This window comes from Apodemus sylvaticus, chromosome 4, assembly GCF_947179515.1.
Source record: "Apodemus sylvaticus chromosome 4, mApoSyl1.1, whole genome shotgun sequence".
In the NCBI taxonomy this organism is placed as follows: Eukaryota; Metazoa; Chordata; class Mammalia; order Rodentia; family Muridae; genus Apodemus; species Apodemus sylvaticus.
This window is the reverse complement of record NC_067475.1, coordinates 51,335,529-51,479,707: the sequence shown is the minus strand read 5'-3', so window position 1 is coordinate 51,479,707 and position 144,179 is coordinate 51,335,529.

Sequence of the window (144,179 nt, the reverse complement as noted above, 5' to 3'; positions counted from 1 at the left end):
CAAAAATGCAATGAGAACTCTGCCAGTCTCCCAAGTGTCACCAGTTAATTGCTCTTAGATGGCAACCAGACTTTCTCCTACTCAGAGCACATTCAAAGAGGTTGTAAAACAATTGATCAAAGGTCATAAAAAGGGAACTAAGGATATCTTATAGGTTCTAGGACAGAAGATAAAATATTGACTAGGTTTATCTACACAAAATTTCACTTATAACTTTGTTATGGTTTTAAACTTTAATGAACCTGTAGAGCTGAGACAAGTGATAGATGATTAGCTAGATAATTACTCCTCATGGATATGCATGTAAACATTCTCTGCTGTGACTTCTATTGAAATTTATGACTTGAATTTTTGGTGGGAACTTGTGATAAACTTTGTAACATGTGATCTGAAAGATGTTTAAGAACTGAGAACAAAGAGAAGAGAGAACTGAGGAACTGAGGAATAGAGGTGAGAAGAACTGAGCTGAAAGAACTGAACTTTGGATAAGTTTTTAGTCAGAAGAGAACAAAATTAGAAGGAGAATGCAGAGTGGAATAACTTAGAAACTATAGGTAACAAAAAACTAAGAAAGCAATGTGCAGAATACAGAAGGAAGGAGCGAAAAAGAAGGCGCTTAGATCTGTACCCTATTTTTATTAGGGTTTTTGGTTCCCTGGGGTCTAACTTCTTGAGTTCTTTGTATATATTATGTATTAGCCCTCTATCAGGTGTAGGGTTGGTAAAGATCTTTTCCCAATTTGTTGGTTACCATTTTGTCCTGTTGATCCTTTGCCTTACAGAAACTTTGTAATTTTATGAGGTCCTATTTGTCAATTCTTGATCTTAGTGCATAAGCTATTTGGTGTTCTGTTCAGGAACTTTTCCCTGTGCCCATGTGCTCAGGAGTTTTCCGCAGTTTCTTCTCTATTAGTTTCAGTGTGTCTAGTTTTACATGGAGGTCCTTGATTCACTTGGAGTTGAGCTTAGTACAAGGAGATAAGAATGGATCAATTCTCAGCCTGCTTATCCTTTGAGTATAGAAAGGCTAGTGATTTGCTTGAGTTGATTTTATAACCTGCCACTTTGCTGAAGTTGTTTATCAGCTGTAGGAGCTCTCTAGTGGAGTTTTTTGGGTCACTTAGGTAGACTATCATATCATCTGCAAGTAATGATAGTTTGACTTCTTCCTTTCTAATTTGTATCCATTTGACCTCCTTATGCTGTCTAATTACCCGAGCTAGTACCTCAAGTACAATATTGAAAAGATAAGGAGAAAGGGGGCAGCCCTGTCTAGTCCCTGATTTTAGTGGGATTGCTTCAAGTTTCTCTCCATTTAGTTTGATGCTGGCTACCGGTTTGCTGTATTGCTTTTACTATGTGTAGGTATGGGCCTTGAATTCCTGTGCTTTCCAAGACTTTAAGCATGAAAGGATGCTGAATTTTGCCAAATGCTTTTTCAGCATCCAATGAAATGACCATGTGGTTTTTTTCTTTGAGTTTCTTTATGTAGTGGATTGCATTGATGGATTTCTGTATATTGAACCAACCCTGCATCCCTGGAATAAAGCCTACTTGATTATGGTGGATGACCATTTTTATGTGTTCTTGAATTTGGTTGGCAAGAATTTTATTGAGTATTTTTGCATCGATGTTCATAAAGGGAAGTTGGTCTGAAGATCTCTTTCTTTGTTGGATCTTTGTGTGGTTTTGGTATCAGCATAATTGTGGCTTCATAGAAGGAATTGGGTAGTGTTCCTTCTGTTTCTATTTTGTGGAATAGTTTGAAGAGTATTGTTGTTAGGGAAATGACACCCTCCACAATAGCCACGAACAGTATAAAGTACCTTGGGGTGACTCTTACCAAACATGTAAAAGATCTGTATGACAAGAACTTCGAGACTCAGAAGAAGGAAATAGAAGATGACCTCAAAAAATGGAAAAATCTCCCATGCTCATGGATCGGCAGGATTAATATAGTTAAAATGGCCATTTTGCCAAAAGCAATATACAAATTCAATGCAATACCCATCAAAATCACAACTCAATTCTTCATAGAGCAATTCTCAAATTCATCTGGAATAATAAAAAAACCCAGGATATTCTCAGCAACAAAAGAAATTCTGGGGGAATCAGTATCCCTGACCTCAAGCAATAGTGTTAAAAACTGCATTGGTAGGTACAGTGATAGGCAGGTGGATCAATGGAACAGGATTGAAGATCCAGAAATGAACCCACACACCTATGGCCATTTGATCCTGGACAAAGGGGCTGAAAACATCCAATGGAAAAAAGAGAGCCTCTTCGATAAATGGTGCTGGTTCAACTGGAGGTCAGCATGCAGAAGAATGTGAATTGATCCATCCTTGTCTCCTTGTACTAAGCTCAACTCCAAATGGATCAAGGACCTCCACATAAAGCCAGACACTCTGAAGCTAATAGAACAGAAACTGGGGAAGACCCTTGAGGACATCGGTACAGGGGGAAAGTTCCTGAACAGAACACCAATAGCGTATGCTCTAAGATCAAGAATTGACAAATGGAAGCTCATAAAATTACAAAGTTTCTGTAAAGCAAAGGACACCATTAAAAGGACAAATTGGCAACCAACAAATTGGGAAATGATCTTCACCAACCCTACATCAGATAGAGGGCTAATATCCAATATATGCAAAGAACTCAAGAAGTTAGACCCCAGAAAACCAAATAACCCTATTAAAAAAGGAGGTACAGAGTTAAACAAAGAATTCTCACCTGAAGAACTTCGGATGGTGGAGAAACATCTTAAAAAATGTTCAACTTCATTAGTCATCAGGGAAATGCAAATCAAAACAAACCTGAGATTTCACCTTACACCAGTCAGAATGGCTAAGATTAAAAACTCAGGAGACAGCAGGTGTTGGTGAGGATGTGGATCAAGAGGAACACTCCTCCACTGCTGGTGGGGTTGCAAATTGGCACAACCACTTTGGAAATCAGTCTGGTGGTTCCTCAGAAAACTGGGCACCTCACTTCCGATCCTGCTATACCACTTCTGGGCATATACCGAGAGCATTCCCCAGCATGTAATAAGGATATATGCTCCACTATGTTCATAGCAGCCCTATTTATAATAGCCAGAAGCTGGAAAGACCCCAGGTATCCTCCAACAGAAGAATGGATGCAAAAAATGTGTTATATATACGCAATGGGGTTCTATTCAGCCATTAGAAACAATGAATTCATGAAATTCTTACGCAAATGGATGGAGCTGGAGAACATCATACTAAGTGAGGTAACCCTGTCTCAAAATATCAATCAAGCTATGCACTCACTAATAAGTGGATATTAGCCTGGAAAATTGGAATACCCAAAACATAATCCACACATCAAATGAGGTACAAGAACAACGGAAGAGTGGCCCCTGGTTCTGGAACGACTCAGTGTAGCAGTGTAGGGCAAAACCAGAACAGGGAAGTGGAAAGGGGTGGGTTGGAGGACAGGGGGAGAGAAGGGGGCTTATGTGACTTTCTGGGAGTGGGGGACCAGAAAAGGGGAAATCATTTGAAATGTAAATAAAAAAATATATCGAATGAAATAAAAAAAGAAAAAATAATAGAATTAATGAAGTGGGCAGAAGACTTAATGAGATAAAATATATTAGTATATGGGACTCAGTCCATGGAAAGAAGTCAGACAACAGAGTATTCATTATCAATTGTCAGTAATCCATCATTTTTATCTGCTTTATGGACCAGGTGATTCTGATGCTGCTGCCTGAGAAGTTATTATTCCATGTTTAACAGCCGCAGGTTCCTCACTGACCTGTCATGTGACCTTGGACAGATGGCTTCCTATCTCTGAAGCTGTGTTTCTTCTTCTTTTAAATAAATACATTTATTTTTCTTGTTCCATGAAAAAAAAAGAATGGATCAATCTACATTATTCTGCATGCTGACCTCCAGTTGAACCAGCACCATTTGTTGAAAAGGCTGTCTTTTTTCCACAGGATGCTTTCCGCTCCTTTGTTTGAAGATCAAGTGACAATAGGTGTGTGGATTCATTTCTGGATCTTCAATTCTATTCCATTGGTCCACTTGCCTGTCACTGGGCCAATAACATGCAGTTTTCAAGACTATTGCTCTGTAGTATTGCTTGAGGTCTGGGATACTGATTCCCCCAGAAGTTCTTTTATTGTTGAGAATAGTTTTAGCTATCCTGGGTTCTTTGTTATTCCAGATGAATTTGATAATTCCATTTTTCTAACCCTATGAAGAACTGAGTTGGGAAATTCAGATGGCTGTGAAGCACCTTAAGAAATGCTCAACACCATTAGTCATTAGGGAAATGCAAATCAAAACAACTCTGAGATTTCACCTCACACTAGTCAGAATGGCTAAGTTTATAAACTCAGGAGACAGCAGGTGTTGGCGAGGGTGTGGAGAAAGGAACACTCCTCCACTGCTGGTGGGATTGCAAGATCGCACAACCACTCTCAGAATCAGTCTGGCATTTCCTCAGAAAACTGGTCATGACACTTCTCAAGGACCCTGCTATACCTCTCCTGGGCATATACCCAGAGGATTCCCCTGCATTTAATAAGGACACATGCTCCACTATGTTCATAGCAGCCTTATTTGTAATAGCCAGAAGCTGGAAAGAACCCAGATGTCTCTCAATGGAGGAACGGATACAGAAAAATGTGGTATATTTACACAATAGAATACTACTCTGCAATTAAAAACAATTCATAAAATTTTTAGGCAAATGGTTGGAACTGGAAAATATCATCCTAAGTGTGGTAACCCAATCACAAAAGAATAAACATGGAATGCAATCTCTGATAAGTGGATATTAATTAGCCTAGAAGCTCTGAATTCCCAAGACACAATTAGCATATCAAATGACTCCCGTGAAGAAGTAAGGAGAGGGTCCTGATCCTGGAAAGGCTTGATCCAGCATTTTAGAAGAGTACCAGGACAGAGAAACAGGAGGGAGGTGATGGGAGAATAGGTGGAGAGAAGAGGACTTATGGGACATAGGGGGAGGAGGGAACCAGGAAAGGGGATAGCATTTGGAATGTAAACAAAGAATTTAGAAAATAAAAAAGAAAAGAAAAGAAAAGAAAAAGAAAAGAAAAGAAAAGAAAAGAAAAGAAAAGAAAAGAAAAGAAAAATAAGACGCTGCAGAGAGCAGAAGGAGCAGGCAGGCTTCTCTTTACCATGGGACAGAACAGGTCCCATGGTAAGGAGAAGGCAGGCTTAGTCTTATTAAAAGAAACAAAGCATTTTTCTTATAAACATGAATTTAATTCATTTAGCATTAAAAGGATGGACGCTTTTTCTTTTTCTTTTTTCTCTATTTTTTTCTTTTTTTTTTTTTTTTTTTTTTTTTTTTTTTTTTTTTTTTTTTTTTTTTTGCTCCTACCCACCCCTTCCCACTTCCCCGTTCTGGTTATGCTGAATACTGCTTCACTGAGTCTTTCCAGAACAAAGGGCCACTCTTCCTTTCTTCTAGTACCTCATTTGATGTGTAGATTATGTTTTGGGTATTCCAGGTTTCTAGGTTAATATCCACTTATTAGTGAGTGCACACCATGATTCACCTTTTGAGTCTGGGTTACCTCACTAAGTATGATGTTCTCTAGCTCCATCCATTTGCCTAAGAATTTCATGAATTCATTGTTTCTAATGGCTGAATAGTACTCCATTGTGTACACCACATTTTTGCATCCACTTTTCTGTTGAGGGATACCTGGGTTCTTTCCAGCATCTGGCAATTATAAATAGGGCTGCTGTGAACATAGTAGAGCATGTATCCTTATTACATAGTGGGGAATTCTCTGGGTATATGCCCAGGAGTGATATAGCAGGATCTTCTGGAAGTGAGGTGCCCAGTTTTTGGAGGAACCGCCAGACTGATTTCCAGAGTAGTTGTACCAATTTGCAACCCCACCAGCAGTGGAGGAGTGTTCCTCTTTCTCCACACCCTCTCCAACACCTGCTGTTTCCTGAATTTTTAAGACTCAGTGAAGCAGTATTCAGCAAAACCAGAATGGGGAAGTGGGAAGGGGTGGGTGGGAGGACAGGGGGAGAGAAGGGGGCTTACTGGACTTTCTGGGAGTGGGGGTGGCTAGGAAAGGGGAAATCATTTGAAATGTAAATAAAAAATACATCGAATAAAAAAAATATATCGGAAAAAAAAAAAGAAAGTCTGGGGGAATCAGTATCCCTGACCTCAAGCAATACTACAGAGCAATAGTGTTAAAAACTGCATGGTATTGGTACAGTGACAGGCAGGAGGATCAATGGAACAGGATCCAGAAATGAACCCACACACCTATGGCCACTTGATCCTCGACAAAGAGGCTGAAAACATCCAATGGAAAAAAGATAGCCTTTTCAACAAATGGTGCTGTTTCAACTGGAGGTCAGCATGCAGAAGAATGCAAATTGATCCATCCTTGTCTCCTTGTACTAAGCTCAACTCCAAATGGATCAAGGACCTCCACATAAAGCCAGACACTCTGAAGCTAATGGAAAAGAAACTGGGGAAGACCCTTGAGGACATTGGTACAGGGAGAAAGTTTCTGAACAGAACACCAATAGCGTATGCTCTAAGAGCAAGAATTGACAAATGGGACCTCATAAAATTACAGAGTTTCTGTAAGGCAAAGGACACCATCAAGAGGACAAATTGGCAACCAACAAATTGGGAAAAGATCTTCACCAATCCTACATCAGATAGAGGGCTAATATCCAATATATATAAAGAACTCAAGAAGTTAGACTCCAGAAAACCAAACAACCCTATTAAAAAATGGGGTACAGAGTTAAACAAAGAATTCTCACCTGAAGAATTTCGGATGGCAGAGAAGCATCTTAAAAAATGCTCAACTTCATTAGTCATTAGGGAAATGCAAATCAAAACAACCCTGAGATTTCACCTTACACCAGTCAGAATGGCTAAGATTAAAAATTCAGGAGACAGCTTTTTCTTTTTCTATGCAATAAAGTTGCAGCTCAGTTTTCATCCACTATGAGTGAATTCTTGGTGCTTGGTATTTTGCTCCATATGCATATGTAGGTATGGATATGTGTGTGAGTATGTAGTTGTAAGAATGTATGTGTGTGTGTGTGTGTAAGTATGAAATTGTGAGAATGCATGTAAGCTGGGCCCAACTGAATTTGTATGGAATTGCATAAATGAGATCTCTGGGTATGAACTTATGTGAGATTATGCATATTTACTTATGTAAAAATTTCTTTCTGCAAGTGTTATTCTCTTCTCCTGGTTCAATAGAAATTTCTTGCTCCTAACTTCCCCCTAATCTGACAAGCAAGAGGCATCTGGACAATAGGGAAAGGGTTCTAGCAACTAATCCTTTACTTAATCTCCTGTTGTTTTAGGATGAGGTGTTAGTGCCTAAGACTGGAGTCTTTGATTTCAGAGGAACACAGAAGGCAGGTCAGCTACCATAGTACCTTAGACTTAGATCAGTAAACTTTTATTATATAGCAACCCTAAGTATCTCATAAGACAAAGTCTTACCCCAGAATTTCTTAGGAGCAAGTCTTACCCCTGCCAATGCTATTTCCCCCTCTGCAGCTTCAAGAAAAACCAACAAGAAAGAACACCTCCTGCTTGTGCTGGCTCCTGATAGCACATGAAGTTTTCCAGAACAATTACGACAATTTGATGTCTTTACATTATATGTTTTATCATCAGTAGCATACAATGAAACATTATATGAAACATTAATTTGTAAATATGTCACTTTTGTTTAAATTACATTTGATATATTACGTATTTTGTGGAATACTTGGTGTACATTTAAACTAAATATTTATGGTTCCTTGTTCCACTGACTTTATATATAATTTTGTAGAGTTTTATTTTTCCAGTAGCTTCAATATTTTTTATTGTATACATTTTTCTTTTTATATATTTTCCTATTATATGCATTTTTCTTATCATATATATTTAAGCTTATTTGAGAATTTCATAAATGAGTACTATATATAACAAATGTCAATATTTAATCATTGTATATGTATACTAATATAGAATACTACAAAAGTAATTTTATCCACCAGATGTAGTTGGAATTTTACTGCTGAATAAACTCACTCTTTCTAACTTTTGCTAACCTCTGGCTGGTTGATTCAATTAACCTGTTCGGCTCAAACTCCTCTCCAAGCTGCCTGATTCAAATGGGCTTCTCTCAGCTTCTTTTTGAGTTGCTCTGCTTGGCCCCACATTATTTCTGGCAATCACTCATAATCTTTTGGCTCCTTCTCATTCTCTGTCTTGTCTTGTCTTTACCTACAACCACTTTCTGTAAAACTCTCCTGGAAATTGCCCGACCCTGCCCCAAGCCCCCTTTCTGTGCTGTTTTCCTGAGACTTGGTCATATCCTAGCTCTGACTTATTCTGTCAAATCTCTAAATAATCACTTTTTCTGTCTCTCAATTAGATGTTACTTTCCTTCCACAAAATAACTTTAACTTCATTTTTGTGGATTAAACTAAGTGTACTAAGGATGTGTCTGTATTCCAACCAGAATATACTGTAATTCAGAGTATGTCTGCATTCCAGCAGAATCACACAGAACTAGAAGATTTTTGGATGTTATCCTTTACCAGAGTAGCAATATTACTGGATTAAAATTCCTCTACACATATTTATACATGTTTCTTTTCCTTTTTCTAATGATTTCTGTGTAGTCCTCAAATTCCTGCCCTTTTTAAAAATTGTTCACATATTTATATAGTCTTCTATATTTCATCTATCAACATATATGTATATATGTACATATGTATGCATATATATATAAACATATGCACACACGACTCACATGCACACATACATATATATATGTATAGTATTTAACACATTGAGCAGATTGTATCTATGTGTTTGTGTGTGTAGGATATACTGATTTTTATTATATAATATATCAAAGGACTTATCCATGCAAGAAAGCTCATAACCTCTATCCAAGGAGCTATTATTTGGCATCAGGCCTTATGAGAATTCACTCATGTTGGCATGCCAAATGATACTGATTTCCAAAGTCCAGTCCCAGCAGAGTTCAGAACCTGAAAGAGAACATGGGGAATAGGTGAAAGAAGACTTTGGCCAAAAGGAGCAGCTTACACACTCTGGCACTGAGACAACTCAGACCACTTCCATTTATGCATCTATTTTTTCACAGCTGAACAGATTTTATATTCATTTTCTCATTTTATCTTTTACAGTATCTTTTAAGAACTTCCTAAACTTAACAATAATGCACACACTACATGGTTTCCCTTCCTTCTCCTCCTTAGTCTCCACGGTTTCCTTCCTACTAATGTACTGCATCAAGAAAGAGGAAACAGCTTCGATGAGCATTTAGTATCTAACCCAGCACATTGGTACATAACCAAGAGACTGGCAGGAATTATGGTTACAATATAAAGAGGTGATAGACTACATACTTAGGAAATTCTAATCTATTTATTGACTGCTAGCATCTCCCCATACTATAATCAAACGATCTAATTCATCTAATACCGCTGGGCATTTTAGTAACCTGAGTAAGTTCACTGTCCTTACCTAATTCACCTCTAAATGTTTTTATTAAGTCTTGGAATAAAAGATCCAACAAGACCTTTTTAACTTTTTTATAACCAGCTAACTGTTGTTTAGAGCAGTTTTTGTCAGAACTAAATTCCCATTGGAAGAGAACATCTGGATGTTACTTGTTATGCTCAGTACAGGCGCCTATTTTGACTCAGCTCATCACCATTATAAACCATGGAGATGTAGTGTTCTATTCTACTCCCATGATCTTCAGAGACAAGCAAGAATAAACCATAGTCTAAGCTTTCTTGTTCTGGTTCTGGGGAAATGTCTTGTCACATACAGAGTGAAAATAAAGGCTTCCATTATCAAAGCCCAGAATGCAAACACAAGGATATAGAGAACCAAGCAATTTTGCAGGAAAGCCAGAAGAGCCTGCATGAATACTTCCACAGGTCTTTCCCATGTGGGGACCTATTTTCTCAGGTCTTGTCATTGAGAGAACAGTCTGCATTACATGCATAAAGTTTTCCCAGAAGAGATTTATCTCTCAGAAAGACTCCACCTTATTTTTTTGGTTTTTGATTTTAATTTGTTTTTTTTTTTGAATCTCTCTGCATTGGGGGCTGTCAATCCAATATTTATCTATCTGAAGATTACCGGGAAAAGAATAAGGATCACCATCATTTCTAGTACTGTATTCAAATTTATAATAAAAGACCTAAAGATCTTAGTCAAGAAAAGTTTAGCCACCTCCTGTGTTGAGGAAGTTTGTAAGCCAGCATGTCAGATGGTGCTGATCTGAGTATGAAGCTTTTGTGTATACATGGCCAAATCATAATGATTCCAAATTCCTCCTGGCTGGGTCTGGATTTGATTCCAGGCAACATTTGTTCTGATATATTTAAAAGCAGTACTATAAATCCATTTATATCTATAATGACAAAGTAGCCAAATTTATCTTAATATTTTGAATTTGGGTTTCAAATACATAAATGCTTCTTCTAACACATTAATTATATCTATTAATCCCAAAGCTATATGTTCTTGAGTAAAACAGCAAGGGATACATTCTAAGAGAAATCAGTAACACGATTAGCAGTACATAATTGATGAGTTAAGGTTGTAGATGTAGCAACAGCCTCAATAATACTAATTAATGTAGTAATAACCAAAATTAAGGCCGCTACAAATCTTTCAGGTTTACTAAGAGTTGTAGTCATTTTATAGCATATATTAAATATGAAACTTAGTTATATATTGCAGGTTTGGAAATTAATATCCCAGCATTTTTGTTGATAATAAATTAATGATAAGGAGTAACTAGTTACTGTTGACACTGGGGTACTGTATTTAGGAACCCTAAAAGCTGGACTGCTGGAATGCTGAAATGCTGGCCAAGTCCAGAAAGAGCAGGTTACCTTATTCATTGTCTATGTTCTATCAAATCATCTGGGGTTAGGAAAATGTAGTCAGCAGTTGAAGCAGTCTAACTTCTGCTGAAAATACTGAGATTGTTGCGAGGAGCTCTGGGGCAGTTTGACTGTGTTCAGTTCAAGTTCCCATCTCTGCAAGGGATATATTCTACAAGAAGTTATACAAAATGGCATAACATAAAGTCAACAGTTAATAGAGAGCAACAGAAAAGGACAGTACACCAACATAATAAAAAGATTCAAATGTACGAAATATGTGATGTCCACTTTCACTCATATATCAAAACAAAAATTATACTTTTATCATTGTGTTATCATGTGAAGGAACTGAAGGTCAAGGCAAAATACATTTCCCGCACTTGCACAGTATCTACTGTCTAGGATCTAAGAAACAGTATCAAAAGGAATAGTTTCAGGTACATATTCTTGATGCCAGGCTTGGATAGCTCTCTCAAGTCTATCCAAAATATCCAAATCCATAGTCAATTGGTCAAAAAAAACAAGGGCTAGATTGTGGTAAAAACTACAAAATGTCTGTCAACTGAGAAGTGTTCATTTTCAACCCGTTCTTCTTGAGGCTGTTTTTAGTTTTTCAGTAAAGAACCTTGTATCTTTAGATTCACATCCTAACTTCTCAAATAAAAGGTTCTGTTTACTTTCTTCATTCACCTGGTCAAAAGGGAGCTAGTAGTTTTGCTGGACCATTATGTGAAATTTTAACCACACTGAACATTTACCCAAATGTTCACCTTCCTTCTGCTCAGCAATTCAGGAATCAATTGATACTATTCTTTAAGCGAGATTATTGGTGAGCGTTCCCAAATTCATTTTCCCTTTCAGGCAGAGAAAAGACCATCAGATAGGATATATTCTGGATTCTAGTAATGACAAGTTTTTCCACCTGCTTCACAATGTTTAAGGATTGTGCTATAGTTACATCTATTAGTGTTACACACCACAATATCTGTTGTTCTTTACAATTTTAAAATTTGTTTTTTCTCTAACAGTTTCCATATGATGGATAAGGGAAGAAAGCAAAATACAAACATACATACATACACACATATACATATATATATATATATATATACACACATATGTATGTATGCATATACATCTGTACTATATATAATTTTATTATATAATATATTTTATGTATTATATTGATATATTATATAATTAATGGGCAGAAAATTTTGCAAGTTTATCTCTATTTATTTTTTGATACATTTGGACTTGCAACAAAAATATCAATACTATTTAACAAATGCTTAGATAAAGAGTGCAACTTTTTTGACTACTAGCAGCTCACTGAGGGGACACTCCCTAGAAATGGTTCCAAGAGGATCACATAATGACATAGTCAGAGGAGTTCTATAAACCTACAAAAATTTGCCAAATGATGTTTTTAATTTTAAAATCTTCTTTTTATAAATATTAATATCTCTATCAAGTCAGTCCTACTACATGTCTAGTGCCACTTTCATTGCCCTAAAAGATTTCTATGACATGTACCAATCACGTCTATGTTTTTGAAATTTTCTTTTCTATGTGGCAGTTTCACAATCTTGTTTTATATTCTGCACTTTTTAGGGGTCTATACATGGCCATAAAGATATCTTTATTTGTAAATTATTAAACTAATAAAAATTATATTGAAATCACTGTATAAGAACCAGAGATCTCGTATAGTAAAATGAAATTGAGCTAGAAGTGTAATGTGTGCTGAATTTTGAATATTCTTGACAGATGAAGAGTGAGTGAATGTTTTGTGTGCAATAGTGATGAAAAAATATTTTATGAGGAAGAGATAGTCATCAACTGAGGCTTTTATAGATTTCTGATAACATATATGTGCTCATATTGTAAAACATCATTGGTAATCAGCTTTCGTTTTTTTCTAACAAAATATTTAAATATTGCATGGATTTTTGATGCTATAGGACCAATTCAAATATTGATGAACACTAATATCATAAGAATATTATGCATTTCACATATGTTCATTGGTCTCTGTGTATGCATTTCCTTTGTATGACTTCAAAAAAAAAAGAGGCTTAATGTCATTTCCAGATTTATATAGGATATACTAGATACAAAACAGAGTAACATAATTATTACTACAAAATTAAAAGTACCCTAATTATTGACATTAGAATATAATCTGTATTGTGAGGAAATAAAGATGTGAAAAGATCCAGAAGAGTTCTGTTCTCAAACTAGAATTGGAAGATATAAATCCACTCTCTTAAAACTGCCAAATATTCTTTAAAGTATTTTAAAACACATTTTAAAAACAATGGTTATGTATTGCATATTTAACTTCATCCTGTGTGTTGTGAATTTATAGGGATTAGATCTATATATTACATACAAGTCCAAAAAGATTTATTATACATGTAAATATAGCATTTATATATACAGCAAAGATTTTATTTTGGTAGTTACAAAAGCCAAAGTATTGCATGAGAAAAAGCTAACAAACATTCATTGGAAAAGTTCTTAAAAGACAGATCCATTACTTAAGAAATTCAATAATCTAGTTCTTCATTGAACTTTGTTAAAAATCAGTTTGAATTTTATAGAGAAGGCTTCCCTTTGAGTCACAGTGGTCTCCCATGTAGCACAGGTAGGGAAGTACCTGAGAGATTAGAAAAGCACTTTGATTAGAGATTTCTTTTAACCTGGTGGGAAAATGCAATTATAAAAAAACTTGCTGAAAGCTTTTTCAAAGCCCTGTGAGAGCCATAAAACTCTTTGGCATCATGGAGTGGCATTTTGCTTGCTTTTACTTAAAGTGTATGACAGTCAGAATTTGATTCTGGAAAAGACTTGACTTTTGTTTGGCTCAGCAGGCCATTCAATTAACACACTGTTTTAGTTTTAAAAGGTCTGTTTGTATGCAGCTATGGCCATCTTATTTATGTGTGTGAGAACACCACTTTCTTTTTTTAACTGTCTTTAATAACATATGTATTTTAGAGAAGCAATATAATACTGCATTACATGAGCTACTTCTTTTGGTCATAAATTTAGAACATAGATGATTTTATAATTTTAATAATCATAGTTTCTCAGAAGCATTTGTACATATGAGATCTACTCTATGTCAAGATGGAATAAAGATAAGGGCAGTAAATTAATATTTTTTTTACATTGTTAACATTTAAAAATGGTTACTTCTATTTTATCTTATAGTGATGTGATTATTGAGAAGTCTTTTTCTCTTTAGTAATATGAACTGTTTAAATAATTGAAGTTCTCATTCTCCCCAAATGTTTTCCTCTAAGTATTATTTTAAACATAGTACTTAGGAGCTAAGTCAATTATACCAAAAACATGAGAACACAAACAAGTTATCAGTGAATCTCACATTACATTGTATACAAGATGGCAAGTAGAATATTGTTGCACAGTTTATAAGTTCAAACTACTATGGAGGAGTGTAGAAATGAATAAAACCAGATATTTCATATTATATTTTTTTTCTCTAGAGAAAGCTGAAAATATTACTGTTCTTTCAGATATTCATATGTCCAGGTACTAATATTCAGTAAACCAATGCTTATTGATCTTCGATAACATTTCTTTGTGCATCCAATGGTCTGTGATTAGGGAACGAATACAATGAGGAAACCCTCATACATCACTGAAAACCTGGGAAGTCACTATTCCTACTTCAGAAACACAGATAAAACTCATTGCACACAATAGAGGTGATAGAGGTGACACAGGACACCTGCACAAAGGGAGAAAGCATGGCAATGCAGAGGAAAACAACATGCAGAATGAAGGGACTATTGGAGGATGCATGGGATCTAACAAAAAATAGAAGATGGATGAGAAAGAACAGAAACAGCAACAACAAACACCAGCCCAGTAAAATGTGTGACTGTATTGTTTTAATGCTAAGGATTAGCTTCTACTATAATATCAGAATCAGAATCCATGAAATTCAGGAATAAGGAGTTCATGACAGAACTGAGAACTCCATTATTTTTCAGGCTGTATCATTACTAAGTGGAATAATCCAAAAGCTATGATATATTGGATGATAATTTCCAAAATAAAAAAAGTGAAAAATAAGAACTTAGTGCTGAAGATACAACCCCAAGCTCTGGCTATTCTTCCAGAAAACTTGATTTCAATTACAGCCCTACCTCCCACCCAGTCCCTCTGTAACTACAGTTCCTCAAGCCCCAGTGTTCTCTTTAGATGTTCACAGTCACTACATGCATATGGTTTACATAATTCTCATATGCATTAAATAAATAAATAAAATTTAAAAACGAAAACTACAGAAAAAGATATTTGTACAGTATTATACCATATAGATAGATAGATAGATAGATATACAGAGATGTATATATAGATATAGATATAGACTTGATGAATATTAAACAAAACACTGATAATCTTAGGTTTTTGAGAAGGAATTTTAGACAAATATTTAAAAAATACAGCATATTGTTTCCTTCACAGCAACATCTCTGGAAGTATTTATATTAAAGTTTAAAAATAAATACTGAAATACTTTCTCTACAAAAGTATTTTGTACTTCTTTTACTACAAGGAACCAGAAAATATCAGTGATAGATTAACCATCTCAAAAAGAAATTGCTTATATGTATTTTTATTAATTTATATGTATTTTCATTAGTATAGTCTACTCTTTGTTTTTCATAAGGGCTATACATGAGATAAAGATATAGTTTCAGTTTTTTATTCGATATATTCTTTATTTACATTTCAAGTGATTTTCCCTTTCCTGAAAAGTCCCATAAGCCCTCTTCCATCCCCCTGTTCCCCAATCCACTCCTTCCCACTTCCCTGTCCTGGTATTCCCCTACACTGCTGCACTGAGCCTTTCCAGAACCAGGGGCCTCTCCTTCCTTCTTCTTAGGCATCATTTGATATGTGAATTGTGTCTTGGGCATTCCAAGCTTGTAGGCTAATATCTATTTATCAGTGAGTGTATACCACAAGTGTTCTTTTGAGACTGAATTACCTCACTTAGATTGATGTTTTCCAGTTCCACCTATTTGTCTAAGAATTTCATGAATTCCTTTTTTCTAATGGCTGAATAGTACTCCATTGTGTAGATATACCACATTTTCTGTATCCATTCCTCTGTTGTGGGACACCTGGGTTCTTTCCAGCTTCTGGCTATTATAAATAGGGCTGCTATGAACATAGTGGAGCATGTACCCTTATTACATGCTGGGGAATCCTCTGGGTATATGCCCAGCAGGGTCTTCTGGAAGTATCATTTCCAGTTTTCTGAGGAACCGCCAGACTGTTTTCCAGAGTGGTGCTGGATTACTCGATAACCATCTCAAGAAGAAATTGCTTTCATGTATTTTTTATTAATTTAAATGTATTTGCATTGATACAGTCTACTCTTTGTTTTTCATAAGTTTATACATGAGATAAAGATATAATTTCAGTTTTCAGTATCCAGTATCATTTCAGTATCATTCCCAGTTTTCCGAGGAACTACCAGACTGATTTCCAGAGTGGTGCTGGATTACTTGATAACCCTCTCAAGAAGAAATTGTTTATATGTATTTTTATTAATTTAAATGTATTTTCATTAGTATAGTCTTCTCTTTGTTTTTCATAAGGGTTATATATGAGATAAAGATACAATTTCAGTTTTCAGTATCCAGAGATCTTCTCTTTATACACCAAGGTGTATAAAGAAGCACTGCAGGCAAGTAAGGAAAGCCGAGGGAAGGACACTAAGTCTCACCCAGGGGGGAGCACACCAGTTGGTTAGACAGTATCAAATGCTGAATGCCGAACATATTTACATGCAGTTAACATAATACAGAATTAGCTGGCTATATTTATCTATTTAGGATATATATGAATTTACATTCTTTAGTTAAGGGCCCCATACTGAGTAAAAAGGACTCCTTCTTCTTTTAACAGTTGTCTACTGCATGTAATTGTTAAACTATGGATGGGGCATTGCAAGATATCCGCTATCCATATATGCATGGCATTGTCACCATTCAGACACTTTTGAGTTTACCATATTGTTGAGATTGCAAGATGCAGTTAAGTGAGTATGACAGGGGACACCTGCATAATTTGAAAATTACCCCTATGAGAAGCAACAGTCTCAGACATAGGAATAATCACATATATTTATGCATATAATAGCAATTAATAAAAAAGAGTCCATAAATCTCAAATAGAGCAAGATGGGGTATATGGGAATATCTTGAGAATAAGGAAGTAGAGAATGATGCAATTATATTATCTAAAAGATAAAAGATAAACTTTTAAAAACAAATAAAACATAATCCACATTATTGCGGGACAAAATGAGCTATGTGACTAGGGAAGTGTGCCTGGAAAAAGAATTAGGTCGAGACAGGAGCAAACCTCAAATATCTCATTTTGAAACCAGCAGAAGTAAGGATCACTCACTCCCTGTTCTGCATATGTGCATGCACGGTGCACATATTCATGGAACCCCCACCTTCATACCCTTTGAAATAGTCATGTAGCCTCATGGCCAAGTTATAGATTTTAGCACTCGGAATTGCTCTTCATGCAAATAAAACATTCTCAGCTCTTCAGGCATCAGCCAATAACATACGTTCTTGGTCTGCAAGATTTATAAAGCCCTTGCTACCCCTGGATAAAAAAGAACTATTTCACTGAATCTCATCTAAAGCTGTTCTGTTGAATATCATCTAGAATTGCTGCTTTACTTCCCACAAGAGAAAAGAGCTGACATTGAAATCTCACCTCAGAGAAGGTCTCCTTCCCCAAGACCATACTGTAATCCAGGGCATGTCTGCAGTCTAGACAGATCATATAGACCTAGGTCTTGGATATGATCTTTTGCCAGAGCAGCCATGTTCTTGAATTAAAATTGCTCTATGCACAAAGATTTGATGGAAGTCTTGGTCCCCTGACTCTTACAACAACTCCATTTCTTCACAAGAGGAAACAACTTTTACTTATTAAAAGTAAGCAATTAGACTACAGCAGAAGACATACTAGGAGACACATACCATGAGAGGCACATGCTTTATAATGTATAAATATTTAATTGTTTAAAAAAAGATCCCAATAATTACATTGAACAAAAATGAACATAGTATTCTGATGAATTAATAAACTAAAAACAGAGGGAATACATAATAACATGACTGAACTGAAAATGTACTTGAGTAAATTTGAGTAGGTAAACTTGAACAAATAAATCTGTGAATCTGAGTATTTTTCAAATTATAAAACATGAAGGAAGATAGAAAAGGTGATGTGATAAATAGAATAGCTAAATGTTAAATACAAAACTTGCAAGGATAGCACATAAATGTAAATGAACTTGAAAAAAATTATCAAGAATAGATTAAAAGAATTTGTGATAACAATAATAACTATACTTATAATATGTTTTTTGTAGATTGTATGAAAGAGCAAATAAAGATATTCAAGGTTTTTCTTCTTTTTAAAATATTATTCAATGTCATGAGCACTGACTTTCAGAAATATGTTTTTTTCTAAAGTAGTAGTATCCTGGGGCTTTCTTTGATGTATAAACAGTAGAAATGTTTTAAGTATATTAGAAACCACCCAGAATAGAACTGTAACTAAAATATGAAGATGAGTAAGTAATTAAGTTTTTTTTTAATAGTAAGAGCATTTACATCCATAATGATGAATGTGATCAGGCAGTTGCCAATGTGATTTTACACACATTCTAACTCAGGTAAAAATGACAAGTTAGCGATAATATTTATAATTTATTACAGATAGTGAAACAAGCAATGATCAAACAATGACAATCAGCAGAAATATAAAATTAAATGGAGGATTAAAGGAAAAAAATTCTTACATAAGGGAAAAAAAAGAGACAACACAAAACCAATGAAATATTTTATATTAGTCACCTGATTTAAATTACAGTCCCAAATTATTCAAAGGTAAGAAACAATATTACCTTAAGAAACTGCTGAGCATATAAGCAGTCAGATGCAAAGCCATGAAACTTAATACTTAAAAAATCATGATCAGAATCTAACCTAAAAGAAAGTTAGAAGACTCCCAAATATAGAGTTAAAATATTAATTTAAAAATTTTAAAATTCTAGAAGTAAAACTTTAAGGCCTTCTAATGGATGTTGAGTATGTATGATAGAACGTAAACTATGGAAAAACTTGTAAATCATATATATATATAAATTATATATATATGTGTGTGTGTGTACACATAGATATCTAAAAGTGAGCATTAAAACACTAGAAGATAACACTAGAAGGTAGACTAATAATTTAAATATAATAATTAATAAATACAATATAATAAAATAGTACACTGTCAAAAATAACTAATTAAAGGAAATAATCTGATATTTTAATATTATTTTAATACTGCTCCATAACAGTGAATATTTCAGCCATGCATAGATTGTGATTTAGTAATGATTTGAAATAAGGCACAATGTGGAAAACAGAAATTAGTACCAATGTTGCAGAAAGAAGAGCTTGATGGTCGTTGAACCGTGTATTTGGAGGTATTCTGATTAGTGATGAAACTCTCAGGTTGAAGAAAATAAAAACACGATTGGAATTCCTAGCAAGGAGAAATGCATAATTAGTACATTTGTTTTAATCAAATTAAAAGAGATTATTCATGATGAAAAAGACAGATGAGGAATTCTCAGTCATGGAAATCCTTTCTCCATTTAATGTGTATAAGAACAAGTCAATGTTAATTTAAAAACATCTACAGAAATGAAAGAACATTTAAACTCCCAACCAATTGGACACAACTATATCCAAGCTCAATGATATCATGAAAAAATAGTCAATGCTTTCATTGTTTTACTTATTCAAAAAAGTGATCTTGGGCTGCATTTGGTAAAGCGACATAAGGTCAAGAATTAGATATTTAATAATCTTTTTTTTTAAACCAGGCCATGCTACATTGTACAAATGATCTTGAGATCAAAGTCATATTGACTTCGGCTCTCTTGTAAATTTAAGAAATTGCAACCATATAGAGATTTATGAATTTATCTTGAAACTCTATTGCTATAAATGCTGTAAGGAGGTCCAGTGACTAAGAAGCATTTAAGAAGAAAACAAAACTTATTCCCAAGGGCTTATACATGCCCTCTTACAGGAATTAAATTTCAATTATACATTGAAGTTCAACTATTAAAAATTATCATGATCTGTTTTAATATAAAGAAGGAAATGGGGCCAAAGTTTAAGGAGCATTTATCAACCTTCAGAAATTAAAAGAAAAATACAGGTGACAGAGCATAGGTAAGTGAGATTGAGACAAGGAGGAAGAGAAAAGAGGTAATGGTACTAACACAAAGTTTTGATAACATTGTCTTTATTTTTGGAAAAATTAAATATATGGTTTAGCATAACAATTAAAATAAATATTTTTTAACAATAAAAGTTTTCTTATTTTTATTTCAAACCAGTTTTATACAGGAAAAATTAAAGTGAAGAAAATTTATGTATGCTTTCAATGTAACCCACAGAGTGATACAATTTTAAGCTGTTACATAGTTGTTTCATTAAAAATTTATTGGACATCAAAATTCCAGCACAATTTTTATAGACCTTGAAAAAACAATATGCATCTTAATATGGCAAAACAAAAAACTCAGGATAGCTAAAATAATGCTGTATAATAAATGAATATCTTGATGTATCACCATTCCTGAGTTTAAGCTCTACCTCAAAGCTATAGTAATAAAAATCATTAGACATTATCAGAAAAACTCAAAGAGAGAAAATGGAATTGAATTAAAGACCTAGATGTAAATCCACACATCTATTGGCACATGATTTTTTTTAAAAGAAGCAAGAATTATACGAGGAAAACAGAAAGTATCTTCAAGAAATGATGTTGGACTAACTGGATGTTAGTATGTAGAAGAATTCAATAGATCCATATATATCACCCTGTTAAAAACACAAGCTAAAGTGGATCAAAGAAATCAACATAAATTCAGATACACTGAACCTAATAGAAGAGAAATTAAAGAAAAAATTTCAATGCATTTGGTACAGGAGACAACTTTCTGAAGAAAGCACCAGCAATACAGGCATGAATATTGACAATAAATGGGGACTCATGGAACTTTAAAGACTCTAAAAGACAAAAAATACTACTAATAATATGAAATGGCACTCTACAGAAAGGGAAAAGATTTTCACCAACTCAACTGCTGCCAGAGAGCTGATTTTCAAAATATATAAAGAACTTAAAATACTAGACATCAACAAACCAACTAATCCAAGTAAAAATAATACATAGATTTAAACAGAGATTGAGAACAACAAAGAAATCTCAAAAGTCAGAGAAGCACTTAAAAACATTCAACATCTTGGCTATTCTGAGCTCCTGGGCTAATATCCACTTATCAGTGAGTAAATACCTTGTGTTTTTTTTTTTTTTTTTTTTTTTTTTTTTTTGTGATTGGGTTACCTCACTCAGGATGATATTTTCTAGTTCTGTCCATTGGCCTAAAAATTTCAAGAAGTCTTTGTTTTTAATAGCTGAGTAGTACACCATTGTGTAAACGTACATTTTCTGTATCTGTTTCTGTGTTGAAGGACATCTATATTCTTTCCAGCTTCTGGCTATTATAAATAAGGCTGCTATAAACATAGCAGAGCATATGTCCTTGTTGAATGTTGGAGAATCTTCTGTGCATATGCCCAGGAGTGGTATATCTGGGTCCTCAGGTAATATTATGTCAAATTTTCTGTGGAACTACAAAGCACAGAATATGCAAGATACAACTCACAGACCACATTAAGCTCAAGAAGAAGGAATACCAAAATGTGGGTATATTGGTCCTTCTTAGAAAGGGGAACAAAATACTCATGAAAACAAATATGGAGACAAAAAGTGTGGAGCAAAGACTGAAGGAAGGGCCATCATCCAAAGAGTGCCCTACTTGGGGATGCATCCCATATACAGTCACCAAACCCAGACAAAAGTTTGGATGCCAAGAAGTGCATGTTCACAGGAGCCTGATATAGCTGTCTTCTTGGAGGCTCTGCTAGAGCCTGACAAATACAAAGGCAGATGCTCACAGACAACCATTGAACAGAGCACAGGATCCCCAATGGGGTCCCCAAGTGAGAGTTAGAGAAAGGACTGAAAGAGCTGAAGGCAACCCCATAGGAAGAACAATATCAACCAACCAGACCCCGCAGAGCTCACAAGGTGTAAACTACTGAGTTCTTTGAATATATTGGATATTAATCTTCTATCAGATGTGGAATTGGCAAAGAACTTTTCACAATCTGTTGGTTGACTTTTTGTTCTATTAACAGTGTCCTTTTCCTTACAGAAGCTTTGCAGTTTAAGGAGGTTCCATTTGTCAGTTCTTGATCTTAGAGCATAAGCTATTGGTGTTCTGTTCTAGAACTATTCCCCTGTGCCCCACTTTCTTTTCTATTAGTTTTAGTGTATCTGGTTTTATGTGGAGGTCCTTGATCTCCTTGTACTTGAGTTTTGTATGAGAGGATAAGAATGGGTTGATTTGCATTCTTCCACATGTTGATTGCCAGTTGCAACAGTACCATTTGTTGAAAATGCTGTCTTTTTTTTCACCAGATGGTTTTAGCTCCTTTGTCAAAGATCAAGTGACCACAGGTTTCTTTTCTGGGTCTTTCATTCTGTTCCATTGATCTACCTGCCTATCACTGTACCAATACCATACTTTTTTTTTTTAAATCATGATTGTGCTGTAGTAACAGATTGTGATTATAACTGTTTCCAAAGAGGCCCTGCCAGTGCCTGAAAAATACAGAGGGGGCATGCTTTCAGCCAACCATTGAACTGAGCATAGGGTCTGCTATGGAGGAGCTAGAGAAAGGACCCAAGAAGCTGAAAAGGTTTACAGTCCCATAGGAGGAACAACAATATGGAAAAAACAGTATCCCCAGAGCTCCCAGGGACTTGACCACCAACCAAAGAGAACATATGGAGGAACCCATGCTCCAAATATATGGGTAGCAGAGGATGGCATAGTTGGACAGGCCTTTGAACTTGTGAAGGCCCATTGACCTAGGGTAGGGGAAATGCCAGGTCAGGAAAGAAGGAATAGTTTGGTTAGTGAGCAGGGGAAGGAGGGATGGAATAGAGGGTTTTTAGAGGACAAATGAGGAAAGTGGATAGCATTTGAAATGTAAATAAAGAAAATAGCTAATAAAAATTAAAATTTGAAACAATTCTTCCAATTTTTTTCAACTTATTTTTAAATGTGACAGATTGAAGCAAGTATAGAAATGCCACATGGGGTAAAATAAAATAAAAAGAACCCTACCAGTGTAGGTTTCTAGCATGTCCTCCTGAAAACCAATCAGAAATGTTCACAAACTGCATCTGAGGCCAACAAACCAGTAATACTGCAGGTATGGATGAGTGTCATGATTTTCTAGCCCCCTTGTGTGATTCTACATCTAGATACAGTAGCCCAGGATGACACTAATGAGCTAATAATTTTTATTTTAGTGTGTTGTCCTCATTTTCTCTACAGCAGAGATACTACAGGATATTTTATGAGGAAAAATTGCTGAATGCTATAGGTTTGTACAATGATAACCAAACTTCTCATATATTGAACACCATGAAAAATAACTTCAAGACATAAACTGTATATCCCAGCTCTAACTACTAGTGGAACTATCTAAATTAGTATAATTTTATGGTGATTGAGCTCTGTTCCCAAACATTCACATTTTAAATGTAAGATTTTAGATGTATATTTTTCACAGTCACTAGACTTCTACACACACACACACACACACACACACACACACACACACACACATACACACAAAGGGAGAGAGAGATGGACAGAGAGACACAGAGAGAGAGAGACAGACACAGACAGAGAGATAGAGACAGAGAGACAGGGACAGGGAGAGAGACAGAGAGAAAGACAGAGACATAAAAAGGAGAAGAGAGAGGTATAGAAAAAATTATTGCTTTAAAGAAGTTTTCCTTCAGGTAAGAATTCTTTGTTTAACTCTGTACCCCATTTTTAATAGGGTTGTTCGGTTTTCTGGAGTCTAACTTCTTGAGTTCTTTATATATATTGGATATTAGCCCTCTATCTGATGTAGGATTGGTGAAGATCTTTTCCCAATTTGTTGGTTGCCGATTTGTCCTCTTGGTGGTGTCCTTTGCCTTACAGAAACGTTGTAATTTTATGAGGTCCCATTTGTCAATTCTTGCTCTTAGAGCATACGCTATTGGTGTTCTGTTCAGAAACTTTCTCCCTGTACTGATGTCCTCAAGGGTCTTCCCCAGTTTCTTTTCTATTAGCTTCAGAGTGTCTGGCTTTATGTGGAGGTCCTTGATCCATTTGGATTTGAGCTTAGTACAAGGAGACAAGGATGGATCAATTCGCATGGCAGAGAAGCATCTTAAAAAATGCTCAACTTCATTAGTCATTAGGGAAGTGCAAATCAAAACAACCCTGAGATTTCATCTTACACCACTCAGAATGGCTAAGATTAAAAATTCAGGAGACAGCAGGTGTTGGAGAGGGTGTGGAGAAAGAGGAACACTCCTCCACTGCTGGTGGGGTTGCAAATTGGTACAACCACTCTGGAAATCAGTCTGGCGGTTCCTCCGAAAACTGGGCACCTCACTTCCAGAAGATCCTGCTATACCACTCCTGGGCATATATCCAGAGGATTCCCCACCATGTAATAAGGATACATGCTCTACTATGTTCATAGCAGCCCTATTTATAATTGCCAGATGCTGGAAAGAATCCAGGTATCCCTCAACAGAAGAGTGGATGCAAAAAATGTGGTATATCTACACAATGGAGTACTATTCAGCCATTAGAAACAATGAATTCATGAAATTCTTAGGCAAATGGGTGGAGCTAGAGAACATCATACTAAGTGAGGTAACCCAGACTCAAAAGGTGAATCATGGCATGCACTCACTAATAAGTGGATATTAACCTAGAAAACTGGAATACCCAAAACATAATCCACACATCAAATGAGGTACAAGAAGAAAGGAGGAGTGGCCCCTGGTTCTGGAAAGACTCAGTGAAGCAGTATTCGGCAAAACCAGAACGGGGAAGTTGGGAAGGGGTGGGTGGGAGGACAGGGGAAGAGAAGGGGGCTTACGCGACTTTCGGGGAGTGGGGGGCTAGAAAAGGGGAAATCATTTGAAATGTAAATAAATTATATCGAATAAAAAAATTAAAAAAAAGAAGTTATCCTTGAGATTATTTTCTCTATTTATTCTAGATAAATTTGGAAATTGTTCTTTCTAACCCTATGGAGAATTGATTTGAATTTTGATGGGGATAGCATTGAATAAGTAGATTGATTTAGGCAAGATGGCCATTTTTACTATATTAACCCTGCCAATCCATGAGCATTGGAGATCTTTCCATCTTCTGAAAACTTCAATTTCTTTCTTCAGAGTCTTTGTAATACAGATCTTTCACTTGCTAGATTAGAGTCACACCAAGGTATTTTATATTACTTGTGACTGTTGCGAACATTGTCATTTTTCTAATTTCTTTCTCAGCCTCATTATCCTTTGAGTAAAGGAAGGCTACTGATTTGTTTGAGTTAATATTCTATCCAGCTACTTTGCTGAAGTTGTTAATCAGGTTTTGGAATTCTCTGGTGGAATTTTTGTGGTTACTTAAGTATACTATCATATCTTCTGCAAATAGTGATATTTTGACTTCTTCCTACCCAATTTGCATCCCTTTGACCTCCTTTTGTAGTGTAACTGCTCTGGCTAGGACTTCAAGTACTATATTGAACAGGTAGGGAGAGAGTGAACAGAACCACTGGTGGACTCACCATCTCTGACCTCAAACTATACTGCAGAGCAATAGTGAGAAAAACTTCATGGTACTGGCAAAATGACAGGCAGGTAGATCAATTGAATAGAATTGAAGACCCAGAAACGAACCCACACACCTATGGTCACTCAATCTTTGACAAAGGAGCTAAAACCATCCAGTGGAAAAAAGATAGCATTTTTTCTTTATTGATATATTTTTTTATTTACATTTAAAGTGATTTCCCCTTTTCTGGGTCCCCACTCCCCACAAGTCCCATAAGCCCTCTTCCCTCCCCCTGTTCCTCCATCTATCCCTTCCCACTTTCCTGTTCTGGTATTCCCCTATACTGTTGCATTGAATCTTTCCAGAACCAGGAGTCACTCCTCCATTCTTTTTGGACATCATTTAATATGTGGATATGTCTTGGGTATTCAAAATTTCTTTTCAACAAATGGTACTGGTTCAATTGGAGGTCAGCATGCAGAAGAATGTAAATTGATCCATTCTTATCTCCTTGTACTAAGCTCAACTCCAAATAGATCAAGGACCTCTATATAAAACCTGACACACTGAAACTAATAGAAAAGAAACTGGGGAAGACCCTTGAGGACATGGGCACAGGAGAAAAGTTCCTGAATAGAACACCAATAGCTTACGCTTTAAGATCAAGAATTGACAAATGGGACCTCATAAAAGATAGCATCTTTAACACATAGTTATGGATCAACTGGCAGTCAACATGTAGAAGGATGTAAATTGATCCATTCTTATCTTCCTGTACAAAGCTCAAGTCCAAGTGGATCAAGGACATCCACATAAAACTGGGTACTATAAAAGAGAAAGTGGGAAAGAATCAGGAGCACATGGGCACAGGGGAAAATTTCTTGAATAGAACACCAATAGCTTATGCTCTAAGATCAAGAATTGACAAATGGGACCTCATAAAATTGCAAAGCTTCTATAAGGCAAAGGACACTGTCAATAGGACAAAACAACAACCAACAGATTGGGAAAAGATCTTTACCAATCCTACATCAGATAGAAGGATAATATCCAATATACACAAAGAACTCAAGAGGTTAGACTCCAGAGAAACAAATAAAATGGGGTACAGAGCTAAACAAAGAATTCTCAGCTGAAAAATACCAGATGGCTGGGAAACACTTACAAGTTACAATTCACAGACCATAGGAAGCTCAAGAATAAGGAAGACCAAAGTGTGGATGCCTTGGTTTTTCTGATAAAGGGAACAAAATACTCACAAGAGCAATTATGGAGACAAAGTGTGGGGCAGACTGAATGGAAGGCCACCCAGAGACTGTCCTATCTGGGCATTCATTCTATAAAGAGTCACCAAACCCTGACAATGTTATGTATGACAAGATGTGCTTGCCAAAAGGAGCCTATTATGGTTGTCTCTGGATGGGCCCTACCAGAGCCTTACAGATTCAGAGGCAGATGTCTGCAGCCAACCATTGGACTGTGTGACCAATGGAAGAGTTAGAGGTAGGACCAGAGGAGCTGAAGGAGTTTGCAACCCCATGGAAAGAATGACAATGTTGGCTAACTAGATGCCTCAGGGCTCCCAGGGACTAAGCCATCAACCAAGGTGTACACATGGTTTCAGTCAAAAGTGTGGTAGACAAATGCCTTGTTAGGCATTAGTGGGAGGATGTGGGACTGTGAAAGCAGTTTGTGGCCTGGTTGAGCAAGGGCTACTCCGGAAACCAGTAGAATATTCTACAAGGGACAGAACCAGTGAGCAATGATCTCAGATACTCAGGCTCCTGTCACATACTCCTGACTCCTCAACTCCATAATTCTGTGGCCGTCAGTTACACATAGGGCCAGGCCCCTAGTGTTTTGGCTGGATTCAACCCCACAGTCACCTAGCCACAGCCAGGTCTTCCCTGCCCCACAGTTACCTGGCAAACCCAACCCACTATAAAAGGGGATGCCAGGCCCCTCCTAGCTCTCTTGCCCTTTCTTCTCATACCCTTACACTCTTGTCTCCCTGTTCCCCCTTTCTCCCCACTCTTCACATGGTCATGGCCAGTTCTCACTCTATCTTTTCTTTCTCTTTTCTTTTTCTATTTCTCTATAATAAAGCATTGAACTATGAGCTGCCTCTTCTTATCAAAACCTGCCATGTAGGAGAAATGGAACAAGCCAGAAAGGACCAAAGGCTCTTCTGCCCATCCAGGCTTACTCTACAGGTACATGTAGCCCTCTCCAGAAAGGCTCCTTCTGAGCAAGAACTATCCTGGCTAGCCAGGCAGTCTCCCTTCCACAGGTTCATGGATGCCTGCCATCCATATAAGGGTACAAGGGCCCTGCTCACCCATTTTTCTGGATGTGCAGAATGCTGTGGTTCCCAGAGTGAAGCATGTCTTGGTGGCTTTAGCCCAGCAGCCTCTCCCACAGGTACTGCAGAGCCCACCAGTCCTTTACAGGTACACAGGCACCCACTTGTTTTCCCTACAGGAAGAGAGGTCCTTGGTCTTATGAAGGCTAGATACATGCCCAAGCATGGGGAAATCAAGGCAGGTAGGTGGGAGTGGGTTGGGTGAAAGGGAATCTTTGTGAAAGCAGGGGGTGGGAGGTTGGGTTGGGAGTTTTCTGGGAAACCAGGAAAGGGGATAACATTTGAAATGTAAATGAAGACTGTATTCAAGGAAAAAGTTAAAAAAAAAAGAAATGTTCAACATTCTTAATTATCAGGAAAATGCAAATCAAAACAACCCTGAGATTCTACCTCACACCAGTCAGATTGGCCAAGATCAAAAACTCAGGGGACAGCAGATGCTGGAGAGGATGTCAAGAAAGAGGAATACTACTCCTTTTTCGATGGGATTGCAACCTGGTAAAACCACTCTGGAAATCAGTTTGGAGGTTCCTCAGATAATTAGATATAGCACTACTTGATGACCCAGCTATCTCCTGGGCATACACCCAGAAGATCTTCCAACAGGTAATAAGGATGCATGCTCCACTGTGTTCATAGCAGCCTTATTTATAATAGACAGAAGCTGGAAAGAACCCAGATGTCTCCCAACAGAGGAATGGATACAGAAAATGCTGTACATGTACACAATGGAATACTACTCAGCTATTAAAAACAATGAATTCATGAAATTCTTATGCAAATGGATGGAGCTAGAAAATATCATCCTGAGTGAGGTAACCCAATCACAAAAGAACACACACAGTATGCTCTTGCTGATAAATGGATATTAGCCCAAATGCTCAGAATACCCAAGATACAGTACACAGACCACGTGAAGTTCAAGAAGGAAGACCAAAGTTGGATACTTGGATCCTTATTGGAAGGTGGATCAAAATGTCCATGGCTCACTGTTAACCAATAGACTGAGCATAAGGTCTGCAATGGAGCAGCTAGAGAAAGGACCCAAGGAGTTGAAGAGATTTGCAGCCCTGCAGGAGGAACAATAATATGTACCAACCAGTATCTCCAGAGTTCCCAGAGACTAAACCACCAACCAAAGAGTACACATGGAGGGACCCACAGCTTCAGCTACATATGTTGCAGAAGATGGCCCTTTCAGACATCAATGAGAGGTGAGGCCATTGGTCTTGTGAAGGCTTGAGGTCCTATAGTAGGTGAATGCCTGTCAGGAAATTGGGAGGCTGGGGTTGGTGAACAGGAGGAGGGGAGGTGGGATAGGTGGTTTTTGAAGGTGTAACTGGAAAGGGGATACCATTTGAAATATAAATAAAGTAAATATCTTTTAAAAAAGTGAAGAAAAGAAGTTATTAAATTAGCATAGAGACAAGAAATCCAATGCTTACACATAACTTAAAAGTATTGGTAGCCAGTACAACTAACATCCAGTATTGAGACCAGATGAAGTTGAGCTACAGCAGGCTTAGAGGTTGTCCATGGAAGCACTGCAGGGTGCTTTTCTCTTCTTCAAACAACATGCCAAGATTCGGCATATCATTGCCTAATTATAGCCCTTCATCAGAAGATGCAGAAAACCCTGAGTCATAATTGGATGCTCATGAACCCAAGACACAACTTTTGTTGTGTGCTGGGGAGGCAGATAGAAAGTCATGTGCATAGTGGGTAGATAAAAGGCTAATATACACATATTGCTTTCTGTATATAGTTTATTGTCTTTTACAGTGAGAAAGTAATTTTTATAATTTTAAGTAAAGGACTTTTTGAATTCAAACATGCATGTTGAGTATTATACACACAGGGTATCGAATCTCACATATTTCCCAAAATTGAATCGTCTTGGAAATCTATGACAGGGCTAGGGAGCGCAATATTACTTTATAGAAAACCTTCACTTTCTTCTATTAATAAGTGACCACCTTCTTACAGAGATTTCTATACTAAAGTCAATCAACAAAGGTTAGTTCTATGGGACCTTGCAAATGATTTGGTGGAAAACACAAGAGCAACATAGAGATGTGTAGTCTCAGGTGAGTACAAGAGTTTGGAGGATGCTGGTCTGAGTGTCTCAGACTTACTTGCTGAAGTATGTAGTTTTTTTTTTTCAGCTTAGGTTAATGAATTGGACCTAAAACGTATGGCTGGAAATAGTAATCAAGGTTTATTAGAAAAGAAAAAGAACTGCTGAGTAAGGGAGTAGCCTTGTGAGCTACTGTTCATTGTTCATAGCACATTGACTTACCACCTCCCATTTCCAGGTGTGTATATGGCAAGCTTTTATTGAGCAGGATGCTTTGTTGAATGAATCCCAGGTAGGAAATGACTTTGACAACAACATTATTTCATGTTCTACTTTACATGCTGCTGGTTTGGTCACTAGACTACTTCTACATAAGGGACTGAGCTGGGTATACCAGCTACTACATGGAAATCAGTGTTAATGGAAGCTTTTTGTATTGTAAATTGAGAAGATTGATATAAGTGATCCCCTTGGCCATCTGGAAAGAAAAACTAGCTGAATTTTGAGCTCTGACAAGTATCCCCTACTAAATGATTTCTCAAGTTTGTGTAAAGGACTTTTAATCTAGCAACATGGCTGCTCTGGGAAGGGATCATATCCAAAGGCCTTCTAGATCTATCCAATCTCATTGGAAGGCAAACATTCCCTGGTCTAAAGTATGATTTGGCACTCAGGCATTTAGTACACACCTTAAATTCTTAACAATGAAGGTAAGGTTAACTAAAGAAGGAAGCAGCCATGTTAAAGGTGATGTCTAATTGAGGAGCAAACAAAGGGAGAAATCAGAGAAAGATTTGACAGGATGAAGCAGAGATAACATATGCCCAACACACAAGAGAACAGAGGAGAGAAATGCTGTTTAAGAGAAGATAGAGATAGAAAGAAGGAAAGATAAGACAGGGGGTGTATAATGCATGTATGGCAGTTTTACTAGGACTATTTTACAAAGACAGGTTACAGAATGAACAAACGAGACATAAGAGAAGACAGAAATTGCCAGGGAGTGAGAAGTAACCAGAAGAATAGAACATATTAACAAAGGCCGGGGAGAACAATTCAGTCAGAAGATAAGGAAAACTGGTTTGAGTAAATCACCTTGGAAGATAATATTTTATGGAGGGTGGAAAATTCTAGGTCTAGACCTAGGGTTAGCTAGGACAGAGAAGGAAATTTTCTGGGATCAGCCCAACCCCACATGTCTATACAGTTTGGGAACAGCTTCATCTGCGAAAGTAAAAGTGATATTTACAGTTAGACTGGGAAAGATCTATGTCTATTGTTCATCATCTGTGTCCAAAACGGGATGGATACACATTTATCCATGTGTCCTCAGGAGGACATACAGTGCCTCTGTTGGCCAAGTACATCTCTTTGCTTTTATATGACACACAAGCAAAAACATAGAGAGATACAGACAATCATATATAAAAATACTAATGATTACCCTCTACAAATAGAGAAAATCCATATGATATGTATTTCTGAGTCTGGATTGTTTTGTTTAATATAATGATATCAAATTAATCCATTTCAATAAAACAACTATTATTCTGTTTCATTACTGAATAAAACTCCACTGTTTATTCTTATGCTTTACTTTCTTTTTCCATTATTCTGTTGATGAATATTGAAGCTGGTTTAAATAAAATGAATGTGGAAATGTCTAGATCTACAACAGCATGAACATAAAAATGAAAAAAATACATTTAATCATAAACATGATTCTCATTACTATTGTGAAGCCAAGAGGCAACTGCAGTTAGACCAAACACTATAAAAATAATTTCTTTTTAACAAATAGTACATGGCCATCAGCTATTGTATGTGTTTTCCCAATCGTAGCTAGGAGATGTCAAGGTTTTTTTTGAATATTATCATGGAAAATTTTATATAGATGTAATAATGGTAGGCATAAAAGTATTCCTAAGTTGATTGAAAGTGGAACTATAAACATTTTCTGATAAACTTGATGATTTACATAGAAAATATTTCTGATGAAATTGAAGAAATATATAGAAAAACATTAAAATTAAAGATTATAATGGAAATTATACAGGGAAAATGATAGGAATAAAGATAATTCTAAGTTGATTGAAGGTAGAATTATAAATGTTTTCAGATAAAATTGAAGATTTACATGGAAAATATTTCTGGTAAAATTCAAGAAATATATAGAAAAACACATTAAAATTGACCATTTCATGAAAAATTTTACATAAAAAATGGTAGATATAAAAACTCTTTCTAAATTAATTGAAGGTGGAAATTGAAACATTTGTGATAAAAAAGATTTACACTGAAAATATTTCTGATAAAATAGAGGAAATATATAGAAAGACATATTAAAATTGAACATAATTACAAAAAATAATGCAGATAAAGTGGTAGACATAAAAACATTACTAAATTAATTAAATGGGGAATTACAAAGATTTTCTGATAAAATTGAAGAATTACATAAGAAATATTTCTGTTACGCTATGTCTTTTATTGGGAGTTGAGTCCATTGTTATCAAGAGATATTAAGGAATAATGAATGTTGCTTCCTGTTATGTTTTATATTATTTTTATGTTTGTGTGGGTATCTTCTTTTGGGTTTGTTGGAAGAAGATTACTTTCTTGCATTTTCTAGGGTGTAGTTTCCCTCCTTGTGTTGGCAATTTCTATCTATTATCCTTTGTAGGGGTGGATTTGTGGACAGATATTGTGTAAATTTGGTTTTATCATGGAATATCCTGGTTTCTCCATCTATGATGATTGAGAGTTTTGCTGGGTATAGTAGCCTGGGCTGACATTTGTGTTCTCTTAGGGTCTGTATGAGGTCTTCCCAGGATCTTCTTGTTTTCATCATCTCTTGTGAGAAGTCTAGTGTGTTTCTGAGAGGTCTGCCTTTATAAGTTACTTGCTGTTTTCCCTTTGCTGCCTTTAATATTCATTCTTTGTGTTTTAAAGATTATGTGCCCAGAGGAGTTTCTGTTCTGGTCCAGTCTGTTTGGAGTTCTGAAGGTTTCTTGTATGTTCATGGGCATATCTTTCTCTTCGTTAGGGAAGTTTTCTTCTACAATTTTGTTGAAGATATTTACTCGGCCTTTAAGATGTAAATCCTCACTCTTGTCTAGTCTATACCTATAATCCTTGGTTTGGTCTTCTCATTGTGTCCTGGAGTTCCTGGATGTTTTAGGTTACCAGTTTTATGCATTTTGCATTTCTTTGACTGTTGAGTCAATGTTTCTATGGTATCTTCAGCACCTGAGGTTCTTTCTTCTATCTCTTGTATTCTGTTGTTGGTGCTTGCATCTATGATTCCTGAATTCCTTTCAAAGTTTTCTATCTCCAGAGATGTCTTAATTTGTGATTTCTTTATTGTCTCTACTTCCACTTTTAGATCCTGGATGGTTTTGTTCATTTCCTTTACTTGATTGTTTGTGCTTTCCTATGATTCTTTAAGGGATTTTTTTCTGTTTCTTCTTTAAGAGCTTCTGCCTGTTGACCCATGATCTCCTGCATTTCTTTAAGGAATTTTTGTGTTTCCTATTTAAGGGCTTTTACCTGCTGACCGATGTTCTCCTGTATTTCTTTAAGGGAGCTATTTAAGTCTTTCTTGAAGCCCTCTATCAGCATAATGAGGTACAATTTTAAATCCAACTCTTGCTTTTCTGGTGTGTTGGGGTATCCAGGAGTCGCTGTGATGGGAGAGCTAGGTTCTGACATTGCCATGAGGCCTTGGTTTCTGTTGGTAGGGTTCTTGTTCTTGCCTTTCACCATCTGATTATCTCTGGTGCTAGTTGGTATCGTCGTCTCTGATTGGAGTTTGTTTCTCCTGTGGGCCTGTAGGCCTGTGTCCTTAAGTCTTCTGAGCTCAGCAGTGAAAGCACTGCTGGGAGATTGCTCTCTACTGGTGGACTGTGCACAGAAGGCTGTGAAGTCTCCCTGAGAGGTCAAGTTTTATGGATAAAATATCACAATAAGGAATTGTGGCAAGTTGATTGTTATATTTGATTTTGCTAATTTATATTATATTCACACATATGAATATAGTGGAGAAAAGTGAACATTAGCCTGTTAAGAAATGAGGTGACAGGCAAAGCATCATTTGAGGGATCCATTTCTCTATTGTCAACAGTGTCTCTATAAGGAAGTTGAAGGGTAAATGAGTCAGATATTTCACATTCTCTTCTATCAGGGTTGAATGTACTGGAATGTAATGTCCTGTCTTCTGTGCAGTAGATTCTCTTTGAAAAATAAAACAACCCATAACAAAAACAAATAAACAAACAAGGAGTAGCTGCAAGCAGCTGAAAGCTGTAGATGTGGCAGTAGGGGTAAAGCCAGGCCTGCTGGGCAGATCCAAGGTCCAGCTAAGAATATTTAGGATGAGAAAATGTTTCCCCAGATTGTTACAACTCAAGAAAACATCCACTCTCAGATGATTCTTGATGAAATAACTTGGGCACTTCATTCCAGTGAATAGAAACCATATAAATATTTTGTGAGTTGGGTAGTATCCAGGAGTAAATGCTTCCCAACTGATCAGTCTAAGATGTTAGGGATATTATATTTTCATTGGGAAGGACTTGAGGTGTTGTCCCTACATGACTGGTTGTCATGTTCCTCTCAGTGGGGTGCCTTGGTTTTATATTCCCAGAACAAGTAGAACTTGGAAGGGAGCCTGCCCAACTCAACCTGACCAGTTCTGTCTGGAGGCATGGTCTACTTGACCTGCACAGAATATAAAGGCATATGCTGCTAAACCTGTTGAACTGAAATCCAGATACAGGACCTATATTATCAAAGGAGAGGACTGAAGACACCTACCCTAACGTGTCCTCATACTTTCATATAAACCCTATGGTGTATGTGTCCATACATTTATATACTCAGAGATAAATGGAAATAATAGAGGAGGGTTCCACACAGCTCACGATTTATACAAATTCACTATCTATTGAAGGATTAGCCTGGATTTCTAATTCCTCTATTCTTACCTTACAATTGACAAATCTGTGAAAGTATTGATGAAAAAAAAAAACATTCCATTATTTCTTAGAAATACTTTTCATGTATATTTAGACATTATTCTAACTAAGAAATTTTAATTTGTTCACTTTAGCTATTTTGAAGAAAATTAAAGGAGTATTATATTGTCTTAGGTAAGTTCTAAAGTGTTAATGCAAGTATTTGTATTTGTAATAATGATTTGACAGTTTAACTTCCCACAGGACTGCAAGTATACAAAGGGCCCTATGATAACCATGAGGATCATCATGGTTCAAGAGCAGATGTGTTTGACATTCTAGCATTGTTTATTTTAATATCAGATTAAAGTATTTTAAATTGTCTTTAATGCTTTAAATTGTATCAGAAAATGTGTTTTAAAATTATATTTGGTAATTTTCTTTATCTAATGGGGCCCATCAGTTTGTCATGGAAAATCAGAAAATAATATTTGAAATGTGATTTGTGTTGCAAGCCTGACACCTCAGTTAAGTGGAATTTTGAAAACTAATTATCTACAACATATCTAATTCATTTATAGTTTAATTTCAATCTATCATTGTCAGATAAAATAAATTATTTCAGTTGCTAGTCCTGATGTTCCTAACAAGCTTCTGATTGCTGAGCTGGAAATTGTGTCATGCTGTGTTTTGAGTCTCTGGATTAGCACAACTGCCAATATTTCAGTCCTTCTAAAGAAATTACTATGTTGCACAAATCAGTATCTCTAATTTTGTCACTGAAATAACTCCAAAGCAACTTCATGAAAAGTAATATTCTCCTTATAAAAAAATTTCACATATGACTAAATGAATCATAAAAACTAATATTGCAGATCAAAAAATCCCATGCTTAAGAAAACATGATGAAGCACTTACTTTTAGAGAAACAGGTAGATAGGTAAATGTGCTCACTCACTAATGAGTACCAGTGTCTATGGCTAGGGGACAGAAAAGGAGCAGGTACATTTATCAAAAAAACCATTAATACCCCTCTTTAGAGTCTGTTTTTGATGGATATAAGGAAAGGAACTGGAAATATGCTGAGGTAGGATATGCAAACAGGAAGGAGTAAGCAATTGTGCCTCATGTGAAGTCTGAATCCTAATGGTTGGAGTAGTAGATAGCATTAGCAATAGAGGAACTGACTTAGAGCTATGTGGTCTTTGGATAACATCTTTGATAATATTTTGAGTGCAACTACAGAACAAGTCAAATAGTGTTTCCTGAAACCTAAGCAGAAAATCAAGATCTAAAATAAATAAATAAATACACATCTACATACACAAATACATAAATATAAAAATACAACCAATGAAATAAAAATAAAGATGTATTCTTGGATAATAAATCTCTAGTTGGTTAGCTGAGTTAGTATAACATACTAAAATCATATGTGACAATTTTATAAAGAATAGTATTACTTTAATTAAAACAGAGAGCAAGAATTCTCAGGTGACTTAGTGAGTGATGAGATTTGTTCTCAAGTCTGAGACCATGAGTTCAATCCCAGATTACACTTGCTAGAAGGAAAAAGCAATTTTCCCAAATTGTCCTCTCACCCTCACAGGTATACTATGTGTTCTCTTTGTTCATGTGTGTGTGTTTAAAGAAAATAATTAAATAATTGCAATAATAACTGAAAATCAGGTATTTAATGAATACTGAAAGAAGACTCAATTTTCTCCAGGAAAGAACACCTGAGCCCATCACTATTATGTATTTCCAAGTGGTCATTCCTAAATAAACACATTTATGGGAAACATGAAGTGTATTCTACAAGATGCATCTATATATAGTATGTGTATGCATGTATATATGTAACAATAAATAAGAAAATTTTATGAATTTTAGAGGGAGTGGGGGCCACTAAAGGACTTCAAGAGAAAAAAGGCACATGATAAAATGTTGTAAATATAGTAATTGTATATGAAACTCTCAAAAATTAAATTTAGAGCTCGGCCGGTTGTGCAGGGAACACCTGAGTTGGGAATCGCTTGGGATGGAGCCTGCCTGGGTTCCTTCTGCTCACTGGAACTGGGCAGCTCTACAGCTGTCTGGGCACATATCCTGCAGGTTGCCACCATCTTGACTCCTGTGACAAAGTGGCCAGCTCAGACAGGCATGCAGAGAACACCAGAGTGAAGGATTGCTCAGGACACAGCCCACCTGTGTTCCTTCCACACATGGGAGCTGGGCAGCTCTACAGCTGCCTGAGCACAGATACTGTGGAGGAGCATCTGAGCTGCAGGGAGTCCCACAGTTAAAGGGATCCCTGTGGCCTGAGGTCACCACCATCTTGGCTCCTGTAGCCAAGCAGCCAGCTCAGCCAGGTGCCCAGCGAGCACCAGAGTAGGGGATCACTTGAAGCACAGTCTGCCTGTGTTCCATCTGCATGCAGGATCTGGGCAGCTCTACAGCTGTCTGCACGCATGACCTGAGGGTGAGCTTCTGACCTGCAGGGAGTCCCGCAGTTAGAGGGAAACCTGTGGTCTTAGGTCGCCACCATCTTGGCTCCTGTGACCAAGCAGCCAGCTCGGCCAGGTGCCCAGCGAGCACCAGAGTAGGGGATCACTTGAAGCACAGTCTGCCTGTGTTCTCTCTAGAGAACAGGCAGGAGCAGGTAAATCGCAACTGCCCCTTTCCATCAGATGTGGTAGACCTGTGCAATATCTGACACAGGGAAGATCCTACTTCCTGATGCTCTCTCAAGAAAGGACAGGTGCAGGCTATTTGGTAGAAGTGGGGCATTCCAGAACCAGTAACAGCAGAGCATTTGAAATACAGCAGCAAGCACTTTCCTGGGCCTTCTGTCCTGCAGAGTGATCTGCTCTTGGAGGGGGTCCTCATGGCATCCACCATCTTCACTGCCAGGCAGACCAGACAGGCAACACCAAGTACACAGAGACAACCCGAGCACAGCATTCCTTCGGACAAGGCACACCAGGGCTCCAACAGCACCCAAGAGTAGGGAAGAATAATAGAAATCTGTGCCAGGGGAAACCCAGTCATCCAGGGGTGCAGAAATAGCCTTTCAGGCCCCCAGGAGGTTCAAGCATGAGCCAGTGAGAGCAGAACCAACTAATGCCAAAGATAACCAGATGGCAAAAGGCAAATGTAGGAACATTACTAACAGAAATCAAGGAAATATAGTAGCATCTGAACCCAATTCTCCAACAACAGCAAGTCCTGAATACCCCAACACACCAGAAAAACAAGATTTGTATTTAAAATCACTGGTCATGATGCTGTTAGAGAAACACAACAAGGACATAAATAATTCTCTTAAAGAAATACACGGGAACATGAATAAATTAGAAGCCCTTACAATGGAAACACAAAAATCACTTAAAGACTCTCTCCAGCCCCATGGCGCACACCTTTAGTTCCAGTACTCTGGGAGGCAGAGGCAGGCAGATTTCTGAGTTCGAGGCCAGCCTGATCTACAGAGTGAGTTCCAGGACAGCCAGGATTATACAGAGAAACCCTGTCTCAAAAATAAATAAATAAATAAATAAATAAACAAACAATAAACAAAAAAACAAACAAAAAAATCACTTAAAGAAATTCAGGAGAATAGGGGTCAACAGATAGAAGCCAATAAAGAGGAAACACAAAAATCACTTAAAGAAATGCAGGAGAAATTGAATCAACAGGCAGAGGTAATGAAAGAGGAAACACAAAAATCTATTAAGAAATACATGAAAACACAAACAAACAAGTAAAGGAACTGAGCAAAACCATCCAAGATCTAAAAACAGAACTAGAAACAACTAAGAAATCACAAAGGGAGACAACTTTGGAGATAGAAAACCTTGGGAAGAGATCAGGGACCATAGATGCAAATATCAGCAACAGAATACAAAAGATAGAAGAAAGAATCTCAGATGTCAAAGATACCATAGAAACCATACCATGAAAAAAACAAGATAGTAACCTTCTTTCACCAAACCCAAAAGAAAATAACCACTCAAATATAAAAATAACATGAAAAATAGCAGGAAGTAATAATCACTATTCCTTAATATCTCTTAACATCAATGAACTCAATTCCCCAATAAAAAGACCTAGACTTACAGACTGGATACATAAAAAGGACCCTACAATTTGCTGCTTACAGGAAACACACCTCAGTGTCAAAGACAAACACTATATTGGAGTAAAGGGCTAGAAAACAATCTTACAAGCAAATGGTCTTAGGAAACAAGCCAGAGTAGCCATTTTAATATCAGATAAAATTGACTTTCAACCTAAAGTCATTGAAAGAGACACGGAGGGACACTTCTTACTGGTCAAGGAAAAAATACACCAAGAACTCTCAATTCTGAAGATCTATGCTCCAAATGCAAGGGCACCCACATTTGTAAAAGAAACTTTACTAAAGCTCAAAACACACACCTAACACAATAATTGTAGGTGACTTCAACATTCTACTCTCCTTAATGGACCGATGAGGAAAACAGAAAATAAAAAGGGACACAATGAATCTAATTGAAGCTTTGGACTAATTGGATTTAACACACACACACACACACACACACACACACACACACACACACACACACACATATATATATATATATATATATATATATATTTAAAACATCTCATCCTAAAGCAAAAGAATATACATTTTTCTCAGCATCTCATGGTACTTTCTACAAAATCAACTATATAATTGGTCACAAGACAGACCTCAACAAATATAAGAAGATGAAACTAATCCCATGCCTACTATCAGATCACTACGGAGTAAGAGTGGTCTTTAATACCAACAAAAACAACAGAAAGCCCACATACACATGGAGACTGAACAATACTCTACTCAATGATATCTTGGAGAAAGAAGAATTAAAGAAAGAAATCAAAGACTTTTTTGGATTTAATGAAAATGAAGGCAAAACAGACCCAAATCTATAGGACACATTGAAAGCAGTGCTAAGAGAAAAGCTCATATCCCTGAGTGCCACCAAAAAGAAACTGGAGAGACACACACTAGCAGCTTAAAGGCATACCTGAAAGCCCTGGAACAAAAAGAAGCTAATTCACCCAGGAGGAGTAGAAGACAGGAAATCATCAAACTCAGGGCAGAAATCAATCAAGTAGAAACAAAGAGAACCATACAAAGAATTAACAAAACCAGGAATTGGTTTTTGAGAAAATCAAAAAAATAGATAAACCCTTAGCCAGACTAACCAAAAGGCACAGAGACAGTAGACAAATTAACAAAAATAGAAATGAAAAGGTAGATATAACAAAAGAAACTGAGGAAATTCAAAGAATTATCAGATCCTACTACAAAAGCCTATTCTCAACAACTGGAGAATCTGGAAGCAATGAACAATTTCCTAGATAGATACCAAACACCAAAATTAAATCAGGATCAAATAGATCATCTAAACAGTCCCATAACCCCTAAAGAAATAGAAGGGGTTATAGAAAGTCTTCCAACGAAAAAAAAAAAAAAAAAGAACAGGACGAGATGGTTTCAGTGCAGAATTCTATCAGACCTTTACAGAAGACCTAACACCAATAGTCTTAAAATTATTCCACAAAATAGAAACAGAAGGAACACAACCCAACTCAAAGAAGCCACAGTTACACTGATACCAAAAGAGCACAAAGATCCAACAAAGAAGGAGAACTACAGGCGAACTTCCCTTGTGAATATCGATTCAAAAATACTTAATAAAATTTTTGCCAACCGGTTATAAAATCAACTCAAGCAAACCAGTGACCTTTCTATACTCAAAGGATAAGCAGGCTGAGAAAGAAATTAGGGAAATGACCCCCTTCACAATAGCCACAAACAGTATAAAGTATCTTGGGGTGACTCTTACCAAACATGTGAAAGATCTGTATGACAAGAACTTCAAGACTCTGAAGAAGGAAATGGAAGAAGACCTCAAAAAATGGGAAAACCTCCCATGCTCATGGATCGGTAGAATCAATATAGTTAAAATGGCCATTTTGCCAAAAGCAGTATACAGATTCAATGCAATACCCATCAAAATCCCAACTCAATTCTTCACAGAGTTAGAAAGAGCAATTATCAAATTCATCTGGAACAACAAAAAACCCAGGATAGCTAAAACTATTCTCAGCAACAAAAGAAAATCTGGGGGAATCAATATCCCTGACCTCAAGCAATACTACGGAGCAATCGTGTTAAAAAACTGCATAGTATTGGTACAGTGACAGGCAGGAGGATCCAGAAATGAACCCACACACCTATGGCCACTTGATCCTCGACAAAGAGACTGAAAACATCCAATGGAAAAAAGATAGCCTTTTCAACAAATGGTGCTGGTTCAACTGGAGGTCAGCATGCAGAAGAATGTTAATTGATCCATCCTTGTCTCCTTGTACTAAGCTCAAATCCAAATGGATCAAGGATCTCCACATAAAGCCAGACACTCTGAAGCTAATAGAAAAGAAACTGGGGAAGACCCTTGAGGACATCGGTACAGGGAGAAAGTTTCTGAACAGAACACCAATAGCATATGCTCTAAGGGCAAGAATTAACAAATGGGACCTCATAAAATTACAAAGTTTCTGTAAGGCAAAGGACACCATCAAGAGGACAAATCGGCAACCAACAAATTGGGAAAAGATCTTCACCAATCCTACATCAGATAGAGGGCTAATATCCAATATATATAAAGAACTCAAGAAGTTAGACTCCAGAAAACCGAACAACCCTATTAAAAAATGGGGTACAGAGTTAAACAAAGAATTCTCACCTGAAGAACTTCGGATGGCGGAGAAGCATCTTAAAAAATGCTCAACTTCATTAGTCATTAGGGAAATGCAAATCAAAACAACCCTGAGATTTCATCTTACACCAGTCAGAATGGCTAAGATTAAAAATTCAGGAGACAGCAGGTGTTGGAGAGGGTGTGGAGAAAGAGGAACACTCCTCCACTGCTGGTGGGGTTGCAAATTGGTACAACCACTCTGGAAATCAGTCTGGCGGTTCCTCCAAAAACTGGGTACCTCACTTCCAGAAGATCCTGCTATACCACTCCTGGGCATATACCCAGAGGATTCCCCACCATGTAATAAGGATACATGCTCTACTATGTTCATAGCAGCCCTATTTATAATTGCCAGATGCTGGAAAGAACCCAGGTATCCCTCAACAGAAGAGTAGATGCAAAAAATGTGGTATATCTACACAATGGAGTACTATTCAGCCATTAGAAACAATGAATTCATGAAATTCTTAGGCAAATGGATGGAGCTAGAGAACATCATACTAAGTGAGGTAACCCAGACTCAAAGGTGAATCATGGTATGCACTCACTAATAAGTGGATATTGACCTAGAAAACTGGAATACCCAAAACATAATCCACACATCAAATGAGGTACAAGAAGAAAGGAGGAGTGGCCCCTTGTTCTGGAAAGACTCAGTGAAGCAGTATTCGGCAAAACCAGAACGGGGAAGTGGGAAGGGGTGGGTGGGAGTACAGGGGAAGAGAAGGGGGCTTACGGGACTTTGGGGGAGTCGGGGGCTAGAAAAGGGGAAATCATATGAAATGTAAATAAATTATATCGAATAAAAAAAATTAAAAAAAAATTCTTGCCAACCAAATCCAAGAACACATCAAAATGATCATTCACCATGATCAAGTAGGCTTAATCCCAAAGATGAAGGGATGGTTCAATATAAGGAAATCCATCAATGCAATCCACTACATAAACAATCTCAAAGAAAAAAACCACATGGTCATTTCATTAGAGCCTGAAAAGACATTTGACAAAATAGCATCCTTTTATGCTAAAAGTGTTGGAAAGAACAGGAATTCAAGGCTCATACCTAAACATAGTGAAAGCAATATACACCAAACTGCTAGTCAACAGCAACCTAAATGAAGAGAAACTTGAAGCCATCCCACTAAAATCAGGGACTAGACAAGGCTGCCCCCTCTCTCCATATCTTTTCAATATAGTACTTGGAGTTATAGCTAGAGCAATTAGAGAACAGAAGGTTGTCAAAGGATAGAAACTGGAAGGGAAGAAGTCAAACTATCACTATTTGCAGATAATATGATAGTCTACTTAAGTGACCAAAAAAACTCCACCAGAGACCTCCTACAGCAGATAAACAACTTCAGCAAAATCGTTGATTATAAAATCAACTCAAGCAAATCAACAGCCTTCCTATACTCAGAGGATAAACAGGCTGAGAAAGAAATCAGAGAATGACACCCTTCAAAATGACCACAAACAATATGAAGTATCTTCGTGTGACTCTAACCAAACAAGTGAAAGATCTGTATGACAAGAAGTTCAGGTCTCTGAAGCAGGAAATTGAAGAAGACCTCAGAAAATGGACAAATCTTCCATGCTCATGGATTGGCAGGATTAATATAGTAAAAATGGCCATCTTGCTAAAAGCAATATTACAAATTCAATGTTATCCCCATTAAAATCCCAACTCAGTTCCTCATAGAGTGAGACAGAGGAATTCTCAAATTCATCTGGAATAACAAAAAAAAAAAAAAAAAAAAAAAAAACAACAGGATAGCTAAAACTATTCTCCACAGTAAAAGAACTTCTGGGGTAATCAGTATCCCAGACCTCAAGTAATACTACAGAGCAATATTGTTAAAAACGGCATGGCATTTGTAAAGTGACATGCAAGTGGACCAATGAAACAGGATTGAAGACCCAGAAATGAACCCACACACTTATGGTCACATGATCTTTGACAAAGGAGCTGAAACCATCCAGTGGGTAAAAGATAGCCTTTTTAACAAATGGTGCTGCCTCAACTGGAGGTCAGCATGCAGAAGAATGTGAATTAGTCCATTCTTATCACCTTGTACTAAGCTCAACTCCAAGTAGATCAAGGACCTCCAAATAAAACCAGACACACTAAAACTAGTAGAAAAGAAACTGGGGAAGACCCTTGAGGACATGGGCACAGGGGAAAAGTTCCTGAACAGAACACCAATAGCTTATGTTCTAAGATCAAGAATTGACAAATGGGACCTCATGAAATTACAAATTTTCTGTAAGGCAAAGGACACTGTAAATAGGTCGAAATGGCAACCAACAAATTGGGAAAGGGTGTTTACCAACACTACATCTGACAGAGAGCTAATATCCAATATATACAAAAAACTCAAGAAGTTAGACTCCAGAGAGCTAAATAACCATATTAAAAAATGGGGTACAGAGCTAAACACAGAATTTTCACCTGAAGAACTTTGAATGGCTGAGAAGCATCTTAAGAAATGTTCAGCATCATTAGTCATTAAAGAAATGCAAGTCAAAACAAACCTGAGATTCTACCTCACACCAGTCAGAATGGCTAAGATTAAAAACTCAGGAGACAGCAGGTGTTGGAGAGGTTGTAGAGAAAGAGGAACACTCCTACACTGCTGGTGTGATTGCAAGTTGGTACAATGACTCTGGATATCATTCTGGCAGTTCCTCAGAAAACTGTGCATGATACTTCTGGAGGACCCTGTTATACCACTCCTGGGCATATACCCAGAGGATTCCCTTGCATGTAATGACACATGCTCCACTATGTTCATAGCAGCCTTATTTATAATAGTCAGAAGCTGGAAAGAACACAGACGTCCCTCAATGGAAGAAAGGATACAGAAAATGTGCTATATTTACACTATGGTATACTTCTCAGCAATGAAAAACAATTCATGAAATTCTTAGGCAGATGGTTGGATCTGGAAAATATCATCCTATGTGAGGTAACCCAATCACAAAAGAACACACATGGAATGCAGTCACTGATAAGTGGATATTAATTAGTGTAGAAGTTCTGAATACCCAAGACACAATTCACATATCAATTGATTCCCAAGAAGGAAGGAGAGGGCCTTGATCCTGGAAAGGCTTGATGCAGCATTATAGGGGATTACTAGGATAGAGAAGTGGGAGTGGGTTGATTAGAGAACAGGCAGAGGGAAGACGGCTCATGGAACTTATGGGGAGGGGGGGAACCAGGAAAGTGAAAATTATTTGGAATGTAAACAAAGAATATAGAAAAAAAAGAAATGTCTTGTGAAGATAAGAAAGCAAAACACCTACTCTTATGAAAAACCATTGTCTAACTTGATATACTACCTTGGGGACATGTAGGAGTTTGCTGCAGTGTAAAACAACTGACCCGGACATTCATTTGCCTTACGAGCTAACTCCAAATGCAGTTTGCAAGGCAAACTTAAATCACAGTTACAATTAATGATGGGGTGATGGAAATGTCCACAAATAAAAGCCCATAAATGACATGGTTTTGATCCCTTGGTGTTGAGGGTTGGTCTGGTGCTGCTGTATATACAAATGCTTAATTCTCTACCCCAGGATCTGGTTGCTCAAAAACAATGAACGATGTACACCAGGTTTTGCTGTACAAACCCTACTCCCCAAGTTAAAACTGTTGGTTAAATAAAAATGCCTACAACCAACTACTGGGGAGAATAGAGAGAGGTGGAGTTTGAGTTACCAGAGAGAGAGACAGAGACAGAGAGAGAGAGAGAGAGAGAGAGAAGGCTGCAAAAATAAGACAGGAAGAACAGGAGGTCTCCATTCATCACGATGGACATGCAGCATGTGTCTGAATGAAATGCACCCCTGCTCCAATACCAGACTGCTGAAGCAGAAATAATCCAGGAAGAATCAAACAGCAAGTATTTGGGGTACACAGCTGAGGAAGTGGTCTGTCCAGCTGTTACAAAGTAGATCAGGGGTAACCTCTAGTTGCCAAATCCAAATAAATAATCCATACTCTGAAAAAAAGTAAATTTAAACAAAATAAAAACTAGTATATTTTCTAGATTTTTCTGTATTTTCTTTCCCATTGACCGAACAAAAGAAAATGGTTAGTGCTACTCTGTCAGTGAGTATAAAATTTACATGTATTATTAGGAAAGACAAGTTTATGTCTATGTACCATTGTATGATCACCACTTGGATTGTGTACATACATGATATCTGTCCAGAGTCATATAAATTAATAGAATCTATACAAATTAACATCCTTGCTAAGAGTGAATGAATGATACATATCAATTCAACACCTATTACTGTCTGTGTTGACCATGAGACATGGCAAACTCACTTTTATTCAAAGGCTAATAATTGTTTATTTTATACACAGACCACACAGTATATGCAGTATTTTTGCACAAGTGGTCTTGAAGGTCAGCACAAAGTATCAGGTTTGCTGGATTTCTACTTACTGGTGGTTTGGAGCTGCTGGATATGGGTGTGTGCGACCAAACTCAGAAACTCTGCTTGGATGTAGCCTCCATGTTATTTATTCATGCTGCAGTCTCCTAGGAGACATCCAAGTCCTTGACCTTACAGTTTCTACCATTATTTCCTAAAGAAAATATTTTATTAGTTTGAATTTGTATTGAGTCTAAACTTTCTTAAACCAAAGTTGTCAGAAGAAATTGACACTAATTCTGGCTAATCATGTTCACACTAATTTATTTCCAGGCTGTTCTGAAGTCTGATATTTTATTTAAGAGCTGATGGGATATTTGCGTGAAGGTTTAAAACATTTAATTTAAGTATTATTTCAACCTATTACATAATATTTGTTTTCAGGGAGGCTGTTTAGTCCTGCTGCACAGTCAGAAAGAGTTTGCTGCTCCTTAGTAAACATTTCCTATCAGGAGAATATTACATCTTATTGAACAGACAGAGACAGGAAATAATGTTTGAGAAACATGCTGTCTCAAGTTGTCTGTGGTATGGAAAGGTCTAGTCACAAGTCTATGGCAAAGTTCCCATTGCAGCGGGAGAGGGAAATTGTCTCATTTTTTCTAGCTTAATAGGTTTTAGTCCCTGCCTCCTGAAATTATGTCTTTCAACTTTATCTACTTTGTATCGCCATGGTGCTTTAAAGGGTTAAGTGTTATAGGGTCTACAGATAGTAGAAATCAACCATTCCCTTTGCAGGTGCAGCCTGTCAGGTTGCTAACATTTAACTGAGTGTTTATAGTGCTCTGAAAAGCTTTGTGAGAAAATGAAACCTGTCATTTCGGGAGTCACTTTAAGCCATGCTTTGAAAAAAATCTTCAGAGGTATTGCCAGCTTTGTGTTAGATCAGATATGATGCCTGTGCTCAGATACATCCATGATCAAATATAAGAAGACATAGGAAAGTAAGCATGTCACAGTCTCCCTTTCATAGGAGCTTTCCATGGGAATAAATTCAAATGTACTGAGAATTCCTTTAGATGTTTTGATCTCCCACGGATACGCATGAATCCTATCAAAATAGAAATATGTTCTTTTAGAGTGATAAAGTGACCTAACATTAATTATATCCATGTTGTCGTCTATTTTTCTGATTCATCAACTGAACAATTATTGTCTCGAATACTTGTCTGTCTTGAGGCATGGATTTGACCTCAAAATTGCAATCATTTTTATCAGAAAAAGTAAAAATTGTTTTTAAAATGAAAATGGAAGACATTTTTCTTTAATAATTGTAACAAGACAATGATTCGACTGATTTTTCTGTGTGAGATTAAAGTGGCTTACTGGAAAGCTAAAATATGGAGAAAATGCATAAAAGGATAATATAAAGTAAGAGAAAAATGTCACTATAAACAAACAATTTACATCTTTGAAATCGTTGATTTATCTTTATTTTATATATTTAAATTGTTAATCATTTTATTTGTTTACATTTTAAATGTTACCTACCTTCCTGGTCTCTCCTCTAGAACCCTCTCTCCCTCCCCCTCCCCCTCCCCTCCCCCTTTGCCTATAAGAGTGTGCTTCCCCAACCACCCACCCACACCCTACATACCCCTCTACCATCCTACTTTCTGGGACATCGAGACTCCACAGGACCAATCGCCTCTCCTCTCACTGATGCCAGATGAGATAATCCATATACATATATATGGTAGTATAGGGGAGCCAAGGTAGACAGGTCCATGTATAGTCTTTAGTTGGTGTTCTAGTTGTTGAAGTTAATGATAGATTTTTAAGCCATGGTTTCAACTTTCAAAGGTTTAAAATACAAATTAACAATAAATATAGTTTTCAATAATGTTAACATGCAAAATGAAATAAAAATTAATTTCAAAGAATATTTTTAAAACCATTTGTCAGCTTGGGGATGGGCTATATGGAAGGGACTAGAAACAGGAGGGCTGCAATCAGGATTTAAAGTGAGTAAATCAATAAATGAATAGAAAAAATTTAATATATTCATGAGTAAAGCATATGTTATACTTTTAAAAGCAAGATATATAATATAGAGAAATAATTCCAACAAAAAATTGGAGCAAATTATACTCATAACTAATAGAAAATATGATAAAGACATGAATTTTGACCCTAGTTACTGATAATGTTATTGCAGTTTTAATTAAATTTAAAATGTTCTATGAGACAAATTCAACAATAATTTTATAGTAAAAATGGTGATGAGGGATCAAAATTTCTAAATATAAAATATAAAATTAAGATAAAAAAATACAGAATCACTTAACAACTCAAAAATATATCTTTATAAAATAGTTAGAAATAGTGTGGCAAGAAGGTAACAGAGAATCATCAGTATAAGATAATTTCATTATGGAAATAAGCTTGACTACCTTAGGTCCACAGCAAACCCCATTAGATATCTAGGGCAAGACTGAGATTGCCAAATGTCATGACAGAATAAGCAATAACTTTGTTAGGAGAAAAGATGACAACATAAATTATCCACTATATAACTATAATCATTATGAAGAATTCATACAATTCCTGATTAAGTAGGCATAGTTTTGTTATAATAATATTCTATTTTATGTTAACAATATCATTTTAAAACATGTAAAATATGTGTATACAATCATAAGTGATAAACGTTCCTAACTGAAGTGCTTATCTTTCTAAAGAAACATATATTCAACCAAATGATGTTTAAGATGATACTAGAAATTTAGCAATTAATCTGTATTATAAAGTGTGAGTGTTCAGAAAATATATACACATATTTGTATATATATTACATGAATGCATATATACATGCTTATATTGCTTCTGAGTGTTAAAATATATTAAACATCAAACAAAAATTTGATGAATAAATGTATCACATAGTTAACACAAAACTGATTACAAACATAATGGCATCTTGAAAAACTACGGAATGCTTTAGGATATAAAATTTAAGAACAAAATATATTTGTACAAACAGATGTAAATTAAAACGCAAAAATGTAAGATAAAAAATGTAGAAATTATATATACATATTAATGTCTTAATTAAACAATATTTTAACAAAACCATTAATGTTTAATAATATTTTGAGCTAAAAATTTTAGTCTTATGGATGATTCATTTTTTTTTTTTTAATAGCTAGGGTTAGCTTTAAACTCAATAGCCAGACCACTGTGACTTTGAACTTTTTTTTTTCTATATCCTTTGTTTACATTCCAAATGCTTTCCCCTTTCCCGGTTCCCCCCTCCCCATATGTCCCATAAGGTCTCTTCTCTCCACCCATTCCCCAATCACACCCCTCCCTTTTCTCTGTCCTGGTACTCCCTTACAATGCTGGATCAAGCTTTTCCAGGACCAGGGCCTCCTCCTTCCTTCTTCATGGGAATCGTTTGATATGGTAATTGTGTCTTGAGTACTCAGAGTTTCTGGGCTAATTAATACCCACTTATCAGTCATTGCATTTCATGTATATTCTTTTGTGATTGGGCTACCTCACTTAAGATATTTTCCAGTTCCAACCATTTTCCTAAAAACTTCATGAATTCATTGTTTTTAATTGCTGAGTAGTATTCCATTGTGTAAATATACCACATTTTCTGTATCCATTCCTCCATTGAGGGATATCTGGGTTCTTTCCAGCTTCTGGCTATTATAAATAAGGCTGCTATGAACATAGTGGAGCATGTGTCCTTATTGCATGCCAGGGATTCCTCTGGGTATATGCCCAGGAGTGGTATAGCAAGGTCCTCCAGAAGTGTCATGCCCAGTTTTCTGAGGAACTGCCAGACTGATTTCCAGAATGTTTGTGCCATTTTACAGTTCCACCAGTAGTGGAGGAGTGTTCCTCTTTCTTTGCATCCTCTCCAGAACCTGCTGTCTCCTGAGTTTTTAACCTTAGCGGTTCTGACTGGTTTGAGGTGAAATCTCAGGGTTGTTTTAATGTGCATTTCCCTAATGACTAATGATGTTGAACATTTCTTATGGTGCTTCTCAGTCATCTGAATTTCTTCAGGTGAAAATTCTTTGTTTAGCTCTGTACCCCATTTTTAATAGGGTTATTTGGTTCTCTGGGGTCTATCTTCTTTAGTTCTTTGTATATATTGGATATTGCCCTCTGTTGGATGCAGGGTTGGTGAAGATAATTTTTCAATTTGTTGGTTGCCATTTTGTCCTTTTGACAGTGTCCTTTGCCTTACAGAAACTTTGTAATTTTATGAGGTCCCATTTGTCAATTCTTGATCTTAGAGCATAAGCTATTGGTGTTCTGTTCAGGAACTTTTTCCCTGTGCCCATGTCCTCAAGGGTCTTTCCCAGTTTCTTTTATATTAGTTTCAGTGTGTCAGGTTTTATGTGGAGGTCCTTGATCCATTTGGAGTTGAGCTTAGGACAAGGTGATAAGAATGAACCAATTAATATTCTTCTGCATGCTGACCTCCAGTTGAGCCAGCACCGTTGGTTGAAAAGGCTGTCTTTTTTCCACTGGATGGTTTCAGCTCCTTTGTCAAAGATCAAGTGACCAAAGGTGAATAGGTTCATTTCTGGGTCTTCAATCCTGTTTCATTGGTCCACTTTCATGTCACTCTACAAATGCCATGCCAGTCTTTTTTTTTTTTTTTTTTTTTTTGTCTTTTTTTCTTGTCTTTTTTTTTTATTCGATATATTTTTTATTTACATTTCAAATGATTTCCCCTTTTCTAGCCCCCCACTCCCCGAAAGTCCCATAAGCTCCCTTCTCTCCCCCTGTCCTCCCACCCACCCTTTCCCACTTCCCCGTTCTGGTTTTGCCCTATACTTCTTCACTGAGTCTTTCTAGAACAAGGGGCCACTCCTCCTTTCTTCTTGTACCTCATTTGATGTATGGATTATGTTTGGGGTATTCCAGTTATCTAGGTTAATATCCACTTATTAGTGAGTGCATACCATGAGTCACCTTTTGAGTCTGGGTTACCTCACTTAGTATGATGTTTTCTAGCTCCATCCATTTGCCTAAGAATTTCATGAATTCGTTGTTTCTAATGGCTGAATAGTACTCCATTGTGTAGATATACCACATTTTTTGCATCCACTCTTCTGTTGAGGGAAACCTGGGTTCTTTCCAGCATCTGGCAATTATAAATAGGGCTGCTATGAACATAGTAGAGCATGTATCCTTATTACATGGTGGGGAATCCTCTGGGTATATGCCCAGGAGTGGTATAGCAGGATCTTCTGGAAGTGAGGTGCCCAGTTTTTGGAGGAACCGCCAGACTGATTTCCAGAGTGGTTGTAAAAATTTGCAACCCCACCAGCAGTGGAGGAGTGTTCCTCTTTCTCCACATCCTCTCCAACACCTGCTGTCTCCTGAATTTTTAATCTTAGCCATTCTGATTGGTGTAAGATGAAATCTCAGGGTTGTTTTGATTTGCATTTCCCTAATGACTAATGAAGTTGAGCATTTTTTAAGATGCTTCTCCGCCATCCGAAGTTCTTCAGGTGAGAATTCCCTGTTTAACTCTGTACCCCATTTTTTAATAGGGTTGTTTGGTTTTCTGGAGTCTAACTTCTTGAGTTCTTTATATATATTGGATATTAGCCCTTTATCTGATGTAGGATTGGTGAAGATCTTTTCCCAATTGGTTGGTTGCCGATTTGTCCTTTTGATGGTGTCCTTTGCCTTAGAGAAACTCTGTAACCTTATGAGGTCCCATTTGTCAATTCTTGATCTTAGAGCATACACTATTGCTGTTCTGTTCAGAAATTTTCTTCCTGTACCAATGTCCTTAAGGGTCTTCCCCAGTTTCTTTTCTATTAGCTTCAGAGTGTCTGGCTTTATGTGGAGATCCTTGATCCATTTGGATTTGAGCTTAGTACAAGGCGATAAAGATGGATCAATTCGCATTCTTCTGCATGCTGACCTCCAGTTGAACCAGCACCATTTGTTGAAAAGGCTATCTTTTTTTCCACTGGATGCTTTCAGGCCCGTTGTCGAGGATCAAGTGGCCATAGGTGTGTGGGTTCATTTCTGGATCTTCAATCCTGTTCCATTGATCTGCCTGCCTGTCACTGTACCAATACCATGCAGTTTTTAACACTATTGCTCTGTAGTATTGCTTGAGGTCAGGGATACTGATTCCCCCAGAATTTCTTTTGTTGCTGAGAATAGTTTTAGCTATCCTGGGTTTTTTGTTATTCCAGATGAATTTGTTAATTGCTTTTTCTAACTCTGTGAAGAATTGAGTTGGGATTTTGATGGGTATTGCATTGAATCTGTATATTGCTTTTGGCAAAATGGCCATTTTAACTATATTTTTTTCTGGTGATCCATGAGCATGGGAGGTTTTCCCATTTTTTGCGGTCTTCTTCCATTTCCTTCTTCAGAGTCTTGAACTTCTTGTCGTAAAGGTCTTTCACATGTTTGGTAAGAGTCACCCCAAGATACTTTATACTGTTTGTGGCTATTGTGAAGGGGGTCATTTCCCTAATTTCTTTCTCAGCCTGCTTATCCTTTGAGTATAGGAAGGCCACTGATTTGCTTGAGTTGATTTTATAACCTGCCACTTTGCTGAAGTTGTTTATCAGCTGTAGGAGTTCTCTAGTGGAGTTTATTGGGTCACTTAGGTAGACTATCATGTCATCTGCAAATAATGATAGTTTGACTTCTTCCTTTCCAATTTGTATCCCGTTGACCTCCTTATGTTGTCGAATTGCCCGAGCTAGTACCTCAAGTACAATATGAAAAAGATAAGGAGAGAGGGGGCAGCCCTGTCTAGTCCCTGATTTTAGTGGGATTGCTTCAAGTTTCTCTCCATTTAGTTTGATGCTGGCTACCGGTTTGCTGTATATTGCTTTTACTATGTTTAGGTATGAGCCTTGAATTCCTGTTCTTTCCAAGACTTTAAGCATGAAAGGATGCTGAATTTTGTCAAATGCTTTTTCAGCATCCAATGAAATGACCATGTGGTTTTTTTCTTTGAGTTTGTTTATGTAGTGGATTGCATTGATGGATTTCCGTTTATTAAACCAACCCTGCATTCCCGGGATAAAGCCTACTTGATCATGGTGGGTGATCGTTTTGATGTGTTCTTGGATTCGGTTGGCAAGAATTTTATTGAGTATTTTTGCATCGATGTTCATAAGGGAAATTGGTCTGAAGTTCTCTTTCTTTGTTGGATCTTTGTGTGGCTTTGGTATCAGCGTAATTGTGGCTTCGTAGAAGGAATTGGGTAGTGTTCCTTCTGTTTTTATTTTGTGGAATAGTTTGAAGAGTATTGGTGTTAACTCTTCTTTGAAGGTCTGATAGAAATCTGCATTGAAACCATCTGGTCCTGTGCTGTTTTTGGTTGGAAGACTTTCTATGACTCCTTCTATTTCTTTAGGCGTTGTGGGACTCTTTAGATGATCTATTTGGTCCTGATTTAATTTTGGTATTTGGTATCTGTCAAGGAAATTGTCCATTTCCTCCAGATTCTCCAGTTGTGTTGAGTATAGGCTCTTGTATTAGGATCTGATGATTTTTTGGATTTCCTCAGTTTCCGTTGTTATATCTCCCTTTTCATTTCTACGTTTCTTAATTTGGATACTTTCTCTGTGCCCTTTGGTCAGTCTGGCTAAGGGTTTATCTATCTTGTTGATTTTCTCAAAGAACCAGCTCCTGGATTCGTTAATTCTTTGTACGGTTCGCTTTGTTTCCAATTGATTGATTTCAGCCCTGAGTTTGATGATTTCCTGCCTTCTACTCCTCCTGGGTGAATTGGCTTCTTTTTGTTCCAGGACTTTCAGGTGTGTCATTAAGCTGCTAGTGTATGCTCTCTCCATTTTCTTTTTGTAGGCACTCAGGGCTATGAGTTTACCTCTTAGCACTGCTTTCATTGTGTCCCAAAGATTTGGGTATGTTGTGCCTTGATTTTCATTAAATTCTAAAAAGTCTCTGATTTCTTTATTTCTTCTTTGGTCAAGTTGTCATTGAGTAGAGTATTATTCAGCCTCCATGTGTATGTGGGCTTTCTCTTGTTTTTGTTGCTATTGAAAATCACTCTTACACCATAGTGATCTGATAGGAGGCATGGGATTAGTTCGATCATCTTATATTTGTTGAGGTCTGCCTTGTGTCCAATTATATGGTCGATTTTGGAGAAGGTACCATGAGGTGCTGGGAAAAAGGTTTATTCTTTTGCTTTAGGGTGAAATGTTCTATAAATATCAGTCAAATCCAATTGGTCCAAAGCTTCAATTAGTTTTACTGTGTCTCTGTTTAGTTTCTGTTTTCCCGATCGGTCCATTGAGGAAAGTGGAGTGTTGAAGTCCCCCACAATTATTGTGTTAGGTGCAATGTGTGCTTTGAGCTTTAGTAAAGTTTCTTTTACGAATGAGGGTGCCTTTGCATTTGGCGCATAGATGTTCAGAATAGAAAGTTCTTCTTGGTGGATTTTTCTTTGACCAGCAAGAAGTGTTCTTCTGTGTCTCTTTTGATGACTTAGGTTGAAAGTCAATTTTATCTGATATTAGAATGGCTACTCCTGCTCGTTTCCTGTGACCATTGGCTTGTAAGATTGTCTTCCAGCCTTTTACTCTAAGGTAGCTTTTATCTTTGACACTGAGGTGTGTCTCCTGTATACAGCAAATTGTAGGGTCCTGTTTCCTTATCCAGTCTGTTAGTCTATGTCTTTTTATTGGAGAATTGAGACCATTGATGTTAAGAGATATTAGGGAATAGTGATTATTATTTCCTGTTATTTTTGATGTTCTTTTTATATTTGAGTGGTTATCTTCTTTGGGTTTGATGAAGGAAGGTAACTATCTTGCTTTTTCCAGGGTGTAGTTTCCCTGCTTGTATTGGAGTTTTCCTCCTATTATTCTTTGCAGAGCTGGGTTTGTGGAAAGATATTGTGTAAATTTGGTTTTGTCATGGAATATCTTGGTTTCTCTATCTGTGGTGAATGAGAGTTTTGCTGGGTATAGTAGTCTTGGCTGACATTTGTGTTCTCTTAGAGTCTGCATGAGATCTGCCCAGGATCTTCTAGCTTTCATGGTCTCTGGTGAGAAGTCTGGTGTGATTCTGATAGGTCTTCCTTTATATGTTACTTGGCCTTTCTCTCCTACTGCCTTTAATATTCTTTCTTTGTTTAGTGCATTTGGGGTTTTGATTATTATGTGATGGGAGGTATTTCTGCTAAGGTCCAGTCTGTTTGGAGTTCTGTAGGCTTCTTGGATATTCATAGGCATCTCTCTCTTTAAGTTAGGAAAGTTTTCTTCCCTAATTTTGTTAAAGATATTTGCTGGCCCTTTCTGTTGTAAATCTTCACTCTCATCTATACCTATAATACTTAAGTTTGGTCTTCTCATTGTATCCTGGATTTCCTGGATGTTCTGGGATGCAAGCTTTTTGCATTTTGCATTTTCTTTGACAGTTGAGTCAATGGTTTCTATGGTATCTTCAGCATCTGAGATTCTTTCTTCCATCTCTTGTATTCTGTTGTTTATATTTGCATCTATGGCCCCTGATTTCTTCTCAAGGTTTTCTATCTCCAAAGTTGTCTCCCTTTGTGATTTCTTAGTTGTTTCTACTTCTGTTTTTAGGTCCAGGATGGTTTTGCTCAGTTCCATCATTTTTTTGTCTGTGTTTTCCTGTAATTCTTTAAAAGATTTTTGTGTTTCCTCTTTCATGACTTCTGCCTGTTGACTCAAGTTCTCCTGCATTTCTTTAAGTTTTTTTTGCCTTTCTTCTTTATTGGCTTCTATCTCTTGGGTCTTATTCTCCTGCATTTCTTTAAGTGTTTTTTGTGTTTCCATTATACGGGTTTCTAGCTTATTCATGTTCCTCTGCATTTCTTTAAGAGATTCATTCATGTCCTTTTTGTGTTCTTCTAGCAGCATCATGAACAGTGATTTTAAATCCAAATCTTGTTTCTCTGGTGTGTTGGCATAACCAGGACTTGCTGATGTTGGAGAGTTTGGTTCAGATGCTGCCATATTGCCTATATTTCTGTTAGTAGCGTTCCTGCGTTTGCCCTTTGCCATCTTGTTCTCTGGAGCTAATTGGTCTTGTCTCTGGCTGGTGTTTCAGCCTCCTGAGAGGCTCTAGGGCTATTTCTGCACCACTGGAGGGCAGGGTTTCCCCTGTTGCAGATTGCTAATGTGCTTTCCTCCTCTTGGGTGCCCTTGCAGCCCTAGTGTTCTTTGCCCCAGATTGTGTCTGTGAGCCAGAAGGTGCCCGTTTGCTCCTTCAGGGAGTGCTGAGGCTGTATGCTGCAGGGACCTTTTCTGTGTGCTGATCTCTCTGCTGGGCAGCAGAACTCCCAACTGGGTTGGTGCACACAAGGCTAGCCTAGCTGCTCAGGCCCTGAGTCTAGGCAAAAGCCTGGCAGGCCAATGTCTGAGCAAAGTTCCCCTCAGCTGTGAGTGTTAATTGGGTCTGTCAGGTGGCTAGGATGGTGGCATGGGCGTGCTCCCTGAGAGTGCTGGGAGAGTCTGCTGGGCTAACAACCTCCTGGCCGGGTCGGCACACAGATGGCCCACCGAGTAGCCCAGGGCCTGGGGGCAGTCCAGGGCCTGACCGTCTGAGACCACTGCTATGTCCGCCTTGGGCTATGCCTGGTAGCTGGTTTGGTTTTGCCTGCTAGGTCTCTCTGGCTTCCCTTAGGCAAAATGGCGGTGGTGCGCGCGGAGTGGGGAAGGGGGCAACCTCCTGGCCGGGTTTGCACCCTGGTGGCCCCCTGATCAGCCCAGGGCCTGGGTGCAGGCCAACGCCCATCGGGCTTAGACCCCCGCGATGTTGGTCTCGGGTTATATTTGCGTACCTCAGTCTGATTTCTCTGGCGACCGAGAACCAATATGGAGGCCTCATATCTGACTGGCAGGAGGCAGAGTTCTGGTGTGCCATGCCGTTCTTAACACTATTGCTCTGTAGTATTACTTGAGGTCTGAGATACTGATTACCCCAGAAGTTCTTTTACTGTTGAGAATAGTTTTAGCTATCCTGTTTTTGTTTGTTTGTTTGTTTGTTTGTTTGGGTTTTTTGTTTTTTTGTTTTTTTGTTTTTTTGTTATTCCAGATGAATTTGAGAATTGCTCTTTCTTTTTTTTTTTTTTTTTTTTTTTTTTAGGCAGCTCCACCCTTTAACTTTGCTGCCTGGTGTCTGTATGAGAATTGCTCTTTCTAACCCCATAAAGAACTCAGTTGGGATTTTGATGGGGATCGCCTTGAATCTGTAGATTGCTTTTGGCAAGATGGACATTTTAACTATATTAATCTTGCTAATCCACAGCATGGAAGATTTTTCCATTTTCTAAGGTCTTCTTCGATTTCCTTCTTCAGAGACTGGAAGTTCTTGTCATACAGATCTTTTATTTGTTTGGTTAGATTCACACCAAGATACTTTATATTGTTTGTGGCTATTGTGAAGGGTGTCATTTTCCTAACTTCTTTCTCAGCCTCCTTATCCTTTGAGAATAAGAAGGCTACTGATTTGCTTGAGTTTTTTTTTTTTTTTTAATATTTTTATTTTCTATATTCTTTGTTTACATTCCAAATGATTTCCCCTTTCCCGGATCCCTGTCCCCATGAGTTGTTTCTATAACCAGCCACTTTGCTGAAGTTGTTTATCAGTTGTAGGAGTTCTCTGGTGGAGTTTTTTGGGTCACTTAAGTAGACTATCATATTATCTGCAAATAGTGATAGTTTGACTTCTTCCTTTCCAATTTGACCTCCTTCTGTTGTCTAATTGCTCTAGCTAGAACTTCAGGTACTATATTGAAAAAATATGGAGAGAGAGAGGGCAGCCTTATCTAGTCCCTGATTTTAGTGGGATTGCTTCAAGTTTCTCTCCATTTAGTTTGATGTTATCAGTTTGCTCTATATAGCTTTAACTGTGTTTAGGTATGGGCCTTGAGTTCCTGTTCTTTTTAGCATGAAAGGATGCTGAATTTTGTCAAATGCCTTTTCAGCATCTAATGAAATGATCATGTGGTTTTTTTCTTTGAGTTTGTTTATGTGGTGGATTGCATTAATGGATTTCCTTATATTTACCCATCCCTGCATTCCTGGGATGAATCAAAACGATCATGGTGGATGATCGTTTTGATGTGTTCTTGGATTCGGTTGGCAAGAGTTTTATTTAGCATTTTTGCATTGATATTCATAAGGGAAATTAGCCTGAAGTTCTTTCTTTGTTGGATCTTTGTGGGGTTTTTGGTATCAGCATAATTGTGGCTTTGTAGAATGAGTTGGGTAGTATTCCTTCTGTTTCTATTTTGTTGAATTGCTTGAAGAGTATTGCTGTTAGGTCTTCTCTGAAGGTCTGATAGAATTCTGCACTAAAACCATATGGTCCCGTGCTTTTTTTTTTTTTTTGGTTGGGAGACTTTCTATGACCCCTTCTATTTCTTTAGGGGTTATGGGACTGTTTAAATGATCTATTTGATCCTGATTTAATTTTGGTGTTTGGTATCTGTCTAGTAAATTGTCCATTTCTTCCAGATTCTCCAGTTGTGTTGAGTATAGGCTTTTGTAGTAGGTTTTTTGTAGATGATTTTTATGAATTTCCTCAGTTTCTGTTGTTATATCTCCATTTTCATTTGCAATTTTTTTTTAAAATTTAGATACTGTCTCTGTGCCCTTTGGTTAGTCTGGCTAAGGGTTTATCTATCTTGTTGATTTTCTCAAAGAACCAGATCCTTGTTTTGTTGATTCTTTGTATGGTTCTTTTTTTCTACTTGATAGATTTCAGCCCTGAGTTTGATGATTTCCTGTCTTCTACTCTTCCTCTGTGAATTAGCTTCTTCTTGTTCCAGGGCTTTTAGGCATGCCATTAAGCTGCTAGTGTATGTTCCCTTCATTTTCTTTTTGTAGGCACTCAGGGCTATGAGTTTTCATCTAAGCACTGCTTTCATCGTGTCCCATAGATTTGGGTATGTTCTGTCTTCGTTCTATCTCTTGTATTCTGTTGTTGATATTTGCATCTATGGCCCCTGATTTCTTCCCAAGGTTTTCTATATCCAATGTTTTCTCCCTTTGTGACAATTTCTTACTTGTTTCTACTTCTGTTTTTAGATCCTGAATGGTTTTGCTCAGTTCCTTCACTTGCTTGTTTGTGTTTTCCTGTAATACTTTAAGAGATTTTTCATGACTTCTGCCTGTTGAACCAAGTTCTCCTGTATTTCTTTAAGTGATTTTTGCATTTCCTCCTTATTGGCTTCTATCCTTTTACCCATATTACCCTGTATTTCTTAAATGATTTTTGTGTTTTCCTTGTAAGGGCTTCTACATTTTGATCCATTTTCTCCTGTATTTCTTTAAGAGATTTATTTATGTCCTTCTTGTGTTCCTCTAACAGCATCATGACCAGGGATTTTAAATCCAAATCTTGTGTTTCTGGTGTGTTGTGGTATCCAGGACTTTTTATTGGAGAATTGTGGTCAGATGCTGCCATATTGCCTTGATTTCTGTTGGTAACATTCCTACGTTTGCCTTTTGCCATCTGGTTATCTCTGGCACTAGTTGGTCCTATTGTCACTGGCTGATGCTTGAACCTCCTGTGAGCCCGTAGGGCTATTTGCACACCACTGGATGACTGTGTTTCCCATGGCATAGGTTGATGATGTGCTGCCCTCCTCTTGGGTGCTGTTGGACCACTGGTGTGTCCTGCTCCAAGCAATGTTATACTTGTGTTGCTTCTGTGAACCTAACCTGTTGCTGCCTGTCTGCTCTGTCAGGGAGTGAAGATGATGGTGGGAATGGTGGTTCATCACACAGATGAACCACCAATCTGTCCAGGACCTGGGTGCAGGCAGCAGCCCACAGCTTGGCAGTCTGTGTCCCCAAAGATCTTAAACTCGGGATATCTCAGTACCTGGGGCTGCTTGTCCTTTCTGACCAGGAGCGAAGATCCTCATGGATGATTCTAAGAACAAGAAATATATCAGTTAAGAAATAAATTTAATAGAGTCATTTTAAACAGTTAAATCTCTATGACATAGGTTAAATATATGATAAAATTGTGATGTATTAACAGGATGAAATATCAAACATCAATTCAAGTAAGTCAGTTAAGCCCAGATCAAAGATTTCAAAACGAGGATCAAATGTCAGTACAAGTCAGCCTTTGCAGAGAATGCATAAAGACAGCAATGGCCAATTTTATGATTTTCTTATTTTTATTGCATGATAGTTTTAGCTATTAGCTACTAATGCATGGAATTTTTGCTATTAGTTCATTGTGATAATGTGATCAACTACGTTGAAAAGGTTATTAAATATTCCTTAAGTATACTTAAATTATACTATATTATACTTACCATCTTAAACGTTATATAATCATATTTTAAGTCACATCATTTTATTTCTCTAACAGAATTCCTGTACATTGATAATAATAAATAATCAGATTCAATTTCTTAATGAAAGTTCAATGATAGATCAACCATAAACATGATTGTTACTTTAAGATCTGCTTAATTTTAAGGAACTCCATAACAATTCAAGATAGTTGGCCAAGAGTGGATGCATTTTCAGTACCTTTTAGTTGTTATTATATCATACTATATGAGTCAAAGTTTATGTTTGGTAATAATAATTTACCAGTCTTTTATTTTCTTCTGTCATTTTATTATAATTTTTAACTCATTTTATTTTTTGCAACATTTAACTGTATAACAATTTGAAATATCTATATAATGTTATGTTTATTTGTTTAAAGTATTTAGTGATTTTTATTTTATTTATTGATTTTATTGTAAAATTTCTAATTTGTATTATTCTGAGTAAATATTTTGTAAAAATATACATAAATTTACAAATTGATTTTTATATTTGTCCATAACTTATAAAAGTAACATTAAAATATATATAAAGTAAAACTAAAAAATATATATGAAATACATATACATTCGCACATGTTAACTTCCAAGTGAGCTACAAATATTACTTTTATGGGTGCCACTCAGAGAAAAGATATATGATTTAAGAAATGTATTCATTGGACACATGTATGGATACATATACACACAGAGGGAGAGAACGTGAGAGAGAGAGAGAGAGAGAGAGAGAGAGAGAGAGAGAGTAAAGAAAGACATGCATACATACATACAGACAGACAATCATATTCTCTTACTCCTACTGAGTCTAGCTATGTGACTATAGAAATCATTTTCTCTACATATCTGACATTTCGTTTCAGTTTCATGTATTTTAAATGATTTTCCTCTTGTCATAAAGTAACCTCTTTTTCAGTATTTCCCTAATCCCTGATATGTTTTAGGTACACAATATTGCATACCTAATTTGAATAAATTGTAGTGATTTATGCCAAATTTTATGATTAATTGAAAAGCAGAAACATCAAAAGTACAGGTGGTGTCTCATTTCAATATCTGATAAGCTTATGTTTATCTTCTAAATCTGTGATTAAATATGGAACAAACATAATAAAAGATTAAAACATCTTTGTGTAATCAGATTACAACTAAAATAAATATTTTAATTATAATTTGAGACACAGCATGCTAAGAAAATTAATTGTGGCAATAAGACTTCAGATAACTCTGGCAAAAGTATATAAAGTCAGTTGTTTAGCATTTGAATACACAATATTAGGAAGCTCACATGTGAATCTTGTGTTTCAAGTTTTATATATAGAAAGTTAAGCTAAAAACTTTCATATCACATTAAAATGTAGACTTGGGATAACTATTGGGAATTTTGAAGGTTAACATATTATCAAACCTCCAAGTGAAAATTACAAAAAAATGTTTTGAATATATAAGGAAATATTTGCCACCACAAGATTTATGTCAACTTGACTCAAGTTAAAGTCATAGTGTTTTTATTGCCCAAGTGCACTTTTACTTAATAGATACATTGTAGAAAATCCATTTATTTTTTTAATCAGTATTTATAATGTGTTTTATACTGTTTGTGTTTAACCCTCCATTATTACTTTATTGATTGAATCATACTTTGTAACTTCTTTTTCCCCCTTTTTTTTAATTCAATATATTTTTTATTTTCATTTCAAATGATTTCCCATTTTCTGGCCCCCTACTCCCCGAAACTCACATAAGCCCCCTTCCCTCATCCTGTTCTCCCAACTACCCCTTCCCACTTCCCTGTTCTGGTTTTGCCTTATACTGAGTCTTTCCAGGACCAGGGACCACACCTCCATTCTTCTTGTACCTCATTTGATGTGTGGATTATGTTTTGGGTATTCCAGTTTTCCAGGCTATTATCCGCTTATTAGTGAGTGCATACCATGATTGATCTTTTGAGACTGGGTTACCTCACTTAGTACGGTGTTCTCCAGCTCCATCCATTTGCCTAAGAATTTCATGAATTCGTTGTTTTTAATGGCTGAATCGTACTCCATTGTGTATATATACCACATTTTTTGCATCCATTCTTCTGTTGAGGGATACCTGGGTTCCTTCCAGCTTCTGGCTATTATAAATAGGGCTGCTATGAACATAGTGGAGCATATATCCTTATTACATGCTGGGGAATCCCCTGGGTATATGCCCAGGAGTGGTATAGCAGGATCTTTCGGAAGTGATGTGCCCAGTTTTCTGAGCAAGTGACAGACTGATTTCTAGAGTGGTTGTACCAATTTGTAACCCCACCAGCAGTGGAGGATTGTTCCTCTTTCTCCACATCCTCGCCAATACCTGCTGTCTCCTGAGTTTTTAATCTTAGCCATTCTGACTGGAGTAAGGTGAAATCTCAGGATGGTTTTGATTTGCATTTCCCTGATGACTAATGAAGTTGAGCATTTTTTAAGACGTTTCTCCACCAGCCGAAGTCCTTCAGGTGAGAATTCTTTGTTTAACTCTGTACCCCCATTTTAATAGGGTTATTTGGTTTTCTGGGGTCTAACTTCTTGAGTTCTTTGTATATATTGGATATTACCCCTCTAACTGATGTAGGGTTGGTGAAGACCTTTTCCCAATTTGTTGGTTGCCGATTTGTCCTTTAACCCACATACCTATGACCACTTGATCCTCGACAAAGGGACTGAAAACATCCAATGGAAAAAAGACAGCCTTTTCAACAAATGGTTCTGGTTCAACTGTAGGTCAGCATGCAGAAGAATGCGAATTGATTCATCCTTGTCTCCTTGTACTAAGCTCAACTCCAAATGGATCAAGGACCTCCACATAAAACCAGACACTCTGAAGCTAATAGAAAAGAAACTGAGGAAGACCCTTGAGGCTATCAGTACAGGGGGAAAGTTCCTGAACAGAACACCATAGTGTATGCTCTACGATCAAGAATTGACAAATGAGACCTCATAAAATTACAAAGTTTCTGTACTTTGTAACTTCTAAACCCTGTACATTTCCTTCTCCTGTGACATATAGAAGCACCAACTATGTTCATCAATCTCCAATATGTTTTATTATTGATATTTTAATTATTTACATTGCAAATGATATCACTTTCCCCAGTTTCCCCTCAGGAAACCCCATATCCCCTTTCCTCTCCTATTGCTTCTATGTGGATGCTTTCTCATCTACCCACATACTCCTGCCTCCCTGCCCTGGCATTCCCCTATACTGTCATCTAGCCTTCACAGGACCAAGGGCTTCTACGCCCACTGATGCCTGACAAGGCCATCCTCTGCTACATATGTGGCTGACACCATGGGTCCCTCCATATGTGCTCTTTGGTGATGATTTAGTCCCTGCAAGCTCTGAAGGGTCTGATTGGTTGATGTTGTTCTTCTTACCGGGTTGCAAACCCCTTCAGTTCCTTCAGTTCTTTCTCTTAACTCTTCTATTCCTCCATTGGGGACCAGTGCTTAATCCTATGTTTGGCTGTAAAAACCTTATGTGCCTCTGTACTTGTCAGGCTCTGGAAGAAGCTCTCAGAAGACAGTTATGTCAAAATAAATAAATAAATAAATAAATAAATAAATAAATAAATAAATAAATAAATAAATAAATAAGAAAGAAAGACAGCTACATCAAGCTCCTGTCAGCAAACACTTCTTGGCCTCTACAATAGTATATGGGTTTGGTGAATGTATCTGGGATGGATCCACAGGTAGGGCAGTATCTGGATGGCCTTTTCCTCAGTCTCTGCTCCACACTTTGTCTTTGTGTTTCCTCCCTTGAGTATTTTGTTCTCCATTTTTAAGAAGCTATGAATCATCCACACTTCAGTCTTCCTTCTTGAGCTTCATGTAGTCTGTGACTTGTATCTTGGGTATTCTGAGCTTTTGGGCTAATATCCACTTTTCAGTGAGGGCATACTGTGTGTGTTCTTTTGTGACTGTGTTACCTCTCTCATGATGATATTTTCTAGTTCCTCCATTTGCTTAAGAATTTCACTAAGTCATCGTTTTTAATGGCTGAGTAGTAATCCATTGTGCTAATGTACTATATTTTCTGTATTCATTCCTCTGATTTAGTACATCTCAGTTCTTTCCAGGTTCTGGTTGTTATAAATAAAGCTGCTATGAATATATTAAAACGTGTCCTGCTTATATGTTAGAGCAACTTTTGGGTATATGGCCAGGACTGGTATAGCTGGATCCTCAGACAGTACTATGTTCAATTTTCTGTGGAACACCGATACTGATTTCCATAGTGATTGTACCAGCTTGCAATCCCACCAACAATCGTAGAGTGTCCCTCTTTCTGTAAATCTTCACCAGTATCTGCTGTCACATGATTTTTTGTAACTGTTCTGACTGATGTGAGGTGGAATCTCAGTGTTGTTTTGATTTGCATTTCCCTAATGACTAAAAATGTTGAACATTTCTTTAGGTGCTTCTTGGCCGTTCAATATTCCTCAGGTGAGAATTCTTTGTTTAGAATGGGTTCTCAGAAATCAACAAAGCATACCTCAGTGACAACAACAGACACTACCTCAAAATAAAAGGCTGGAAAAAGATTTTCAAGCAAATAGTCCCAAGGAACAAGTTGGAGTAGCCATTCTAATATCAAATAAAATTGACTTTCAACTAAAAGTTATCAAAAAGGTAAGGAGAACACTTTATACACATCAAAGGAAAAATCTGCCAAAATGAACTCTCAGTTCTGAACATCTATGCTCCAAATGTGAGAGTACCCTCATTCATAAAAGAAACCACTAAAGCTCAAAGCACACATTTGCACCTCACACAGTAGTAGTGGGAGATTTCTACCCACTCTCTTTAATGGGCAGATCATAGAAATAGAAACTAAACAGATGCAGTGAACCTAACAGAAGTTATGAACCAAATGGATTTGACACATATCTATACAACATATCTTCCAGCGTGTTTTAGAAAGGTCTTACATCATATTCTCCAGAGAAAAATGTACACGGATATTTTGTATTTTCTCTTTACAGATAGTTCTTTCAAACCTGTTTAATGGCTCTCTGGGATGGTAATGACTTCAGTGAACACAACAGCTAGAGATGAAAAATAGTAATTCATTCTGCATCTAGATTTTGAAATATAGGATACAATATGCTGAGACTTGAATATTAAACTTAACAATAAAATAACAACAACTCCTACTTGGTGGTTTAGTGCTATGGAATTTATGGAGTATTTGTCCTGACCCGATTAATAATCTAGGTGAGTGTTAAATTATTTGGCTTAGTTAACTTATCTCAAAATGTTTGTTTCTTGAATGAATGAATAATAATTTATGTTTGTAATATAACATTCTTTGATAATTAGTTGTTCTTATGTAATTCAATGCCTTCCTAATAACGTTAAATATTTTTAAAGTTAGACCCTAAGTATTTTGGCTTTTAAAATTTTTTCCATCTACTGAAATACATATTTTACCTAATTAAATCTAGATGAACATCTTTATAGAAGAACGCCAGTCACACATTGTTTATTGAAATGGTTAGTGAGGTAGCTGCAGATGTTGTTTAGTGGGAAAATGATTGTGTCCAAATATGAGGCCCTTAGTTTGAGCCTCAGAACCTGTGCACAACTCCAAGTATTCATGTCTTATGCCTACAATTCTAACACTTACAAGATAAAGACAGGATTCCTTTAGCTATCAGGCCAAATGGTTTTGTCTAATCAGTGACTGACAGTCCAGTAATATCATAGTCATTTTCAAATAGTTGAAATCTACTATTTAATTCACTTTTGTGACCAACATATAAATATAGTAAATTCTGCCTATAATATATTAATTGCTTAATAAATACACCTTGTGATTTCTTGTGAATTTTTTTGCTATGTTCTACTTAAAGATTGTTTATAATTTTTAATTTAAAATCCTATTCATTTTATTCTAATGAAGATTTCCTATTTTATTTTTAGATAGATATTACTCCAATAGCAAAACATCTATTGCAGTAATTTTTACTGACCCTATTTGTTTTGATGTAAATTTTTCAATGATATTCCAAAATAATACCTAATATATCATGTACAAATAAGTATAATATGTATATGCAATGTAAGTGTATGTGTTTATGTAATCTAAAATGTAAAATAATTTATAGTACATAAATGGTTTCATAATAAAAGAATATAACTTGATCTTACCAACAACTGATGATTTTAAGTCAGTCCATAAATGCTTGGTTGGCCATTAATACTTCATAAAAACAATGTCATTGGAAGAAATTTTACCAAAATAATTTATAATACTTCATGCTAATATGCTAATTTTAGGTAAATTTATTGATATATTCTTAATATTATATAACTTAAATAATAAAGAACATCAGATATTTCTCTCTTAGTTATGGATTTGATGTAATTAAATCTTTTCGGCATCTAGAAATATCTAAAATAAAAGTTATGACAAGAATAAAGATATTTGTAAAATTCTGTACTTGTTTGTTGCTATGAAGAGTTTAGTACATAAGAAATATATCAATATAAACCATGAATTTCAGGCCAAAAAAGTTAATTATAATACTATCAATATAAGTCATTAAATGTTGAGCAGAGTTCATGCACATCACTTTATAATTCTTAATTCTCTTATCACTAATTTAATTATCTGTATTTATTCCTAAATTTAATGCTATATAGATATATTAAAGCCAGGATCTATATTTTATAGTTCTTTTAATAATTCTCTTCCATGTATTGATTACAGTTTTTGGTTATTTTTGAAGTTTATAATTTTGATGTCATTCATTCATCTCATCAAAATATTTCAAAATTCAATTTCATAACTATAGATATTTAAATTTTTTCTCAGCACAAAGCATTTAAATTGCTATTGTTGGTAAGTAATTCACCATAAACCACTAAAAGTGTTTAACTTAACACCATGGGTTATAAACTCATAGCATGTATCTTACTGACAATAATCCTTTGGGAAATTATTATCTAGAAAAGCTCTAATTCAAATATTCCCATTATACTTCCATGACTTGTCCTTTAATTCATTCAGCATTCTCTGATATAGTGGTAAAGTTGCTAAATAGTAGATGGAATAGTCTTTGGAAAATCAACAATAGAAATTTACAAAAGTACTAAAGAATTAAAGATTTTATCTCCCAGGGCATTATTCTGTGGCCTTGGTAATTTTGGTAATTCAAAAATAATCACATTTGATTTGTCATGAAATAGTAAAGATTCTATCAGCAAAACCTGTCTTATGGTATGATAGACTTTTGGCTGAAAGGAGATGATGAGATTCCCTAGTGGAGTCAAAGAACAGCAGGCATGACAACTCGACATCCGGTGTGTAATTGGTTTGGAATGCTTGACAGATTTTTGTAATGTTAAGGAAGCATTCAAACTGGCAGGTGAGTGATGGGAATAGATGGAGGCCATTTTATGTTATTCTTACATAAGAATGGTTTAGATATATTACAAAATGGAGATTCACTCATTCTTATGTTCCTCTACCTGTCCACCAAGGCAATTTTTGCCAACAAGTTCAAGAACAGAACAATTTAAGGGAGTGATTTAGTTTATTAATTTTGTTTCCATTCTTTTCTTTTCATGTGTAGGACCAATATTTTGACAGGAAAATAGTATATTGGCAAGAAACAAGAAATTGACACTTTAAACTTTACTTAATAGTAAAATACTTCATTGGATTTCATATTTTACACCAGTGTCATAATTAGGCCACTTACCAAAATTTTATGTATAGATAAGACAGATATACTTTTAGTTCATAAAAGCTTATAGTACCAGTCTATAAAGACATTGAAGATAACAGGACACAGACACAATTAAATCTGTAGAGGGAAACTATCAATGCACACAGTTCACAAACCAAGATCACTATTTTCCATGCACATTTTATCATGAAAAAAATTAAGTATCTTTTTAAAAACTTATTTAACTTGGACTTATTTATTTAATTTTACAAATCACAGTGTAGGCTTGGAAAGTACTGCTTACTCTTTGACAGAGAAGGGTGATGAGGCAAAGGCATTTATTAGCCATGCTGTGATTTCATCCACTAATGATTAAGAATGTCAGAACTGAATCCAAGAACTTTTATTCAAATGCTTTCTTTCAAATTTTAGTATGCTATGAACACACACACACATACGCAAATATAAAAATAAATAGCGTCTTTGGAGGTCATTTTTATATTGTTATTATTCTCTTAAAAATACTTTATATTCTAATTTGTTTCACTGTTACTGATAGTTTCCATTGTAGCTTGAATTATAGTGCAGTCCAGTAGATATGAATTCTTGGTGTTTTGGAGCCCAAAAGTAGTAAGGAAAGTGTAGTTTCACTTACATCAAATTAGGAAGTGTTTCTCCTTTTTAGTAAAATATCACTTCTAATCATGTGTTTAAAAACAATTCATAAATATGCATATAAAAGTTCACTTACAAAATCAGGTAGTTTGCTGAAATGGGAATTAGACAATCTGATAAAGCACCTTACCCAATAAAGGGAAGGGTTAGGATGTATGTCTATATATGTGGATTTATTTGGATATATAGAAAGATGATGATGATGATCATGATGATAGATAGATAGATAAATAGATAGATAGATAGATAGATAGGTAGATAGATGATAGATAGAAAGATAGATAGATAGACAGAATTTATTAGAGTGCACTAAATATACCTTTTTGGTTTTAGTTTTATAAGGAAATCATAAGAAAAAGAAATTTTGCAAAATATCATTGATTCTATCATCTTGGAATTATGGAGCCCAGAACTGAGTACAGGAACTTTTGACTAAACTAATAGGATATATAGGAAAACAGGCAGATGCATGCATACATAGGTAAGATGGCTCATAAATAAGGAGGTACATGATAAAAGGGTATAAAGATAGATACATGGACAGATGATAGATAATGATAGATGAATGAATGATAGATAGATAGACAGATAGATGGGAGATGACAAATAGATGCATATATAGATATAATCACAAAGAGAAAACTGTATATATTATTCCTAAACAGTGAGAAATTACTTTTTCATTAGATTTTTATCTGTAATAAATTATCTAAAACTATTTTAGTAATAAAAATATTTAATTATTTTTATCATATTCATCCCTCTCTCATGTACATTGAGATGAACTTCAGCTACATACCCATCCAAATTTGAGTTCTTTCTCAAAAAACAAATCCAAACATAACAATCAAACTACCAAAATATAGAAAAATATCACCACAAAAGAAAATAAACAACAAAAATACCATTAGGTGTAATCAAATATAATTACACACACATATACACAAACACACACACACAGACACACACACACACACACACACACACATTAAAACCAGAAAAAACAACAATCAGAAAATTACCAACTAATTGATCATACAAATAAATATTGTGCCGTTTACTCTTAGTCAAATACTCCTATCTGTCCTGCACTGGTTGATATACCTAGTGTCAGTCTATTGCAGAAAATTTGTTTTCTCTTTCACAGTGATTATAAATGACAGTTACATTTTTAACCTTTACCCTAGTTGTTGGGTTTTCATTCATTATATCATTCATTAATTCACTCATTTATCCATTCATTTCTTGATGTAGCAAAATAAAATATAATAAAAGAAAGCGAAAACTATCACATCAAAATTGGACAAGAAAGACCAACAGAAGGAAAATAGTCCCATAGAGGGCACAAGAGTCAGAGACTGACTTATTAACAAATTCAGGAGTCATATAAAAGATAAAACTGGAAGTAGTAATATAAGCACAGAGGATATGGTACAGCCTTATGGATGTAGCTTCTGTCTTGATGTATTCCTATGCACTTTGGAGATGTAGATTTAGAGACCCTTATTCTTTTGGTGTTCTCCGTCCTCTCTGGCTCTTATACTTTTCTTGCCTCTTTTTTCATAGCATTCCCTAAGCATTTAGGGGAAGGATTTGATGGAGTCTTCCTATTCGAGGCTGAGTGTTCCAAAATATCTCATTTTCTGGCTGTGTGTGTCTCCGTATTGACATTGACTACAAGGGGAAGCTTCTTGGTGATAACTGAATAAGGCAATGATCTATGATGAGCTTGGCATTAGAAGTAATTTTGTCACTACATTTTTTTCACTTTTTAGGGATCAATATTATTATGTTTTTGGCCCTAGTTTTTTGGGCTATCCAATCTTGGGTTATTGGCTACTCAAGCAGTGTCAAGTATGAGTTGCATCTCGTAAAGTGGGCCTTAAGTAGCATCAGTTTAAATATTTTTTCCTGAAATCTATAGAGTGAATATAATTGTTATCATTATATTTTTTAAAGTCATAAGCATATTATAAAGCATGCAGATGATAATACCTTTATCAATTTTACTTGTTTTATAAGCTTTTTTTATTATTCATAGAACATTTTCATCAGGTTTTAACAGCTTCTTGTACGATCTGTAGAGCTTTGTCATTTTGTTGTTCTTATTTGAGAAGAGCAGGGCTGAATGATTAAAATGATTAGTACCTCTGAACTTATTAATTTTTTCGTGACAAATCAGTTACTTGAAACTTCTCTCAGCTGTAAGCACCCACACTTACTTTACCAGGTCAAAGTCACATGATTTGACTATGAGGAAAGAAATCTGGCTCAATGGAAGAACTATGGCCAGACTGAGGCTATAAAAACTTTATTTCAATCTTTGTCTGAAACAGAATATAATATCACCTGTCAGGATCAATACAGTTGACATTGCTGGGTACAATGATGTTTGCAAACTATACGGGTCACCTCTCCAATCTAGTTCTATCCCTCCATCTGCCTCTTATGACTATTTTATTCCCCCTTCTAAGTGAGATTGAAGCTCCCTCCCTTGTACCTTCTTTCTTTCATAGTTTCTTAGTGTCTGTGCAGTGTAGCATGGGTATCCTGTATTTTATGGCTAATATCCACTTATAAATGAGGACATACCATGAATGTCCTTTTGAGACTGGACTATCTCACTTAGAATAAAATCCACAAGTTCCATCAATTTGCCTGCAAAACTTATGATACCTGTGTTTTAATAGGTGACTAGTATTCCATATTGTAGATGTACTGCATATTCTTTATCTATTCTTCAGCTGAGGGACATTCACATTATTTACAGTTTCTGGCTATTAGGAATAAAGCTTCTATGAACATAGTTGAGCAAGATGGGAGGAGAGGGTGCGATTGGAATATATTTATGAGAAAAATAAAAAAATTAAAAAACAAATTTAAAAATCTTATTTTCATTTAAAAAGACAGAGATTAAACATTCATGTTAATAGTTTTTTCTTGTTTTAATATATTCTTTGAAAAATTTATGCATTTGTATAGTGCATTTGTATCATAGTCATTCATCCTTCTCTCTATCTCAATTTAGTGTCCTTATTCCATTTCCTTCCTAACTATGCATGTTCTATCTTTTGCCTTAGTGTATAAATACCTGAGTGTAATTTGTGGCACACACACATTCCTAGATGTAAGATTATGTTATAGACAACTTAGCAACAGCTAGATCCACAAATACAAAAAATTGTTCATTCATAAGGGTGTTTTTTTCTTTTTGTTTTGCTTTTAGGAAGAAGGGAAAGATAAGTAGAAATTTTAAAAAGGTTAAAAGTACACATGGAGGGACCCATGGCTCCGGCTTCATATGCAGCAGAGGATGGCCTTGTTGGACATCAAAGGGAGGAGAGGCTCTTGGCCCTGAGAAAGCTAGATGCCCCAGTATTGAGGAATGCCAGGACAGGGAAGCAAGAGTGGGTGAGTTGGTGAGCAGGGGGAAGGGGGGTATGGGATAAGGTGTTTTCAGAGGGTAAACCAGAAAAGGGATAACATTTGAAACGTAAATAAAGAAAATATCTAATAAAAGATAATAATTGGAACTTTATTCCTATACATTTTATAGAGGAAACAAATATAGACACAGAGACTCTTTTATTCTTATTCTATCTATTCTTATTCTTATCTATCTTATTGTGATACTCTGGAATCATGTATGAAATACAAAAATGCAAGCTGGAATATATGCTGAATGGGGCTGCAAGGTGAGAAAGAGGAGAGAGAAAGGGAGAAGGTGACAGAGAGTAATGGAAGGGAATGGAAAGAAAGAGAATAAATAAGAATAATTTCAAACTTAAAAAAGAAAAGAAAAGAGGAAAAGAAAGCTTTCTCACACATTATGATAAAAGGAACTTGTAAAAGTACTGTTGAATTTTTTGTTTTCTGATAGCTACCTATTGTTCAGTACTCACAAATCAACCTTAAGTGTGATTTGTTTCCCAGAGAGACTTCCTTAGAGAAGAGTAAGTTTCACTTGCAAGCCCTAATCAATGGAAAATTGGTTCTGTATTAGGAACAAGATAAAGTGTCTATATCTTTCAGCTCTTGGATTCCATTGGACATCACTGTCCTCTCATGGGTAAGTATACCAAAGGTATCTAGATTACAGCTTTTAATTTATTTTTTGAAATTTGAATGTTGATAAATTACTTTTCAATATCTTTGTAAATGAACCTTTCCTCACTTCCTGTAAAAGGCCTCTCTCTAACACCCCATCTGCCCTACACTACCACCACTAATAGCTGAAATTGACAGTATCAAATGCTATCTTAAGTTGTTAAACAACTTGAAAATTTACAAAATGATCATGTTAATTTTTATTCAAAGTGATGTTACTGAAAGTTCTTACTCTGTCCTTTTGCCCATTTCAATTATTTGAGCTGATTTTAAAATTCTTTGAAAATATGTTTCTGAATCCATTTATATGTCACACAAAATAAATTATAATATTCATTAATACAATTTACCAATAAATTAATATAGATGTTTAATAGAAAAAAATATTTGACATTTATGTAAATTTTTGTATTTTTTCTATTTTTTTTATTTTCTGTATTCTTTGTTTATATTCCAAATGATTTCCCCTTTCTTGGTTCACCCCTCCCATAAGTCCCTTAAGCCCTTTTCCCTCTGTCCATTCCCCAGTCACCCCCTCCCACTTCTCTGTTCTGATATTCTCCTACATTATTGCATCAAGCCTTTCCAGGACCAGGACCTTCTCCTTCCTTCTTCTTGGGAATCATTTGATATGTGAATTGTGTCTTGGGTATTCAGTGCTTCTGGGCTAATATTCACTGATCATTGACTGCATTCCATGTGTGTTCTTTTGTGATGGGTTACCTCACTTAGGATGATATTTTCCAGTTTTAAACATTTGCCTAAGAATTTCATTAATTCATTTATTTTAATTGTGAAAATATTAAAAACATTTCCATTGTGTAAATATACCACATTTTCTGTATCCATTCCTCCATTGGCGGACATCTGGGTTCTTTCCAGCTTCTGTCTATTATAAATAAGGCTGCTATGAACATAGTGGAGCATGTGTCCTTATTACACGCCAGGGAATCCTCTAGGTATATACCAAGGAGTGGTATAGCAGGGTCTTTCGGAAGTGTCATGCCCAATTTTCTGAAGAACCACCAGACTGATTTTCATAGTGGTTGTGCAATCTTGCAATCCCACCAGCAGTTGAAGAGTGTTCCTTTCTCCACATCCTCTACAACACCTGCTGTCTCCTGACTTTTTAATTTTAGCCATTCTGACTGGTGTGAGGTGAAATCTCAGGGTTGTTTTGATTTGAATTTCCCTAATGTCAGTCATTTTATGATATTTTTCCTAATTAAATGGATCAGATTTGTACATGTATAAACTATGTATGACTAACATTTCATATGATTCTGATTTCACATATTAGAATGAAAGCTCAGACATGTATATTTAAAATTCTTTTTTAATTAATTAATTATTCTTAATTAATTAATTACACTCCATATTTTATTCCCTCTCGCCTGTCTACCCTCCTAATGTTCCACATCCCATACCTTCTCCCCAAACCCCTCTTTCCACATGGGCGTCTGCACCTCCCACCCCACCTGACCATAAAATCCCTGGGGGTCTCTGGTCCCTTGAGGGTTAGTTAGGTGCATGGTCTCTTAATGAACACAGACCTGACAGTCCTCTACTATTATTTGTCCTTCACAAGGACTTTTAAATTTTTTACCAACTAGAAGTTTAGAATAAAATAAAAATAAACACTTCTCAAAGAAAATCAGATGAAGTTGAGAATAACTGACGTTCTTCTTTAACTCTAGATGCTGTAAACGCCCCATCTATTATATACTGTGTCGATAATATTCTGTAATACACCATAAATGAATTCCTCCCAAAGGTGGCTGCTACAAGTAGATTATCATTAGTGTACTGACTATCTGTGGGGTCATTCTAAAGGGCACTGCATCTTTGCATACACATACACATGCACACATACACACACATAGGAAAAAAATAAAACTTGGCTTGAATTCACTGATCCATTAATTGTTTTAGGACTATTCTGAACTTAATTTCCCTAAGAACATTTAGACTACTCCATGACAGAATTACATACTGATAACTTCATATTTTCGAAACTTCAGAAACCATAGTGGTTGGTATTTGTGTATATGTGTAGTTAAGATATATTTTAAATCTACGCTAATTATAATAATCTCTAAGTGCACCATATTTCAATTATACAAACAACTATTATACTATCACTATAGCTTTTACCTCCCAAAGCAGAATTTTAATAAAGAAAGATATATTTTACCCAAATGAATAACAACAGGTTAGAGAGATGTAATTCTACCTGGCAACTTTCCTGAGAGTCTGAGATTTAATGTCTTCATTTTTTGTTTTCACATTTTTACTTTAAAATGCCTGTGGTGTATCTACATCACATTCCTCTCCCATGGCTTCCCCTAATGCTCTCATGCTTCCTATATACACTCAGCCCTCTTTCAAATTATATGAGTATAGATCAGCCATACTATGGACACTAAGTCTAATAACATGAAGGAACAATGGCTTCGCTAGCTAATAAGAATAGAATTAAAGATGAGAAGGATTCATGAACAAAGTAGGGAGAGGCATCATTTAATCAGATACTTGTCTGGATGCTTTCCAGTCAAACTCCATCCACCTGTCTTCAAAGTTATCAACCCAGAATAATAACTGTTTAAAGAAAATGTAGCGGAAAAAAGTGGAGCAGATTCCCCCTGAAGTTTCTAATTTTTGAGAATAATTTTTGTTATTCTGAGCTTTTTTTTATTCCAAATGAATTTGAAAATTGTTCTTTCTATCCCTGTAATGAATGGATTTGGGATATTGATGGGGATTGCATTGAATCTGTAGATTGCTGTTGGTAAAATGGCCATTTTTACAATGCTAATCCTGCTGATCCATGAGCATGGGAGAACTTTCCATCTTCTGAGGTGTTCTTCAAGTTCTTTCTTCAGAGACATGAAGATCATTCACTCACTTGATTAGATTCACACCAAGATGTTTTATATTATTTATGACTATTGTAAAGGGTTTCATTTGCCTAAGTTCTTTCTCAGCCCATTTATCCTTTGAGTAGAGGAAGACTACTGACTAGTTTGTGTTAATGTTATATCCAGTCACTTTGCTGAAGTTGTTTGTTAGGTTTAGCAGTTCTCTGGTGGAATTTTGGGATCACTTAAATATACTATCATATCATCCACAAATAGGGATATAAACTTCTTCCTTTCCAACTTGTTTCTCTTTGATCTCCTTTTAGATTAATAGGGAAAGAGTAAGTATCTACACCAAATCTTGACACTATTACTGAAGCCATATTGTGCTTGCAGACAGGAGTCTGGTTTGGCTGTCCTCTGAGAGACTCTACCAGCCATTGACTGAGACAAATGAAGATATTTACAGCCAACCATTGAATTGAGGTCTTGGAACAATGTGGAAGAGGTAGAGAAAGAATGGATATGCTGAGGGGGATTGCAACCTCATAGAAAGAACAACAGTGTTAACTAGCCTAGAACTCTCAGAGCTCCCAGAGACTAAGCCAAAAATCAAGGAGAATTCACGGACTGGTTCATGGCCCTGAGCACATGTGTAGCAGAGGACTGCCTTGTATGGTCTCATTTGGAGAGAATGTGCTTAATCCTGTGGAAACTTGATGCCCAGGGAAGAGGGATGCTGGTGGGATGAGGTGTAGGTGAACAGGCAACTAAGGGAACACCCTCCAAGAGGCAGGGGTAGACTCTATAAACTCCACCTCCCTACTGTCAGGCATTTCATCTAAGGTCTCTCCCTTTGAGTCCTGAAAGTCTCTCACCTCCCAGGTCTCTGGTGTATTCTGGAAGCCCCCCCTCCAACCCCCGCCTACCTCCTATCTCCAGAGGTTGCCTGTTCCATTCTTTCTGCTAGCTGTCAGGGCTTCAGTCCTTTTCCCTCACCTAATACCAGATAATGTTCCCCAAATCCAAAAAATAAAAATAAAACCAGCAGAGTTACCACATACTCACAAACTCTCTCTCTCTCTCTCTCTCTCTCTCTCTCTCTCTCACACACACACACACACACACACACACACCTCTCTCTCTCTCTCTCTCTCTCTCTCTCCCTCACACACACACACACACACACACACACACACACACACACACACACACATAAACTCACATAAATATACTCAAACTTACACACATACACACACAAGGCAAAATAAAATAAAAAGAATCCAAGATTTGTTTAGAAATGCCTGTAACAAAGAATGAGCATATATCACCATAGCTATTAATCTGTATGTTTAAATTTATTTCTAAAATGTAGCAAATATTTACTGTGATTTAAAATACTTTAAAATAATTTTTATTTCTTCTGTTAGTTTTAATAATTTTATTAATATAATATTGGAGGTTTTCATATGTGTGTAATATCTTCAAGATGGCTATAATATTTATCTCCTAAGAATGTATATTTTGGTGGAAATCATTTATTCAGTTCCTAAAAGTATTAAATCATTACTTGAAGCTATTAAGTGAAAAAATAAAACTGGTATTGACCCAAAAAATTAATCCCTAATGTTTAGCTTTCATAAATCTAGAAGGTAATAATCACACGAGTGAAAGAGATATATAATCATTATGTGTACCCAGTTATTCAGCCTGTGAGTTACAGTAATGTATTATCTGGCAAGGCATACTTGCTTTTGCAATAGTGATACAGTTGTTATGTGAATAACCAACTATGTTCTGTTTGGATTTAAAGTCCAAAAGATAAAGCCAAACCCTGGCATTGTTCCATATCCAAAAAAGTATAGTGTGGCAGGTTCTAAGCTCTAAGGTAGAAGCTATTATACATATATATATATATATATATATATATATATATATATATATATATATATATATATATACAATATATATACATATTATATATACATATATGTATATATAATAGACTATATGTACAGTATATACATGTATATTACATATATGTAATGTATATATTAGCCTATTAATTTTCCTGAATTTCAAGCTGTCCAATAAATCAAAAAATATTTTAAATTTAATTATCCTGTATTTAAATTCTCATATTGCTTTAAAATTTGTACGAATTATGGTCAATTAATTTTCTGTACAATTACTACTTCACATTAGAGAATAAGTTTTACAGATGATGTAATTTCATCTGATTCTTAGAATAACAAAAATGTAGTTATATTAAATGAGCTCCTAAGAAATATTAAGACAAGTTCAGATTTTCATTCTAGCAATAAAAAAAGGGATTTTTAGTTAACACTTAATAGCTACAAACATAATATATGTTGGCATTCAGAGCACTTAAAAGTACTTAGGCTTACAAAAAATATGAACTGACTTCTTTTGAATCTTTAATGCAGTACTCTGGGATATTGATATATCTTCAGAGCATTTGTAGAAGCTACTTTATTTTTCAGAATTATGAGCATTTTCTTTAAAAGTGTTTGTATAAACCCATGCAATGCATAACATCAAAATAATTCAATATCATGTTTTCAAGGATAGAAGCTCAATGTAAATATTTAATTTGGAGTGCATAGTTTATACTTAACTAATTATTATGGTCAAAAGTATATGTACTCAAAAGTAAAAATAAAATACTAATTTGAATACATGATGTATCATTCTTTATTCTTGAGCCTTATGTTTAGATACTCATTTAAAAACATCATGCTATTATATTTTATCTTGTGTACAAATTTGATTAATTTAGTACCTTATGAAAATTTTAAGCAAAATTCTATTATTAGTCTGTGATCCCTCCTCTTTTCCTACATTATTTGTAAACAAGATAAATTTTGGGTTGAAAGTTTTGTGGGTGGGTTGGTGTCTCTATAGCTCTAATGGGTTTCCTGTCTGGCTACAGGAAATGGTCTCTTCAGGTTCCATGTCCCAATGGGTCATGGTCACAGCTAAGGTCACGCCCATAGATTCTGTATGCTTCCCTTAGCCCAAGTTTCTGTCTCTTCCAGGAGATTACCCTCTCTACATCCTTACCCTGTCAGTTGCAGATTTCCATACATATTCATGGCCATCTAGCCAGCTCTCCTGTACTCTCTCACACCTGATGCTGAATCCCACATCCCCCATCCCATATCCCTTCCCTCCCAGTTACCTCTGTCCATCTTCCTCTTATGACTATTCAATTCTCCCTTCTAAGTGACTGTCCAAAAAATAGTATTTAAATAATTTATTCAAGGAAATAACCAATAATTTAGGGAAAAATAAGTGTCATATTAATAATGTTCATAATATAATTTAATAAAGCATTATATTTAGAGCATAGAATCAAACTCCATTTTCCTTCTTATGTTTTTGGACAAGTCTTATTTTGTAGCCCTACCTTCTTCAAACTCACGGTCCTCCTGCCTCATCTAGCAGTGGTTGGGATTAGAGATATACCCTATTAGGATAATCTGTCTAGTAGATACATATATCTAGCTCTTTTCTACTATTCAAATTTAAGTTACTATTTTCATTTGCTTTAATTGTTTATTGATATTTTTATTATTCTGACCTTTCACATTTTATAGAAATAATATAAGCTATTTAGTCATAACCTCATGAGCTTTATGAATAAACTCATACTTTTCCTGCTACAGAACATAGTCATAAATATTCTAATAAAATATTATGATACTTATAGCAAGAACATTTCTTTATATGCTTTGTGTATTTTGTAACGTGTTTTTTATCTGATGTGGAATTGCTTTATTTTGGTATGGGAACACAGTTTAATTAAGAAAAATAATATCCTCACAAGTCTGCTCCACCACTTGGATTTAAATTATTTCCAGATGTTGTCAAGGTGACAGTCTAGAATAGCCATAGGAACCATATAGTTTATAAAATGGATAATTATAAAATGGAAAATTATATGATGTTGTATATTTTAATCATTAAATATTCTGTTAACTCTTATCAAATATAATAAGAATCTTCACTCAGATAATCAAATCTTTATAATATATATTGTGTCATTACATTTAGGAGTAATTAGGTCTATAGATGAAAATCAAGTGCCAGTAATTATCACATTTGATGAAGACTATGCCCTTTATTTGACAAATTTTTACATGAAAATATCAATCTATATAAAATTATGTGTATATAGTACATGTGTATATACAGTATGTACTCATTGTCAATGGCTTTGGAAGAAAGTGTGTGTGTGTGTGTTTATAATTCTTCCATAAAAGATTTCCCTATACATAATCACTACATTTTCCTTGATCAACTTCTACTGATACTGATTTGGCATAATGTATCATATATTTAAACTTAAAATATACTTAAGTTACAAATCACAAATTTCCACAGTAAAGCTGTGAGTGGTATCCCTTTGAAATCAAGTCAGATTTAATTATCATTTATAATTCATTAGGGCTTTTAAAAATCATGACTGCAAGCATCTTCTAGAATTTTTTTGAAGGGAAAAAGATTAAATGGCTATAAGCACAGCACTGCCTCATGAATCTACTTCGTGTTTGTCACCTGCAGTAACTGGAGAACCTGACCTTGAGGGAGGGATATCACCCAGCCTCTTTATAGAGATGTACTAGCAGTTAAGCAAGCAAAAGCTAAAACCTGAACACTCCAGAACTCCCTTAAATGTTGCCTAATCTTCCTAATATACTACAGCAAATTCTCTATTTCATTTTTACAATGACATATTTCAATTTTATAACATACTCTTTTAACTCTTAAATAGAGCAGTGAAGGATCAGAGAAAATGCTAGGCAAGCACACTATTAATGGAGAACTCCCTAGCCCAAAAGAGCCACAGGAAAGCTGAATTTAAATCAACAGAAAATTACAAGAGGGAAAGATTAGGGTGGCAAGAACAAACCCATAAAATGATAAAAAATGAGGCAATAAAAGCAAAGCAGTGTAAAGAAAAGTAATGTTTATTAATTGTCTGGTGGCTTTTCTTTCTATTGGGTCTCATATCTCCTTTGAACGGAATCTAAATAAAAATCATAGCATCTGCTTTTCCTTTTATTTCTTCTGCAGAAGCACCACTGGCATGGTATATGTTCAGCTTCCTATCTGAATCATGAGTTATTGTGCACATGACCCCCTCATTACAACAAGTACATGCTTTATAGGAGAAGACAAAATTTATTTTTTTTAAATGCAAGGGCATCACTTCATTTGTCAAGTATTTATGACACTTCAATATATTTAGAAGTGTTTTTCCCAATCATTCCCAATGTCTTAGTCTTAAGAGAAGCTTATACTAATTACCAAAAACTACTAACAGGTCCATACTAAATTTAATGTGGCTAAAATTTATACATTTATAAAATAAATAAGTGAGGGCATTCTTAAATTTAACATCTAAAACTTATGCATGACACTTTAATATTTTGACTACTTTAAATGGCTCAAGAGATATTGTAAGGCTGTATTATTGAATGATGGGTAAGGTAAAATACACAAGTCCTAACCCTAGATTTAGATACTCAGAGGTGCTGCTTAAATACTTCTGGCTGAAGACTCATGCCACATGGTCTAGATTTTTTTATATATATAATGAAAATACTTAGAAATGTATTTACCTCATGATTTCTCTTGTTTTATCCATGGGGCCATACAATTTTTTTATTTACACCTTTTAGTAAATGCAGTTTGGTTAAGTTAGAATAGCTGATTCATTTCCAAGATAGAAAGAAAACTTAACACTTTGCTTCACATAGTTCTATATAAACTAAACTGACTTTATCAATAATTGTTTTCTTCTTTTTTTTTAATTTTTTTTATTCGATATAATTTATTTACATTTCAAATGATTTCCCCTTTTCTAGCCCCCCCCCCACTCCCCTAAAGTCCCGTAAGCCCCCTTCTCTTCCCCTGTCTTCCCTCCCACCCCTTCCCAGTTCCCCGTTCTGGTTTTGCCAAATACTGTTTCACTGAGTCTTTCCAGAACCAGGGACCACTCCTGCTTTCTTCTTGTATCTCATTTGATGTGTGGATTATGTTTTGGGTATTCCAGTTTTCTAGGTTAATAACCACTTATTAGTGAGTGCATACCATGATTCACCTTTTGAGTCTGGGTTACCTCACTTAGTATGATGTTCTCTAGCTCCATCCATTTGCCTAAGAATTTCATGAATTCATTGTTTCTAATGGCTGAATAGTACTCCATTGTGTAGATATACCACATTTTTTGCATCCACTCTTCTGTTGAGGGATACCTGGGTTCTTTCCAGCATCTGGCAATTATAAATAGGGCTGCTATGAACATAGTAGAGCATGTATCCTTATTACATGGTGGGGAATCCTCTGGGTATATGCTCAGGAGTGGTATAGCAGGATCTTCTGGAAGTGAGGTGCCCAGTTTTCAGAGGAACCGCCAGACTGCTTTCCAGAGTGGTTGTACCCATTTGCAACCTCACCAGCAGTGGAGGAGTGTTCCTCTTTCTCCGCACCCTCTCCAACACCTGCTGTCTCCTGAATTTTTAGTCTTAGCCATTCTGACTGGTGTAAGATGAAATCTTAGGGTTGTTTTGATTTTGCATTTCCCTAATGACTAATGAAGTTGAGCATTTTTTAAGATGCTTCTCCGCCATCCGAAGTTCTTATAACATCCTAAATTCTCTATTAAAATGAAAATATATGCCTGAAATTAGTTTATCCTTGCATTACACATTTTCTAATACTATACAGACTGAAGTATGCAAAAAGTCGTTTTTTGTATAAAAATTTAATATTTTATTAATTCTTAAAATTTTGTGTACTATTATATTTTCAACACTTCCATTTACCAATCCACGCAATCAACTCCTTCTAAACAGTCCGTTTCTAACCCAATAAAGTTTTTAAATACAATATTATTAAATATTGAGAATTTTATAGATTTTATTCTGAAATCCTGCCCCCTGATTCCAACCCAAGTCATCCTATGTTAATTCTATATCCCTTCATCTTTAATAAATAATGCATCAAGTCCAATTTCTAGTGCCATATACCCATGAATATAGAAGCAGTCCCAGGAGTGTGATCTGTCTTCTAGTGACTGTACTCTTAAAGAGAACTGATCCTTAACCTTGGAAAGATGTTGTAATATAGATGTGTAGTGGGTAATAATTAAGAAAAAGTACCACCCTACCAGGCCTCTGCACCAAGTCTGGCAGGTCTTGCTCAGGTCAGCTCTCACTGTCACTGCCCAGTCAATCTATCTCAGCTAGCTCTCACAGCATCCCAACTGTTTCCTCTCCACCATGGACTCTGTAAATGGTGGGAGTTCCATGCTCCTGCTCTGAACCCAAATACCTGGTAAAGCATGACTCTTAAACTTAAATAGATAACCAGATATATTTACGTATATAAAACTCCCAATTGCATAATGCCAACTTACAATGATAAAGACATCCCAATATTTCTAACCTCTCCAAAACACCAGGAATATATCTAAAGCCATCTGGATATATGCACCTCCTTCTGACTTGCTCACCAAGCCTCCCTTTCTCTCTCTGCCCCTCACTTCTCATAGCTTCTCATCCTCTCTCCCCTCATAACACGTGCCATTCTCTGCCTCAATGTTAATGGATAAGACATATCTTACTATATAGATGTCCTATTTGTGACTGAGTACATATTTGATACTTATTTTCAGAGTTTGATCAAATGTATGTTTCTGCATTAATTGCTTTTCATTGCACAAAAATGTTTCAAACAAGTTCTGGGCTTATATTAATTTATGTATAAGGAGATGAGGGTTTAGAGGGTAGTTTGATACTATGGTCATTTAGAAAAATAAATATTGACCCTTTCACGTGGTCTGTGGGATGCTCAAGCATGAACTAATGGCCAGATTTATAATGCCAGACATATAATTTATGCTGCAATGTGAATCTTAGGTCTATTATAAAGTAGATGGTTACTTGTATAATAACCATACCACCATTGACACATGCATATATTATCGGGCAGTAAGTTGGGATTACTTAGAGGATACACCATTGTGTAAGGCTGCTGATTATGTGTTTGGTCTAGCAGTAATCTTTATAGTAACTTCTGCTACCATGAAAGGAAGATAGCATCAAAAAAATTTTTAGTACCATATTGATTTCCCCATGTCTGGTGATCATTGGATGTGAGGTACATCTTCAGCTATATGTATTACTATTCAGTTTTCATAGATAATCAAGAGCAGTGGCAATAGACAGTATTCTTTAGTGGGTCTCAGTGTCAACTGTGATTTACTCAGGGTGTGGAATCCAGCACCATATTTGGAAAATACAGCTTTGGGAGAAAACATTATGTCCTCTGTATTGTAACTAAAACTAAATGCTTTATGTGGATATATATATACACATATATACATATATTATATGTATATGTGTGTGTGTTGTGTGTTCAGAATTAGAAATTTTATAGAATATTATGAATCCATTTAACCTATCAAATATCTGTAGTAGCAGTTGTAAATTACTCAACCCTCTTATCAAATATATTCTTTCATCTCTCTCCCTCTTTATATCACCAATGTTAAAATATCCATCCTCACTTGCTCCAACAATGGCCTCTGTTGAATTTTAGATCTTTTATCAAGTGCAGAATACATTTACATAGAACTTATATTTTGACAACATTTTTTTCCTAAATTTCATGCTACCCTTTACACATTATACTCTAATTTTATACTCTATATTTCATTTCATGTGTTCAGATGAACTTAAATAGGATTTACTTACATCAAATTAATACAAGTTGAGACTGAAAAATCTGTGAAACTGCAATGAGGTTTCCCAGCCCAACAAACTTGCAGCATAATTGTAACTGTAATACTTGGCAGTTGGATATTCATGGAATGCAACAGGCCTAGATCCAAGTACTGGGCAGACTGTCATTCATTTCACATATTCACATCTCATGCCATTTTAAAATCTGTTTAATTAACTTCAAAACTGAAAAGTAAAAGATTCCAGATGTGCTGCAATAATGGAAGTCATTTTGAGTACATAACAAAGCATAACAGTGCACTCAAAATATGCCTTTAACCCATAATTTTACTTCCAAAGGATAGTGCAAATAAAAAAATGTGTACAAATTTAACTATAACAGTTTTGACATATGAATTGATAACTTTTAAAAAATACTAATAATTAAAATATTTATGAAAAATAAAAATAGCTCCTCCACTGCCACTGCCCAGCTCCATCAGATGTGGTAGACCTGTACCACATCTGACATGGGGAAGATCCTACTTTCTGATACTCTCTAGAGAATTGGCAGGAGAAAGTTATCCAGTAAGAATAACCCAGCACCCCCAGAGGCCCAAAGCCTCTCTGGGATTCACTACCAAGCAACTCCCAGAACACCACTACCCTTACTTATCTTCCACCCCTCCCTCCTCCCCCCACCCAATTCCATCTGATTGGTAGACCTGTGCCCCTTCTGACATAGGGAGGAGCCTAGTTCCTGATACTCTCTAGAGAACAGACAGAAGCAGGGCATTTTAGAACTGACAGGAATAGGTCATTCGAGAACTGGCACCAGGAGAGCATTTGACCTGGTAGAAGCAGGGCATTAGAGAACCAGCAATAGCAGAACATTTGAGCAGAAGAACATTTGAGAAATAGCAACCTGCAGGGCATTCGACCATTGCCAAGTTTGACAAAGGAGAGAGCCCATCATTTGATACTTCCAGGAGAACCAGCTGTTTGAAGGGCATTGGAGAGAAAAGAAATACAGAAGGAGTACAGAAACACAGGCCTGCAGGACAGAGAAGATAGAGACAGCAAGACCAGCTAACCCCAGAGATAATGAGATGGCCAAAGGCAAACACAAAATCATTACCAACAGAAACCAAGGCAACATTGCACCATCAGAACTCAGTTCTCCTACAACAGCAAATCCTGCAAACTCCGTCACATCATAAAAGCAAGAACTAGATTTAAAATCACATCTCATATTATGGATGGAGGACTTCAAGAAGGACATAAATAACTCCATTAAAGAAATACGGGAGAACATGAGTCAGCATGTAGAAGCACAAAATTCCCTTAAAGAAACCCGTATAATAAAAACATAAAAATCACTTAAAGAAATTCAGGAGAATAACGCTCAAGAAATAGAAGCTAATAAAGAAGAAGCACACACACACACACACACAAAACAAAAACAAAAACAAAAACAAAAACAAAACCTTAAAGCAGTGCAGGAGAAAGTGAATCAAATGGCAGAAGGAAAGAAAGAGGAAACACAAAAATCTCTTAAAGAACTAAATGAAAACACAGACAAACAAATGAAGGAAATGAGCAAAACCATCCTGGATCTAAAAACAAAAGTAGAAACAACTAAGAAATCACAAAGGTTTGGAAATACAGAACCTTGGGAAGAAAACAGGGGTTATACATGCAAATATCAACAACAGAATACAAGAGATGGAAGAAAGAATCTCAGATGCTGAAGATACCATAGAAATGATGGATTCAGCAGTTAAAGAAAATGCAAAACACAAAAAGCTTTTATCCCAGAACATTCAGGAAATCCAGAACACAATGAGAAGACCATACCTAAGGATTACAGGTATAGATGAGAGTGAAGATTTACAACTGAAAGGACCAGCAAATATCTTCAACGAAATTATGGAAGAAAACTTCCATAACCTAAAGAGAGAGATGTCCATGAATATATAAGAAGCCTACAGAATTCCAAACAGACTGGACCTGAGTAGAAATACTTCCTGCCACATAATAATCAAAACCCCAAATGTACTAAACAAAGAAAGAATATTAAAGGCAGTAAGAGAAAAAGGTCAAGTAACATATAAAGGAAGCCCTATCAGAATCACACCAGACTTCACACCAGAGTACATGAAAACTAGAAGATCCTGGGCAGATCTCATGCAGACTCTAAGAGAACACAAACGCCAGCCAAGATTACTATACCCAGCAAAACTCTCAATCACCATAGATGGAGAAACCAAGATATTCCATAACAAAACCAAATTTATACAATATATTTCCACAAACCCAGCCCTACAAAGAAAAATAAGAGGAAAACTATAATACAAGGAGGGAAACTACACCCTGGACAAAGCAAGATAGTAACCTTCTATCATCAAACCCAAAAGAAGATGACCACTCAAATATAAAAATAATACCAAAAATGACAGGAAGTAATAAGCACTATTCCTTAATATCTCTTAACATCAATGGACTAAATTCCCCAATAAAAAGTCATAGACTAACAGACTGGATATGGAAACAGGACCCTACATTTTGCTGCATACAGGAAACACACCTCTGTGTCAAAGACAAAAACTATCTTAGAGTAAGAGGCTTGAAGAAAATTTTACAAGCCAATGGTCTCACGAAACGAGCCAAAGTAGCCATTCTAATATCAGATAAAATTGACTTTCAACTTAAAGTCATCAAAAGAGACTCTGAGGGACACTTCTTGCTGGTCAAAGGAAAAATCCACCAAGAATAACTCTCATATCTGAACATCTATGCTCCTAATGCAAGGGCACCCTCATTCGTAAAAGAAACTTTACTAAAGCTCAAAGCATACATTGCACCTAACACAATAATTGTGGGTGACTTCAACACTCCACTATCCTCAATGGACTGATCAGGAAAACAGAAACTAAACAGGGAGACAGGGAAACTAATTGAAGCTTTGGACCAATTGGATTTAACAGATATATATATATAGGTTGCTTTCATCTCAAAGCAAAAGAATTTAACTTTTTCTCAGCACCTCATGGTACCTTCTCCAAAATCAATCATCCCAAATTATCAGATCCTACTACAAAAGCCTGTACTCAACACAACTGGAGAATCTGGAAGAAATGGACAATTTCTTAGACAGATACCAAATACCAAAATTGAATCATGATCAAATAGATCATCTAAACAGACCCATAACCCCTAAAGAAATAGAAGGGGTCATAGAAAGCCTTCTAACCAAAAAAAGCACAGGACCAGATGGTTTTAGTGCAGAATTCTATCAAACCTTCAAAGAAGACCAGAAGTCGTAACATAACTGAGAAAAAGACCCATAAGGTAAAAACAACAAACAGTAGTGCTACAAGAAAACACTGAGACAAAGAGCCTCAACAAATGGACCTGCAGTTTAGAGTGATTTTATTAGCCCAATAGCTCAGGATACCCAAGATACAATTTACAGACCACATGAAGCTCAAGAAGAAGGAAGACCAAAGTGCGGTTACTCTGGTGCTTTTTAGAAGGGGGAGCAAAATACCAGTGGGAGGAGATACAAAATGTGGAACAGAAACTGAAGGATAGGCCATCCAGAGACTGCCCCACTTGGGGATCCATCTCATATATAGTCACCAAACCCAGACACTATTGTGGATGCCAAGAAGTGCTTACTGATAAGAGTCTAATATATACAAGGAGACAAGGATGGATCAATTCGCATTCTTCTGCATGCTGACCTCCAGTTGAACCAGCACCATTTGTTGAAAAGGCTATCTTTTTTCCATTGGATGTTTTCAGCCTCTTTGTCGAGGATCAAGTGGCCATAGGTGTGTGGGTTCATTTCTGGATCTTCAATCCTGTTCCATTGATCCTCCTGCCTGTCACTGTACCAATACCATGCAGTTTTTAACACTATTGCTCTGTAGTATTGCTTGAGGTCAGGGATATGATTCCCCCAGACTTTATTTTGTTGCTGAGAATAGTTTTAGCTATCCTGGGTTTTTTGTTATTCCAGATGAATTTGATAATTGCTCTTTCTAACTCTAAAAATTCTAAAATTTCTAACTCTAACTCTAAAAATTCAGGAGACAGCAGGTGTTGGTTGGAGAAGGTGTGGAGAAAGAGGAACACTCCTCCACTGCTGGTGGGGTTGCAAATTGGTACAACCACTCTGGAAATCAGTCTGGCGGTTCCTCCGAAAACTGGGCACCTCACTTCCAGAAGATCCTGCTATACCACTCCTGGGCATATACCCAGAGGATTCCCCACCATGTAATAAGGATACATGCTCTACTATGTTCATAGCAGCCCTATTTATAATTGCCAGATGCTGGAAAGAACCCAGGTATCCCTCAACAGAAGAGTGGATGCAAAAAATGTGGTATATCTATACAATGGAGTACTATTCAGCCATTAGAAACAATGAATTCATGAAATTCTTAGGCAAATGGATGGAGCTAGAGAACATCATACTAAGTGAGGTAACCCAGACTCAAAAGATGAATCATGGTATGCACTCACTAATAAGTTGGTGTTAACCTAGAAAACTGGAATACCCAAAACATAATCCACACATCAAATGAGGTACAAGAAGAATGGAGATGTGACCCCTTGTTCTGGAAAGACTCAGTGAAGCAGTATAAGGTAAAACCAGAACAGGGAAGTGGGAAGTGTTCGGTGGGAAACCAGGGGGAGGGAAGGGGGCTGATGGGACTTTCGGGGAGTGGAGGTCTAGAAAAGGGGAAATCATTTGAAATATAAGTAAAAATATATCGAATAAAAAAAAGAAAATATAAAAGAAAATAAAAAAAAGAAATCACCCAAAGATTTTCTAAAACAAAACAAACAAACAAACAAAACAACAACAAAAAAAAGAACTTCAGATCTCTGAAGAAGGAAATCGAAGATGACCTCAGAAAATGGAAAAATCTTCCATGTTCCTGGATTGGCAGGATTAATATAGTTAAAATGGCCATCTTGCCAAAAGCAATCTACAGATTCAATGCAATCCCCATTAAAATCCCAACTCAGTTCTTCATAGAGTTACAAAGAGCAATTCTCAAATTCATCTGGAATAACAAGAAACCCAGGATAGCTAAAACTATTCTCAACAGTAAAAGAATTTCTGAGGGAATCAGTATCCCAGACCTCAAACATTACTACAGAGCAATAGTGATAAAAACTGCATGGTATTGGTACAATGGCAGTCAAGTGGATAAATTGAATAGGTTTGAATACCCAGAAATGAACCCACATGCCTATGGTCACTTGATCTTCGACAAAGGAGCTGAAAACATCCAGTGGAGAAAAGATAGCCTTTTCAACAAATGGTGCTGAAAAAAGATAGCCTTTTCAACAAATGGTGCTGGTTTAATTGGAGGTCAGCATGCAGAAGAATGTGAATTGATCCATTCTTACCTCCTTGTATGAAGCTCAACTCCAAGTTGATCAAGGACCTCCACATAAAACCAGACACACTGAATCTAATAGAAAAGCTACTGGGTAAGACCATTGAGGACATGGGCACAGGGGAAAAGTTCCTGAATAGAACACCAATAGCTTATGCTCTAAGATCAAGAATTGACAAATGGGACCTCATAAAATTACAAAGTTTCTGTAAGGCAAAGGACACTCTTAAAAGAACAAAACAGCAACCAACAAATTGGGAAAAGATCTTCACCAACCCTACATCTGACAGAGGGGTAATATCCAATTTATACAAAGAACTCAAGAAGTTAGACTCCTGAAAGCCAAATAGCCGTATTAAAAAATGGGGTACAGAGCTAAACAAAGAATTTTCACCTGAAGAATTTAGAATGGCTGAGAAGCACCTTAAGAAATATTCAACATCATTAGTAATTAGGGAAATGCAAATCAAAACAACTCTGAGTTTCTGCCCAGTCAGAATGACTAAGATTAAAAACTCAGGAGACAGCAGGTGTTGGCAAGGATGTGAAGAAAGAGGAACATTCCTGCACTGCTGGTGGGATTGAAGGCTTGTACAACCACACTGGAAATCAGTCTGCCAGTTCCTCAGGAAACTGGACATGACACTTCCGGAGGATCCTGTTATACCACTGCTAGGCATATACCCAGAGGATTGCCCAGCATGCAATAAAGACACATGTTCCACTATGCTCATAGCAGCCTTATTTACAATAGCCAGAAGCTGGAAAGAACCCAGATGTCCCTCAATGGAGGAATGGACACAGAAAATGTGGTATATTTACACAATGGAATACTACTCAGCAATTAAAAGCAATGAATTCATGAAATTCTTAGGCAATATTTGGAAATGGAAAATATCATCCTAAGTAAGGTGACCCAATTATAAAAGAACACACATGGAATGCAGTCACTGATAAGTGGATATTAGCCCAGAAGCTCTGAATACCCCCAAACACAATTACATATCAAATGATTCCCAAGAAGGAGTAAGGAGGGGGCCCTGTTACTGGAAAGGCTTGATGCAGCAATGTAGGGGATTACCAGGACAGAGAAGTGGAAGGTCTTTGATTGGGGAATGGGCAGAGGGAAGAGGGCTTATGGGACTTATGGGGAGGGGGGAACCTGGAAAGGGAAAATCATTTTGAATGTAAACAAAGAATGTAGAAAATTAAAAAAGAAAAGAAAAAGAAAAAGAAACATATCTGTCTAGAGCAAGTAGAGCTTTCTTAAAAATTGTTATTCATGTTTCAGTCATTGCTATCATGCTAGACAAATAGTTTTCATTAAAAGTTATTCACATGTGATCTATATCAAGATAATATACTTCCTTTTTGGCATATTTAATAAATATCACCTAAAGAATAATTCTAAGTATATCCTATCACAATTAACCTATTATTAGTATTTGTGTTCAGTTCTTTTTTTCTGATGCCAAATATCTTAAAAATGGAAAAATAAAATAATTAAATAAAAATATATAATCTTTAATGAAAACTAACATATACTATCCAGAAGTGAAATAAAATCATAGACTTGAAAGAACATCAAAGCAAAATGTGTATAATATTGAGATGAATATATATGAAAGACCTTAGGTAACAAGTCAGGGAAAGGGATCACTAGGTAAAGGTGTTTGCTTCTAAGCCTGAGGACTTGAGTTTGGATCTTCTGAAATCATAAAGGAAATGAGTATGCTGATTTCCACAGCTGTTCAGTGATGTTCACATCTGTATAATAGCATGAGCACATCTTCCTATGTGCAAGCCACAATACAATAGATGAATATAAAACTAAGAACTTGGCTAATTGCAAATGTTTTTGAAGAATGGGGACATGTCCAATTAGTAGAGGAGATAAATACAGAAATCAAATAATAAACATATAAAGAAAAGACACCATTTACTAAGAATGCAAATACATAATTTTATGGAAAAGACTGTGATTATAATACTGTGTTAATGAGGGGCACATCAATATCTGACATGTGCATGAACTAATGTTTGAAAGACTCTAGAGAAACAAAACAAGATGAAAGAAAACAATCAAACAAACTTCAATACAGAGGAAGGCCTGAGTTATGGTAGGACCTTAAAACAATATATTTATAGCTGGTGAAAGGAATGTCAAAATGTTCGCAAATATTTGAATAATATAAATAACAAGTGGAAATCTAAAGGAGAAAAGAGCTTTGGAGGCAGCATATCCTGAATAAAAAGTGGGGGATTATTTACACCAGTGAGAGATGCAAACACATGCAGGATTGCCAGACTGAATTTGAAACACACCTCTAGGTTTTCTCTTGAGGGACAAATGCTCTTCTACATAAAACCACAACATTCTTGCTTAATAGATTGCCTAGGCAAAGGATATGAAAAGTTATATCAGAAATTTAATGAAAAGATATATCATTTGTTTCACTATCTCATTTAATTGACTCAGATTAATGATATTTTCCTTTAATTGGAGAATGTAAAACGTTAATGTCTGTTTTTAAATCCTTTCCAAGGGAAAACAACTGAGAATGGTCCATTATTAACATCTTCCATAAGCAAAGATAGGATACACAAAAAGACTGGGACAAGACATGTTTCTGCTGTGAGAAAACTGAACTCATTCTACTGACCCTTTTAATTATATTTTCCTCTCTTAATATCCATGTATACATTTATAATAAATATTTTCTTAATAAACTTCAGTGTCGTGAATAAAAATGGTAGAGAATCTTTGCCAACAAATTGCTCAAGGAGAGTATGAGTGACTGATGTTGAAATACACCACCATGTAAACAATTCTTCTCTAGAGCCGTCCTGGTAAAATTTTGTCAACTTGACAAAAATAAGCATGAGATTTATATATATATATATATATATATATATATATTTGTTTATTTGTTTATTCATTTTGAAGAGATACCTCAGTGGGAAACTATCTCCTTCAGATTGCCTCTAGGCAAAACAATACAGCATTTTCCTTGAATAGTGTTATGGTGGCCCCACCACGTGTCATTGGCAACTCTGGGTTTGTGAAAATGTGAGATGTAAGAAAAAGTAAACAAATAATCATTAAAGATCTTCTCCTATACTCAAAAATATGTGCCTTGTCTAGTTGTCCTCAGAGTTTCATGCAGCAGATGTGTAGGTGCACAGAACCACACCCAGACATTATACTGAGAGACAGAATCTAAATTGCAGGTTTCCATCTGCTTCCTACCCTAAGGGAATGGGAATCTCATCTCAGGAGAGATGGTAGAAGTTAGAGCAGATGGTGACTCCAGGAAAAGATGGCCACCTGAATCAACTATGTAGGATTCATGTTGGCTCACAGAGACTGAGTTGACTAGCACAGGGTCTGAATGGGTCTCCACCAGATCTGTCAGGGTTTCTATTCCTGCACAAACATCATGACCAAGAAGCAAGTTGGGGAGGAAAAGGTTTATTCAGCTTACACTTCTGCCTTGCTGTTCATCACAAAAGGAAGTCAGGACTGGAACTCAAGCAGGTTAGGAAGCAGGAGCTGATGCAGAGGCCATGGAGAGATGTTTCTTACTGGCTTGCTTCCCCTGGCTTACTCAGCCTGCTCTCTTATAGAACCAAAGAATACCAGCCCAGAGATAGTATCACCCACAAGGGGCCCTCCCTCCTTGATCACTAATTTAGAAAATGCCCCACAGCTGGATCTCATGGAGGCACTTCCCCAACTGAAGCTCCTTTCTCTGTGATAACTCCAACCTGTGTCAAGTTGACACACAATACCAGCCAGTACACTAGATCCAACCTCATTCTAAGATTGGTGTTTTTGTAAGACTTCAAAAAGTGGAAGCTGATATTTCTCTGACTCCTTTGCCTGCTTTTGAGACTTTTTTCCTATTGGGTTTTTATTTACCCTCGATATGAGGACATTCACATTGTTTTATTGTATTTTGTTTTGTGTGTTTTGGCTATCATGTTTTGAACATCACCTATTGGAGGCCTGTTCTATGGTGATGAAGAAACAGAGAGTAGTAGTTGGTGTGGGAAAAGATGGCAGCAGATATAGAAGGATTTGAGGCAGGGGAAGGTGTGTTTAGGATGTATCAGAGAAGATTCTATTTTAAATTTAAAAATAAAGGAGAGAGAGAGAAAGAGAGAAAGAGAGAGAGAGAGCGAGAGGGAAGGAAGGAAAGAAGGAAGGAAGGAAGGAAGGAAGGAAGGAAGGAAGGAAGGAAGGAAGGAAGGAAGGAAGAGAAAAAACAAAAGGAAGGAAGGAAGGAAGAGAAAAAACAAAAGGAAGGAAGGAAGGAAGGAAGGAAGGAAGGAAGGAAGGAAGGAAGGAAGGAAGGAAGGAAGGAAGGAAGGAAATAAATAAATCCATGAGGAAAAGCCATCCCATCAAATATAATAATATGCCTGAATATGACACTTTCTTTTTTCATCTTTTTCAAAGAAGTAGTTAGTTAATAGAAATAACAAAAGTCATCAGAAATTTTTTTAACCATTCAATATACTTAATTTAAAAAATCTGTCAGAAAAAAAGCAAACTACAATGATTATTGTTTTTAATTGCATTACATTGAAGCAAGTGGTTTTCAATTTATCTAGATTAAAAACTGTCATGAAATTAGAATCATGTGTGGGAATCATGTGATGCATTGCATGAATTTGTATTGTTAACGCGGCCTTACTCATGTCAAAAAGTCCAGTGTATTAGACTCAGGCTTTCCCTAGGTGAGGCTCACAAGCATTATAAAGACTTCAGGTATAAGTACAAATGTGTAGTAATGATTGATCACTCTGTCCAAAACTTACCCCTGAAGATTTCTCATGCTTAATGACTGGAACCTAAACTATCTACCTACCTACCTCTTTGTGCTATAAATAATAAACTTATTTAGCTTCCTGGGCACTGAATGTGCCCTCCATAAAAACTGAGGAAGCCCACCTAATAAAAAAGTATTTCTATATGATTGTTGGCCGTAACTTTGGTGTGTATTATTTCTTTATTCCATGTTGTCACAGGCATGACCACTCAATGCATGACATGGCACATAGAGTAAATACATCTTTCTCATTTCAAACTGCCTAACCGTTTCTAAAAATCTGGTCACTCAAAAGAAGCACAAAAGCACATGATACAGAAATTTTGATTGTGATTTAAGTATGATCACTGTGTATCAGCATACATCATTAATCATCATTTGAATGTTTATTCTGTGTTTGTTCCCTGACAAATAGTAAGTTTTCATTACCTTCCTTTCAGTTTTCTGATACACTAGTACCATTTTCATCCTATCCTTTGTATATCTTATAAAAGACTGTAACTAATATAAGAATATGGTATCAATTGCATTACTTTTCCCCATTTAAATATAATTTATTTGATGAGGTCATTTAAATTTTAGAAAGAAATAGAATCTTGAGTGTTTTCGTAGAATCATAATTGTTAATATAAAGTCAGTTTGAGGTTTTGACTAGGTGAATTTCTAAAATGTATGACATGAATAGACAAGGATCCTTCAATAGATTATATGTTTTCTGCTACAGAATATAAAAATCAGTTTGTAATAAAGTAATTAAGAATTCAGGAAATCAAATGTTTGTAGAGATTTATAGTACAAGTAAAATTGTGTTTCCTGTAATGAAAGCATAAGAATACATTATATCATTAAATAGCTATTCTGCTTAATTTTGCATATTTGATTCTGTAAATCATTTTAACTGACTCTCTGTCTATATGAATAATGTAGATATCATTTCTTTAAACTTTGCTTATAAAAATTGGTAAAATATATAAAATATTCCTAATAACTAATCCTAAATATTGATTGGAAGACATCTTAAGTACAAGTTAGAATAAATAAAAGTATGCATCACTTTTTATTCACTTAAAATAAGAGCAATCCTTACCTATACAAAGATCACAGAAAAACAGACCACACCCTACCCCACAGCTGTACCTGCCTCCCAAGAGGGAGACTCTAATAACATACATATAGGTGACACATTTCCATCTCCCTGCCCCAGTATCTCTACCTGTGGGGATCAAGGCAAGCCTAGCAGCTGTGAGCTATACCCCAAATAAACCCCTAAGAGCTCCAACATCTTTTCAGTTTGCTTCTGTATCTGGCAGCAGAGCAGTGCATGGTGTTCTACCCCAGCAGCTCTCCCTGCCTCCCAGGAGACCCGCCCAAACCAGAAAACATCTTCAACAAAATCAAAGAGGAAAACTTCCTTAACCTAAAGAGAGAAGTGGCCATAAATGTGCAAAAAGCCTACAAAACACAAATTAGATTGGACAAGAAATGAAAATCCTCACATCACATAATAATCAAAAGACTAAATGCAGAGAACAAAGTAAGGATATTAAAATCTGTAAAGGAAAAAGGCCAAGTAACATATAAAAACAATCAGAATCAGACCAGACTTCTTAACATAGACTCTAAAAGCTCTAAGATCTTGCACAGATATCAGCCAGACCCTAAGCAAACACAAATGTCAATCCAGGCCATTATACCTAGCAAATATCTCAATTATCATTCATGGAGAAACCAATATATATATTCCATGACAAAACTAAATTTAAACAATGTTTTTCTACTGATGCAGCTCTATAGAGATGCTAGAGAGAAAACTCCAACACAAACAGGGTAACTACACAGAAGAAATCATTAGAAATTAAACATCACATAACAAACTCAAAGTAGAGAAACACACACACACACACACTAAAGCACACCCACACACACACAAACACACACACTCAAAATCTTCTCCAACAACAAAAATAAGAGGAACTAACAATCAATGCTCTCAACATCAATGGACTCAATTCCCAATAAAAACACAAAGGCTAACAGACTAGAAATGTAAACAGAACCTATCATTTGCTGCATACAAGAAACACATCTCAGAGTAAATGGCTAGAAAAAAAAAAGGTTTCCAACCAAATAGTCCCAAGGAACAAACTTAAGTAGCCATTCTCATTCTAATATCCAATAAAATATATGTTCAACCAAAGGTTATCAAATGAGATAAGGAAAGACACATCACACTCAACAAAGGAAAAAAAATCAGCAAAAGGATGTCTCAATTTTGAACATCTATGTCCCAAATGCAGGATAGGTACCCCCATTCATAAAAGAATCTTTACTAAAGTTTAAACAGATATTGAACCTCACACATTAATTATGGGAGACTTCAACACTTCACTCTCACCAATGGACAGGTCATTGAAAGGGAAACTAAACAGACACAGTGAAACTAGCAGAAGGTATAAACCAAATGGACTTATCAAATATCTACAGAGGACTTCTACCAAAATCAAGAGAATATACCTTCTTCTCAGCACTGCTTGGTACCTTCTCAAAAAAACTGACAATATAATCAGATGCAAGGACATTGAAATAATCCCATGCATTCTACCTGACCACTAATAGACTAAGATTGGACTTCAATGACAACAAAAACAATAGAAAGATCACATACTCATGGAACCTGAAAAACTCTGCTCAGAGATAACTTGGTCAGGGACAAAAATTAAAAAAAGACATTAAAGCCTTTCTAGAATTCAGAGAAAATGATGACACAACACACTCAAACTTATGGGACACTAGAAAAGCAGTTTTAAAATTCATAGCACTATCTTCATAAAGAATTTGGAGCTATCCCATACAAGCAAATTAACAGCATACCTGAAAACTCTAAAATAGAAAGGTGTAAAGACACCTTAGAGAAAAACACAGCAGGAAATATTCAAATTCAGGGCTAAAACCAACCAAGTAGAAACAAATAGCATTATACAAAGAATGTACAAAACCAAGAGCTGACTCTGAGAAAAATCAATAAAACAGATAAATCCTTAGCTAAATTAACTAAAAGGAACAGATGTAGCATCTGAATAAGCAAAATCAGAAATGAAATGGGAGAGATAACAACAAAAACAGAGGAAATTAAAAAAAAACATTAGAAATTGTCACTATAGGGGCGAGATCGGCGGCGGCAGCGGCGGCAGCAGCAGCAGTGGCTGCTCCAGCTGAAGGGCCATCAGCAGTGGAACCAAGGCGTCACAGGGACCAGTTAGGCCCTGCGCCCACGACCACTGACCTTCGCTGACCAGCCAGGCAGCAAGCAGCTGCAGTTGTGCGGCGCCTTTCCTGCACGGAGGCCACTCCAGAACTCGGCCTCCCACCAGTCAGGAGAGGAGCATCCATCTTGGTTCCGTACTCCAGGAATCGGACAGACTGAGGTACACAAACATAATCCGAGGCCAACACCGTGGTGGTCTGAGCCCGACGGGCGTTGGCCTGCACCCAGGCCCTGGGCGGGTCAGGGGGCCAGGGGGCCATCGGGGTGCCAACCCAACCAGGAGGTTTTTTGCCCAGGCCTGCGAGTGCGCCGCCGCCATTTTGCCTGCAGGACGACAGAGAGCTCAGGTGGGCAGACCTGTAACAGGCATAGCCTAAGGCTAACAAAGCGGGGGTCCAGGCCCCAAAAGGCACAGGACTGACCCCAAGAGCTGGGCGGCTTGGTGGGCCATCTGTGAGTCAACCCGCCCAGGTGATTGTTAGCAAAGCAGACTCTCCCTGCGCTTTCAGGGAGCACGGGCGCTCACGCCCGCCATCCTAGTCACCTGGCAAACCCAATTAACAGTCATAGCCCTAGGGGAACTTTGCTCGGACCTTGGCCTCCCAGGCTTTTGCCTGGACTCAGGGACTGGGCGGCCAGGCTAACCTTGTGTGCGACAGCCCGGTTGGCAGATCGGCTGCCCAGCGGAGTGAGCAGAACACAGGGGAGGTCACAGTAGCATACACCATCAGCACTCCCTGGGGGTGCACACAGGCTCCATCTGCTCCACAGACACAATCTGGGGCAAGGCCTCAGGCAGAAGCCCTTAGCTCTACTCTCTCCGCTTCCGGATCCAGATCAGTCTGGGCGGCAGCATTACATCTCCAAGTCCTGCAAGTGGCTAGCTGGGCTTCCGGGCGGCCAGCTGGGAGAAGTCAGTGTGCTCCAGTGAATCCAGCGGGCCCCAGCGGGAGCCTTCGGGTGCCTGCTTTGGGATCTGAACAGCCTGGGCAGCAGCACCCTGTCTACAAGCAGTGCAGGAGGTAAGCTGTGCACCAGAGGCCAACTGGGAAGGGGCAGCTTGCACTGGTGAGTCCAGCACTGACAAGATAAACTAACACCAGTGAGATCTAGATGGCAAAAGGCAAACGCAGGAACGTCACTAACAGAAATCAAGGCAATATGGCAACATCTGAACCCAATTCTCCTCTACCAACATGTCCTGGATACCCCATCACACCAGTAAAACAAGATTTGGATTTAAAATCACTGGTCATGATGCTGGTACAGGAACACATGAAGGTCATACATAAAGAAATTCAGGTGAAAATGGATCAAAAGTTAGAAGCCCTTGCAAGGGAAACACAAAAATCATTGAAAGAAATCCAGGAGAATACAAAAGCCAACAAGGAGGAAATGCAAAAAACACTTAAAGAAATACAGGAGAACTTTGCTCAACAGGCTGAGGTCATGAAAGACGAAACACAAAAATCTCTTAAAGAAATACAGGAGAACTTTGGTCAACAGGCTGAGCTCATGAAAGAGGAAACACAAAAATCTCTTAAAGAATTACAGGAAAACACAAACATGCAAGTGAAGGAGCTAAGCAAAACCATCCAGGATCTAAAATCAGAAGTAGAAACAACTAAGAAAACTCAAAGGGAGACAACTTTGGAGATAGAAAGCCTTGGGAAGAAATCAGGGGACAGAGATACAAATATCAACAACAGAATACAAGAGATAGAAGAAAGAATCTCAGATGCTGAAGATTCCATAGAAACCATGGACTCAACAGTTAAAGAAAATGCAAAATGCAAAAAGCTTGTAACCCAAAATATCCAGGAAATCCAGGACACAATGAGAAGACCAAACCTAAGGATTATAGGCATAGATGAGAGTGAAGATTTACAACTTAAAGGGCCAGCAAATATCTTCAATAAAATTATGGAAGAAAACTTCCCTAACCTAAAGAGAGAGATGCCCATGAATATACAAGAAGCCTACAGAACTCCAAACAGACTGGACCAGAACAGAAATACTTCCCGTCACATAATAATCAAAACACCAAATGTTCTAAACAAAGAAAGAATACTAAAGGCAGTAAGAGAAAAAGGCCAAGTAACATATAAAGGAAGACCTATCAGAATCACAGCAGACTTTTCACCTGAGACTATGAAGGCTAGAAGGTCCTGGGCAGATCTCATGCAGACTCTAAGAGAACACAAATGCCAACCAAAACTACTATATCCAGCAAAACTCTCAATCACCATAGATGGAGAAACTAAGATATTTCATGACAAAACCAAGTTTACCCAATATCTATCCACAAACCCGGCCCTAAAAAGGATAATAGGAGGACAACACCAATACAAGGAGGGAAACTTCACCCTGGAAAAAGCAAGATAGTAACCTTTCATCAAACCCAAAAGAAGTTAAGCATTCAAATTTAAAAAATAACGTCAAAAATGATAGGAAGTAACAATCACTATTCCTTAATATCTCTTAACATCAATGGACTTAATGCCCCAATAAAAAGACACAGACTAACTGAATGGATACGTAAACAGGACCCTACATTTTGCTGCTTACAGGAAACACACCTCAGGGTCAAAGACAAACACTACCTTAGAGTAAAAGGCTGGAGGACAATTTTACAAGCAAATGGTCTCAGGAAACAAGCTGGAGTAGCCATTTTAATATCAGATAAAATTGACTTTCAACCCAAAGTCATCAAAAGAGACCCGGAGGGACACTTCTTGCTGGTCAAAGGAAAAATACAAAAAGAAGAACTGTCAATCCAGAACATCTATGCCCCAAATGCAAGGGCACCCTCTTTCGTAAAAGAAACTTTATTAAAACTAAAAGCACACATTGCACCTAACACAATAATTGTGGGTGACTTCAACACTGCACTTTCCTCAATGGACCGATCAGGAAAACAGAAACTAAACAGGGACACAATGAAACTAATTGAAGCTTTGGACCAATTAGATTTAACAGATATAATAGAACATTCTATCCTAAAACAAAAGAATATACCTTTTTCTCAGCACCTCATGGTACCTTCTCCAAAATCGACCATATAATTGGTCACAAGACAGACCTCAACAAATATAAGAAGATCGAACTAATCCCATGCCTCCTATCTGATCACTATGGAGTAAAAGTGGTCTTCAATAGCAACAGAAACAACAGAAAGCCCACATACACGTGGAAACTGAACAATACTCTACTCAATGATACCTTGGTCAAGGAAGAAATAAAGAAAGAAATTAAAGACTTTTTAGAACACAATGAAAATGAAAACACAACATACCCAAATCTATGGGACACAATGAAAGCAGTGCTAAGAGGAAAACTCATAGCCCTGAGTGCCTCCAAAAAGAAAATGGAGAGAGCATACATTACCAGCTTAATGACACACCTGAAAGCCCTGGAACAAAAAGAAGCTATTTCGCCCAGGAGGAGTAGAAGGCAGGAAATCGTCAAACTCAGGGCCGAAATCAATCAAGTAGAAACAAAGAGAACCATACAAAAAATCAACAATACCAGGAGCTGGTTCTTTGAGAAAATCAACAAGATAGATAAACCCTTAGCCAGAATGACCAAAGGGCACAGAGAAAGTATCCAAATTAACAAACTTAGAAATGAAAAGGGAGATATAACAACGGAAAATGAGGAAATCCAAAAAATCATCAGATCCTACTACAAGAGCCTATACTCAACACAACTGGAGAATCTGGAGGAAATGGACAATTTCCTTGACAGATACCAAATACCAAAATTAAATCAGGACCAACTAGACCATCTAAACAGTCCCATAATGCCTAAAGAAATAGAAGGAGTCATAGAAAGTCTTCCAACCAAAAAAAGCACAGGACCAGATGGCTTCAGTGCAGAATTCTACCAGACCTTCAAAGAAGAGTTAACACCAATACTCTTCAAACTATTCTACAAAATAGAAACAGAAGGAACACTACCCAATTCCTTCTACGAAGCCACAATTACGCTGATACCAAAGCCACACAAAGATCCAACAAAGAAAGAGAACTTCAGACCAATTTCCCTTATGAACATCGATGTAAAAATACTCAATAAAATTCTTGCCAACCGAATCCAAGAACACATCAAAACGATCATCCACCATGATCAAGTAGGCTTTATCCCGGGAATGCAGGGTTGGTTCAATATACGGAAATCCATCAATACAATCCACTACATAAACAAACTCAAAGAACAAAACCACATGGTCATTTCATTGGATGCTGAAAAAGCATTTGACAAAATTCAGCATCCCTTCATGCTTAAAGTCTTGGAGAGAACAGGAATTCAAGGCCCATACCTAAACATAGTAAAAGCAATATACAGCAAACCGGTAGCCAGCATCAAACTAAATGGAGAGAAACTTGAAGCAATCCCACTGAAATCAGGGACCAGACAAGGCTGCCCCCTTTCTCCTTATCTTTTCAATATTGTACTTGAGGTACTAGCTCGGGCAATTCGACAACATAAGGAGGTCAAAGGGATACAAATTGGAAAGGAAGAAATCAAACTATCATTATTTGCAGACGACATGATCGTCTACCTAAGTGACCCAAAGAACTCCACTAGAGAGCTCCTACAGCTGATAAACAACTTCAGCAAAGTGGCAGGTTATAAAGTCAACTCAAGCAAATCAGTGGCCTTCCTATACTCAAAGGATAAGCAGGCTGAGAAAGAAATTAGGGAAATGACCCCCCTTCACAATAGCCACAAACAGTATAAAGTATCTTGGGGTGACTCTTACCAAACATGTGAAAGATCTGTATGACAAGAACTTCAAGACTCTGAAGAAGGAAATGGAAGAAGACCTCAAAAAATGGGAAAACCTCCCATGCTCATGGATCGGCAGAATCAATATAGTTAAAATGGCCATTTTGCCTAAAGCACTATACAGATTCAATGCAATACCCATCAAAATCCCAACTCAATTCTTCACAGAGTTAGAAAGAGCAATTATCAAATTCATCTGGAACAACAAAAAACCCAGGATAGCTAAAACTATTCTCAGCAACAAAAGGAAATCTGGGGGAATCAGTATCCCTGACCTCAAGCAATACTACAGAGCAATAGTGTTAAAAACTGCATGGTATTGGTACAGTGACAGGCAGGAGGATCAATGGAACAGGATTGAAGATCCAGAAATGAACCCACACACCTATGGCCACTTGATCCTCGACAAAGAGGCTGAAAACATCCAATGGAAAAAAGATAGCCTTTTCAACAAATGGTGCTGGTTCAACTGGAGGTCAGCATGCAGAAGAATGCGAATTGATCCATCCTTGTCTCCTTGTACTAAGCTCAAATCCAAATGGATCAAGGACCTCCACATAAAGCCAGACACTCTGAAGCTAATAGAAAAAAAACTGGGGAAGACCCTTGAGGACATCGGTACAGGGAGAAAGTTTCTGAACAGAACACCAATAGCGTATGCTCTAAGAGCAAGAATTGACAAATGGGACCTCATAAAATTACAAAGTTTCTGTAAGGCAAAGGACACCATCAAGAGGACAAATCGGCAACCAACAAATTGGGAAAAGATCTTCACTAATCCTACATCAGATAGAGGGCTAATATCCAATATATATAAAGAACTCAAGAAGTTAGACTCCAGAAAACCAAACAACCCTATTAAAAAATGGGGTACAGAGTTAAACAAAGAATTCTCACCTGAAGAACTTCGGATGGCGGAGAAGCATCTTAAAAAATGCTCAACTTCATTAGTCATTAGGGAAATGCAAATCAAAACAACCCTAAGATTTCATCTTACACCAGTCAGAATGGCTAAGATTAAAAATTCAGGAGACAGCAGGTGTTGGAGAGGGTGTGGAGAAAGAGGAACACTCCTCCACTGCTGGTGGGGTTGCAAATTGGTACAACCACTCTGGAAAGCAGTCTGGCGGTTCCTCTGAAAACTGGGCACCTTACTTCCAGAAGATCCTGCTATACCACTCCTGGGCATATACCCAGAAGACTCCCCACCATGTAATAAGGATACATGTTCTACTATGTTCATAGCAGCCCTATTTGTAATTGCCAGATGCTGGAAAGAACCCAGGTATCCCTCAACAGAAGAGTGGATGCAAAAAATGTGGTATATCTACACAATGGAGTACTATTCAGCCATTAGAAACAATGAATTCATGAAATTCTTAGGCAAATGGATGGAGCTAGAGAATATCATACTAAGTGAGGTAACCCAGACTCAAAAGGTGAATCATGGTATGCACTCACTAATAAGTGGATATTAACCTAGAAAACTGGAATACCCAAAACATAATCCACACATCAAATGAGGTACAAGAAGAAAGGAGGAGTGACCCCTGGTTCTGGAAAGACTCAGTGAAACAGTATTCAGCAAAACCAGAACGGGGAAGTGGGAAGGGGTGGGTGGGTGGACAGGGGAAGAGAAGGGGGCTTGCGGGACTTTCGGGGAGTGGGGGGGCTAGAAAAGGGGAAATCATTTGAAATGTAAATAAATTATATCGAATAATAAAAAAAAAAAGAAATTGTCACTATAACCTATACTCAATATAACAGGGAAATCTACATGTAATGGATGATTTTCTAGAGAGAAACCACTTAATAAAGTTAAATCAAGTTCAAACTATTTAAATAGTACCATAACACCCAAGGAAGTAGAAGTAGTTGCTTAAAACCTCCTATCCAAAAAATCCACAGGGACAGATGATTTTAGTACAAAATTCTACCAGACCATCAAATAGAAACTAATAACATTACTTCTCAAAATATTCCACAAAATGGAAACAGAAGGAACAATATTTTATTTTATGAAGCCACATTTTGTCTGATACTTAAACCACACAAAACCCCAACAAAGAAAGGGAACTTCAGGCCAATTTCACTTATGAATATTGATGCAAAAATATTCAATAAACATCTCACAAGCCACATCCAAGAACACATCAAAATGATAGTTCATCATGATCAAGTAATCTTCTCCCCAGTGATTCAGGGATAGTTCAATATATGAAAATTCATCACAGTAATACATTATACAAACAAACTCAAGGAAAAACAGCACATGATCATTTCATTAGACGCTAAAAAGGCATTTGACAAAATGCAACACCCTTTCATAATAAAAGTTTTGGAAAAATCAGGAATTAAAGGCCCATACCTAAGCATAGTAAAAGCAATATACAGTAAATCGATAGCCAACATCAAATTAAATGGAGAGAAACTTGTAGCAATCCCACTAAAATCCGGGACAATACTGCCTAATCTCTTCCTATCTATTCAATATAGTACTTGAAGTTCTAGCTAGAGCAATTAGACAACAAATGCAGATCAAGCAGTTAAAATTGGAAAGAAAGAAGATGAAAGTATCACTATTTGAAGATGATATGATAATATACATAAGAGACCCCTAAAATTTCACCAGAAAACTCCTACAACTGATAAACAACTTCAGCAAAGTAGTAGTAGCCTTCATTTATATAAATGAGAAACACACTGATAAAGAAATTAGGGAAACAACACTCTTCAGATTAGCCATAAATAGTATCGTGGTGTAACTCTTACCAAGCAAGTGAAAGACCTATATGACAAGAAATTCAAATATCTGAGGAAAAATTCAAAGAAGACCTCAGAAAATAGAAGGATCTCACATGCTCTTGGATTGACAATTCTAACATAGTGAAAATGACCATCTAACCAAAAGCTAGTTCAATGCAATTTCTAAAAAAATTCCAACATTCTTTACATACATGACAAAAGCAATTCTCACCTTCATATCTGAAAAAACAGGATAACTAAAACAATTCTCAACAATAAAAGATCTTGGGAAATCACTATCCCTGACTTTAATCTGTACTACAAAGCAATAGTGATTAAAAAATAAAAATAAAAAAATAAAAAAAAACCCAGCATGGATTGGCATAGAAACAGACAGAATAGAATTGGAGACCCAGAAATAAGACAACCTACCTATGGATACTTGATCTGTGACTAAGAAGCCAAAAACATACAGTGGAAAAACTAAAGCATCTTCAGTAAATGCTGCTTGTCTACCTGGGCTTCTGCATGTAGAAGAATGAAATAGATCGCAATGAGCACAGATTCTTAGTGGGCGTTCAAGTGAAAATACCTTAATCTTACTTAGAAGGGGGAACAAAGCAGTCATGGAAGGCAGAGGGAGAGAGGGACTTGGTTGGGAATGGGGAACACGTGGGGAATAGATGAACAGGATCAGGTATGAAGGAGGGGCAGCAGAGAAGCCCAGAGAGCAAGAAAAATGGATGGAAATATGCAGCCTCTGGGAGTAAGAGGTGTGGGGTACTAGAGACCTGAGAGGTCAGAGACTCTCAGAACTCAATGGGGGTGACCATACCCAAAATGCCCAACAGTGGGGAAAGGGAACTCCAGTAGATAGATAGGGCCTCAAGTGGAGGTGTGCAGTTGACTGTGAATCCACAGTCAAAATTTCTGGTCCAGACTTGTTGCTGTCTAAAAGAAATACAGGGACAAAACAGAGACGAGCGTAAAGGATAGCAGACAAGTCACTGCCCAACTTGGAATCCATCTCATGGGGGAGTATGAAGGACTGACACTATTAATGATGCTCTGATGTGCTTACAGACAGGAGCCTAGCATGGCTATCATCTGAAAGGCCCTCCCAGGAGCTGACTAAGACATGTACAGATACTTAGACCCAGTGACTAGAGTGAAAGGACCCTACAGTTTTATTAGGGGAAGGCATTGGAGGAAATGAAAGGGAGGGTCATCCCATAGGAATCACCAGCAATTTTAACTAACTCAGAGACCCTTGGAATCTCCCAGAAACTGAGCGACCAATCAGGTAGCATGAACAGACTGGTTTAAGGTCCTTAGCCCATATATAAAAGAGGGCTGATTGATTCCGCCTCAGCGGAAGAAAAATGTGCCTAATCCTCAATAGACTTGAGGTACGGGGATTGATGGTGGAGGCAAGAGAGGGGAAACATCCTCATGGAGGCAAGGGGGAGGAGGAATATGATGAGGAACTGCATTAGCTGAGACTGGTAGGGGCACAATGGCTAGAAAGTAAATAAAGACAATTATTTTAAAAGTTGAAAAATGGACCCTCATGAAATTGGAAAGTTTCTATGCAGCAAAGGCTACTGTGAACAGGACAACAAAACAGCCTATAGGTTTGGAAAAGATCTTCACTAAACCTACATCCAACAGAGGGTTACTATCTACAATATAGAAAGAACTCAAGAAGTTAAACTCCAACAAACCAAATAACTCAATTTAAAAAAAAAATGTGGCACAGAACTAAAGAGAATTTTCCACAAAGGAATCTCAAGTGACTGAGATGCGCTTAAAGAAATGTTCAACATCTTCAGTAATCAGAAAAATGCAAATCAAAATGATGCTTAGATTCCACCTTATAACAGTCAGAATGGTTCAGATCAAAAACTCATGGGACAGCAAATGCTGGCAAGGAGATGGAGAAAGGGTCACACTCCTCTATTTCTGGTGGGACTGCAATCTTGTACAAGTATTCTGGAAATCAATCTGATGGTTTCTTAAAAATCTGGAAAGAATTATATATGAAGACCCACCTATAGTGCTTCTGGGCATATACCCAAAAGATGAGAGGATCACTGGGACACAGGAATTAAAGGAAACCTGCAGATCACTGCTGTGGGGAGAAGGGGAGAATCTCTAGGAAGTCCCAGAGACCTGGGATAAATGAAGCTCTGAAAGACAATGTCATGGATTGGTTCTTGTTCATGGGATGTGTCTCATGTTGGACTAGTCCTTGGTTGGCTATTCCTTCAGTCTCTGTTCTATTTTTGTCTCTGAACTCATTTATAACACAGTCTAATTTTCTTTATTATGTATTGTAGTACACAGAATTTTCTCAAGGCAAGTGTGATGACACTGACTTCTTGATAACAATCACTGTATTTTGCACTACTGAAAGAGCTTTTTAAAAACTTTCACAGGCAAATGGATGGAGCAGCATCCTGTGTGAGGTAACTCAGTCATAAAAGAATACACATGGTATGCACTCAATGATGAGTGAATATTAGCCCAAAAGTTTGGAATACCCAAGATTCAGTTCACAGACCATATGGAACAAAAAAAGAAGGAAGACCAGGATGTGGATGCTTCAGTGGTTCTTAGAAGGGTGAACAAAGCGATAAGTAGATAATAGTCCAGAAGCTCAGAATACCCAAGATACAATTCACAGAACACATGAAACTCAAGAAGAAGAAAGACCAAAATGTGGATATTTCCATCCTTCTTAGAAGAGGGATTAAAATACCCATGAGAGGAGATACAGAGACAAAATGTAAAGCAGATATTGAAAGAAAGACCTTCCAGAGACTGCCCCCACTTGGGATCCATCCCATATAAAGTTTTAAAAAAACCCAGACACTATTGTGGATGCCAACAAATGCTTGCTGACCTGAGCCTGATGTAGCTGTCTCCTGAGAAGCTCTGCCAGTACCTGACAAATACAGAGGTAGATGCTCTCAGTCAACCATTGGACTGAGGACAGGATCCCCAATGGAGGAGCTAAAGAAAGGACTGAAGAAGCAGAAGGAGTTTGTAGCCCCATAAGAGAAAAAACAACATGAAACAACCAGTACCTCCCAGAGCTCCCAGGCACTAAACCATCAACCAAAGAATACACATGGAAGGACTTTTGGCTCCAACTGCATATGTAACAGAGGATGGCCTGGTTGGACATCAATGGGAGGAGAGGCCCTTGGTCCTGTGAAGACTCAATATCCCAGTGTCAGGGCAGAGGAAAGTAAGGGGGTAGATTTGTGACCAGGGGGAGTTGGAGGGGATACATGGTTTTCAGAGGGGAGACCTGGAAAGGGGAAAATGTTTGAAATGTAAATAAAGAAAATATCCAATTAAAAATATTCTCTACATTACAGAGTCACAGTTAAATCATTTGACACCCGTTTATGCTTACTTAGCTGAGGTGGATTTACACAATATTGAAAAAGTATAGGACTTTTTAAGTGGTATGATTTACTTTTTTATCATTCTATCTTCTTTTTTCATATTCATATAAGTGACTACTGAAATATTATGAGATATGCTCCATCAAAAATAGCTGGAGGAAAGCCCCAGCAGATCTTTGCTGTTCTTGGTTCTTCTTGAGGCAGTGGAGGAAAAAGAACATCTTTGGGGTTTAACCTTGGTTTTACTAGATATTTAGGGTTGTTGTATAATAATAAAATCTTTACCTGTCTTTATCCTAAGTCACTCTGCTGTGGTAGCAGACCTGCTTTCTGAGTTTCTCAGAGGCCAAAAACTATTTAGCACCACATTATGAAACAGCAGGGGATAAATAAAAAGATATATTGCTGGTACACCTTTCTCTGGTGAATGAGCCAGAAACCTCACTGTAAAAACTCTTTAGTTTTCTGTGAACCAGAGAGAAAGGAAAGAAAAAGAATTAAGATGTTGTCTATAGACAAGTATGCACAGACACATATACATTAAATATTCATAAAACCACACTATGGCCATCAGTAATAATCAACTCCACAAGTATTCATGTATGCTTATACATACACACATGTACCTATATACAAACATATACATTTGTGTGCATATATGTATGTATATATGTATGTATGTATGTATGTATGTATGGATGGATGGATGGGTGGGTGTGTGGGGGGTTGGATGGAGCAAAGCTCTCCAAGACAAACCATTCAACCAACAACCAACAACTTTATTCTTTTCTCTGTTTTTTTTCTTTACCTCCGTAGACAAAGAGTTCTTTAGAAAATTACCTCAGAGATAAAATGTTACATAAAATGGAACTTACAGAAGGATGTTGATCTTAAGTTCAAAGCAGTGTTTCATTATGATAGACTCATTAAAAATTCAAAGAAACAATTTTTATATGCCCTTGTGTTATCATAGTACACACCTGCCACTTTATCCTTGGACATAAATGTTTTTCCTGAAACAAAAATTTGTCCCAAGTTTATTTCTCTTTTTAGTGTAATTATGAAAGCTCATTTTATTTATTATGTAGCCTTCACTTACTATTCTAAGGGGTAGGCACATTCTATTCTTTTTTTAATTGAATATATTCTTCATTTACATTTCAAATGTTATACCCTTTCCTGGTTTACCCCCTCCCAGAAAACCAGAACACATCCTCCCTCCTGCTGCCTCCAAGAAGTTGCCCCTCTGCCTAGCCACCCATCAACCACCAAATCTCCACCCTCTCAAATACCACTCCAGTTCATTTTCTTCTGCCCCTTCTGCTACCTGTCCCTTGACTGCTCTGCTCCAGTGAAGACACCATCTCCTGATCCATCCTATTCTCAATTCTAACTTTATAGCATCTTTCTAGCAACTAAGACCATCTCTAAACACTTTCTTCCTAAAATTATATGAATCAAATCAGAAATTTCAAAGAAATATCTATTTGTCTATATAGTATTAATAAAAGATAGTACATTTTTGTTTTTTAGAGATCTGCTAAAAAGAATGGGTTAATACCTAGTGATAGTTATATATTTAATAATAACAAAAAAGCATATTAATACCAGGAATCTTTCCTAAAATAAATCTTCAGGGCATTTCCTATTATAGAAAATCTGTCATTGATTTCAATCCAAGACAGACTCATCTCAGGAAGATCACCTGCTGGTTATTAGCTACTCCTATGATGTCTCCTGACCAAAAATAAATATTAAAAGTCAGGATATTCTATAAATCAAAATCTGTACTGTTTCCCTTTGTTTTAGTTATTAGTATAATCAGATTTGTGCTTGTGGTCCTGAAAGAATATAAATAAAATCTCAGCAATGGAATCTGACTGAATTGTATTTTGCTATAACTTTCAAAACTAAAATTTACATTGGAAACATTTTAGACACTGAAAAAGTATTTAATTCACATATGTGAGCATAATTTTGTGAAATATTTTATCCTAATTAACTCAGAAAATGTCACTTTTAATGATGCAGGGCATTATTTTTTTTTTTTTTTTTAGAGTTTTTTTTTTTTTTGTCTTTTTTTTTTATTTGATATAATTTATTTACATTTCAAATGATTTCCCCTTTTCTAGCCCCCCCCACTCTCCGAAAGTCCCGTAAGCCCCCTTCTCTTCCCCTGTCCTCCCTCCCACCCCTTCCCAGTTCCCCGTTCTGGTTTTGCCAAATACTGTTTCACTGAGTCTTTCCAGAACCAGGGACCACTCCTGCTTTCTTCTTGTATCTCATTTGATGTGTGGATTATGTTTTGGGTATTCCAGTTTTCTAGGTTAATAACCACTTATTAGTGAGTGCATACCATGATTCACCTTTTGAGTCTGGGTTACCTCACTTAGTATGATGTTCTCTAGCTCCATCCATTTGCCTAAGAATTTCATGAATTCATTGTTTCTAATGGCTGAATAGTACTCCATTGTGTAGATATACCACATTTTTTGTATCCACTCTTCTGTTGAGGGATACCTGGGTTCTTTCCAGCATCTGGCAATTATAAATAGGGCTGCTATGAACATAGTAGAGCATGTATCCTTATTACATGGTGGGGAATCCTCTGGGTATATGCCCAGGAGTGGTATAGCAGGATCTTCTGGAAGTGAGGTGCCCAGTTTTCAGAGGAACCGCCAGACTGCTTTCCAGAGTGGTTGTACCAATTTGCAGCCCCACCAGCAGTGGAGGAGTGTTCCTCTTTCTCCGCACCCTCTCCAACACCTGCTGTCTCCTGAATTTTTAATCTTAGCCATTCTGACTGGTGTAAGATGAAATCTTAGGGTTGTTTTGATTTGCATTTCCCTAATGACTAATGAAGTGGAGCATTTTTTAAGATGCTTCTCCGCCATCCGAAGTTCTTCAGGTGAGAATTCTTTGTTTAACTCTGTACCCCATTTTTTAATAGGGTTGTTCGGTTTTCTGGAGTCTTAACTTCTTGAGTTCTTTATATATATTGGATATTAGCCCTCTATCTGATGTAGGATTGGTGAAGATCTTTTCCCAATTTGTTGGTTGCCGATCTGTCCTCTTGATGGTGTCCTTTGCCTTACAGAAACTCTGTAACCTTATGAGGTCCCATTTGTCAATTCTTGCTCTTAGAGCATACGCTATTGGTGTTCTGTTCAGAAACTTTCTCCCTGTACCGATGTCCTCAAGGGTCTTCCCCAGTTTCTTTTCTATTAGCTTCAGAGTGTCTGGCTTTATGTGGAGGTCCTTGATCCATTTGGATTTGAGCTTAGTACAAGGAGACAAGGATGGATCAATTCGCATTCTTCTGCATGCTGACCTCCAGTTGAACCAGCACCATTTGTTGAAAAGGCTATCTTTTTTCCATTGGATGTTTTCAGCCTCTTTGTCGAGGATCAAGTGGCCATAGGTGTGTGGGTTCATTTCTGGATCTTCAATCCTGTTCCATTGATCCTCCTGCCTGTCACTGTACCAATACCATGCAGTTTTTAACACTATTGCTCTGTAGTATTGCTTGAGGTCAGGGATACTGATTCCCCCAGATTTTCTTTTGTTGCTGAGAATAGTTTTAGCTATCCTGGGTTTTTTGTTGTTCCAGATGAATTTGATAATTGCTCTTTCTAACTCTGTGAAGAATTGAGTTGGGATTTTGATGGGTATTGCATTGAATCTGTATAGTGCTTTAGGCAAAATGGCCATTTTAACTATATTGATTCTACCGATCCATGAGCATGGGAGGTTTTCCCATTTTTTGAGGTCTTCTTCCATTTCCTTCTTCAGAGTCTTGAAGTTCTTGCCATACAGATCTTTCGCATGTTTGGTAAGAGTCACCCCAAGATACTTTATACTGTTTGTGGCTATTGTGAAGGGGGTCATTTCCCTAATTTCTTTCTCAGCCTGCTTATCCTTTGAGTATAGGAAGGCCACTGATTTGCTTGAGTTGATTTTGTAACCTGCCACTTTGCTGAAGTTGTTTATCAGCTGTAGGAGCTCTCTAGTGGAGTTCTTTGGGTCACTTAGGTAGACGATCATGTCGTCTGCAAATAATGATAGTTTGACTTCCTCCTTTCCAATTTGTATCCCTTTGACCTCCTTATGTTGTCGAATTGCCCGAGCTAGTACCTCAAGTACAATATTGCAAAGATAAGGAGAAAGGGGGCAGCCTTGTCTGGTCCCTGATTTCAGTGGGATTGCTTCAAGTTTCTCTCCGTTTAGTTTGATGCTGGCTACCGGTTTGCTGTATATTGCTTTTACTATGTTTAGGTATGGGCCTTGAATTCCTGTTCTCTCCAAGACTTTAAGCATGAAAGGATGCTGAATTTTGTCAAATGCTTTTTCAGCATCCAATGAAATGACCATGTGGTTTTGTTCTTTGAGTTTGTTTATGTAGTGAATTGTATTGATGGATTTCCGTATATTGAACCAACCCTGCATTCCCGGGATAAAGCCTACTTGATCATGGTGGATGATCGTTTTGATGTGTTCTTGGATTCGGTTGGCAAGAATTTTGTTGAGTATTTTTGCATCGATGTTCATAAGGGAAATTGGTCTGAAGTTCTCTTTCTTTGTTGGATCTTTGTGTGGCTTTGGTATCAGCGTAATTGTGGCTTCGTAGAAGGAATTGGGTAGTGTTCCTTCTGTTTCTATTTTGTGGAATAGTTTGAAGAGTATTGGTGTTAACTCTTCTTTGAAGGTCTGGTAGAATTCTGCACTGAAACCATCTGGTCCTGTGCTTTTTTTGGTTGGAAGACTTTCTATGACTCCTTCTATTTCTTTAGGCTTTATGGGACTGTTTAGATGGTCTAGTTGGTCCTGATTTAATTTTGGTATTTGGTATCTGTCAAGGAAATTGTCCATTTCCTCCAGATTCTCCAGTTGTGTTGAGTACAGGCTCTTGTAGTAGGATCTGATGATTTTTTGGATTTCCTCAGTTTCCGTTGTTATGTCTCCCTTTTCATTTCTAAGTTTGTTAATTTGGATACTTTCTCTGTGCCCTTTGGTCAGTCTGGCTAAGGGTTTATCTATCTTGTTGATTTTCTCAAAGAACCAGCTCCTAGTTTTGTTGATTTTTTGTATGGTTCTCTTTGTTTCTACTTGATTGATTTCGGCCCTGAGTTTGATGATTTCCTGCCTTCTACTCCTCCTGGGTGAAATAGCTTCTTTTTGTTCTAGGGCTTTCAGGTGTGTCATTAAGTTGGTAATGTATGCTCTCTCCATTTTCTTTTTGGAGGCACTCAGGGCTATGAGTTTTCCTCTTAGCACTGCTTTCATTGTGTCCCATAGATTTGGGTATGTTGTGTTTTCATTTTCATTGTGTTCTAAAAAGTCTTTAATTTCTTTCTTTATTTCTTCCTTGACCAAGGTGTCATTGAGTAGAGTATTGTTCAATTTCCACGTGTATGTGGGTTTTCTGTTGTTTCTGTTGCTATTGAAGACCACTTTTATTCCATAGTGATCAGATAGGAGGCATGGGATTAGTTCTATCTTTTTATATTTGTTGAGGTCTGTCTTGTGACCAATTATATGGTCGATTTTGGAGAAGGTACCATGAGGTGCTGAAAAAAAGGTATATTCTTTTGTTTTAGGATAGAATGTTCTATATATATCAGTTAAGTCTAATTGGTCCAAAGCTTCAATTAGTTTCATTGTGTCCTTGTTTAGTTTCTGTTTTCCTGATCGGTCCATTGAGGAAAGTGCAGTGTTGAAGTCACCCACAATTATTGTGTTAGGTGTAATGTGTGCTTTGAGTTTTAATAAAGTTTCTTTTATGAAAGAGGGTGCCCTTGCATTTGGAGCATAGATGTTCAGGATTGAGAGTTCTTCTTGTTGTATTTTTCCTTTGACCAGCAAGAAGTGTCCCTCAGAGTCTCTTTTGATGACTTTGGGTTGAAAGTCAATTTTATCTGATATTAAAATGGCTACTCCAGCTTGTTTCCTGAGACCATTTGCTTGTAAAATTGTCTTCCAGCCTTTTACTCTAAGGTAGTGTTTGTCTTTGACCCTGAGGTGTGTTTCCTGTAAGCAGCAAAATGTAGGGTCCTGTTTACGTATCCAGTCAGTTAGTCTGTGTCTTTTTATTGGGGCATTGAGTCCATTGATGTTAAGAGATATTAAGGAATAGTGATTGTTACTTCCTATCATTTTTGACGTTATTTTTTAAATTTGATTGCTTAACTTCTTTTGGGTTTGATGAAAGGTTACTATCTTGCTTTTTTCAGGGTGGAGTTTCCCTCCTTGTATTGGTGTTGTCCTCCTATTATCCTTTTTAGGGCCGGGTTTGTGGATAGATATTGGGTGAACTTGGTTTTGTCGTGATATATCTTAGTTTCTCCATCTATGGTGATTGAGAGTTTTGCTGGATATAGTAGTTTTGGTTGGCATTTGTGTTCTCTTAGAGTCTGCATGAGATCTGCCCAGGACCTTCTAGCCTTCATAGTCTCAGGTGAAAAGTCTGCTGTGATTCTGATAGGTCTTCCTTTATATGTTACTTGGCCTTTTTCTCTTACTGCCTTTAGTATTCTTTCTTTGTTTAGAACATTTGGTGTTTTGATTATTATGTGACGGGAAGTATTTCTGTTCTGGTCCAGTCTGTTTGGAGTTCTGTAGGCTTCTTGTATATTCATGGGCATCTCTCTCTTTAGGTTAGGGAAGTTTTCTTCCATAATTTTATTGAAGATATTTGCTGGCCCTTTAAGTTGTAAATCTTCACTCTCATCTATGCCTATAATCCTTAGGTTTGGTCTTCTCATTGTGTCCTGGATTTCCTGGATATTTTGGGTTACAAGCTTTTTGCACTTTGCATTTTCTTTAACTGTTGAGTCCATGGTTTCTATGGAATCTTCAGCATCTGAGATTCTTTCTTCTATCTCTTGTATTCTGTTGTTGATATTTGCATCTCTGTCCCCTGATTTCTTCCCAAGGCTTTCTATCTCCAAAGTTGTCTCCCTTTGAGTTTTCTTAGTTGTTTCTACTTCTGATTTTAGATCCTGGATGGTTTTGCTTAGCTCCTTCCCTTGCATGTTTGTGTTTTCCTGTAATTCTTTAAGAGATTTTTGTGTTTCCTCTTTCATGAGCTCAGCCTGTTGACCAAAGTTCTCCTGTATTTCTTTAAGAGATTTTTGTGTTTCGTCTTTCATGACCTCAGCCTGTTGAGCAAAGTTCTCCTGTATTTCTTTAAGTGTTTTTTGCATTTCCTCCTTGTTGGCTTTTGTATTCTCCTGGATTTCTTTCAATGATTTTTGTGTTTCCCTTGCAAGGGCTTCTAACTTTTGATCCATTTTCTCCTCAATGTCCTTCATGTGTTCCTGTACCAGCATCATGACCAGTGATTTTAAATCCGAATCTTGTTTTACTGGTGTGATGGGGTATCCAGGACTTGCTGGTAGAGGAGAATTTGGTTCAGATGTTGCCATATTGCCTTGATTTCTGTTAGTGACGTTTCTGCGTTTGCCTTTTGCCATCTAGCTCTCACTGGTGTTATTTGGTCTTGTCAGTGCTGGACTCACCAGTGCAAGCTGCCCCTTCCCCGTTGGCCTCTGGTGCACAGCTTACACTCTGCACTGCCTATAGACAGGGTGCTGTTGTCCAGGCTGTTCAGATCCCGAAGCAGGCACCTGAAGGCTCCCGCTGGGGCCCCGCAGGATTTATTGGAGCACACCGACTTCTCCCAGCTGGCCGCCCGGAAGCCCCCACTAGCCTCTTGAGGGACCTGGAGATGTGGCGGCCACCCAGGCTGATCTGAAGTGGAGAGAGTTGAGCTGGGGGCTTCTGCCTGAGGCCTTGCCCCAGATTGTGTCTGTGGACCAGGTGGAACCCGTGTGCACCCCCAGGGAGCTCCGAAGGTGAATGTTGCTGTGACCTCCCCTGTGCTCCGCTCACTCCGCTGGGCAGCCGATTTCCCCAACCGGGCTGGCGCACACTAGGTTAGCCTTGTCGCCTGGGCCCTGAGTCCAGGCAAACGCCTGGGAGGCCAAGGTCCGAGCAAAGTTCCCCTAGGGCTATGTCTGTTATTTGGGTCCGCCAGGTGACCCGGATGGCGGGCGTGCGCGTCCGCGCTCCGCGAAAGCACCGGGAGAGTCTGTTGTGTTAATAACCTCCTGGGCTGGTTGACACACAGATGGCCCACCAAGCCGCCCAGTTCTTGGGGTCAGTCCTGTGCCTTTTGGGGCCTAGACCCCCGTTTTGTTAGCCTCAGGCTACGCTTGTTAGCAGTCTCTGCCCTCCCGAGCACTCTGGCTCCTGTAGGCAAAATGGCGGCGCGTGCACCGGCCGGGGCAAAAAAAAAAACTCCTGGCTGGGTTGGCGCCCCGATGGCCACTCGAACAGCCCAGGGCCTGGGTGCAGGCCAACGCCCGTCTGGCTCAGACCCCTGCGGTGTTGGGCCTAGGATTATGTTTGTGTACCTCAGTCTGACCGATCTCTGGAGCCCGGGATCAAGATGGCGGTGAGTCTCTCCTGACTGGCGGGCAGCCGAGTTCTGAAGTGGCTTCCGTGCAGGGAAAGGCTCCGCAGAACCGCAGTTGCTTGCCGCCCGGCTGGTCAGCGAAGGTCAGTGGTCGTGGGCGCAGGGCCTAACTGGACCCTGTGTCGCCTTGGTTCCACCGCTGATGGCCCTTCAGCTGGAGCAGCCACTGCTACCGCCGCCGCCGCCGCCGCCCTCCGTTGTTGCAGGGCATTATTTTAAGTTAACTATTTTAAAGAGGTGATGTTTAAGGATATGTCAGTAAAATATTCATATGTTGATCATTTTTAATATATCATGTCTTATCTATTTCAATATTTCACATTTGTGTTCATAAAACTACAGCATGTTTTCAAATACCATTTGAACTCTGAAAAACAAAATAAAACATGGAACTTTCATTTATCAGTGATAATATTTATGAAATAAGTTATACAAGATGAACATAGAAAATACTTAACATAAACTATACCTTTAATTTTCTGATCACATCAATTACCAGCATGACAGAAAAATTCTAAGTTCACACTAGTGGCACTCACTTCGTGGCAGTAACAATTAATACTCTAGGAACACTGAACAGGGTAACAAAGATGGGGCTGAAAACTTAATTACTAATCATGATTGTGGAGGACATATGTATTGAAAGATATTCTACAACCAGTGATTTAATATAAAAACAAAATCCATAGCAATATTATATCAGTGAGTCTCCATATGCTCACAGATAAGAGTTTTCTTCACTCTTCATGAGGGAAACTTCTCCTTGCAACAGTGAGCTCTAGAAATTCACAATCAAAATTCAATATATAGAGTCCATCCATAGTGTAGATAGATTTAAAATATCCTCTCACACCTAATGTTCAGGAAACACTGAGGAGGAGGGAATGGAAATGCTATAAGGGACAGATGGTTGGATGTGAAATTGTGTCTTCTACTAATGTCAGAAGCTACATCTGCAAAGTCTCTCTAGTATTCTACGCAAACCTGAGTTGAACAGAGATTGTACAAATGAACAAACCAAAGTGGATAGGGAAAATTCTGAGGCCTCAACCTTACACTAGAGGCAAATGAAGAAAGCTGAGAGAAGATAAAATGATCTTCCCCATGGAAAAATGTATCAATGCATTGTCCAATGCCAAGGGATCAGTCTTTCTTTATTAGACATATTCTTTATCTACATTTCAAATGTTGTCCCCTTTCCTGCTTTCCCACTACAAAAATTCCCTAACCCATCCACCCTCCCCCTGCTCACCAATCCACCCATACCCGATTCCCAGTCCTGGCATTCCCCTATGATGGGGTATCTAACCTTCTCAGGACCAAGGGCCTCTCCTCCCTTTGATTTCCAACATGGCCATCCTCTGCTGCACATGCATCTAGAGCCATGGGTCCCTCCATATGCACTCTTTGTTTAGTAGTTTAGTCCCTGGGAGCTCTGGGGTTACTGGGTGGTTCAAATTGTTGTTCTACTGTGGTGCTGCAAACCCCTTCAGCTCCTTGGGTCCTTTCTCTAGATTCTCCATTGGGAACCCTGTGCTCAATTAAATGGTTGGCTAAAGAGTGTTCCTGTCTGTATATCTCATGCACTGCCAGAGTCTCCCAGGTGGCAGCTATATCAGGCTCCTGTTAAGAAGCACTTGTTGGCATCTTCAACAGTGTTTGGGTTTTGTAACTGTTTTAATCAGGGTTTCTATTCCTGCACAAACATCATGACCAAGAAGCAAGTTGGGGAGGAAAGGGTTTATTCAGCTTAAACTTCTGCATTGCTGTTCATCACAAAAGGAAGTCAGGACTGGAACTCAAGCAGGTTAGGAAGCAGGAGCTGATACAGAGGCCATGGAGAGATGTTCCTTACTGGCTTGCTTCCCCTGGCTTGCTCAGCCTGCTCTCTTATAGAACCCAAGACCACCAGCCCAGGGATGGTACCACCCACAAGGGCCCTCCCCACTTGATCACTAATTAAGAAAATGCCCCACAGCTGGACCTCATGGAGGCACTTCCCCAACTGAAGCTCCTTTCTCTGTGATAACTTCAACCTGTGTCAAGTTGACAAACAAAACCAGCCAATACAGTACCTGTGTATGGAACGTATCCCTAGGAGGGTCAGTCTCTGGATGGTCTTTCCCTCAGTCTCTGCTCCACACTTTTTCTCTGTATCTCCTCCTGTGGTTATTTTGTTCCCCCTTCTTTTTTTTTATTCGATTTATTTTTTATTTACATTTCAAATGATTTCAGGACCAGAGTATCCATACTTTGTTCTTCCTTCTTCTTGAGTTTCATTTAGTCTGTGAATTATATCTTAGGCATTCCAAGCTTCTGGGCTAATATTCACTTATCAGTGAGTGCATACCATGTGTGTTCTTTTGTGATTGGGTTACTTCACTTGGGATGATATTCTCTTCTTCCATTCATTTGATTAATATGTTCATGAATTCATTGATTTTAATAGCTGAGTAGTATTCTGTTTTATACATAATATTCTATTACAAAAGCCTATACTCAACACAACTGGAGAATTTGGATGAAATGGACAATTTTCTACACAGATACCAAATACCAAAGTTAAATCAGGATCAAATAGACCATCTAAGCAATTCCATAACCCTTAAAGAAATAGAAGCAATCATTGAAAGTCTCCCAAACCAAAAAAGCACAGGACCAGATGGTTTTAGTGCAGAATTCTATCAGGCCTTCAAAGAAGACCTAACACCAATACTCTTCAAACTATTCCACAAAACAGAAGGAACACTACCCAACCTGTTCTATGAAGCCATAATTATGCTGATACCAAAACCACAAAAAGATCCAACAAAGAAAGAAAACTTCAGACCAATTTCTTTTATGGATATTGATGCAAGAATACTCAACAAAATTGTTACCAGCTGAATCCAAGAACACATCAAAATGATCATTCACCATGATTAAGTAGGCTTCATCCCAGGGATGCAGGGATGGTTCAATATATGGAAATCCATGAATGTAATCCACCACATAAACAAACTCAAAAAAACAAAAAAACAAAAACCAAATGGTCATTTTATTAGATGCTGAAAAAGCATTTGAGAAAATTCAGCATCCTTTCATGATAAAAGTCTTGGAAAGAGCGTGATTAGTCTTACAAACACACATGCAGGTAGTATTATACAGAATGAAATGGTTATATTTATGAATATATGCATACATAAATACATGTATGTATATTGATAAAATAAGCCATATATTTAAAAGTGAGTGAATACATAGGAAGGTTTGAGCAGAGCCAAGAGAAGAGAGAAGCACTGAAAATAAATTATGATAAAAAAATCTTTACCAGATTTGACGTGTAACAGTTAGCATTTACTCTGGTTTTACTATGATACTCTTAGTATTCCAATGCATTAGGAAAATAATTTCTCATCCTATACCATGTATGGCACATTGTTATCATTACATTTACATTTCAAATGTTGTCTCTTTTCCTGATTCCTCCCAAAATCTCATAACCCATCTCCCCTCCTCCTGTTCTCCAATCAACCCTCTCCTGCATCCCTGTCCCAGAATTCCCCCACACTGTGGTATCAAACCTTTCCAGGACAAAGGGCCTCTCCTCCCTTTGATGTCCAACAAGGCCATCCTCTACTGCCTATATGTCTGGAGCCATGGGTAACTCCATGTGTACTCTCTGGTTGATGGTTTTGTCTCCGGGAGCTCTGGGAGTACTGGGTGGCTCATATTATTGTTCCTCCTGTGGTGCTACAAACCTCTTCAGCTCCTTGGATCCTTTCTCTAGCTCTACTCAGCTATTAAAGATGATGAATTCATGAAAGTCTTAGACAAATGTATGGAATTTGAAAATATCATCCTGAGTGAGGTAAGCCAATCACAAAAGAATGCAAATGGTATGCACTCACTGATAAGTGGATATGAGCCCAGAAGCTGGAATACCCAAGACACAATTCACATATTAAATGCTGCTCATGAAGAAGGAAGAACTATGTATGGATACTCTGGTCCTTCTTAGAAGGGGAAACAAAATTCCCACAGAAGGAGATACAAAATCAAAGTGGGGAGCAGAGTCTGAGGGAAAGACCATCCAGTGACTACCCCACCTAGTGATCCATCCCATATACAGTTACAAACCCAGACACTATTATTGATGCCCACAAGGACTTGCTGACTGAAGCCAGATATAGCTGTCACTTGGGAGGCTCTGCTAGTGCATGACAAATACAGAGGGGGACACTCTCAGCCAGGCATTGAACTGAGGATAGGGTCCCCAATGGGGGAGCAAGAGGAAGGATCCAAGGATCTGTACTGTTTAATTAACAGAAGTTAATTAACATTTCTAGGTCAAATATCTGTGAATAGAAGAGAAAAAAAATCTCATTATGGCTTTTTCCAAACCAAGAAATAAGCAATAAGCATATGAGGTCTTAGTCTACAAGGGTTATAGAAATAATTGTTTTCTGATTATGCTTGTAACAGCAAAGAAGACACTTTTCACACTACATTATAGTTGATGGCAGTGGTTTTAAATTTTATCTAGTATAAAATTGTATCTCATGTAATTATTTTATTAAAATATCATAGAGAAACTATCAACTTATGTGTTGGAGAATGCATTTTAGCACTTCTCCAACTTATTAAAATTAACTAAAGAGTTCTTTTGACAATTTTGACAAAATATTTATTCATATATGTTATTTCACACATGCTAATAACATTAATATCATGAATATAATTTTCTTCAACAGTTAAACCTAAAGTATCAAAATTTTCTATTTAATTAGCAGTTTCTAATATTCTAAAGTGAAGAGAATATTTTAACCTAACAGCATGCATTTACTGTTACTGTACAAAACTAGTATTCTAGTGCCAGTTTCTAATTTTAATAACATTATGAAATGTCAGCATGCACCTTTGGTATAGTGTAATGTAAGTCCATCCTAAAATGGGTAGCAAAACAATGTTGTACTAATAAAAATTTAATAGAATCTGAAATTTAAAAAATGGAAAGAATTTAGTCAGTAATAAAACAGATTATTTTATATTAATTTAGATTTGTAATAAACCAAATGTATTTTATATTTTAAAAAATACTTTTAAATCTCTAATATAATTGCATAAGTTTATTTTTCCTTTTCTCCTTTATAACTCTCCCCTATACCTATTCTTGCATTTTCCAATTTTTATATTTTATTTTCTTAATTATTATTACTTATTTTTATAGGATATAAATTGAAAGCATACCTTTTAAAAGTTTATCGGAGGCCTCTCCTAGAATCCCATTTAAGTAAGTGGTTTTCTGTATTTCCTTGTATACTGAGGTCACTGCCGTGGTGGCATAAGGAGGTATGACAAAATGCAAATTTACAACAGAACTTGGCCACATTATACTGATTTGGGAAACATGCAGAGTATAAGATTGAGGATCTAGTGGGCTTGTGGCCTGTCTTTGAAGCTGCAGTAAGCTGCATTTTCTACATGGCACTTTTCCTAAGTAGGAGGAAATTCCAGCTGTGATGGAAAAAATAGTAATATAAGGGAAGTCAGGCAGAAATGGGTTATCAGAGGCAAGATTTTAAAAAATGTACACGACCAAATTTGTTTCTGAAATTTTTGTTTTCTGGTCTGCTGTTTTGGAAACAACAGTTTCCTTAAATTTCATCTTTAATAAAGTGTTGTATGATACTGTCCCTTGTTTGGTGGGCTGAAACCACAGGTCTCCCGTCTTTTAGACTGTTGCAATCTGGCATTGTGGTTACAGCCACTGAAAAGCTACAAATACACAGAAAAAGAGAAAATATCTGTAGATGATCTCTCCACTACATAAGAACATTTATAAAATATATAAAACTAAAATAAACAGTACAGAAACAACAATAAAAAAACAACCACCACCACCAAGAAAGGTCACTTGTCTAAAGATTTCTAATTGATTGTGATAACACAAAATCATTCTCTATGCCACTCATCATCAGAAAAAAACTGCAAACCAAATAAAATTGGCATTTGGTATCAGCCTCATAAGAACAATCATAGGCTAAAGGTCAGAAAATAGCTTCCTAAAAAGATGGAGAGATAATAGAATATTATACAATTTTTTTGGAAAAGAATAAAGTGGAATAATGACAAACTGAAAACAGAATGCTATTTCTCCTAAAATATAAAACTAGGGTTGCCATTCACAGCAACTGTTTGACTTTGTCATATATTTCCTCAATGTTTCATGGTAGACCACCTAAGAAAAGTTTTCATGAGTACATTTGTTTTACCCTTACTCACTAAATCTAAAAGGTAGACTCGTCATCTGTACTTGAAAAAATGAGCAGAGTATGACATATACATAAAATGCAATAAAATCAAATTCAAGTGTTATAAGAAGAAAATGAAGTATATCTTCAGATAGATGAAATTTTAGAATGATATTAAATGAAATGTGTCAGGGAAGAAAATAAAGATATTTCATGGCACTTATGTGAATCCCCATGTTTTCCAATTCAGGGATTAAAAGAGGAGTAGTAATATAGAAAAAGAATATAGTTCTTGTATGACTACTATTTTTATATTCACCTTTTTTGTAACAATATTATTCTTATTTCATTGTCTTGTGTTGTTTTATTGTCTCTTAAAGATACCATTTTAAGCAGGAAAGCATTGTATTTAAAAATCAAAAGTATTCTTTCAGTATTATATTTTCTCTTTTTATTGGATATTTTATTTATTTATATTTTGAATCTCATCCCCTTTCCTGGTTTTTATTCCAGGAATCCCCTATTTCATACCCACTCACCCTGCTTCTTTGAGGGTGCTCCTCCATCCAACCACACACTCCCACCTCCCAGTATTCACCTACACTAGGGCATCTAGCCTTCACAGGGCCAAGGGCCTCTCCACTTATTGATGGCAAACAAGGCCATCCTCTGCTGCATATGCAGCTGGAGCCACAGGTCGCTCAGTGTGTCCTCTTTGGTTGGTGGTTCAGACCATGGGAGCTCTGGGAAGGTCTGGTTGGTTGATATTATTGTTCTTCCTATGGGGCTGAGAACTCCTTCAGCTCCTTCAGTCATTTCTCTAACTCCTCCATTTGGGTTCCCAAGCTCTATCCAATGGTTCACAGCAATCATCTGCCTCTGTATTTGTCAGGCTCTGGCAGAGACACTGAGGGCCCAGGCATATCTGCCAGCAAGTACTTCTTGGCATCTGCAATAATATTTGGTGTCTGTATATGGGATGGATCCCCAGCTGGGGTAGTCTCTGGATGGCCTTTCCTTCAGTCTCTGCTCTATACTTTGGCTCTGTATTTCCTTTAAACAGGAGAAATTCTGGGTTAAAATTTTGGAGATGAGTGGGTGACTCCATCCCTCAACCAGGGGCTTGTCTAACCTCTGGATATGGTTTCTATAGGTTCTTCTTCCCCTTTATTAGATATTTCAGCTAATCTGAAATCCATTAGGTCCTGGGAGCCTCTTGTTTTCTTGGCATCTGAGACTTGCTGGAGGCTACCCCCATTCCACATCCCCCATTGCTATACATCTCTGTTTAAATTCCTGGTCCTCTGTATATCATCCCTGTCTCCTCCTATACCTCATCCTGCCCCTTCACCCCTCCTCCTCTTCTCTTTCAAGTTGTTGATCTTTTAGAAATTCAGTAATAATATATATAGTGCTACAAATTGTGTCTTTAAGAAAGATTGTCTAGGGTATTCCAAGCTTCTAGGCTAATATCCACTTATCAGTGAGTGCATACCATGAGTTTTCTTTTATGAGTGGGTTACCTCACTCAAAATAACATTCTCCAGTTCCATCCATTTGTCTAAGAATTTCATGAATTAATTGTTTTTAATGACAAAATTCACATATCAAATGATGGCCATTAAGTAGGAAGAACAAATTATAGATCATTGAATCCTTTGTAGAAAGGGAAAAAAACCCACAGAAGGAAATACAAAGACAAAAGGTTGAGCAGAGTCTGAGTGAGAGACTATCCAGATACTACCCCACCCAGGGCTACATCCTATATACAGTTACAAAACCCAGACATTATTGTGGATACCCACAAGTGCTGGCTGACTGGAGCCAGTTATACCTGTCATGTAGGAGGCTTTCCTAGTGCATGACAAATACAAAGGTGAACACTCTCAGTCAGCCATTGAACTAAGCACAGGGTCCCCAATGGGGGAGCTAGAGAAAGGACCAAGGAGTTGAAGGGGTTTGTGCTCCACAGGAGGAACAACAGTATGAGTCTCCCAGTACTCCCATAGCTCCCAGGGACAAAACCATCAACCAAAGAGTACACATGGAGTTACCATGGCTCCAGACACATCAACAGCAGAGGATGGTCCTGTTAGATTCTAAAGGGAGGAGAGGCGCTTGGTCTTGGAAAGACTTGATGCTGTAGTCTAGAGTAATAGCAGGACAGGGAAGCAGGAAGCAGGGGAGGATTGAGTAGGGAAGTGGAGATGGCTTATGGGATTTTCGGGGGAGGAGGAAGCTAAGAAAGGGGACAACATTTGAAATGTAAATAAAAAATATACCTAATTCAAAAAAAGAAAGGCGATCTAGACTTAATAGCACGGTGCAGATTAATGTATAAAACTAACTTAGAGGATCAGATATTTCTGAAGCTTTTGAAGGGAAAAAAATCTTAGTAAAACAACTTCAGAGAAGAAATTTTGCCTCATAGTTTGTACTGTTTTCTGTCTTAATCAGACTCTTTTGCCATTAGGCCTACTATAAGTCAGAACATCTTGAAGGAGGGTGATAAAGAGGAAATCCATTCAAAACATTACAACTAGGAGACAAGACACAGAACAAAAAGCTACTAAGGATACTGGATGTCTCTCTAAGACACAACCCCAGAAATCTGCATCTTCCAGCACTGCCCTATGTATTTCTTAAGTACCTCCCCCAAAATGATGCAAAATTAAGAATCTGACATAGGGGCAATATAAAGACTATGTCCTAGTACTTGGGATCAAATGGCATTTCAGGGATTGGATTTACCAGCTGTGTATGAGGACTTTCATGTACTCAGAGAACATTTGTATCCAGAGTACAACAAAAGCCAAAGAAAAATATAGATTATAAGAACCTACCTAGATGATTTAGGGCCAAATACATAGGCTATAACACAGTTATAGGGCAAAATGCTTTACAAATTCCTAGGATCCCCTGGTTATTCCAGAAAAGATTATTATCACCTAAGATTATTGTTTCCTAAATATGTTCATTTGAAAATTGTCATTTTGAAACAAATAGGTTTGACTTATGACACATCTGTTCAAAGAAGAAAATATTGATAATAGAGATTTAATAAGTTCAATTTATGTTCTATATTGGAAATAAATTATATGTTTTGCCTAGGGTTCAGTCATTGTAATATTGTAATTACAGCTAAAAATAATGTAAAATGGTTATAAATGTGTTCCCATGATATATTAGATTTACTGTATATATTTTTATAATTCAAATTTAAATGCTTAAGCTTCCCTTACTTACTCTACAGTAAGAAAGTTTCCATATGCTATATGACTAATCCCCAGAATTTGTCAACATGTTAATATGGTCTAATTTCCTTAGTGTTTTCCAATAGTTTGCAATCAACTCAGGTTCTTTATCATTTCCTGTCTTTCTACTCTCATCCATGTTCATATTTATAAACATGTGTCACAGGTTAAATATCCATTAAAAAAGCTTCATCTGCATTTGATATTGTTTTAAAAAGTATTGGTAACATTAACTAAACAGGCACAATGTTGAATTCTATACATTAATATTTCATTTGACTTAAGGATTTCTTGGTACCTTGATGTATATTCATGACTCTGTTATAAAAGGATCAAAAGCAAATTACTAACAGTTGAAACATGTTAAAATGCTTTTGAGTTTCAGTAACTCCCTATGAAAAAATAATGTACATAAAGAAAATTGTTATTTTCATTACAAGGAGATAGTGCTCTTTTGCAAGTATACAATCATGACACAGAAGTCTATTACAATGTCAGCAGGGTATAGACCTAATATTTTGTAGCATTATTATTGAAACTACCAAGAAAGAACTATCCCCTATAGGTATCTATTCTTGAAACATTTTTAAAATGTAGAGTTAGCCAAAATATTATCACCAAAGCTTGAGATGAATGGTAATTTCATTTTTAAACTAGAAAATAATATTTCCCATGTGGTAGAGAAAGAGCTTTCAATTAATAAAAATAAAACATTCAAGGAAATTGAAATTTTTCTTACCTAAATATATATTTGCTAAATTTTACTAAATATTGGCTTTGACAATACTTTTTTAATAATAATAAATTTGAGATATTATAGTAGGTTATTTCATTAATACAATCATTTTCAATGTAAAGAAATCAATATGGAGGGCAAAAATGATTTGTATACACATATATGCACTGGAGAAAGCAAGAAAGTTAACACACAACTTACCTCTTCAATTGAATGATGTTAACTAGCTGTTCTTCCTGGATTTCCAAGAATGACATAATTTTACAATCTTGGAATTCTTCCTGCATCTCCCAGAATAAAATTATCTGAGACCTTTCCCTATGAAAACCTAATGCATTACTTTTAGAACATAAAGTATTCTTATGAGAGATGTCATTTGGCTTTTAAAAAGCCTAAGTGCTTTCTATATTATCATAGGGCCAGGACAGTCCTGACTCCCACAGACATTATGCTTACTTCTTTCCTTCTCCCTAGACCCTTACCTTGAACATTGTTTCTAAGTAAGCATAAACCATCTTACAGGTGATGCTATATGACCTTTCCTAAGAACTTCAATGTAAACGTTGTAAGTTTTGCCATATTCATAGGGCTTAGTTAATTCTTACCTTAGTACTTGTTTTCTAAATTGTCTTTGTTTAAATGTACCAAAAGTAAAATGATCTGGGCCAGTGTCTTGAAGTCATGGTTCAGCACTGCTTACAATAAAATAGGCCCTATGGAACTCAATTATTTTTCACACTGGAAATAAAGTGATACAACGTCATAACAAATAACAACCATATACAACAGAAGGTTTATCAAATATAACAATTTTGTAATTTTGCCAATCACACATGTCCAAACATAAGCTTGTTTATAGAAATATTTTATGCTGATTCTAATTGCCAGTAAATATAAATGTCTCTCTAAAACATGAAGATCTATTTAAGTTTGAAAAATTCCTCAACCAATAAGAACAAATAACTTACAGAATTTTGTGATGTGTTATATAAATTAAAATATAGATAGAAATGAAAGAGTTAGAAATATTTCAAATCAACATCAGGTCTAGAAAATGCAGTTTTTAGACATACATATATGGATAAGTGGCAATGGATGAATATTTAAAATAAGTTATCTCCATAAAATGTTTCTGTGAACAACATAATATATAAAGTAAAGTTTTAATTTAAGTAAATTATCATGCTTTTGATAAGGAAAGGAATTTTTCACGCTACCAAAAGAGAAATGAATACAGATCCAACACCTTTGACCTAGAATATGCACTGCCTGCAAGGTGTGCTAAGACAATGGTGGCACAGAACATTTGTAAAGAAGCAAGTAATGTATGATTGACTTAAGATCCACTCCACTAGATGGAACCTGTACCCTAACTGCTTGAGTAAACATGAACCAGAGTAAACAAAAGAGCCCAGAGACCTAGGGTCAACCCAAAAACTACAGGCATAAAAGAAAAAAAAAAGCTCAATACATGATTCCTAGTGATATTCTGCTATACTCATAGAACAGTGTCTAACTCGGTCATCACTGACGAAATTTTCTTCTGCAGCAAAAGGGAAACAAGGTAGCGACTCAGATCCAGACACTGGGAGTAGAGAGAAAGTCCTTGGAACACTGTCCTAAATGGGATGTTCCCTTCACATTCCTTCCCTCAGAGTTCATAGAACCCCACAACAGAGAAGAAAGAAAGACTGTAAGAGCCAATGCGGATGGAGGACCAAAAAAACAAGGGCCTCTCAGTCAGAATTAGCATAGCTCACATGAGCTCAGACTAAAGCAGGAAGTATAGGACATACACAGTTCTACATGAGGTCTTCTGCATATATACTATACTTTCTCAGTTTAATACATTTTAGGACTCCGGAGTGTTCAAATAAGTGGTTCTCTGATTCTTCTGCCTACTCTTGGGACACTTGCTTCTGTTAAGTTGCCTTGTCCAGGCTCAATGCGATGGTTTTTGTTTTATCTTGTAATATTTATAATACAATATCTTATTATATAAAAACTCTCCATTATAGCAACACATTAGGCCACTAATTTCTACATGTCTGGAGTCATCTGTCATTTTCCAAGTTGAATAATTCTAAACCATTACGGCAATCAGATAAATATAAAGAAGTTGTTTATAATAAGCAATGACACAGATTAGAGACATCCACACTAATGGCAGAGGCTGAAGTACAAATCAATTGTGAAGGATCCAGACTTCAAAATTCTCATCAACATCTTGTGAACAAGTCCCATTTTTTTTTCTTCCAGTACACAGAGAAAATAGACATCTCCATTCTTCTACCCTGTTTGCAATTTGTTTCTTATTATGTATAGAATTACTTATCTTCCAGGACAACTGATGATATGACATTCAGGTCAGAGAAAAGACAGCTCCTTCCTTACAACACGTTAATCTCTTTTACATCTCTATCACAATATTACATGAGTATATAATATTGAATAAGAAATAAATATTTTGTCCTTATGACTTGAGAATTTATCTAACAAAAGTGATACCTCATGGAAGAAAGGATCAGGGAAGGAAAAAGCAAGAGGGAGAAGAGAGATGACTGGGGTTGACGAGGGCAAGAACGAAGCAACCAAACATGATAAAATAGAATATAACATGATGAAATCTCTTATCATATCAAACTTTGACATGACAACCAAACAGAAGGTATAAAGTTCTGAGAACAGACAAAAAAGTCAAAGACCCACTTGTCTTCACAGTGAAGAGTCCCATAAAACCACTAAGCTAATGCATATAACAAATATGTAGAGGCCTTGGTACAGACCCATGTGCTTCTTGCTTTGAGATTTTCAACAGAAGAGGGAAGATGCTAAGAGGACTCATTCTATGGAATGGATTAAGTAATTAATGAACAATCAATGTAAATCAATGGTGCTAAGCCTCCCTTATGTTGTGACCTTTTAATATAGTTATTCAAATTATAATACCTCAACTACAAAATGATTTTCTTTCCTACTTCATAACTGCAATATTGGTACTGTTATGAATTATAATATACAGAATATACAATATGTAACCCTGTGAATGGGTGACTTTAAGTCCTGTCACCCACCAAGGAGTAGCAACTCAGGATGAGAAAATCTTTTGTAAATAATTTAGTAGTGAATAGAGACTACACTATACTCTATAGTGAATAGAGAAGACCTAGTTATCAGGAACTTGCATTCTTTGTCAGCTATTATCATCTAAAGATATTGCATTACTCATGATGCTAAAGTATATCAGACATCAGTTATGGTTGGTAGTAAAGATGTAACAATAAGAAAATCTCTGACAACTTGGAAACATTTTGTATACTTTCATTCACTGAGTACTATATTAATATGAGTATGGAGAACTTATTCATACCTAGTGAAAGCTGGCAGGGATTTAGAAACAAAGCAAAATTTGATGTGTGATTTTAAAAAGTACCACAAAGAAAAATATCTGCAAAGTCCTCAAAAAATTATAGAGTAACCTGCATAAGTGAAAGCTGGGTGACATCAAAGCTCATAGTGTAAGCTTATAGACTGCGTCTTGGGAAGGTTAATGATTTACAATTAATCTACAAAGAGGAGTTAAAGATATTGCTCAGTAAAATTGCTTGCTTCAAAAAAAGGAGTCAAATCCTCAGTACACACATAAAAAAGTAGATCATAGTTGTGTGTGCTTCGAATCCTAGAAATGGAGAAATGAGGTAGGTAGATACTGAGACAGGACTGGTTAGCCAGCAGGGCCAAAACCATGAGCTTCTGGTTCAATGAGAGACTGTCTCAATCTGGTAAAAGAAAGAGCTATATCAAAAGATATCCTATGTCTTTTGTTGGTATGGGCACATATACCTGCATACATGCAGAAGAAAAGACACAGATACAAGATGCTAACACACACATGTAACCATATTATAAGGAAATAAGTTGTCAGATGGTTCCTAAGCAATATGTAACCATGGTTGATGTCATCTCTGCTACATTTTTTAGACAACTTATAAGAATTTGTTTACATCCTCAATTACCGAGCAATGTTACATCCAGCAGTGATGTACTTTCTCTTTCCTTAGGAAAGTGGGAAAGGAACATTTGGCTATTATTTCTCTTGGAGTCATTTTGTATATTCTTGTGTTCTGGAAAATAAAACAGGTTTCTCAATTTTGTAAACACATAACCGCATGAATTCATTAATTTAAAAATATTTTATTATCTTTTACTCTAAAATACTAATTTTATATTGCCAATTTTTGTAAAATAACTTAACATATATCTTGTGGGACCATGGTGTAAGACAGTCTATAGCTTGTTTGGGCAAGGCCCCTTGGGAGACTCAATTCCACAATCCTGCCCAAGCCCCTAGTGTTCTGGTTGGGCTCCACCTCTGTAGTCACCTGGCTACAGCCAGGCTTTCCCCGCCCCTCGGTTATTACTATAAATGGAGGTTTCTTGCCTCTCCTCACTCTCTCTTATCCCACTCCCTTATCTCTCTCTCTACCCATCTCTCTCTGCCCCCCCTTTCTCTTTCCATGTGGTCATGGCCTTCTCTCATCCCTCTAACCTCTCTTTTCTCTTTTCTTCTCCATCTCCTTTTTTCTCTCTATTCTTTTAATAATAAAGCATCAAAACTATGAACTATCTCTTTTATTAAACCCACCAAGTAAGAGCATGGAGCCTCAGCATCTCCAGCAACCAGGGAAGGATCCAAGCCATCTCACAGCCAGCCAAGCAGCTCATAATAGATATAGGGCCATGCAAATGGCCCTGCCCTCCTAGCAGGACATAGAAGAAGGAAGCTCTTGTGCTTTGCCTGGTTGCTCTTGCCTTCCCAACAAGTCTACTCCTTTACTGACACTATATGCTACTTCTTTGGAATTCTGGCATCTACTGAAGAAAAATGAGACATCCACAATTTTAGATTTTTGACTTTCTATTTAATAGCCCAACATTGTTGAATTAGTTGGAGTATAGACTGTGAGTGTACTAAGTCCACTCTCACCTTTTTCTCTTCTATAAGTTCTGCTGCTTTAGACAACTTTGACTAATATATTGTTCTACCTGCCACATTAAAATGATTATTAAATTAGTTAGTAGGGACAAGAAATGTAACTCAAATGATTATGAACACTGGCTGATTTTCCACAGGACCAAGGTAAAATTACCATTAGCCACATTGAAACTCACAGCTATTTGTATCTCCAGATGAAGAAGATTGGGTACCTACGAACTGCCTTTCCAGACACTAGGCATGCACTTGGTGTACAGACATATATACAAGCAAAATGCCCATAAATATAACATTAATAATTAACACAAAAATTATAAGCCCAAATTTACTTGTAAATACACTATATCATAGTATTCAAATTAGCAAAATTTGAATTAAAAGAATCTACAAAAGTAATAATATACTGTATTACAATTGATGCAACTGACAATTCCATTAGGCTCCATTGAACTAAACATTTCCCAAAATCAAATCTAATGTGATAATCCTACAAATATGACTGTTAAGCATAAACTGGGTTATGAACACAAAAAGGAGACAAGAGATAGTGTCAAGAAGATAAACATAAACTACGTTAGGAATACAGAAAGCAGACAGGAGAGAGTGTCAAGAAGAGTCAAAATTATGGTTTGTATTAATGAAATGTATATAATAAAATTAATCAGTAAAATAAAATTGAGAGATAATTTTGTAGCATGTTCATATTTTGTGAATGTAATATTTAAATAAATATTTTAACAATTATACATTTATAGTATATTTGTAATATATAATTATAATATGTATAATTATGTTATGCTATATTTTATATTTATACATAATACAAAATTTTAAATAAATGTGTATATATCAACAAGCTTGTTGCCTCACAGCTGTAATTGCAGCAGTCCAGAAAATTAAGGAAAATAACTGATATGAGTTTGAGGGTAGCAAGTGCTACAGTAGTGAACTATAAGACACACACACACATATTTACACACATGCATATATTTTTATGTGTACATATATATCTTATATTGGGCTACTACAGTGACACTCTTTCACAGAATAAAAATAACAAATGAATAATATTTTCATTTTAAATTTTACCACTTCTTTGCTATTTTAGTAATTCTTCTGCTTCTCCATACTTGATGCAATTTTTACAACCTTATCTCTCTTGTCTCATGATTTTATACTAGGCGCTTAATTTACAAAATATAAAAGCTTACATGGTTTACTTAAGAAAGACTGAGGGGAAAATATTCTAAATTTTACTATTCAAGCACCTTAGCACCCTAAAGATAAATGGAGACATGTAACCATTTAATGATAAAATATTTTGGTCAGAATAGCATTGTTTGAGTACTTAAAATACTTTCATGTTCATCAAATTCACCTATATATAATGAACAATTTTAAATAGAAGCATATCTGCACAAAAATGTGTGCACTGACAACTTATGATTTGTTCTGTAGACTACTTAAAATGTTCATAAATATATTTTAGCTAACATTGTTTTTAAAATTCCATAAATACTAAAATTATACCCATACCCAATGCCTCTTAGATGGTATTCCATACCAATACAATATGATCTCCATTATAATAACCTACTTTATGAAGATTAAATGCTTTTGCAATTCAAACATGGTAAAATTGGCTTAAAGCAAAATCAAACAGCAGTTTGCTGGTTCAGGATTTGAATAGTGGAATGAGAAATCTCTCTTATATTGCTATTGTGCCCTGGTCAGCTAAGAAGTAATTGCTTTTTATAAGGCAAATTTGCTTTTACTTTTCTAAGGTAATGAAATGAACCTGAAACATTTCCTTGGAAATCAAAGTCACTATCCCTGAAATGTCACCAGACAAATTCCATCATATAGTTTCAGCAAACATGTAATGAGAAAGTTGGGCCAGACATTGATTGACAGAATTCTATTAGAAAGCTTTCTCCCACTCATCCATAATTATCTGTATTGTAAATCAATACTGATTATATTTCTTCATATTCGTGGGCTGATGCTGTGAAGGAAGAAAATCATATAAATTCATGGAGAAAATGCAGAAAAGATGTGTTAAGGTAGATGATCCAGTATACCATTTACTAAAACTCCTTAGAGCATATTTGCATGTCAATATTACATATATATAATAATTAAATAGTTCTGTTTATATAAACCCAACATAAAATGCATTCTTCAAACCAAACTCAGAATATTTGTTTCTGTGGCATATATTTACTCAGAAAATTTATCACTAATAAATACAGCAAATTTGACTGTCTGTATATGTTCTGAAGGAGAATGTGTATGATATTTCACAGCTCAGGTAATTTATTGCTAATAAATACAGCATTTACCTGGATTTTCTGCATGTTCTGAGGGAGAACCTGCATGATACTTCACAGAGATGTACTTTAATACAGCATGATTTCTGAAACATGGTTTATTCCCAGAGAGATAGCAGAGAATGCTCTTTCTAGAGTGAATAAAATTTGCAGATGAGAAGTTTGAGATATATGCTGCACTTAAACTTTCTTGGGAATCAGTCTGCAGGTTTGCTTCTTATTTCTCAGAGAGTATATGTTGATTGTAATAGTTCTATTAAAGTGCTTTTTAAAAGGTGGTTTTAATTTGAAGATATTTTTGCCATGCAGCTGTGAAATATCTTCATCAACAGAGAACAAGTAATAACTACATACTAATTTTAAGGTAAGAAAATAAAGACTCCCTTAGTTTTTGCAATGCCAAAACCTTAGAAGATGGTTAGAGAAGAGTATTATTTTAATATTAACCCATATGGGAATGAAATACAGCAACCAGTATAGCTATAGTGGCAACCCAAAAGCCAATAATAGTGGACAACATACATTTCTTAACAGCTAGCATCAAACTGTGAGTCCAGCTACATTTAATATTATTTTTTTTGCAGTATCCATTAACAAATGTTGCACAAAATGAAGCTACATGTTATTCTCCATTTTAATGTGAAGGACTTAACTATTTAGAAATGCTGCTTTTTGCTTTTTTGTTTTAATTCATATATGGATTATATATCCATGTCAAAGCCAAGCATTGTTTTCTCCTAGTTAAATGTAGAAAACATGACTTTTTTGACCTAATCTTTGGTGTCACTGATTATACTTGACATTCTAAATGTATGTCTCAGTGGCAGAAATAGCACACAGATATGAATTCTGGAGTCTTTTGGAGAACTCTTTCTCACAGAATCTGCCTTCAATTTTCTCTTTATAACATCAATTTATCTATTAAAAAGTATAGTTATTTGGAATGAGATGTAAACAAAGTTCTTGTCAGAAATATTATCATAGAAACTGCACACCAAGGCACAATTTCTTTGTCATGACAATGATGTCAAATGCATAGTCATTGAATCTGTCCCTTTGTGAAATGACATGGGATTAGCAATTGTGTCAGTCATTTTCAAATCTAATTTACTACTATCTTTGTTTAGAACATTAGCTGTTGGTATTTTGGGGTGAGTTTTTAAAAATATTTCCCAAATAGTTCTTTTGTGTTTTAGAGTTTTTTTATGTGGGTGAATGTTTTCCTTGCATATATTTACATCTACCATATGTGTACTTGGAGAATGCAGAGGCAAGAAAAATGTGTTGGAGTCCCTGGATCTGAGCTACATATGTTTATGAGGCATCATGTGAGGGCTAGAGACGAAACTCAGATTTCTACCAGAACAACAGATGCCTTTAGCTACTCAGCCTTTCTCAAGGCCTCAATTTTCCCAAAATAAATTGCCATTTTACTTAATTAAATTGCCCATTTTACTTATTTGCTGCTAATATATAATTAAATATTAACATATTGTTGGAAAATTTTGTCATTAAACCTATGTAATGAATAAAGTATGTCCTGGGCTGTAGATAAACTCTACACAAATTTTAACTATTTTAACCTGAACGTGGTAATCACATTCCATTCACACAGTAAATGGAACCAACTATTGTTCAAGTAATTTTTCTTGTTTTTATAAAATTTCCATTAAAGTATGCTACACTTACATAAAACTTAATGGACTGATATTTGATATGAAATTTAATCTGAAATTTCATACATAGAAAAGTGGTAACTAATATGCCTAAAATAAATTTACATACTTTTCTTTGGAACAATATTTCTTGACAGCACCGAGTTAGTTTTTCAGGTCAATTGCATAATTTAGCACCATGATTCCCAATAACAAAAGGAAAACTTACACAGCATGTTGAATGCTTTCTTCCAAAGGTCACTTTGTGCTGCGGATAAAAGTGTTTCTATGTATGCTCAAGCAAATTGCTGAAAGGAATGTCTCATTTAAAACTCTTGTGCCTCAATTTTATTCCCAAATGAGATCAATCAGTAATGCTGTCCAATGTGTTGATCTTAATTCTGCTTTACCAAGCTGATATTAAAACACAAAGGTGGGCAGACCACCTGCAAGGATGAAAGCCAAGTGAAAGTCAGTGTACTTCTGATTGCAATTCAATCCACTGCACTATGCTTTTAGTGTATGAGAGGCTCTGTGACGATCAATTAACCACTATGAAGTCCTCCTGACATACCCAGGGCTATATTGACTGAAAAAAGGAAAGGAATCATTAGCTTAAAGTATATCATTGCAGGAAGAAACAGGTTCCAATGTCCTGAAAACACTTTCTATCACCTTTATAGGGTGCCTTGTATTTAAAAAAAATGTCAAATTTAAATCATAGTTATATCATATTATATTTTTCTATAAGTCTGAGTGCTCAGTATGTATTGATATAGGATAAGCACATACATTAAAACTCAACGTAAGTTGATAATGTTCATGTGCCTTTCAAATTTTTTTATATTTATTATTTTTTATTTACATTTCAAATGATTTCCCCTTTTCTGGTACTGTAGGTACCCGAGGCCTGAGGCCTGCAAAGCTTGTGACACCATACAAAGCAATGTATAGGTCTGTTGCCAAGGCAACGGCTGCCATTTACCCAGAATTCCATAGCCCACCTTTACCTGTAATTAAGTCACCCCCAGTATATAACTGAGCAGCGCTCCTTTTCTTTCTCTCTTTCTTTCTCTTCCCCCTTTCCTTCCCGCCGGCTACCCCTTCCCCTTCTTAAATAAAGCCCATGTGGAGCTATCTGGTCTAGCGTGTCTCATTGCGGTTCATGGTTCCACCGTGGCCCGTGGCCCTGTGCCCGGGGTGCGCACGTGTGGGCCGGGTGAGCAGCGGCAGCCACAACGCAGGGAGCAGACCGGACATTCGAGCGAGCACAGAAATCAACGCAGGAACCAACAGGTACCCCACTCCCCAAAAGTGACATAAGCCCCCTTCCTTCCCTCCCCCTGTTCTCCCACCCACCCCTTCCCTCTTCCCTGATCCGGTTTTGTCTTATACTGCTACACTGAGTCTTTCCAGAACCAGGGGCCACTCCTCCGTTCTTCTTGTACCTCATTTGATGTGTAGATTATGTTTTCCGTATTCCAGTTTTCCAGGCTAATATCCACTTATTAGTAAGTACATACCATGATTGATCTTTTGAGACTAGGTTACCTCACTTAGTATGATGTTCTCCAGCTCCATCCATTTGCCTAAGAATTTCATGAATTCATTGTTTCTAATGCCTGAATAGTACTCCATTTTGTATATATACCACATTTTTTGCATCCATTCTTCTGTTGAGGGATACCTGGGTTCTTTCCAGCTTCTGGCAATTATAAATAGGGATGCTATGAACATAGTGGAGCATATATCCTTATTACATGCTGGGGAATCCTCTGGGTATATGCCCAGGAGTGGTATAGCAGGATCTTTCGGAAGTGACATGCCCAGTTTTCTTAGGAACCGCCAGACTGATTTCCGGAGTGGTTGTACCAATTTGCAACCCCACCAGCAGTGGAGGAGTGTTCCTCTTTCTCCACATCCTAACCAACACCTGCTGTCTTCTGAGTTTTTAATCTTAGCCATTCTGACTGGTGTAAGGTGAAATCTCAGGGTTTTGATTTGCATTTCCCTGATGACTAATGAAGTTGAGCATTTTTTAAGATGTTTCTCTGCCATCCGAAGTTCTTCAGGTGAGAATTCTTTGTTTAACTCTGTACCCCATTTTAATAGGGTTATTTGGTTTTCTGGGGTCTAACTTCTTGAGTTCTTTGTATATGTTATTGGATATTACCCCTCTATCTGATGTAGGGTTGGTGAAGATGGTATTGGTACAGTGACAGGCAGGTGGATCAATGGAACAGGATTGAAGATCCAGAAATGAATCCACATACATATGGCCACTTGATCCTCGACAAAGGGGCGAAAAACATCCAATGGAAAAATGATAACCTTTTCAACAAATGGTGCTGGTTCAACTGGAGGTCAGCATGCAGAAGAATGCGAATTGATCCATCCTTGTCTCCTTGTACTAAGCTCAACTCCAAATGGATCAAGGACCTCCACATAAAGCCAGACACTCTGAAGCTAATAGAAAAGAAACTGGGGAAGACCCCTGAGGACATCGCTACAGGGGGAAAGTTCCTGAACAGAACACCAATAGAGTATGCTCTAAGATCAAGAATTGACAAATGGGACCTCATAAAATTACAAAGTTTCTGTAAAGCAAAGGACACCATCAAAAGGACAAATCGGCAACCAACAAATTGGGAAAAGATCTTCACCAAGCCTTTCAAATTTTTTATTCTGTTAATTTACAAAAATGGAATTTTCAAATTAGAAATTAAAAATGATGACAGTTTAGAAAGTCTCATAGAAACCTCACATATGGTGAATTGTAGAGAACTATCTATGTGTGTGTGTGTGTGTGTGTGTGTGTGTGTGTGTGTGTCAAGAATTTACTGTTGGGGTCAGCTTTTATCATCAATATCCATTTGAAATAAAATATATAATACACTGTAAGTAGGAAGCTTTTTCATAGTTATGCTAAAGTTAATAATTATAATCTTTTAAAAACCTAATGGATTTTTAATAAATGTGATTTTATCAAGAATTTAAAACTAATGATACACAGATTTATTGTGATTTCAGAGTTAAAATGATTTCTATACCACTTTGAACAAGCTTTTATTATTTACATGTAATATGATATGATTATATAATAATGTATTTTACAATGATGAATAATTTACCATAAAATATAGATGCTCCTCTGCTTTTGATAGCATTATATGCAAAATAGGATGAAAGTATCATAAATAAAATATTCCTTTCATTCACATAACCTTTCAAGCATTGTATCTTAGCAACACAGTGACTACAGAGAACACTGGGACTTCCAACCCAATAATAGAATTTTATACTACCTACACTAACTAGGTAACAGGACATTTAAAAAGCAAGACCTATTGAGTGCATATTGATTTAATTTTCTTGTTGAGAGAAAAACATCTTCAAATTATTCTAAAACTAAAGAGTGAATATATTACACAAGATTGAAGGCAAAATAGTCTTGATATTTTCAAGAGTTACTTAGCAATATTATATCTTTAACATCTTTACCAGGAACCACTTCTCAATTCATTTGGTACCTTTGATACTATGACATAATATTTTGTATTTCAAACTGATGTAGAACATTTGTTTTTAAATCTACTGTTCACATTCTTCTTTAAAATATTTTATAAAACAAAAATATGTTAATTTTTTTGTTTTGTTTTGTTTTGTTTTTTGGCTTTTTTTTTTTTTTTGAGACAAGGTTTCTCTATATAGCCCTGGCTGTCCTGGAACTCACTCTGAAGACCAGGCTGGCCTCAAACTCAGAAATCCGCCTGCCTCTGCCTCCGAGAGTGCTGGGATTACAGGCGTGTGCCACCACCGCCCTGTGCATGTTAATATTTTAATTGAACGTTCTGTTACAATTTATGTTAGAACTAATACAAAGTGATATAAATCAATTATCTATCTCATCTGCATATTTGTATATACATTATCAATGGTACCTTTTATCTCAGGGAATCAGTAAAATCAAGACTGTTGATTTAGACTTTTGCGCATATTACAGAAGTGCCTATTGAGAGAACACTCACAGTTAGTACTGTTACGTACAAACATTTCTGTATTCTAGAGGCTAGGCCGCCTTAGATCTCTAGTTTAAGATGATATTCATGCCTTCAAAAGATGCTCAGGATTGATACTTCTTTGTTTGAGAGTATTCCAAGGTTCTGAGCTAATATTCCACATATTAGTGAGAGCATACCATGTGTATTCTTTTGTAATTGGGTTACCTTATTCGGAATGATATTTTCTAGTTCCATCCATTTGCCTAATAATTTCATGAATTCATCATTTTTAATAGCTGAATAGTTTTCCATTGTGCAAATATACCACATTTTCTGTATCTATTCTCTGTTGAAGAACATCTGGGGTTTTTTTTTTCAGCTTCTGGCTATTATAAATATGACTGCTATGAACATAGTGGAGCATGTGTCCTTATAACATGTTGGAGCATCTTCTGGGTATATGCCCAGGAGTGGTATAGCTGGGTTCTCAGATAGTACTATGTTTGATTTTCTGAGAAGCCACCAAAATGATGTCCAGAGAGCTTGTACCAGCTTGCAATCTCACCAGGAATGGAGGATTGTTCCTCTTTCTCCACATCATCATCAGCATCTGCTGTCACCTGAGTTTTAGATTTTAGCCATTCTGACTGGTATAAGGTGGGATCTCAAGGTTGTTTTGAATTTCATTTTCCTGATAACTAAGAATCTGGAACATTTCTTTTGGTGTTCTTGGCCATTTGATATTTCTCAGTTGAAAAACTTTTGTTTAACTCTGTACTCCATTTCACAGACCACATGAAGCTCAAGAAGAAGGAAGACCAAAGTGTGGATGCTTCATTTCTTCTGAGAAGGGGAAAAAATTTTCACAGGAGCAAATATGGAGATAAAGTATAGAGTAGAGAACAAAGGACAGTCCAAAGACTGTCCCACCTGGGAATTCATCCCATATACAGTTACAAAACCCTGACACTATTGTGAATGTCAAGAAATGCTTGCTGAAAGGAGCCTGATATAGAGGCAGATGCTCACAGCCAACCATTGGACTGAGCACAGAGTCCCCAATGGAGGAGTTAGCAAAAGGACTGAAGGAGCTGAAGGGGTTTGCAACCTCATAGGAAGAACAACAATATCAACCAATGGGACCCTCCCAGAGTTTTCTTGTGCATTTTCTACTTATGAAAAGAAAATCCCTAAACCTTTAGTGTCTACCTTCAAAACCCAAACAAACATTAAAATAATAGAAACAAAGGTAAACATAATGAGCCCTGAGGAAAATATCAGTCATACTAGAGGTTGGCAGTTAGATGTGACAGGTAATCCCTTACTTGCCTTCTACGATCTCACTTAATCAAAGCAATGGAGTCTATGCTATGGGATAATTGTCTCTGATATGCTGCTGGAGGGTTATTTATGATTTTCTACAAAATATGCTTTTCAAGTATATATGTACTATCCATATATATATATATATTCATTATCATATATATATGATAATGTATATGTTAATAAATGCAAGATTTGCCATGGTTCTCTATATATTAAATTATACAGAATTATCACAAAATAAATGAATATATTTGGAAATTTTTATGGTGATTTGAACCTACCAATAAAATATATAATGTTTATGAGTCACTGAAATAACTACTTATGGTAAATACTTTGTATCTATCTGTAGAATAAAGAAATTTAAAAAAAATCTTCATATGACTACTTTCTGTTGGCCTCGACCCAATCTCCTTATTTACTCTGCAAAAGAACACCAAATGAATCCTCCCTTCCCCTCTGCCCACATCTCCTTTCTGGATCTCTGAGACCACCCCCTCCTACTGCCCAGCTTACAATAAGCCAGCCATTTTCTATGAACACAGCAGCTAAGAAGGACCATAAAGCAGGCAATAAACAGCAATATGACCCTCTAGTAGTCCAGAGAGAAATTAGATAACAAGGGTCAAAACACTCACCCATTGCAGGCAAACACAGAAATCAGCACAAAGACAGATAAAAACCTGAATGAGATGCTTCAGAGTAACATGATCAATGACAACCAGTGCAATGGGATGCCACTAGAGCCCAGCTATCCTACAACAGCAGACCCTGATATTCCAACAAAGCTGAAGCACAAGAGAAGCATCTTACAATTCACTGTACGAAGATCGTAGAAGTCCTTAAAGAGGAAATAAAATATCCCTGATAGAAAATCAGGAGAATACAAATAAATATTTGAAAAAAAAATACATCCTATAAAGAACAATTTAAAAAAAATCAAAAAGCTAAAAGAAATGAATAATTCTCTTCAAGGCCCGAAAATTTAAACAGAAGCAATAAAGAAAACACAAACTGAGGGATTTCTGGAAATGAAAGATTTGGAAATTTGAAGAGGAGCTACAGAAGCAAGTTTCACTAAGAAGCTTCATACACACTTCATCCAAGAGCTGCTTGGAGAAATTGACATATAGGTCAAAGAAAATGTTAAATCTAAAATATTTCTCAAACTAAACATGCAGGAAATCAGGGACATTATGAAAATATTAAATCTCAATAATAATACAAATAAAAGAAGGAGAAGAATTTCATCTCAAAGGCCCAGAAAATATATCAACATAACCACAGTGCATTTTCTTAACCTAAAGGAGATAGTTATTAAGGTAAAAGAAGCATACAGAACCCTTAATCGACACTACCAAAGAAGAGAGTCCTTAGCTACATAATAATTAAGACATTAAACATGTATAAGAAAGAAAGACTATTAAAAGCTGTAAGGTAGATCCACCATCTTAGCTCCCAGACAGTCCAGACAGGCAACACCAGGTATACAGAGATATCCCGAGTTTAACATCCCTCGGGACACTGTCCACCAGGCTTCTGCCTGCTCCCAAGGCCTGGGCAGCTCTACGGGCCATCTGTGTGCCAGGCCTGACCTGGGCCGTTTGCCCTGAAGTGCAAATAGGCACTTGGAAATGATCCCCAGAGCATCCGCCATCTTCACCCCTGGATGGACCAGATAGGCAACACCAAGTATACAGAGACAACCTGAATATAACATTGCTTGGGGCAAGGCACACCAGGGCTCCAACAGCAACCAAGAGTAGGGCAGTCCATCAGCAATCTGTACCAGGGTAAACCCAGTCATCCAGTGGTATGGAAAGAGTCTTACTGGCTCATAGGAGGTTCAAGCACCAGCCACTGACAACAGGACCAACT